Source organism: Oncorhynchus clarkii, chromosome 21, assembly GCF_045791955.1.
Source record: "Oncorhynchus clarkii lewisi isolate Uvic-CL-2024 chromosome 21, UVic_Ocla_1.0, whole genome shotgun sequence".
NCBI classification, from domain to species: Eukaryota; Metazoa; Chordata; class Actinopteri; order Salmoniformes; family Salmonidae; genus Oncorhynchus; species Oncorhynchus clarkii.
The window spans coordinates 50,593,321-50,720,631 of NC_092167.1; the positions used below are offsets into that span (position 1 = coordinate 50,593,321).

The 127,311-nt window shown below is 47.4% G+C and overlaps 2 protein-coding genes and 1 long non-coding RNA gene across 4 annotated transcripts; 1 reads left to right on the top strand and 2 right to left on the bottom strand.

The window, feature by feature from the left end:
• The first annotated feature begins 1,700 nt into the window (after window positions 1-1,700).
• On the top strand, window positions 1,701-3,651 carry LOC139379124 (uncharacterized). The gene is made up of 2 exons (XR_011628367.1): window positions 1,701-3,502; window positions 3,538-3,651. It is a non-coding gene; the product is annotated as an uncharacterized lncRNA (long non-coding RNA).
• Window positions 3,652-5,113: 1,462 nt separating this feature from the next.
• LOC139379511 (phosphatidylinositol-4,5-bisphosphate 4-phosphatase 1b) lies at window positions 5,114-9,688 on the bottom strand. Its single transcript, XM_071122329.1, has 8 exons — window positions 9,479-9,688; window positions 8,696-8,837; window positions 8,403-8,481; window positions 8,167-8,273; window positions 7,806-7,923; window positions 7,667-7,719; window positions 7,483-7,573; window positions 5,114-7,227 (listed from the first exon to the last, which is right to left on the bottom strand). Exons 1-8 carry the CDS (start codon window positions 9,564-9,566, stop codon window positions 7,084-7,086), a joined length of 822 nt encoding a protein of 273 aa, XP_070978430.1. The 5' UTR covers window positions 9,567-9,688; the 3' UTR covers window positions 5,114-7,083.
• An 8,124-nt stretch (window positions 9,689-17,812) lies between these two features.
• Window positions 17,813-93,014, bottom strand: LOC139379512 (palmitoyltransferase ZDHHC3). 2 transcript variants are annotated; one of them, XR_011628392.1, is made up of 10 exons: window positions 92,880-93,014; window positions 91,994-92,082; window positions 55,280-55,353; window positions 50,556-50,668; window positions 36,206-36,267; window positions 31,250-31,370; window positions 31,077-31,149; window positions 18,419-18,578; window positions 17,997-18,294; window positions 17,813-17,894 (listed from the first exon to the last, which is right to left on the bottom strand). XR_011628392.1 is itself a non-coding variant. In XM_071122330.1 (9 exons), exons 1-9 carry the CDS (start codon window positions 93,002-93,004, stop codon window positions 18,203-18,205), a joined length of 909 nt encoding a protein of 302 aa, XP_070978431.1. In that variant the 5' UTR covers window positions 93,005-93,014; the 3' UTR covers window positions 17,988-18,202. The 2 variants fall into 2 exon arrangements, 1 of the variants encoding a protein (XP_070978431.1); XM_071122330.1 differs by lacking the exon at window positions 17,813-17,894 and having other exon boundaries at window positions 17,988-18,294.
• Window positions 93,015-127,311: the final 34,297 nt, after the last annotated feature.

The window sequence follows — 127,311 nt, forward strand, 5'->3', positions numbered from 1 at the left end:
ATTGATTAGGGTTGTCACCATATCATTAATGATTAGGGTTGTCACCATATCTGATGTTATTGATTAGGGTTGTCACCATATCTGATGTTATTGATTAGGGTTGTCACCATATCATTAATGATTAGGGTTGTCACCATATCTGATGTTATTGATTAGGGTTGTCACCATATCTGATGTTATTGATTAGGGTTGTCACCATATCTGATGTTGTTGATTAGGGTTGTCACCATATCTGATGTTGTTGATTAGGGTTGTCACCATATCTGATGTTGTTGATTAGGGTTGTCACCATATCTGATGTTATTGATTAGGGTTGTCACCATATCTGATGTTATTGATTAGGGTTGTCACCATATCTGATGTTGTTGATTAGGGTTGTCACCATATCTGATGTTATTGATTAAGGCTTTCACCACCAACACAGAGCAGGGTAAAGTCTTTGCAGCCCAATTCTGATCCTTTAATGAGTTATTGACAGAGGCGATCTGATTGGTCAAAAGACCAATGACTGACAGAGGCGATCTGATTGGTCAAAAGACCAATTACTGACAGAGGCGATCTGATTGGTCAAAAGACCAATTACTGACAGAGGTGATCTGATTGGTCAAAAGACCAATGACTGACAGAGGCGATCTGATTGGTCAAAAGACCAATTACTGACAGAGGCGATCTGATTGGTCAAAAGACCAATTACTGACAGAGGCGATCTGATTGGTCAAAAGACCAATTACTGACAGAGGCGATCTGATTGGTCAAAAGACCAATTACTGACAGAGGCGATCTGATTGGTCAAAAGACCAATTACTGACAGAGGCGATCTGATTGGTCAAAAGACCAATGACTGACAGAGGCGATCTGATTGGTCAAAAGACCAATTACTGACAGAGGCGATCTGATTGGTCAAAAGACCAATGACTGACAGAGGCGATCTGATTGGTCAAAAGACCAATTACTGACAGAGGCGATCTGATTGGTCAAAAGACCAATGACTGACAGAGGCGATCTGATTGGTCAAAAGACCAATGACTGACAGAGGCGATCTGATTGGTCAAAAGACCAATTACTGACAGAGGCGATCTGATTGGTCAAAAGTGGGAAAAAACATGTGAATTTGGGCTTCCTGTATAATAGTTCATGCAGTCGTCATGCAAATCACACAATTTTCATCCCCATAATGCAACACACTTTGGAAAGCGACGTGACAAAGGTCATGCGCTATAGATCCCTATTTACATCAACAGAAATAAATTCTCATCATCCACTATTAGTATTACTTATTAATAATCAACATTTAAAAAAAACAACAAGAAATGTAATATTTAAATGACTATACAGAATGTAAAGAAATAAAACTAGCTGTGAGTTTTGACGATCTGAGCCGGGAAGAACTGAAAAACGACACTAGATGGCGCTCTGACCGGGTGATGTGGGTTCTAGGTGTTGGTTCTAAAGGTATATTCATTCTAGCTAAATGCTGGATTAGAACACTGGTCAACAATCCAAACAACTCTACACTCCTTGCTAATCATTGAACACCGTTTGACACTTCACTGTCTCTGTGTGTGTGTGTGTGTGTGTGTGTGTGTGTGTGTGTGTGTGTGTGAACAGACACTGCTTAGTTAAATAAAAGAACAGACTTTGAACAGCAAAGATTTTGTAGACCTGGCTAGTTGGAATGTTTGTATTTCTTTCTTTCTTTGTGTGAATACTCTTGTCAATAGATCTGTGAAGTAGATGTATCTTAAAAGTTTTTTTCAAATAAATATTGTTCCTGTAGCTGGATGAAGAGAAAGATCCCAATATGGCACTGGCTACCCCGGGAATCAATTACCCAAATCAGGCTGTCAAAGAAGACTATGTTGGGGCAGAGGACACACACAAGGTGAACAGAGGTCACATGTTTCCAAATGAGCATGCGAGTGATACAGAAAGCAAGAATTCCAGCTTCACCTTAACCAACTGCGTTCCGCAAGCAGTGTCCTCAAATGCGTTTAGCTGGTGTAACATGGAGAAAAGTGTCAAAAAGATTCTTGAGAACAACTGTAAGGACGCTAACAACAAGATAAAAGCCTATGTGGTGACCGGAGCGGTGCCCAGTAACGGCAACACACTGAAGAACCGGGTGAACATCCCATCTCACCTGTGGTCTGCCTATTGTTGTTACAACAGAAACCTGGATAAGTGGATGGCCAAGGCCTATTGGAGCGAGAATGTTCCAGAGGTGTGTGGGAAAAAAAGGTTGAAACCACTTGCGTTGACAGATCTGTTTGAAAAGCTGAACGTAATCTATCCCGGAGGCGAAGTCAGTGTATTTCCCCAGCAGTGTTCAAGTGATTTCCAGCTCAGGTTAGCAGGTGAATATTTAGATTTGGATGGGAAGGACGGAGGAAGAGATGGGCAAGAAGAGGATGATGAGTGTGCCTGTCCTTCTGGAAAGACTGTGAAACAGGTAGAGAACTGAATCCAGCTGCCGGACAAATGCATGATATTGACCGCAAATAGCCTAAATAGATATTGTATTTGACAATAATAAACTGTAAGAATTTCAAACATTGATTACATAGATGCAATCAAGATGTTTATGTATATATTAATGGGAATAATTGAGGACTTCCTTGATGAAAATAGTTTTACCTGAATTCCTTGTGATTAGTCTTTTTGTCCAACAATAATTAAAAAATACAAAATGTGCATTTGTTTTGGTGGTCTCCATTTCGCTCTACGATCCCCACCGCCGTCAGGGTAATTATCTGAAGTCAGCACCGTCCGAGTATGAAGGTAGTTTTGTGCCTCCCCAAGAAACGGGCGAGATGTTGTAAAAAATAACACATTTCCTGAGCTTATGTCTCCTAGACACAGGACAAAAACTTCAACACCTGGCTTTCTTATTTGTTGACTGTCTGTTGTTGCCATTTATGTGTAATTCAATGCATTTCTCTGGGCTACAGTAGTAAAGGCCAAATTCAGTATTTGATCAAATACATTTTTTTATATAACTTTTTGATACCTAAAGGGGTCCTAAAATTCTAATTGAAACATTTAAATCAGGCATAGTATAACCACCTAAAACCCTCCAACGGCTTACCCTTTTAACAGTGTACTACTCTCCCACTCTGCCTATGCATATTTCTCTCTCTCTCTCACACACACACACACACACACACACACACACAGAGAGGTTTTGTTAAAAGTATTTTAGTCTCACAACATTATTACTCAGAATATCAGCACAACAGGACTTGTTATTATTCAGCTGTATAATTGATAGGTAGCTCTTGTCCATGTTGTTACGTGCATCTAGCAGGTTCGGCACCAGCCAAGTCACGCGTAACGCCTTGGACCAGATCTAAATCATTAGGATGTAGTGCCAACAACACGTTACAGTTAGATTTGCATCCCAAATGGCACACTATCCCCTTTATAGGGCACTACTTTAAAAGAAGGGCACAATGGCCCATACAGCCCTGGTCAAAAGCAGGGCACTATGGCCAATAGGGCTCAGGTCAATAGCAGGGCACTATGGCCAATAGGGCTCAGGTCAATAGCAGTAGGGAATAGGGAGGCATTTGGGACTCCGCTTAGTTAGATATTACAACAATTAACCAGAGAGTGTGACAGACAACAGGAGACAACTCTATAATAGAAAATAAACCAACTATTTAAAAAATAAATCACATAACAATGACTGCAGAGAGTGAGTGAAATATATATATATATATAGTCACACCAATCTATCACCGGTCGATCAAAAACCAATAAATATCACCAGGTCTGTAGCACTCAGTGATTTATTTTACTGTAGAAACGGAGTGTGTCAGTTTTTACAGTAAAAATCAGATTCTACAGTAAAAAACAATTATTGGTGTGATGGCGAGTGCAGGCTCCTCCAGGTTTCCTCCCAGTCCAGTAGGGGACTATTAGTCCTAACAGCCAGTCCAGTAGGGGACTATTAGTCCTAACAGCCAGTCCAGTAGGGGACTATTAGTCCTCCCAGTCCAGTAGGGGACTATTAGTCCTCCCAGTCCAGTAGGGGACTATTAGTCCTCCCAGTCCAGTAGGGGACTATTAGTCCTAACAGCCAGTCCAGTAGGGGACTATTAGTCCTAACAGCCAGTCCAGTAGGGGACTATTAGTCCTAACAGCCAGTCCAGTAGGGGACTATTAGTCCTAACAGCCAGTCAAGTAGGGGACTATTAGTCATAACAGACAGTCAAGTAGGGGACTATTAGTCATAACAGACAGTCAAGTAGGGGACTATTAGTCCTAACAGCCAGTCAAGTAGGGGACTATTAGTCCTAACAGCCAGTAGGGGACTATTAGTCCTAACAGCCAGTCCAGTAGGGGACTATTAGTTTTAACAGCCAGTCCAGTAGGGGACTATTAGTCCTAACAGCCAGTCCAGTAGGGGACTATTAGTCCTAACAGCCAGTCCAGTAGGGGACTATTAGTCCTAACAGCCAGTCCAGTAGGGGACTATTAGTCCTAACAGCCAGTCCAGTAGGGGCCTATTAGTCCTAACAGCCAGTCCAGTAGGGGACTATTAGTCCTAACATCCAGTCCAGTAGGGGACTATTAGTCCTAACATCCAGTCCAGTAGGGGACTATTAGTCCTCCCAGTCCTGTAGGGGACTATTAGTCCTAACAGCCAGTCCAGTAGGGGACTATTAGTCCTAACAGCCAGTCCAGTAGGGGACTATTAGTCCTAACAGCCAGTCCAGTAGGGGGCTATTAGTCCTCCCAGTCCAGTAGGGGACTATTAGTCCTCCCAGTCCAGTAGGGGACTATTAGTCCTAACAGCCAGTCCAGTAGGGGACTATTAGTCCTAACAGCCAGTCCAGTAGGGGACTATTAGTCCTAACAGCCAGTCCAGTAGGGGACTATTAGTCCTAACAGCCAGTCCAGTAGGGGACTATTAGTCCTAACAGCCAGTCCAGTAGGGGACTATTAGTCCTAACAGCCAGTCCAGTAGGGGCCTATTAGTCCTAACAGCCAGTCCAGTAGGGGACTATTAGTCCTAACATCCAGTCCAGTAGGGGACTATTAGTCCTAACATCCAGTCCAGTAGGGGACTATTAGTCCTCCCAGTCCAGTAGGGGACTATTAGTCCTAACAGCCAGTCCAGTAGGGGACTATTAGTCCTAACAGCCAGTCCAGTAGGGGACTATTAGTCCTAACAGCCAGTCCAGTAGGGGGCTATTAGTCCTCCCAGTCCAGTAGGGGACTATTAGTCCTCCCAGTCCAGTAGGGGACTATTAGTCCTAACAGCCAGTCCAGTAGGGGACTATTAGTCCTAACAGCCAGTCCAGTAGGGGACTATTAGTCCTAACAGCCAGTCCAGTAGGGGACTATTAGTCCTAACAGCCAGTCCAGTAGGGGCCTATTAGTCCTAACAGCCAGTCCAGTAGGGGCCTATTAGTCCTAACAGCCAGTCCAGTAGGGGACTATTAGTCCTAACAGCCAGTCCAGTAGGGGACTATTAGTCCTAACAGCCAGTCAAGTAGGGGACTATTAGTCCTAACAGCCAGTCCAGTAGGGGACTATTAGTCCTAACAGCCAGTAGGGGCCTATTAGTCCTAACAGCCAGTCCAGTAGGGGCCTATTAGTCCTAACAGCCAGTCCAGTAGGGGCCTATTAGTCCTAACAGCCAGTCCAGTAGGGGACTATTAGTCCTAACAGCCAGTCCAGTAGGGGACTATTAGTCCTAACAGCCAGTCCAGTAGGGGACTATTAGTCCTAACAGCCAGTCCAGTAGGGGACTATTAGTCCTAACAGCCAGTCCAGTAGGGGACTATTAGTCCTAACAGCCAGTCCAGTAGGGGCCTATTAGTCCTAACAGCCAGTCCAGTAGGGGCCTATTAGTCCTAACAGCCAGTCCAGTAGGGGACTATTAGTCCTAACAGCCAGTCCAGTAGGGGCCTATTAGTCCTAACAGCCAGTCCAGTAGGGGCCTATTAGTCCTAACAGCCAGTCCAGTAGGGGCCTATTAGTCCTAACAGCCAGTCCAGTAGGGGACTATTAGTCCTAACAGCCAGTCCAGTAGGGGACTATTAGTCCTAACAGCCAGTCCAGTAGGGGCCTATTAGTCCTAACAGCCAGTCCAGTAGGGGACTATTAGTCCTAACAGCCAGTCCAGTAGGGGACTATTAGTCCTAACAGCCAGTCCAGTAGGGGACTATTAGTCCTAACAGCCAGTCCAGTAGGGGACTATTTGTCCTAACAGCCAGTCCAGTAGGGGACTATTAGTCTATAGGGCCCTAGTCTAAAGTAGTGCACTATATAGGGAATAGGGTTCTATAGGGCCCTGGTCTAAAGTAGTGCACTATATAGGGAAAAGGGGCCCTGGTCAAACGTTGAGTGGTGCACCATTTGGGACATATCCACTAAGACCAGTTAGTTGTTCCAGACAGAGGCAGTTTAGACAGTTTGATCTAGTTTGATCTGGTTGGATCTAGTTTGATCTAGTTTGATCTGGTTGGATCTAGTTTGATCTAGTTTGACTTGGTCATGTTAATGTTTGTTCTCACGCTCCTTCCTATACCATATCTCCCTTAGTACATCTCTCTGTTCCTCTCCATGTCAGGGGTTCCCTAATGTTTTAACTCGGGGTCCCTCTTCCAGCATTGAGGAACCCCTCCCCCATTTCTATGGGTTCCTCTCCCCTCTATGTGATGTTCTGTATGGGCTCCTCTCTCCTCTATGTGATGTTCTGTATGGGCTCCTCTCTCCTCTATGTGATGTTCTGTATGGGCTCCTCTCTCCTCTATGTGATGTTCTGTATGGGCTCCTCTCTCCTCTATGTGATGTTCTGTATGGGCTCCTCTCTCCTCTATGTGATGTTCTGTATGGGCTCCTCTCTCCTCTATGTAATGTTCTGTATGGGCTCCTCTCCCCTCTATGTGATGTTCTGTATGGGCTCCTCTCCCCTCTATGTGATGTTCTGTATGGGCTCCTCTCCCCTCTATGTGATGTTCTGTATGGGCTCCTCTCCCCTCTATGTGATGTTCTGTATGGGCTCCTCTATGTGATGTTCTGTATGGGCTCCTCTCTCCTCTATGTGATGTTCTGTATGGGCTCCTCTCCCCTCTATGGGCTGTTCTGTATAGGTTCGCTGATCTTCAGACAGCCCCAGTAGATCATTCTGCACATGCTCAGTACAGCCAGGAGAATCAGGAAGACCCAGGAGGCATAGATCCCTCTGTTGAGCAAGGCTGATTTACACGTTCCCAACTAGAGGGGGAAACAGAGAGGGGGAAAAAAACAGAGGTTAGAGTACTAGGCATAGTTCCATCTGACTTCCATGTTCCCACCTAGATAGAGAAACAGAGAGGTTAGAGTACTAGGCATAGTTCCATCTGGCTTCAATGTTCCCACCTACAGATGCTTACACACACACACACACACACACACACACACACACACACACACACACACACACACACACACAATTGTGACTGAAATAGTATCTTCAGAAACTAAACTCACCACTAGTCCTGCCGTGCCGCCAGTGAAAACCAAAAACAACAGGAAACACCACAAGCCCCGCCTCCTGGGGTACCGCCGGCCAACAGAAGAGCTGCAACAGAGATAAAACAGGAAGTCACTACAGGAACAGAGTTGAAGATTGATAATAAGGAAAAAGCTGATGCGAGATGGTATATAGACTCACACTTTTCTGCAGTGGGGGCATCTGGCTAACGTTCTGTCTGAGAAATCAGTCCACTGACAACACACACAGTACACAACTGTTAGTTTACACTACTACCCCCCCCCCCCCCCCCTTCCCTCAGACACACACACGATCCTACCAGGAATGTGTTTCTGCAGTGTCCACAGACCACTCTGACCCCAGCGAGTTGTTGAGGTTCTGGACTGCCTGAACCGGACCCTGCAGCAGGCACCAGACCCAAGTTCATGACACGCTTACTGGAACACAGGCGAGCACGCGCACACACACACACACACACACGATCAGTTACAATCCTTAACCCCTGACACACCAAACAGAATGGACTCTAGCCTAGATCCTTCCAATCTTCTCCCTCTCCCATTCTCCCTACCAAACATTGTCCTTTCTCTCTCTCTCTCTCTCTCTCCAGCCCGTCACCTTCCACTTCCTCTCTCTCTACCTGTCTATATATGTCCCCTATCTCCATCTCTCTCTCTCACCAGTAAAGTCGGGGACAGGCGATCCTCTGGGAGGTGACTTTACAGATGAGGAGACAGTTACAGGGGCAGCGGACATACTTCTTTCCTGCTGGAGCATTCTTGATGGGCTGGAGAGAGACGATGATAAGAGTTAGTTCTGATAACTAATTCATAGTATCCTTCCATCAGTCTCCAGTGTGTGTGTGTGTGTGTGTGTGTGTTGTAAGTAGATAGAACTGTGTCTGCATTCTGCTCACCGTGGCCTCATTGCAGATGACACACTTGACTACGTGTTGGTGTGTCTTTCCCTCCACGTTGATGGCACTCTGACACACCCTTATAATATAAAAAACACAATACAACTTTATTGTCCAAAATGTTTCAACAAAACAACAGATTTGCCTTCTGCTGAATGTTTAACCCTGTTTATCTAGTCCTCGGCCAAGGATTCAAAAGGGCAACATCTCAGCTACAGGTTCATCTGCTTAGCTGCTGAGGTAGGACGTATAGAGTGAAAGAGTGTGTGTGTGTGTGTTGCTGGGTTACCTACCTGCAACTGATGATGGGGGAGCTGCCAATGTCTGGGCTGCCCAGGGGAGAGTAGGGAGGCGGGGCTTCACCGAACAGGACTGGAGGAGGGGCACTGGGGCTGAGGAATGGAGGGGCACTGGGGCTGAGGAATGGAGGGAAACCTGGGGCAGAGGACGGGAGGGGAGAGAGGTGGGTAATATATATATTTTTTTTTTGGGGGGGGGGGTGGGGGACAGAGTAGAAGGAGGAGGGAATTCGGGAAGAAAGGCAGAGAGAGGGTATGGGGGTTGAGAAATAGAATGACAGGAAATACATTTTTTTTTTTTTTTTAAGAGGAATGATTCGTTCACACAAAAGCTTTCACTTCAGAGTTCACATGACTGTCTAGAAATAGAATATGGAAGTGAAATCAGTTGTTATTGCTGGATAGATACCCTCTTCTACTAGGTAGTTACTATTCAGCCAGCTAGTAGCTACGGGGAAAGAAAACCTGTAAATAGCCGAGTTGTTAATAAACTAGCTAGCTAGAGAGCTTATAGTGCATCCAGCTAAGCTAGCTAGTTGACCTTAGTTAGCTAGGTAGTTAGCTACTGTTGTTAGCTAGGTAGTTAGCTACTGTTGTTAGCTAGGTAGTTAGCTACTGTTGTTAGCTAGGTAGTTAGCTACTGTTGTTAGCTAGGTAGTTAGCTACTGTTGTTAGCTAGGTAGTTAGCTACTGTTGTTAGCTAGGTAGTTAGCTACTGTTGTTAGCTAGCCAGCTATAGTAACATAGCCACTGCCAGCTGTTGTTATAGTTACTCACTCTGTGGCCTCGGGGGAAAGCCATACGAGGCACCATTCGTCCCGTCGTGCTGGTCCGAAAGCAACGGGCTACGCTCTCCATCCGCCATAGAGTAGCTAGTGGGAACCAGCGCAGGCTGTAGCGGGGTGTCGAGTGCCCAAACTGGGGTAGTGTGTATGACCGGGGCGGCTAGCTGTAGTATTCACATGATCACGGAAACCAGGAAGCCCAACAAACCAACAACACTCTGTCACATGACTCGTTAGTCGTTATGCAAGTGATGGACGTGATGTTCAACCAATTGTCGTCCTCAATATAAATCGGGAAGCCGGAAGTCGTCTAGTGATTGGTTCGTTGTTGTTGTTGCCACACCAATGCATCATACGGCCACTTATTTTACAGCTCAATGTACAACCACGGTTTTTTCACCGGGGCGCAACAACGCGAGATTTCAGGGAACGCTTGAGAAACAGACCAGGTCGTTTTTTAATTTATATATATATATATATATATAAAAAAATCTTCCTTATTGCTTTGTGTAATCTCTCTGGCTGTTCTGTTTTTTGTGTTTTGCATGTTACTGTTTTTTATTTTTATTTTTTTGTAAACAGTAACATGCAAAACACAAAAAACAGAACAGCCAGAGAGATTACACAAAGCAATAAGGAAGAGAAAAAAAATCTAAATAAAATCATTCAAATCCACATTATATCAATTGAAATACAGGCATGTAGCGAATACATTTGGTTGACATTTTGTTTTGTTAAACGTTTTAATGACTCAAAATAGTTTTCCAAATCAGATCTAATAAAAATTAAGAAAATGGGCTTTTTCTTCATAGATTTTAATTTGTGTATGAAAAATAATTCCTAATAAAATAAAGAGGTTTATGACATACTCACATTTCAATTGTGTAATCAGTGTAGTAAAATATACATATGAGATAAATAATGTAGGGTATGTAAACATTATATTAAGTAGCATTGTTTAAAGTGGCTAGTGATATATTTTACATCATTTCCCATCAATTCCCATTATTAAAGTGGCTGGAGTTGAGTCAGTGTGTTGGCAGCAGCCACTCAATGTTAGTGGTGGCTGTTTAACAGTCTGATGGCCTTGAGATAGAAGCTGTTTTTAGTCTCTCGGTCCCAGCTTTGATGCACCTGTACTGACCTCGCCTTCTGGATGATAGCGGGGTGAACAGGCAGTGGCTCGGGTGGTTGTTGTCCTTGATGATCTTTATGGCCTTCCTGTGACATCGGGTGGTGTAGGTGTCCTGGAGGGCAGGTAGTTTGCCCCCGGTGATGCGTTGTGCAGACCTCACTACCCTCTGGAGAGCCTTACGGTTGTGGGCGGAGCAGTTGCCATACCAGGCGGTGATACAGCCCGTCAGGATGCTCTCGATTGTGCATCTGTAGAAGTTTGTGAGTGCTTTTGGTGACAAGCCAAATTTCTTCAGCCTCCTGAGGTTGAAGAGGCGCTGCTGCGTCTCGAGCTTGATGACGAGCTTGGAGGGCACTATGGTGTTAAATGCTGAGCTGTAGTCGATGAACAGCATTCTCACATAGGTATTCCTCTTGTCCAGATGGGTTAGGGCAGTGTGATTGCGTCGTCTGTGGACCTATTTGGGCGGTAAGCAAATTGGAGTGGGTCTAGGGTGTCAGGTAGGGTGGAGGTGATATGGTCCTTGACTAGTCTCTCAAAGCACTTCATGATGACGGAAGTGAGTAGTCGTTTAGCTTAGTTACCTTAGCTTTCTTGGGAACAGGAACAATGGTGGCCCTCTTGAAGCATGTGGGAACAACAGACTGGGATAGGGATTGATTGAATATGTCCGTAAACACTCCAGCCAGCTGGTCTGCGCATGCTCTGAGGGCGCGGCTGGGGATGCCGTCTGGGCCTGCAGCCTTGCGAGGGTTAACACGTTTAAATGTTTTACTCACCTCGGCTGCAGTGAAGGAGAGTCCGCATGTTTTGGTTGCGGGCCGGGTCAGTGGCCCGTAGAGGCTATATACAGGGGGTACCGGTACAGAGTCAATGTGGAGGCTATATACAGGGGGTACCGGTACAGAGTCAATGTGGAGGCTATATACAGGGGGTACCGGTACAGAGTCAATGTGGAGGCTATATACAGGGGGTACCGGTACAGAGTCAATGTGGAGGCTATATACAGGGGGTACCGATACAGAGTCAATGTGCAGAGGCATCGGTTATTTGTGGTAGTATGTACATGTAGGTAGAGATACTAAAGTGATTATCCATAGATGACAACAGAGAGTAGCAGTGGTGTAAAGAGGGGATGGGGGGGCACTGCAAATAGTCTGGGTATAAATTTGACTAGATGTTCAGGAGTCTTATGGCTTGGGGGGTAGAAGCTGTTTAGAAGCCCCTTGGACCTAGACTTGGCGCTCCGGTACCGCTTGCCGTGCGGTAGCAGAGAGAACAGTCTATGACTGGGGTGGCTGGGGTCTTTAACAATTTTTAGGGCCTTCCTCTGACACCACTTGGTATAGAGGTCCTGGACGGCTGGAAGCCTGGCCCCGGGATGTACTGGGCCGTTTGCATTACCCTCTGTAGTGCCTTGCGGTTGGAGGTAAAGCAGTTGCCGTACCAGGCAGTGATGCAACCATGCTCTCGATGGTGCAGCTGTAGAACCTTTTGAGGATCTCAGGACCCTTGCCAAATCTTCTCAGTTTCCTGAGGTGGGAATAGGTTTCGTCGTGCCCTCTTCACGACTGTCTTGGTGTGTTTGGACCATGTTAGTTTGTTGGTGATGTGGACACCAAGGAACTTGAAGCTCTCAACCTGCTCCACTGCAGCCCCGTCGATGAGAATGGGGGCGTGGCTCTGTCCTTTTTTTCCCTGTAGTCCCCAATCATCTCCTCTGTCCTGATCACATTGAGGGAGAGGTTGTTGTCCTGGCACCACACGGACAGGTGCCTGACCTCCTCCCTATAGGATGTCTCGTCATTGTCGGTGATCAGGCCTACCTCTGTTGTGTCATCGGCAAATTTAATGATGGTATTGGAGCCGTGCCTGGCCGTACAGTCATGAGTGAACAGGGAGTACAGGAGGGGACTGAGCACGCACCCTTGAGGGGCCCCCGTGTTGAGGATCAGCATGGCAGATGTGTTGTTACCTACCCTCACCACCTGGGGGCGGCCCGCCAGGAAGAATGTGCCTTCAAAATTCCTCCACAGCAACAACTTCAGGAAGTGGTTGGTGTGAGTCAAAGGTGGCATAACCAGATACTGAGTGTAAACGGGGAAATTACTTTTTCACCCAGGGGCATTTGGCTGTTGCATAACTTTGTTCATTAAATAATTATGTTATTGTTGTGTTATTTGTTCATTCGGGTTCCCTTTATCTAATATTAGGATTTGGTTGAAGATTTGACAACATTCAGTATCAGAAATATGTAAAAAATAGAGAGCTCTGTACATCTGGGGGGGGTAACGGCAACAACATTGAGTGGAGGTTTTGAAGAGTGTTCATTCACAGGTAGGTAAATTATAGCCTCCAAAACTTTAAATCTCAGACACCCAGCGCATCTGTCCACAAGCGATTACAACCTGGTGCCCGTTATTACTGAATCGACTGCAGCTGAGAACAAACTAAACCTTAAAAAAAATTGTGAATTTAGTGAAAACTTACCCATTTGTAACAAGCATGGCAAGAAGCATGTTGTTGTTCCACCTCTAATTAAAAACTGCTATTACCGATAAAAAAGATTAAATAAAAAAAGTTTAGTTATTACAATTAACTACAATACTTGTGTAATTACACTATAATAAAGAACCCCTTAAGATGACGTGTTACTCAAATCAGGTAACTAAGAAATGAGCTGTAAAGATCCTTGAATAGTTATGACTGGTTCGAGCTCTCTGTTGTGTCGGAAGACGACGGCGGCGTTGCTACTTAACGCAGATCCCAGGTCAGTTTTGAGATCCACCGGCGTCATCGGCGATGGGGTTATAGCTGGACGTTTGACTGGTCTTGGAACTGTGACGGGAAGCCTATCCCCACCAACCTCTTTTAAACGTTTAAAAAAAAAAAATCAAACGACTATCGTATTGGTTGATTAAAAGCAGGACTTTATTAATATAATGAGTAATCAAGTAATGTCACAAGTTAATTCACGCAAGAAAACTCGAGAAAATAAAATATCAACCCGTTGGCTACACTGAATGGCTAAATGACTTCCGGACACGAAGGGTCCGTGCGGCTCCTCCTCACTACTCTGTACGACCGACCGGGGTTGACCGGGGGTGACCGGGGGTGACCGGGGTTAGGCAACTCTGTCCCTGTAGAGCTGCAGGTACTGCAGGTATTAGATTCCAACTAGGCACCACACCTGACCAACTGAGCTAATTGATCAGTTCGGTGATTGTCTAAATTCTACACACCTGGTCGTACAGGTCCGGTAAAACACGAAATGGCTGAGGCACTCCGGGACCAGGGTTTTCCTACCGGATGTAGATCAAATCTCTAAATGCAAAAATAAATAAAATAATAATAATAGTATCCCTTTTTAGGAAAATATAAAATATATGCCCTCATTTCACATAAAAAAAAAAAAACTCCCCACACAAAATAAACACCAGATTTAAAATATTTTACTTCCACATAATGCAGTAGTCCCCAGCAGCATTTAGAAAAAAACACACACAGTTGTAGTTCACAGTCAGAGATACACACACAATACGTCCAAAATGGCACCCCATTCCCTTTAAAAGTAGTGCACTAAATTGGGAATAAGAGTGCCATTTGGGGACATATGCACAGTAAAATATCGATATATTAATAAATGTAAACGTCATCATGAAACACGATTCCTCCTCTGTACACATATTTACATTCCACTCCGCTGTCAACAAAACAAAATCAAGATTTAAAAAAAAACACGAGTCGGTATCCCTGACGGCGCCCTATTCCCTACAGAATGCACCGTAGGGGCTCTGGTCTATAGTAGTGCACTAAATAGGGAATAACGGGTGCCATTTTGGGACCAGGACGCAGCCAGTAACAATATCATTATAAATAAATAAAAACTGTTAACGTTTCAACATAAAACCAAGAGGCAAACCAAGTACCCTGATCATGTTGTTAGAATCAACGTAATGGTACTCTGGTAGTTAGTGCACTATATAGGGAGAATAGGGTTCGGGCGGCAGGGTAGCCTAGTGGTTAGAGCGTTGGACTAGTAACTGGAAGGTTGCAAGTTCAAACCCCCGAGCTGACAAGGTACAAATCTGTCTCTCTGCCCCTGAACAAGTGTTCCTAGGCCGTCATTGAAAATAAGAATTTGTTCTGAACTGACTTGCCTAGTTAAATAAAGGTTAAATAAATAAGGGTGCTGTTTGGGACGAATACCATATCTCCCCTTCATATGAATAGAACACATAAAATACACTGAGTATACAAAATATTAAGAACACCTTCCTAATGTTGAGTACCGAGCATACTAAATATTAAGAACACCTTCCTAATGTTGACTACCTAGCATACTAAATATTAAGAACACCTTCCTAATGTTGACTACCGAGCATACTAAATATTAAGAACACCTTCCTAATGTTGAGTACCTAGCATACTAAATATTAAGAACACCTTCCTAATGTTGAGCACCTAGCATACTAAATATTAAGAACACCTTCCTAATGTTGACTACCGAGCATACTAAATATTAAGAACACCTTCCTAATGTTGAGTACCTACCATACTAAATATTAAGAACACCTTCCTAATGTTGAGTACCTAGCATACTAAATATTAAGAACACCTTCCTAATGTTGAGTACCTAGCATACTAAATATTAAGAACACCTTCCTAATGTTGACTACCTAGCATACTAAATATTAAGAACACCTTCCTAATGTTGAGTACCTAGCATACTAAATATTAAGAACACCTTCCTAATGTTGAGTACCGAGCATACTAAATATTAAGAACACCTTCCTAATGTTGACTACCTAGCATACTAAATATTAAGAACACCTTCCTAATGTTGACTACCTAGCATACTAAATATTAAGAACACCTTCCTAATGTTGAGCATCTAGCATACTAAATATTAAGAACACCTTCCTAATGTTGAGTACCGAGCATACTAAATATTAAGAACACCTTCCTAATGTTGACTACCGAGCATACTAAATATTAAGAACACCTTCCTAATGTTGAGTACCTAGCATACTAAATATTAAGAACACCTTCCTAATGTTGAGTACAGCAAACTTTTGCCCTCAGAACACGCTCAATTTGTTGGGACATGAACTCTAAAAGATGTCAAAAGCGTTCCACAGGGATGCTGGCCCATGTTGACTCTACAAGGTGTGGAAAGCGTTCCACAGGGATGCTGGTCCATGTTGACTCTACAAGGTGTAGAAAGCGTCCCAACAGGGATGCTGGTCCATGTTGACTCTACAAGGTGTTGAAAGCGTTCCACAGGGATGCTGGCCCATGTTGACTCTACAAGGTGTAGAAAGCGTCCCAACAGGGATGCTGGTCCATGTTGACTCTACAAGGTGTTGAAAGCGTTCCACAGGGATGCTGGCCCATGTTGACTCTACAAGGTGGGATGCTGGCCCATGTTGACTCTACAAGGTGTTGAAAGCGTTCCACAGGGATACTGGCCCATGTTGACTCCAAATGCTTCCTACAGTTGTATCAAGTTGGCTGGATGTCCTTTGGGTGTCGGACCATTCTTGATACATGGGAAACTGAAAAACCCAGCAGCCTTACAGTTCTTGATGTAACGGATGTGAAACGGCTAGCTAGTTAGCGGTGGTGCGCGCTAAATAGCGTTTCAATCTGTGACGTCACTCGCTCTGAGACCTTGAAGTAGTGGTTCCCCTTTGCTCTGCAAGGGCCGCGGCTTTTGTGGAGCGATGGGTAACGATGCTTCGTGGGTGACTGTTGTTGATGTGTGCAGAGGGTCCCTGGTTCGCGCCCGGGTCGGGGCGAGGGGACGGACTAAAAAGTTATACTGTTACATTGACACAAACCGGTGCGCCTGGAACATACCAACCCTGTTCAAAAGCACTTCAATATTTTGTCTTGACCTTTCACCCTCTGAATGGCACACACACACTCCATGTCTCAATAGTTTCAAGGCTTAAACATCCTTCTTTAACCCGTCTCCTCCCCTTCATCTACACTGACTGAAGTGGATTTAACAAGTGACATCAATAAGGGATCATAGCTTTCACCTGGATTCTCCTGGTCAGTCTATACCATGGAAAGAGCAGGTGTTCCTAATGTTTTGTACACCCAGTGTGCGTACAGGTAGTAGACCTGGGTTCAAATACTATTCGACAATTTCAGAAAAAGTATCTAGGCTTGATTGAGCTTCTCGACATTAAAAAAAATAAAAAAATAAATAGAAAAGTCCCAAAAGTACAAACCCTGGCCATCTGGCATTCGAGGCGGACTGAAGCAAACGCTCAAATCATTTCAAACTACTTTTTAAAAGTATTTGAACCCCAGGTCTGATCTGTAAGGTAGGTAAAACGTTTAAACACACACAGGTAGAGATGGAAAGTAGTCTATATGAATAAATCATGTTCAGATTCATCTTCCCTCACAGTCAACAACCGAAGTGATTCCTTCACCGAGACAAATTCTGACTGTGTGTGTGGTAGTGGTAGTGTGTGTGGTAGTGGTAGTGTGTGTGGTAGTGGTAGTGTGTGTGGTAGTGTGTGTGGTAGTGTGTGTGGTAGTGGTAGTGTGTGTGGTAGTGGTAGTGTGTGTGGTAGTGTGTGCGGTAGTGGTAGTGTGTGTGGTAGTGGTAGTGTGTGTGGTAGTGGTAGTGTGTGTGGTAGTGGTAGTGTGTGTGGTAGTGTGTGCGGTAGTGGTAGTGTGTGTGGTAGTGTGTGCGGTAGTGGTAGTGTGTATGGTAGCGGTAGTGTGTGCGGTGGTGTGTGTGTGTGGTAGTGGTAGTGTGTGTGGTAGTGTGTGTGGTAGTGTGTGCGGTAGTGTGTGTGGTAGTGTGTGCGGTAGTGTGTGCGGTAGTGTGTGTGGTAGTGGTAGTGTGTGTGGTATTGGTAGTGTGTGTGGTAGTGGTAGTGTGTGTGGTAGTGTGTGTGGTAGTGGTAGTGTGTGTAGTAGTAGGGGTGTGTGTGGTAGTGTGTGTGGTAGCGGTAGTGTGTGTGGTAGTGTGGTAGTGTGTGTGGTAGTGTGGTAGTGGGTGTGGTAGTGTGTGTGGTATTGTGTGTGGTAGTGTGGTAGTATGTGTGGTAGTGTGGTAGTGGGTGTGGTAGTGTGTGCGGTAGTGTGTGTGGTAGTGCGGTAGTGTGTGTGGTAGTGTGGTAGTGGGTGTGGTAGTGTGGTAGTGGGTGTGGTAGTGGTAGTGGTAGTGTGTGTAACAAGTCAGAATACATCAGTAGTATAATCAGTAATATCGTATCAAATACTGTAACCTTAACCTTCCCTCAACCTCAACATCTAACCCTAACCTTCCCTCAACATCTAACCTTAACCTTCCCTCAACATCTAAAACTAACCTTCCCTCAACCCTAACCTTCCCTCAACATCTAACCTTAACCTTCCCTCAACATCTAAAACTAACCTTCCCTCAACCCTAACCTTCCCTCAACATTGTGACGAATTGCGATTAACTAAACGCCACGAATTAAATGAATCATTTGACAGCCCTAATTATATGATGGCCGTAACGTAACCACAACGTTGAAGGAATGTTAAAACGCTGTCGTCACAGAATGTTGTTTGAAGGTTGTGGGAACGTTACACATCATAATCCGGAACAGCCGAGTAGCTGATTCCACCGACGGTAGGGGGACTGGAATGTAGAGGGAACAGCCAACAGAACACCGACCCTGAGAGACGGGTGGGGGGAGAGACAGCGCTACTGTTAGAAATATGCTACTATATGTTAAATATTCTTTAAGACTGTGAGAAAAAAAACATGAACAGACGGTTGAACAACACACACACACACACCTCTCCCGAAGACCTCTCTGAGCAGGGCTAGTTTGGGCTTGCGTGTGTGTGGGATGTGTGTCGGTGGCTCAGAGGTGCTGCTGGTGATCGATGTTCTGTCTTTCATCAGTCTGTTCCTCAAATGTTCTATAGGAGTTTCATCTGTTATAATGGACACCAACTGAGAGAGAGGAGGATGGAGAGAGAGGAGGATGGAGAGAGAGAGATGGAGAGAGGAGTATAGAGAGAGGGGAGGATGGAGAGAGAGAGAGGAGGATGAGAGAGAGGAGGATGGAGAGAGAGAGATGGAGAGAGAGGAGGATGGAGAGAGGAGGATGGAGAGAGAGAGAGGAGGAGAGAGGAGGATGGAGATGGAGAGAGAGAGAGAGAGGAGGATGGAGAGAGGAGAGAGGAGAGATGGAGAGAGAGAGGAGATGGAGAGAGGAGTATAGAGAGAGAGGAGGATGGAGAGAGAGAGAGGAGGATGAGAGAGAGGAGGATGGAGAGAGAGGAGGAGAGAGAGGATGGAGAGAGAGGAGGATGGAGGAGAGAGGAGGATGGAGAGAGAGAGAGAGATGGAGAGAGGAGAGGAGGATGGAGAGAGAGAGAGGAGGATGAGAGAGAGAGGAGGATGAGAGGAGAGAGAGAGAGGAGGATGGAGAGAGAGAGGAGGATGGAGAGAGAGAGGAGGGATGGAGAGAGAGAGAGGAGGATGGGAGAGAGAGAGAGGAGGATGAGAGAGAGGAGGATGGAGAGAGAGAGAGGAGGATGGAGAGAGAGGAGGATGAGAGAGAGGAGGAGAGAGAGAGAGGAGGATGGAGAGAGAGAGAGGAGGATGAGAGAGAGAGGAGGATGGAGAGAGATGGAGAGAGAGAGGAGGATGAGAGAGAGAGAGGAGGGAGAGAGAGAGAGAGGAGGAGGATGGAGAGAGAGAGAGGAGGATGGAGAGAGAGGAGGAGAGAGAGAGAGGAGGATGGAGAGAGAGAGAGGAGGATGGAGAGAGAGAGAGGAGGATGGAGAGAGAGAGAGGAGGATGGAGAGAGAGAGAGGAGGATGGAGAGAGAGAGAGGAGGATGAGAGAGAGAGATGGAGAATGGAGAGAGAGAGAGGAGGATGGAGAGAGGAGGAGGAGAGGATGGAGAGAGAGGAGGATGAGAGAGAGAGGAGGAGGAGGATGGAGAGAGAGAGAGGAGGAGGAGAGGAGAGAGAGGAGGAGAGAGAGATGGAGAGAGAGAGAGGAGGATGGAGAGAAGGAGAGAGAGAGGAGGAGAGGAGGATGGAGAGGAGGAGAGAGAGGAGGATGGAGAGAAGGAGAGAGAGGAGGATGGAGAGAGAGGAGGATGGAGAGAGAGGAGGATGGAGAGAGAGGAGGATGGAGAGAGAGGAGAGAGAGAGGAGGATGGAGAGAGAGAGGAGGATGGAGAGAGAGAGGAGGATGGAGAGAGAGAGAGGAGGATGAGAGAGAGGAGGAGAGGAGGATGGAGAGAGGAGGGAGACGAGGATGAGAGAGAGAGAGAGAGAGAGATGAGGAGAGGAGAGAGGAGGATGGAGAGAGATGAGGATGAGAGAGAGATGGAGAGAGAGAGATGGAGAGAGGAGGATGGAGAGAGAGAGAGAGATGGAGAGAGAGGAGGATGGAGAGAGAGGAGGATGGAGAGAGAGATGGAGAGGAGGATGGAGAGAGAGAGAGATGGAGATGGAGAGAGAGAGAGGAGGATGGAGAGAGAGAGATGGAGAAGAGAGAGAGAGGAGGATGGAGAGAGAGAGATGGAGAGGAGGATGGAGGAGAGAGAGAGGAGGATGGAGAGAGAGAGATGGAGATGGAGAGAGAGAGAGGAGGATGGAGAGAGGAGAGAGGAGGATGGAGAGAGAGATGGAGAGGAGGATGGAGAGAGAGAGAGAGATGGAGATGGAGAGAGGAGGATGGAGAGAGAGATGGAGAGGAGAGATGGAGAGAGAGAGAGATGGAGATGGAGAGAGAGATGGAGAGGAGGATGGAGAGAGAGATGGAGAGGAGATGGAGAGGAGGAGAGAGAGAGATGGAGAGGAGATGGAGAGAGAGAGAGAGAGATAGAGAGAGAGAGGAGGATGGAGAGAGAGAGGAGGATGGAGAGAGAGAGATGGAGAATGGAGAGAGAGAGAGGAGGATGGAGAGAGAGGAGGATGGAGAGAGAGGAGGATGGAGAGAGAGATGGAGGAGGATGGAGAGAGAGAGAGATGGAGAGAGGAGGATGGAGAGAGAGAGAGGAGGATGGAGAGAGAGGAGGATGAGAGAGAGAGGAGGATGAGAGAGAGAGGAGGATGAGAGAGAGATGAGGATGAGAGAGAGAGGAGGATGAGAGAGAGAGGAGGATGAGAGAGAGAGGAGGATGAGAGAGAGATGGAGAGAGGAGGATGGAGAGAGAGAGGAGGATGAGAGAGAGAGAGGAGGATGAGAGAGAGAGAGGAGGATGAGAGAGAGAGAGGAGGATGAGAGAGAGAGAGGAGGATGGAGAGAGAGGAGGATGGAGAGAGAGGAGGATGGAGAGAGAGATGGAGAGGAGGATGGAGAGAGAGAGAGATGGAGATGGAGAGAGGAGGATGGAGAGAAAGAGAGGAGGATGAGAGAGAGGAGGATGGAGAGAGAGATGGAGAGGAGGATGGAGAGAGAGAGAGATGGAGATGGAGAGAGAGAGAGGAGGATGGAGAGAGAGAGGAGGATGGAGAGAGAGAGATGGAGAATGGAGAGAGAGAGAGGAGGATGGAGAGAGAGGAGGATGGAGAGAGAGATGGAGAGGAGGATGGAGAGAGAGAGATGGAGATGGAGAGAGGAGGATGGAGAGAGAGAGAGGAGGATGAGAGAGAGGAGGAGGATGGAGAGAGAGGAGGATGAGAGAGAGAGGAGGATGAGAGAGAGAGGAGGATGAGAGAGAGATGAGGATGAGAGAGAGAGGAGGATGGAGAGAGATGAGGATGAGAGAGAGAGGAGGATGAGAGAGAGATGGAGAGAGGAGGATGGAGAGAGAGAGGAGGATGAGAGAGAGAGAGGAGGATGAGAGAGAGAGAGGAGGATGAGAGAGAGAGAGGAGGATGGAGAGAGAGAGATGGAGAGATGGAGATGGAAAGAGAGATGAGATGGAAAGAGAGAGGAGATGGAGAGAGAGAGAGGAGGATGGAGAGAGAGAGAGGAGGATGAGAGAGAGGAGAGAGATGGAGAGAGGGAGAGGAGATGGAGAGAGAGAGAGGAGGATGGAGAGAGAGAGAGGAGGATGGAGAGAGAGAGAGGGGAGGAGAGAGAGGAGGATGGAGAGAGAGAGAGGAGGATGGAGAGAGAGAGAGAAGAGGATGGAGAGAGAGGAGGATGGAGAGAGAGGAGAGAGAGAGGAGGATGAGGGATGGAGAGAGAGAGAGGAGGATGAGAGAGAGAGGAGGATGGAGAGAGAGGAGGAGAGAGAGAGAGGAGGATGGAGAGAGAGAGAGGGGAGGATGGAGAGAGAGGAGGAGGAGAATGGAGAGAGGAGATGGAGAGAGAGATGGAGAGAGGAGGATGGAGAGAGAGAGGAGGATGGAGAGAGAGAGGAGGATGGAGAGAGAGAGAGGAGGATGGAGAGAGAGAGAGAGAGATGGAGAGAGAGAGATGGAGAGAGATGAGATGGAGAGATGGAGATGGAGAGAGAGATGAGGATGGAGAGAGAGAGAGGAGGATGGAGAGAGAGAGAGGAGGATGGAGAGAGAGAGAGGAGGATGGAGAGGGAGAGAGAGAGGAGGATGGAGAGAGAGAGGAGGAGAATGGAGAGAGAGAGGAGAGAGGAGGATGGAGAGAGAGAGGAGGAGAATGGAGAGAGAGAGGAGAATGGAGAGAGAGAGGAGGATGGAGAGAGAAGAGGATGGAGAGAGAGGAGGATGGAGAGAGAGGAGGATGGAGAGAGAGAGGAGGATGAGAGAGAGAGATGGAGAGAGGAGGATGGAGAGAGAGAGATGAGGATGATGGAGAGAGAGAGAGGAGGATGAGAGAGAGAGGAGGATGGAGAGAGAGGAGGATGAGAGAGAGAGGAGGATGAGAGAGAGAGGAGGATGAGAGAGAGATGAGGATGAGAGAGAGAGGAGGATGGAGAGAGATGAGGATGAGAGAGAGAGGAGGATGAGAGAGAGATGGAGAGAGGAGGATGGAGAGAGAGAGAGAGATGGAGAGAGAGGAGGATGGAGAGAGAGGAGGATGGAGAGAGAGATGGAGAGGAGGATGGAGAGAGAGAGAGATGGAGATGGAGAGAGAGAGAGGAGGATGGAGAGAGAGAGAGAGGAGGATGGAGAGAGATGGAGAATGGAGAGAGAGAGGAGGATGGAGAGAGAGGAGGATGGAGAGAGAGGAGGATGGAGAGAGGAGGATGGAGAGAGAGATGGAGAGGAGGATGGAGAGAGAGAGAGATGGAGATGGAGAGAGGAGGATGGAGAGAAAGAGAGGAGGATGAGAGAGAGGAGGATGGAGAGAGAGATGGAGAGGAGGATGGAGAGAGAGATGGAGAGGAGGATGGAGAGAGAGAGAGATGGAGATGGAGAGAGAGAGAGGAGGATGGAGAGAGAGAGGAGGATGGAGAGAGAGAGATGGAGAATGGAGAGAGAGAGAGGAGGATGGAGAGAGAGGAGGATGGAGAGAGCGGAGGATGGAGAGAGAGGAGGATGGAGAGAGAGGAGGATGGAGAGAGAGATGGAGGAGGATGGAGAGAGAGAGAGATGGAGATGGAGAGAGGAGGATGGAGAGAGAGAGAGGAGGATGAGAGAGAGAGGAGGATGGAGAGAGAGGAGGATGAGAGAGAGAGGAGGATGAGAGAGAGAGGAGGAGAGAGAGATGAGGATGAGAGAGAGAGGAGGATGAGAGAGAGATGGAGAGAGGAGGATGGAGAGAGAGAGGAGGATGAGAGAGAGAGAGGAGGATGAGAGAGAGAGAGGAGGATGAGAGAGAGAGAGGAGGATGAGAGAGAGAGAGGAGGATGAGAGAGAGAGAGGAGGATGGAGAGAGAGGAGGATGGAGAGAGAGGAGGATGGAGAGAGAGATGGAGAGGAGGATGGAGAGAGAGAGAGATGGAGATGGAGAGAGGAGGATGGAGAGAAAGAGAGGAGGATGAGAGAGAGGAGGATGGAGAGAGAGATGGAGAGGAGGATGGAGAGAGAGAGAGATGGAGATGGAGAGAGAGAGAGGAGGATGGAGAGAGAGAGGAGGATGGAGAGAGAGAGATGGAGAATGGAGAGAGAGAGAGGAGGATGGAGAGAGAGGAGGATGGAGAGAGAGGAGGATGGAGAGAGAGATGGAGAGGAGGATGGAGAGAGAGAGAGATGGAGATGGAGAGAGGAGGATGGAGAGAGAGAGAGGAGGATGAGAGAGAGAGGAGGATGAGAGAGAGAGGAGGATGAGAGAGAGAGGAGGATGAGAGAGAGAGGAGGATGAGAGAGAGAGGAGGATGGAGAGAGATGAGGATGAGAGAGAGAGGAGGATGAGAGAGAGATGGAGAGAGGAGGATGGAGAGAGAGAGGAGGATGAGAGAGAGAGAGGAGGATGAGAGAGAGAGAGGAGGATGAGAGAGAGAGAGAGGAGGATGGAGAGAGAGAGATGGAGAGAGAGAGATGGAGAGATGGAGATGGAAAGAGAGATGAGGATGGAAAGAGAGAGGAGGATGGAGAGAGAGAGAGGAGGATGGAGAGAGAGAGAGGAGGATGGAGAGAGAGAGAGGAGGATGGAGAGAGAGAGAGGAGGATGGAGAGAGGGAGAGGAGGATGGAGAGAGAGAGAGGAGGATGGAGAGAGAGAGAGGAGGATGGAGAGAGAGAGAGGGGAGGATGGAGAGAGAGAGGAGGAGAATGGAGAGAGAGAGGAGAATGGAGAGAGAGAGGAGGATGGAGAGAGAGGAGGATGGAGAGAGAAGAGGATGGAGAGAGAGGAGGATGGAGAGAGAGAGATGGAGAGAGGAGGATGGAGAGAGAGAGATGAGGATGATGGAGAGAGAGAGAGGAGGATGAGAGAGAGAGGAGGATGGAGAGAGAGGAGGATGAGAGAGAGAGGAGGATGAGAGAGAGAGGAGGATGAGAGAGAGATGAGGATGAGAGAGAGAGGAGGATGGAGAGAGATGAGGATGAGAGAGAGAGGAGGATGAGAGAGAGATGGAGAGAGGAGGATGGAGAGAGAGAGAGAGATGGAGAGAGGAGGATGGAGAGAGAGAGGAGGATGAGAGAGAGAGAGAGGAGGATGGAGAGAGAGAGAGGAGGATGGAGAGAGAGAGAGAGAGATGGAGAGAGAGAGATGGAGAGAGATGAGATGGAGAGATGGAGATGGAGAGAGAGATGAGGATGGAGAGAGAGAGAGGAGGATGGAGAGAGAGAGAGGAGGATGGAGAGAGAGAGAGGAGGATGGAGAGGGAGAGAGAGAGGAGGATGGAGAGAGAGAGGAGGAGAATGGAGAGAGAGAGGAGAGAGGAGGATGGAGAGAGAGAGGAGGAGAATGGAGAGAGAGAGGAGAATGGAGAGAGAGAGGAGGATGGAGAGAGAGGAGGATGGAGAGAGAGGAGGATTGAGAGAGAGAGATGGAGATGGAGAGAGGATGATGGAGAGAGAGAGAGGAGGATGAGAGAGAGAGGAGGATGGAGAGAGAGGAGGATGAGAGAGAGAGGAGGATGAGAGAGAGAGAGAGAGAGAGAGAGGAGGATGGAGAGAGAGGAGGATGAGAGAGAGTAGGATGAGAGAGAGAGAGAGAGAGAGAGGAGGATGGAGAGAGAGAGAGGAGGATGAGAGAGAGAGGATGGAGAGAGAGAGGAGGATGAGAGAGAGAGGAGGATGGAGAGAGAGAGGAGGATGGAGAGAGAGAGGAGGATGAGAGAGAGAGGAGGATGGAGAGAGAGAGGAGGATGAGAGAGAGAGGAGGATGGAGAGAGAGGAGGATGGAAAGAGAGGAGGATGAGAGAGAGAGGAGGATGGAGAGAGAGGAGGATGGAGAGAGAGAGGAGGATGGAGAGAGAGAGGAGGATGGAGAGAGAGGAGGATGGAGAGAGAGGAGGATGGAGAGAGAGGAGGACGGAGAGAGAGGAGGACGAGAGAGAGAGATGGAGAGAGGAGGATGAGAGAGAGAGAGATGGAGATGGAGGATGGAGAGAGAGGAGGATGAGAGAGAGAGGAGGATGAGAGAGAGAGAGAGAGAGGAGGATGGAGAGAGAGAGAGGAGGATGAGAGAGAGAGAGAGAGAGAGAGAGGAGGATGGAGAGAGAGAGAGGAGGATGAGAGAGAGAGGAGGATGGAGAGAGAGAGGAGGATGAGAGAGAGAGGAGGATGGAGAGAGAGAGGAGGATGAGAGAGAGGAGGATGGAGAGAGAGGAGGATGGAGAGAGGAGGATGAGAGAGAGAGGAGGATGGAGAGAGAGAGGAGGATGGAGAGGGAGAGAGGAGGATGGAGAGGGAGAGAGGAGGATGGAGAGGGAGAGAGGAGGATGGAGAGGGAGAGAGAGAGGAGGATGGAGAGAGAGAGAGAGGAGGATGGAGAGAGAGGAGGATGGAGAGAGATGGAGATATGGAGATGGAGAGAGAGAGGAGGATGGAGAGGGAGAGAGAGAGGAGGATGGAGAGAGAGAGAGAGAGGAGGATGGAGAGAGAGAGAGAGAGAGGAGGATGGAGAGAGAGGAGGATGGAGAGAGAGGAGGATGAGAGAGATGGAGATGGAGAGAGAGAGGAGGATGGAGAGAGAGAGAGAGGAGGATGGAGAGAGAGAGAGAGGAGGATGGAGAGAGAGAGAGGAGGATGGAGAGAGAGATGGAGAATGGAGAGAGAGAGGAGGATGGAGAGAGAGGAGGATGGAGAGAGAGGAGGATGGAGAGAGAGGAGGATGGAGAGAGAGGAGGATGAGAGAGAGAGATGGAGAGAGGAGGATGGAGAGAGAGAGAGATGGAGATGGAGAGAGGAGGATGGAGAGAGAGAGGAGGATGAGAGAGAGGAGGATGAGAGAGAGAGGAGGATGGAGAGAGAGAGGAGGATGAGAGAGAGGAGGATGGAGAGAGGAGGATGGAGAGAGAGAGGAGGATGGAGAGAGGAGGATGGAGAGAGAGAGAGGAGAGAGAGAGGAGGATGGAGAGAGAGAGGAGGATGGAGAGAGAGAGGAGGATGGAGAGAGGAGGATGGAGAGAGAGAGAGGAGAGAGAGAGGAGGATGGAGAGAGAGAGGAGGATGGAGAGAGAGAGGAGGATGGAGAGAGGAGGATGGAGAGAGAGAGAGGAGGATGGAAAGAGAGAGAGGAGGATGGAGAGAGAGAGGAGGATGGAGAGAGAGGAGAGAGGAGGATGGAGAGAGGAGGATGGAGAGAGAGAGGAGGATGGAGAGGGAGAGAGGAGGATGGAGAGGGAGAGAGAGAGGAGGATGGAGAGAGAGAGAGAGAGAGGAGGATGGAGAGAGAGGAGGATGGAGAGAGATGGAGATATGGAGATGGAGAGAGAGAGGAGGATGGAGAGGGAGAGAGAGGAGGATGGAGAGAGAGAGAGAGAGGAGGATGGAGAGAGAGTGAGAGAGAGGAGGATGGAGAGAGAGGAGGATGGAGAGAGAGGAGGATGAGAGAGATGGAGATGGAGAGAGAGAGGAGGATGGAGAGAGAGAGAGAGGAGGATGGAGAGAGAGAGAGAGGAGGATGGAGAGAGAGAGAGGAGGATGGAGAGAGAGAGAGAGGAGGATGGAGAGAGAGATGGAGAATGGAGAGAGAGAGGAGGATGGAGAGAGAGGAGGATGGAGAGAGAGGATGATGGAGAGAGAGGAGGATGAGAGAGAGAGATGGAGAGAGGAGGATGGAGAGAGAGAGAGATGGAGATGGAGAGAGGAGGATGGAGAGAGAGAGGAGGATGAGAGAGAGGAGGATGAGAGAGAGAGGAGGATGGAGAGAGAGAGAGGAGGATGAGAGAGAGGAGGATGGAGAGAGGAGGATGGAGAGAGAGAGGAGGATGGAGAGAGGAGGATGGAGAGAGAGAGAGGAGAGAGAGAGGAGGATGGAGAGAGAGAGGAGGATGGAGAGAGAGAGGAGGATGGAGAGAGGAGGATGGAGAGAGAGAGAGGAGAGAGAGAGGAGGATGGAGAGAGAGAGGAGGATGGAGAGAGAGAGGAGGATGGAGAGAGGAGGATGGAGAGAGAGAGAGGAGGATGGAAAGAGAGAGAGGAGGATGGAGAGAGAGAGGAGGATGGAGAGAGAGAGGAGGATGGAGAGAGAGGAGAGAGGAGGATGGAGATGGAGAGAGGAGGATGGAGAGAGAGAGAGGAGGATGGAGAGAGAGAGGAGGATGGAGAGAGAGGAGAGAGGAGGATGGAGATGGAGAGAGGAGGATGGAGAGCGAGAGGAGGATGGAGAGAGAGAGAGGAGGATGGAGAGAGAGGAGGATGGAGAGAGAGAGGAGGATGAGAGGGAGAGAGAGATGAGGATGGAGAGGGAGAGAGAGAGAGGATGGAGAGGGAGAGAGAGAGAGGATGGAGAGAGAGAGAGAGGAGGATGGAGAGAGAGAGAGAGGAGGATGGAGAGAGAGGAGGATGGAGAGAGAGGAGGATGGAGAGAGAGGAGGATGGAGAGAGATGGAGATGGAGAGAGAGAGGAGGATGGAGAGAGAGAGAGAGGATGGAGAGAGAGAGAGAGAGGAGGATGGAGAGAGAGAGAGAGGAGGATGGAGAGAGAGAGAGAGAGAGGAGGATGGAGAGAGAGAGAGAGGAGGATGGAGAGAGAGAGATGGAGAATGGAGAGAGAAAGGAGGATGGAGAGAGAGGAGGATGGAGAGAGAGGAGGATGAGAGAGAGAGATGGAGAGAGGAGGATGGAGAGAGAGAGAGATGGAGATGGAGAGAGGAGGATGGACAGAGAGAGAGGAGGATGAGAGAGAGAGAGGATGGAGAGAGAGAGGAGGATGAGAGAGAGAGGAGGATGAGAGAGAGAGAGAGAGAGAGGAGGATGGAGAGAGAGGAGGATGAGAGAGAGATGGAGAGAGGAGGATGGAGAGAGAGAGAGATGGAGAGAGGAGGATGAGAGAGAGAGGAGGATGAGAGAGAGAGAGGAGGATGAGAGAGAGAGAGGAGGATGAGAGAGAGAGAGGAGGAGGATGGAGAGAGAGGAGGATGGAGAGAGAGAGAGGAGGATGGAGAGAATTAAGTGATCAGGTTAAAACATAAACATGTCCCCAAAGTTTCAGGTCTGCCTCGTTAAGAGAGAACAGTTTCAGGTCTGCCTCGTTAAAAAAGAACAGTTTCAGGTCTGCCTCGTTAAGAGAGAACAGTTTCAGGTCTGCCTCGTTAAAAGAGAACAGTTTCAGGTCTGCCTCGTTAAGAGAGAACAGTTTCAGGTCTGCCTCGTTAAGAGAGAACAGTTTCAGGTCTGCCTCGTTAAAAGAGAACAGTTTCAGGTCTGCCTCGTTAAAAGAGAACAGTTTCAGGTCTGCCTCGTTAAAAGAGAACAGTTTCAGGTCTGCCTCGTTAAAAGAGAACAGTTTCAGGTCTGCCTCGTTAAGAGAGAACAGTTTCAGGTCTGCCTCGTTAAGAGAGAACAGTTTCAGGTCTGCCTCGTTAAAAGAGAACAGTTTCAGGTCTGCCTCGTTAAAAGAGAACAGTTTCAGGTCTGCCTCGTTAAGAGAGCACAGTTTCAGGTCTGCCTCGTTAAAAGAGAACAGTTTCAGGTCTGCTTCGTTAAAAGAGAACAGTTTCAGGTCTGCCTCGTTAAGAGAGAACAGTTTCAGGTCTGCCTCGTTAAAAGAGAACAGTTTCAGGTCTGCCTCGTTAAAAGAGAACAGTTTCAGGTCTGCCTCGTTAAGAGAGAACAGTTTCAGGTCTGCCTCGTTAAGAGAGCACAGTTTCAGGTCTGCCTCGTTAAGAGAGCACAGTTTCAGGTCTGCCTCGTTAAGAGAGAACAGTTTCAGGTCTGCCTCGTTAAGAGAGAACAGTTTCAGGTCTGCCTCGTTAAGAGAGAACAGTTTCAGGTCTGCCTCGTCAAGAGAGAACAGTTTCAGGTCTGCCTCGTCAAGAGAGAACAGTTTCAGGTCTGCCTCGTTAAGAGAGAACAGTTTCAGGTCTGCCTCGTTAAGAGAGAACAGTTTCAGGTCTGCCTCGTCAAGAGAGAACAGTTTCAGGTCTGCCTCGTCAAGAGAGAACAGTTTCAGGTCTGCCTCGTTAAGAGAGCACAGTTTCAGGTCTGCCTCGTTATAAGAGAACAGTTTCAGGTCTGCCTCGTTAAAAGAGAACAGTTTCAGGTCTGCCTCGTTAAGAGAGAACAGTTTCAGGTCTGCCTCGTCAAGAGAGCACAGTTTCAGGTCTGCCTCGTTAAGAGAGAACAGTTTCAGGTCTGCCTCGTTAAGAGAGAACAGTTTCAGGTCTGCCTCGTTAAGAGAGAACAGTTTCAGGTCTGCCTCGTTAAGAGAGAACAGTTTCAGGTCTGCCTCGTCAAGAGAGAACAGTTTCAGGTCTGCCTCGTCAAAAGAGAGAACAGTTTCAGGTCTGCCTCGTCAAGAGAGAACAGTTTCAGGTCTGCCTCGTTATAAGAGAACAGTTTCAGGTCTGCCTCGTTATAAGAGAACAGTTTCAGGTCTGTGCTCGTTATAAGAGAACAGTTTCAGGTCTGTGCTCGTTAAGAGAGAACAGTTTCAGGTCTGCCTCGTTAAGAGAGAACAGTTTCAGGTCTGCCTCGTTAAAAGAGAACAGTTTCAGGTCTGCCTCGTTAAAAGAGAACAGTTTCAGGTCTGCCTCGTTAAGAGAGAACAGTTTCAGGTCTGCCTCGTTAAGAGAGCACAGTTTCAGGTCTGCCTCGTTAAGAGAGCACAGTTTCAGGTCTGCCTCGTTAAGAGAGAACAGTTTCAGGTCTGCCTCGTTAAGAGAGAACAGTTTCAGGTCTGCCTCGTTAAGAGAGAACAGTTTCAGGTCTGCCTCGTCAAGAGAGAACAGTTTCAGGTCTGCCTCGTTAAGAGAGAACAGTTTCAGGTCTGCCTCGTTAAGAGAGAACAGTTTCAGGTCTGCCTCGTTAAGAGAGAACAGTTTCAGGTCTGCCTCGTCAAGAGAGAACAGTTTCAGGTCTGCCTCGTCAAGAGAGAACAGTTTCAGGTCTGCCTCGTCAAGAGAGAACAGTTTCAGGTCTGCCTCGTTAAGAGAGCACAGTTTCAGGTCTGCCTCGTTATAAGAGAACAGTTTCAGGTCTGCCTCGTTAAAAGAGAACAGTTTCAGGTCTGCCTCGTTAAGAGAGAACAGTTTCAGGTCTGCCTCGTCAAGAGAGCACAGTTTCAGGTCTGCCTCGTTAAGAGAGAACAGTTTCAGGTCTGCCTCGTTAAGAGAGAACAGTTTCAGGTCTGCCTCGTTAAGAGAGAACAGTTTCAGGTCTGCCTCGTTAAGAGAGAACAGTTTCAGGTCTGCCTCGTCAAGAGAGAACAGTTTCAGGTCTGCCTCGTCAAAAGAGAGAACAGTTTCAGGTCTGCCTCGTCAAGAGAGAACAGTTTCAGGTCTGCCTCGTTATAAGAGAACAGTTTCAGGTCTGCCTCGTTATAAGAGAACAGTTTCAGGTCTGTGCTCGTTATAAGAGAACAGTTTCAGGTCTGTGCTCGTTAAGAGAGAACAGTTTCAGGTCTGTGCTCGTTAAGAGAGAACAGTTTCAGGTCTGCCTCGTTATAAGAGGTCTTCTGAGGTCTTTTCTGAATGCAAACAACACATTTAACCGAGACTTGACCATACCTGGTCGTAGAAGATGACCATGACGAACACTCCAAACAACACCGACTCAACCAGGAGAATGATGTAGTGAGCTCTGAGAAAGGGGCAACAATGAAAAGACAGAATATACATCACAAAAATTATACTTGTACATCTCTATCCTCTCTATCATCTCTCTCTCGTCCTTCACTCACACAATCAGGTGTTTGCTGGGAGACTCCTCTCCTTCCTTCTCTCCTTCACCGTCTCTCTCGCTCCGTATTCTCCACACCCAGGCTGACACCACCAGAGCCATGGAGTAGAGACTGGCCATACCTGGAGAGAGACGGATGAGCGAGAGAGGGGGATGAGAGAGAGATATGAGAGAGAGAGAGGGATATGAGACGGAGAGATGAGAGAGAGAGGGATGAGAGAGAGAGATGTATGAGAAAGAAAGGGATGAGAGAGAGAGAAAGGGATATGAGAGAGAGAGAGAGGGATATGAGACGGAGAGATGAGAGGGAGGGATGAGAGAGGGAGGGATGAGAGGGAGGGATGAGAGAGGGAGGGATGAGAGAGAGATGAGAGAGGGATGAGAAAGGGATGAGGGAGAGATGAGAGGGATGGGAGAGAGAGGGATGGGACAGAGAGGGATGGGAGAGAGAGAGGGAAGAGAGATAGATGAGAGAGGGATGGGAGAGATGAGAGAGATATGAGAGAGGGATGAGAGACGGAGAGATGAGAGAGAGGGATGAGAGAGGGAGGGATAAGAGAGAGATGAGGGAGAGATGAGAGAGGGATGAGAGAGGGAAGAGAAAGCGAAGGATGAGAGAGAAATGAGAGAGGGAGGGATGAGAGAGGGAATAGATAGATGAGAGAGAGATATGAAATAATAAATCAATCAGTGGAGGCTGTTGAAGGGAGGACGGCTCATAATAATGGATGGAAAGGTCTGACTGCTCAGAGGTGCGTTGGGAAAATGGGTGACCAGTGTGTGTTTCAGGAGAACGGGGTTAGGGTTAGGGTTAGGGGTTAGGGGTTAGGGGTTAGGGTTAGGGGTTAGGGGTTAGGGGTTAGGGTTACCTGATCACAGGACATTAGTTTATCAAATCTCCCCATTTGTTATGTAACTGTACATGATTTAGATACAAGTCCTTTCTTGAGTTTGGCTCTGGGACGTAACAACTGTTGAGATTGTGGAGGAAGAGAGTGTGTGTGTGTGTGTGTGTGTGTGTGTGTGTGTAAGAGTGTGTGTAAGAGTGTGTGTGTGTAAGAGTGTGTGTAAGAGTGTGTGTGTGTGTAAGAGTGTGTGTGTGTGTGTGTGTGTGTGTGTGTAAGAGTGTGTGTGTGTAAGAGTGTGTGTGTGTGTGTGTGTGTGTAAGAGTGTGTGTGTGTGTGTGTGTGTGTGTAAGAGTGTGTAAGAGTGTGTGTGTGTGTGTGTGTGTGTGTAAGAGTGTGTGTGTGTGTGTAAGAGTGTGTGTGTAAGAGTGTGTGTGTGTGTGTGTGTAAGAGTGTGTGTGTGTGTGTGTAAGAGTGTGTGTGTGTGTGTGTAAGAGTGTGTGTGTGTGTGCGTGTAAGAGTGTGTGTGTGTGTGTGTGTGTGTGTGTGTGTGTAAGAGTGTGTGTGTGTGTGTGTAAGAGTGTGTGTGTGTGTGTCCCACAACTGTTGGGGGTAAAGATGTTAGGGACAATATTGGATGAACAATAATAATAATAATAATAATAATTGTAATTGTAATTGTCATTGTAATTGTAATTGTTTGCTAAAATAATAATTGCTTGACAAAAAAACGTAACACAATCCTGGTTATACGCAATAATCCTAACTGTCAACATTATTATTATTATTATTATTATTAATTGCTAATCACGGAAATTAAGATATGCAAGATTTGTTTGAATATACATATGTACACTACTGTTCAAAAGTTTGGGGTCACTTAGAAATGTCCTTGTTTTTGAAAGAAGAAGAAGCACATGTTTTTGTCCATTAAAATAACATCAAATTGATCAGAAATACAGTGAAGACATTGTTCATGTTGTAAATGACTATTGTAGCTGGAAACTGCTGATTTTTTAAATGGAATATCTACATAGGCGAACAGAGGCCCATTATCAGCAACCATCACTCCTGTGTTCCAATGGCACGTTGTGTTAGCTAACCCAAGTTTATCATTTTAAAAAGCTAATTGATCATTAGAAAACCATTTTGCAATTATGCAATTATGTTAGCACAGCTGAAAACTGTTGTTGTGTGGAATTATGTCATACAAGGAGCTAACAACAATATATGGAAAAATCCCAAAATTACAACCAACTAAGAGGCAAGTGGAAGGGGGAGGAAGTAGGGAACTTGTCTGTCAGCATTAAAGACCATAATTGGTTAAAGAAAACTTAGATAAAAGATAAATAAATAGATAGAATAGAAGATAAATAAAAGTATGCCTGTTTAATTTAAAAGGACAAGACAAAATTGACAGAGGTGCCATATAGATTTTAAACTAGTTGGGAAGAGATCCGATTCCAAGGTGGTTCATGAACTGATACGCAAAAATGAAGCCGGATTCAAAACTTAGAATCTTTCCATTTAAATTATTATACAAAATAATAAATATATTTTCATTTGCTTTAAACTTTTTTGGTTACTACGTGATTCCATATGTGCTATTTCATAGTTTTGATTTCTTTACAATGTAGAAAATTGTATAAAAAAAAAAATTAAGAAAAACCCTGGAATGAGTCGTTGTGTCTTTTGACTGGTTCTGTATATATATATATATATATATATATTATATGTGCCCCAAAAAATATAATATAATAGTCATTTCCAACATTAACAATGTCTACACTGTATTTCTGATCAATTTGATGTTATTTTAAATGGACAATAAGTGATTTTCTTTCAAAAATAAGGACATTTTCTAAGTGACCCCAAACTTTTAAACGGTAGTGTACATATATAAATATATATATCCCCCCCAAAAAAATATATATATGGGGGATTGGAAATGATACAATTACATTGATGGAAGCTACAATATATCTGCAGTATCAAAGCTGATCCACCTTCATTTGGGAGGACAGGTTTGTGGTAATGGCTGGAACGGAGCGAACGGAATGGGATCCACCTTCATTTGGGAGGACGGGTTTGTGGTAATGGCTGGAACGGAGCGAACGGAATGGGATCCACCTTCATTTGGGAGGACGGGTTTGTGGTAATGGCTGGAACGGAGCGAACGGAATGGGATCCACCTTCATTTGGGAGGACGGGTTTGTGGTAATGGCTGGAACGGAGCGAACGGAATGGGATCCACCTTCATTTGGGAGGACGGGTTTGTGGTAATGGCTGGAACGGAGCGAACGGAATGGGATCCACCTTCATTTGGGAGGACGGGTTTGTGGTAATGGCTGGAACGGAGCGAACGGAATGGGATCCACCTTCATTTGGGAGGACGGGTTTGTGGTAATGGCTGGAACGGAGCGAACGGAATGGGATCCACCTTCATTTGGGAGGACGGGTTTGTGGTAATGGCTGGAACGGAGCGAACGGAATGGGATCCACCTTCATTTGGGAGGACGGGTTTGTGGTAATGGCTGGAACGGAGCGAACGGAATGGGATCCACCTTCATTTGGGAGGACGGGTTTGTGGTAATGGCTGGAACGGAGCGAACGGAATGGGATCCACCTTCATTTGGGAGGACGGGTTTGTGGTAATGGCTGGAACGGAGCGAACGGAATGGGATCCACCTTCATTTGGGAGGACGGGTTTGTGGTAATGGCTGGAACGGAGCGAACGGAATGGGATCCACCTTCATTTGGGAGGACGGGTTTGTGGTAATGGCTGGAACGGAGCGAACGGAATGGGATCCACCTTCATTTGGGAGGACGGGTTTGTGGTAATGGCTGGAACGGAGCGAACGGAATGGGATCCACCTTCATTTGGGAGGACGGGTTTGTGGTAATGGCTGGAACGGAGCGAACGGAATGGGATCCACCTTCATTTGGGAGGACGGGTTTGTGGTAATGGCTGGAACGGAGCGAACGGAATGGGATCCACCTTCATTTGGGAGGACGGGTTTGTGGTAATGGCTGGAACGGAGCGAACGGAATGGGATCCACCTTCATTTGGGAGGACGGGTTTGTGGTAATGGCTGGAACGGAGCGAACGGAATGGGATCCACCTTCATTTGGGAGGACGGGTTTGTGGTAATGGCTGGAACGGAGCGAACGGAATGGGATCCACCTTCATTTGGGAGGACGGGTTTGTGGTAATGGCTGGAACGGAGCGAACGGAATGGGATCCACCTTCATTTGGGAGGACGGGTTTGTGGTAATGGCTGGAACGGAGCGAACGGAATGGGATCCACCTTCATTTGGGAGGACGGGTTTGTGGTAATGGCTGGAACGGAGCGAACGGAATGGGATCCACCTTCATTTGGGAGGACGGGTTTGTGGTAATGGCTGGAACGGAGCGAACGGAATGGGATCCACCTTCATTTGGGAGGACGGGTTTGTGGTAATGGCTGGAACGGAGCGAACGGAATGGGATCCACCTTCATTTGGGAGGACGGGTTTGTGGTAATGGCTGGAACGGAGCGAACGGAATGGGATCCACCTTCATTTGGGAGGACGGGTTTGTGGTAATGGCTGGAACGGAGCGAACGGAATGGGATCCACCTTCATTTGGGAGGACGGGTTTGTGGTAATGGCTGGAACGGAGCGAACGGAATGGGATCCACCTTCATTTGGGAGGACGGGTTTGTGGTAATGGCTGGAACGGAGCGAACGGAATGGGATCCACCTTCATTTGGGAGGACGGGTTTGTGGTAATGGCTGGAACGGAGCGAACGGAATGGGATCCACCTTCATTTGGGAGGACGGGTTTGTGGTAATGGCTGGAACGGAGCGAACGGAATGGGATCCACCTTCATTTGGGAGGACGGGTTTGTGGTAATGGCTGGAACGGAGCGAACGGAATGGGATCGTGTCTTAGATGTATTAGATACGATTCTACTCCAGCCATTACCACAAGCCCGTCCTCCCAAATGTAGGTGCCACCAACCTCCTGTGTAAGCAATAACGAGCAGAGCAGAGCAGAGCAGAGCAGAGTAGAGTAGAGTAGAGTAGAGTAGAGTAGAGTAGAGTAGAGTAGAGTAGAGCAGAGGACTCACCTGTATAGAAGAGAAACTGGATGAAGTACTTCTGGTTCAACTCTCCAACACAGTTATTGATCCTACAACACAACCACACACAATATTATAACGATAGAGGAGAGACAGAGAGAGGAGAGCCAGAGAGAGGAGAGCCAGAGAGAGGAGAGACAGAGAGAGAGGAGAGACTGAGGAGAGACAGAGAGAGAGACAGAGGAGAATGACAGAGATAGAAAGATAGGAGGGCTGGATGAGGAGGAGGAAGTTTACCAGGGACAGAGAGAGGTTGTAGGAGGAGCTGTAGAGTTACTAACCAGGGACAGAGAGAGGTTGTAAGAGGAGCTGTAGAGTGACTAACCAGGGACAGAGAGAGGTTGTAGGAGGAGCTGTAGAGTTACTAACCAGGGACAGAGAGAGGTTGTAGGAGGAGCTGTAGAGTTACTAACCAGGGACAGAGAGAGGTTGTAGGAGGAGCTGTAGAGTGACTAACCAGTGACAGAGAGAGGTTGTAGGAGGAGCTGTAGAGTGACTAACCAGGGACAGAGAGAGGTTGAGGAGCTGTAGAGTGACTAACCAGGGACAGAGAGAGGTTGAGGAGCTGTAGAGTTACTAACCAGGGACAGAGAGAGGTTGTAGGAGAAGCTGTAGAGTGACTAACCAGGGACAGAGAGAGGTTGAGGAGCTGTAGAGTGACTAACCAGGGACAGAGAGAGGTTGAGGAGCTGTAGAGTTACTAACCAGGGACAGAGAGAGGTTGAGGAGCTGTAGAGTTACTAACCAGGGACAGAGAGAGGTTGTAGGAGGAGCTGTAGAGTTACTAACCAGGGACAGAGAGAGGTTGTAGGAGGAGCTGTAGAGTTACTAACCAGGGACAGAGAGAGGTTGTAGGAGGAGCTGTAGAGTTACTAACCAGGGACAGAGAGGTTGTAGGAGGAGCTGTAGAGTTACTAACCAGGGACAGAGAGAGGTTGAGGAGCTGTAGAGTGACTAACCAGGGACAGAGAGAGGTTGTAGGAGGAGCTGTAGAGTGACTAACCAGGGACAGAGAGAGATTGTAGGAGGAGCTGTAGAGTGACTAACCAGGGACAGAGAGATGTTGTAGGAGGAGCTGTAGAGTTACTAACCAGGGACAGAGAGAGGTTGTAGGAGGAGCTGTAGAGTTACTAACCAGGGACAGAGAGAGGTTGTAGGAGGAGCTGTAGAGTGACTAACCAGGGACAGAGAGAGGTTGTAGGAGGAGCTGTAGAGTTGAGGAGCTGTAGAGTGACTAACCAGGGACAGAGAGAAGTGTTGAGGAGCTGTAGAGTGACTAACCAGGGACAGAGAGAGGTTGTAGGAGGAGCTGTAGTGGGACTAACCAGGGACAGAGAGAGGTTGTAGGAGGAGCTGTAGAGTGACTAACCAGGGACAGAGAGAGGTTGTAGGAGGAGCTGTAGAGTGACTAACCAGGGACAGAGAGAGGTTGTAGGAGGAGCTGTAGAGTTACTAACCAGGGACAGAGAGAGGTTGAGGAGCTGTAGAGTGACTAACCAGGGACAGAGAGAGGTTGTAGGAGGAGCTGTAGAGTGACTAACCAGGGACAGAGAGAGATTGTAGGAGGAGCTGTAGAGTGACTAACCAAGGACAGAGAGAGGTTGTAGGAGGAGCTGTAGAGTGACTAACCAGGGACAGAGAGAGGTTGTAGGAGGAGCTGTAGAGTTACTAACCAGGGACAGAGAGAGGTTGTAGGAGGAGCTGTAGAGTTACTAACCAGGGACAGAGAGAGGTTGTAGGAGGAGCTGTAGAGTTACTAACCAGGGACAGAGAGAGGTTGTAGGAGGAGCTGTAGAGTTACTAACCAGGGACAGAGAGAGGTTGAGGAGCTGTAGAGTGACTAACCAGGGACAGAGAGAGGTTGAGGAGCTGTAGAGTTACTAACCAGGGACAGAGAGAGGTTGTAGGAGGAGCTGTAGAGTTACTAACCAGGGACAGAGAGAGGTTGAGGAGCTGTAGAGTGACTAACCAGGGACAGAGAGAGGTTGAGGAGCTGTAGAGTTACTAACCAGGGACAGAGAGAGGTTGAGGAGCTGTAGAGTGACTAACCAGGGACAGAGAGAGGTTGTAGGAGGAGCTGTAGAGTTACTAACCAGGGACAGAGAGAAGTGTTGAGGAGCTGTAGAGTTACTAACCAGGGACAGAGAGAGGTTGTAGGAGGAGCTGTAGAGTTACTAACCAGGGACAGAGAGAGGTTGAGGAGGATCTGTAGAGTTACTAACCAGGGACAGAGAGAGGTTGAGGAGGTGTAGAGTTACTAACCAGGGACAGAGAGAGGTTGTAGGAGGAGCTGTAGAGTGACTAACCAGGGACAGAGAGAGGTTGTAGGAGGAGCTGTAGAGTGACTAACCAGGGACAGAGAGAGGTTGTAGGAGGAGCTGTAGAGTGACTAACCAGTGACAGAGAGAGGTTGTAGGAGGAGCTGTAGAATGACTAACCAGGGACAGAGAGAGGTTGTAGGAGGAGCTGTAGAGTGACTAACCAGGGACAGAGAGAGTTTGTAGGAGGAGCTGTAGAGTTACTAACCAGGGACAGAGAGAGGTTGAGGAGCTGTAGAGTTACTAACCAGGGACAGAGAGAGGTTGTAGGCAGAGCTGTAGAGTGACTAACCAGGGACAGAGAGAGGTTGTAGGAGGAGCTGTAGAGTTACTAACCAGGGACAGAGAGAGGTTGTAGGAGGAGCTGTAGAGTTACTAACCAGGGACAGAGAGAGGTTGAGGAGCTGTAGAGTGACTAACCAGGGACAGAGAGAGGTTGTAGGAGGAGCTGTAGAGTGACTAACCAGGGACAGAGAGAGGTTGAGGAGCTGTAGAGTGACTAACCAGGGACAGAGAGAGGTTGAGGAGCTGTAGAGTGACTAACCAGGGACAGAGAGAGGTTGAGGAGCTGTAGAGTTACTAACCAGGGACAGAGAGAGGTTGAGGAGCTGTAGAGTGACTAACCAGGGACAGAGAGAGGTTGAGGAGCTGTAGAGTGACTAACCAGGGACAGAGAGAAGTGTTGAGGAGCTGTAGAGTGACTAACCAGGGACAGAGAGAGGTTGTAGGAGGAGCTGTAGTGGGACTAACCAGGGACAGAGAGAGGTTGTAGGAGGAGCTGTAGAGTGACTAACCAGGGACAGAGAGAGGTTGTAGGAGGAGCTGTAGAGTGACTAACCAGGGACAGAGAGAGGTTGTAGGAGGAGCTGTAGAGTTACTAACCAGGGACAGAGAGAGGTTGAGGAGCTGTAGAGTGACTAACCAGGGACAGAGAGAGGTTGTAGGAGGAGCTGTAGAGTGACTAACCAGGGACAGAGAGAGATTGTAGGAGGAGCTGTAGAGTGACTAACCAGGGACAGAGAGAGGTTGTAGGAGGAGCTGTAGAGTGACTAACCAGGGACAGAGAGAGGTTGTAGGAGGAGCTGTAGAGTTACTAACCAGGGACAGAGAGAGGTTGTAGGAGGAGCTGTAGAGTGACTAACCAGGGACAGAGAGAGGTTGAGGAGCTGTAGAGTTACTAACCAGGGACAGAGAGAGGTTGTAGGAGGAGCTGTAGAGTTACTAACCAGGGACAGAGAGAGGTTGAGGAGCTGTAGAGTGACTAACCAGGGACAGAGAGAGGTTGAGGAGCTGTAGAGTTACTAACCAGGGACAGAGAGAGGTTGTAGGAGGAGCTGTAGAGTTACTAACCAGGGACAGAGAGAGGTTGAGGAGCTGTAGAGTGACTAACCAGGGACAGAGAGAGGTTGTAGGAGGAGCTGTAGAGTGACTAACCAGGGACAGAGAGAGATTGTAGGAGGAGCTGTAGAGTGACTAACCAGGGACAGAGAGATGTTGTAGGAGGAGCTGTAGAGTTACTAACCAGGGACAGAGAGAGGTTGTAGGAGGAGCTGTAGAGTTACTAACCAGGGACAGAGAGAGGTTGTAGGAGGAGCTGTAGAGTGACTAACCAGGGACAGAGAGAGGTTGTAGGAGGAGCTGTAGAGTGACTAGCCAGGGACAGAGAGAGGTTGTAGGAGGAGCTGTAGAGTTACTAACCAGGGACAGAGAGAGGTTGTAGGAGGAGCTGTAGAGTGACTAACCAGGGACAGAGAGAGGTTGTAGGAGGAGCTGTAGAGTTGAGGAGCTGTAGAGTGACTAACCAGGGACAGAGAGAAGTGTTGAGGAGCTGTAGAGTGACTAACCAGGGACAGAGAGAGGTTGTAGGAGGAGCTGTAGTGGGACTAACCAGGGACAGAGAGAGGTTGTAGGAGGATCTGTAGAGTGACTAACCAGGGACAGAGAGAGGTTGTAGGAGGAGCTGTAGAGTGACTAACCAGGGACAGAGAGAGGTTGTAGGAGGAGCTGTAGAGTTACTAACCAGGGACAGAGAGAGGTTGAGGAGCTGTAGAGTGACTAACCAGGGACAGAGAGAGGTTGTAGGAGGAGCTGTAGAGTGACTAACCAGGGACAGAGAGATATTGTAGGAGGAGCTGTAGAGTGACTAACCAGGGACAGAGAGAGGTTGTAGGAGGAGCTGTAGAGTGACTAACCAGGGACAGAGAGAGGTTGTAGGAGGAGCTGTAGAGTTACTAACCAGGGACAGAGAGAGGTTGTAGGAGGAGCTGTAGAGTGACTAACCAGGGACAGAGAGAGGTTGAGGAGCTGTAGAGTTACTAACCAGGGACAGAGAGAGGTTGTAGGAGGAGCTGTAGAGTTACTAACCAGGGACAGAGAGAGGTTGAGGAGCTGTAGAGTGACTAACCAGGGACAGAGAGAGGTTGTAGGAGGAGCTGTAGAGTGACTAACCAGGGACAGAGAGAGATTGTAGGAGGAGCTGTAGAGTGACTAACCAGGGACAGAGAGATGTTGTAGGAGGAGCTGTAGAGTTACTAACCAGGGACAGAGAGAGGTTGTAGGAGGAGCTGTAGAGTTACTAACCAGGGACAGAGAGAGGTTGTAGGAGGAGCTGTAGAGTGACTAACCAGGGACAGAGAGAGGTTGTAGGAGGAGCTGTAGAGTGACTAGCCAGGGACAGAGAGAGGTTGTAGGAGGAGCTGTAGAGTTACTAACCAGGGACAGAGAGAGGTTGTAGGAGGAGCTGTAGAGTGACTAACCAGGGACAGAGAGAGGTTGTAGGAGGAGCTGTAGAGTTGAGGAGCTGTAGAGTGACTAACCAGGGACAGAGAGAAGTGTTGAGGAGCTGTAGAGTGACTAACCAGGGACAGAGAGAGGTTGTAGGAGGAGCTGTAGTGGGACTAACCAGGGACAGAGAGAGGTTGTAGGAGGATCTGTAGAGTGACTAACCAGGGACAGAGAGAGGTTGTAGGAGGAGCTGTAGAGTGACTAACCAGGGACAGAGAGAGGTTGTAGGAGGAGCTGTAGAGTTACTAACCAGGGACAGAGAGAGGTTGAGGAGCTGTAGAGTGACTAACCAGGGACAGAGAGAGGTTGTAGGAGGAGCTGTAGAGTGACTAACCAGGGACAGAGAGATATTGTAGGAGGAGCTGTAGAGTGACTAACCAGGGACAGAGAGAGGTTGTAGGAGGAGCTGTAGAGTGACTAACCAGGGACAGAGAGAGGTTGTAGGAGGAGCTGTAGAGTTACTAACCAGGGACAGAGAGAGGTTGTAGGAGGAGCTGTAGAGTGACTAACCAGGGACAGAGAGAGGTTGAGGAGCTGTAGAGTTACTAACCAGGGACAGAGAGAGGTTGTAGGAGGAGCTGTAGAGTTACTAACCAGGGACAGAGAGAGGTTGAGGAGCTGTAGAGTTACTAACCAGGGACAGAGAGAGGTTGAGGAGCTGTAGAGTTACTAACCAGGGACAGAGAGAGGTTGTAGGAGGAGCTGTAGAGTTACTAACCAGGGACAGAGAGAGGTTGAGGAGCTGTAGAGTGACTAACCAGGGACAGAGAGAAGTGTCGAGGAGCTGTAGAGTGACTAACCAGGGACAGAGAGAGGTTGTAGGAGGAGCTGTAGAGTGACTAACCAGGGACAGAGAGAGGTTGTAGGAGGAGCTGTAGAGTGACTAACCAGGGACAGAGAGAGGTTGAGGAGCTGTAGAGTGACTAACCAGGGACAGAGAGAGGTTGTAGGAGGAGCTGTAGAGTGACTAACCAGGGACAGAGAGAGATTGTAGGAGGAGCTGTAGAGTGACTAACCAGGGACAGAGAGAGGTTGTAGGAGGAGCTGTAGAGTGACTAACCAGGGACAGAGAGAGGTTGTAGGAGGAGCTGTAGAGTTACTAACCAGGGACAGAGAGAGGTTGTAGGAGGAGCTGTAGAGTGACTAACCAGGGACAGAGAGAGGTTGAGGAGCTGTAGAGTTACTAACCAGGGACAGAGAGAGGTTGTAGGAGGAGCTGTAGAGTTACTAACCAGGGACAGAGAGAGGTTGAGGAGCTGTAGAGTGACTAACCAGGGACAGAGAGAGGTTGAGGAGCTGTAGAGTTACTAACCAGGGACAGAGAGAGGTTGTAGGAGGAGCTGTAGAGTTACTAACCAGGGACAGCGAGAGGTTGAGGAGCTGTAGAGTGACTAACCAGGGACAGAGAGAGGTTGTAGGAGGAGCTGTAGAGTTACTAACCAGGGACAGAGAGAAGTGTTGAGGAGCTGTAGAGTTACTAACCAGGGACAGAGAGAGGTTGTAGGAGGAGCTGTAGAGTTACTAACCAGGGACAGAGAGAGGTTGTAGGAGGAGCTGTAGAGTTACTAACCAGGGACAGAGAGAGGTTGAGGAGGATCTGTAGAGTTACTAACCAGGGACAGAGAGAGGTTGAGGAGGTGTAGAGTTACTAACCAGGGACAGAGAGAGGTTGTAGGAGGAGCTGTAGAGTGACTAACCAGGGACAGAGAGAGGTTGTAGGAGGAGCTGTAGAGTTACTAACCAGGGACAGAGAGAGGTTGTAGGAGGAGCTGTAGAGTGACTAACCAGGGACAGAGAGAGGTTGTAGGAGGAGCTGTAGAGTTACTAACCAGGGACAGAGAGAGGTTGTAGGAGGAGCTGTAGAGTGACTAACCAGGGACAGAGAGAGGTTGTAGGAGGAGCTGTAGAGTTACTAACCAGGGACAGAGAGAGGTTGTAGGAGGAGCTGTAGAGTGACTAACCAGGGACAGAGAGAGGTTGTAGGAGGAGCTGTAGAGTGACTAACCAGGGACAGAGAGAGGTTGTAGGAGGAGCTGTAGAGTGACTAACCAGTGACAGAGAGAGGTTGTAGGAGGAGCTGTAGAGTGACTAACCAGGGACAGAGAGAGGTTGTAGGGGGAGCTGTAGAGTGACTAACCAGGGACAGAGAGAGGTTGAGGAGCTGTAGAGTGACTAACCAGGGACAGAGAGAGATTGTAGGAGGAGCTGTAGAGTGACTAACCAGGGACAGAGAGAGGTTGTAGGAGGAGCTGTAGAGTTACTAACCAGGGACAGAGAGAGGTTGTAGGAGGAGCTGTAGAGTGACTAACCAGTGACAGAGAGAGGTTGAGGAGCTGTAGAGTGACTAACCAGTGACAGAGAGAGGTTGAGGAGCTGTAGAGTTACTAACCAGGGACAGAGAGAGGTTGTAGGAGGAGCTGTAGAGTTACTAACCAGGGACAGAGAGAGGTTGTAGGAGGAGCTGTAGAGTTACTAACCAGGGACAGAGAGAGGTTGTAGGAGGAGCTGTAGAGTTACTAACCAGGGACAGAGAGAGGTTGTAGGGGGAGCTGTAGAGTGACTAACCAGGGACAGAGAGAGGTTGAGGAGCTGTAGAGTGACTAACCAGGGACAGAGAGAGATTGTAGGAGGAGCTGTAGAGTTACTAACCAGGGACAGAGAGAGGTTGTAGGAGGAGCTGTAGAGTGACTAACCAGGGACAGAGAGAGGTTGTAGGAGGCGCTGTAGAGTTACTAACCAGGGACAGAGAGAGGTTGTAGGAGGAGCTGTAGAGTTACTAACCAGGGACAGAGAGAGGTTGTAGGAGGAGCTGTAGAGTGACTAACCAGGGACAGAGAGAGGTTGTAGGAGGAGCTGTAGAGTGACTAACCAGGGACAGAGAGAGGTTGTAGGAGGAGCTGTAGAGTTACTAACCAGGGACAGAGAGAGGTTGTAGGAGGAGCTGTAGAGTTACTAACCAGGGACAGAGAGAGGTTGTAGGGGGAGCTGTAGAGTGACTAACCAGGGACAGAGAGAGGTTGAGGAGCTGTAGAGTGACTAACCAGGGACAGAGAGAGATTGTAGGAGGAGCTGTAGAGTGACTAACCAGGGACAGAGAGAGGTTGTAGGAGGAGCTGTAGAGTTACTAACCAGGGACAGAGAGATGTTGTAGGAGGAGCTGTAGAGTTACTAACCAGGGACAGAGAGAGGTTGTAGGAGGAGCTGTAGAGTTACTAACCAGGGACAGAGAGAGGTTGTAGGAGGAGCTGTAGAGTGACTAACCAGGGACAGAGAGAGGTTGTAGGAGGAGCTGTAGAGTGACTAGCCAGGGACAGAGAGAGGTTGTAGGAGGAGCTGTAGAGTTACTAACCAGGGACAGAGAGAGGTTGTTTGAGGAGCTGTAGAGTGACTAACCAGGGACAGAGAGAGGTTGAGGAGCTGTAGAGTGACTAACCAGGGACAGAGAGAGGTTGTAGGAGGAGCTGTAGTGGGACTAACCAGGGACAGAGAGAGGTTGTAGGAGGATCTGTAGAGTGACTAACCAGGGACAGAGAGAGGTTGTAGGAGGAGCTGTAGAGTGACTAACCAGGGACAGAGAGAGGTTGTAGGAGGAGCTGTAGAGTTACTAACCAGGGACAGAGAGAGGTTGAGGAGCTGTAGAGTGACTAACCAGGGACAGAGAGAGGTTGTAGGAGGAGCTGTAGAGTGACTAACCAGGGACAGAGAGAGATTGTAGGAGGAGCTGTAGAGTGACTAACCAGGGACAGAGAGAGGTTGTAGGAGGAGCTGTAGAGTGACTAACCAGGGACAGAGAGAGGTTGTAGGAGGAGCTGTAGAGTTACTAACCAGGGACAGAGAGAGGTTGTAGGAGGAGCTGTAGAGTGACTAACCAGGGACAGAGAGAGGTTGAGGAGCTGTAGAGTTACTAACCAGGGACAGAGAGAGGTTGTAGGAGGAGCTGTAGAGTTACTAACCAGGGACAGAGAGAGGTTGAGGAGCTGTAGAGTGACTAACCAGGGACAGAGAGAGGTTGAGGAGCTGTAGAGTTACTAACCAGGGACAGAGAGAGGTTGTAGGAGGAGCTGTAGAGTTACTAACCAGGGACAGAGAGAGGTTGAGGAGCTGTAGAGTGACTAACCAGGGACAGAGAGAAGTGTCGAGGAGCTGTAGAGTGACTAACCAGGGACAGAGAGAGGTTGTAGGAGGAGCTGTAGTGGGACTAACCAGGGACAGAGAGAGGTTGTAGGAGGATCTGTAGAGTGACTAACCAGGGACAGAGAGAGGTTGTAGGAGGAGCTGTAGAGTGACTAACCAGGGACAGAGAGAGGTTGTAGGAGGAGCTGTAGAGTTACTAACCAGGGACAGAGAGAGGTTGAGGAGCTGTAGAGTGACTAACCAGGGACAGAGAGAGGTTGTAGGAGGAGCTGTAGAGTGACTAACCAGGGACAGAGAGAGATTGTAGGAGGAGCTGTAGAGTGACTAACCAGGGACAGAGAGAGGTTGTAGGAGGAGCTGTAGAGTGACTAACCAGGGACAGAGAGAGGTTGTAGGAGGAGCTGTAGAGTTACTAACCAGGGACAGAGAGAGGTTGTAGGAGGAGCTGTAGAGTGACTAACCAGGGACAGAGAGAGGTTGAGGAGCTGTAGAGTTACTAACCAGGGACAGAGAGAGGTTGTAGGAGGAGCTGTAGAGTTACTAACCAGGGACAGAGAGAGGTTGAGGAGCTGTAGAGTGACTAACCAGGGACAGAGAGAGGTTGAGGAGCTGTAGAGTTACTAACCAGGGACAGAGAGAGGTTGTAGGAGGAGCTGTAGAGTTACTAACCAGGGACAGAGAGAGGTTGAGGAGCTGTAGAGTGACTAACCAGGGACAGAGAGAGGTTGTAGGAGGAGCTGTAGAGTTACTAACCAGGGACAGAGAGAGGTTGTAGGAGGAGCTGTAGAGTGACTAACCAGGGACAGAGAGAGGTTGTAGGAGGAGCTGTAGAGTTACTAACCAGGGACAGAGAGAGGTTGAGGAGCTGTAGAGTGACTAACCAGGGACAGAGAGAAGTGTCGAGGAGCTGTAGAGTGACTAACCAGGGACAGAGAGAGGTTGTAGGAGGAGCTGTAGAGTGACTAACCAGGGACAGAGAGAGGTTGTAGGAGGAGCTGTAGAGTGACTAACCAGGGACAGAGAGAGGTTGTAGGAGGAGCTGTAGAGTTACTAACCAGGGACAGAGAGAGGTTGTAGGAGGAGCTGTAGAGTGACTAACCAGGGACAGAGAGAGATTGTAGGAGGAGCTGTAGAGTTACTAACCAGGGACAGAGAGAGGTTGAGGAGCTGTAGAGTTACTAACCAGGGACAGAGAGAGGTTGAGGAGCTGTAGAGTTACTAACCAGGGACAGAGAGAGGTTGTAGGAGGAGCTGTAGAGTGACTAACCAGGGACAGAGAGAGGTTGTAGGAGGAGCTGTAGAGTTACTAACCAGGGACAGAGAGAGGTTGTAGGAGGAGCTGTAGAGTGACTAACCAGGGACAGAGAGAGGTTGTTGGAGGAGCTGTAGAGTGACTAACCAGGGACAGAGAGAGGTTGTAGGAGGAGCTGTAGAGTGACTAGCCAGGGACAGAGAGAGGTTGTAGGAGGAGCTGTAGAGTGACTAACCAGGGACAGAGAGAGGTTGTAGGAGGAGCTGTAGAGTTACTAACCAGGGACAGAGAGAGGTTGAGGAGCTGTAGAGTGACTAACCACGGACAGAGAGAGGTTGTAGGAGGAGCTGTAGAGTGACTAACCAGGGACAGAGAGAGATTGTAGGAGGAGCTGTAGAGTGACTAACCAGGGACAGAGAGATGTTGTAGGAGGAGCTGTAGAGTTACTAACCAGGGACAGAGAGAGGTTGTAGGAGGAGCTGTAGAGTTACTAACCAGGGACAGAGAGAGGTTGTAGGAGGAGCTGTAGAGTGACTAACCAGGGACAGAGAGAGGTTGTAGGAGGAGCTGTAGAGTTGAGGAGCTGTAGAGTGACTAACCAGGGACAGAGAGAAGTGTTGAGGAGCTGTAGAGTGACTAACCAGGGACAGAGAGAGGTTGTAGGAGGAGCTGTAGAGTGACTAACCAGGGACAGAGAGAGGTTGTAGGAGGAGCTGTAGAGTTACTAACCAGGGACAGAGAGAGGTTGAGGAGCTGTAGAGTGACTAACCAGGGACAGAGAGAGGTTGTAGGAGGAGCTGTAGAGTGACTAACCAGGGACAGAGAGAGATTGTAGGAGGAGCTGTAGAGTGACTAACCAGGGACAGAGAGAGGTTGTAGGAGGAGCTGTAGAGTGACTAACCAGGGACAGAGAGAGGTTGAGGAGCTGTAGAGTTACTAACCAGGGACAGAGAGAGGTTGAGGAGCTGTAGAGTTACTAACCAGGGACAGAGAGAGGTTGTAGGAGGAGCTGTAGAGTTACTAACCAGGGACAGAGAGAGGTTGAGGAGCTGTAGAGTGACTAACCAGGGACAGAGAGAGGTTGAGGAGCTGTAGAGTTACTAACCAGGGACAGAGAGAGGTTGTAGGAGGAGCTGTAGAGTTACTAACCAGGGACAGAGAGAGGTTGAGGAGCTGTAGAGTGACTAACCAGGGACAGAGAGAGGTTGTAGGAGGAGCTGTAGAGTTACTAACCAGGGACAGAGAGAAGTGTTGAGGAGCTGTAGAGTTACTAACCAGGGACAGAGAGAGGTTGTAGGAGGAGCTGTAGAGTTACTAACCAGGGACAGAGAGAGGTTGAGGAGGATCTGTAGAGTTACTAACCAGGGACAGAGAGAGGTTGAGGAGGTGTAGAGTTACTAACCAGGGACAGAGAGAGGTTGTAGGAGGAGCTGTAGAGTGACTAACCAGTGACAGAGAGAGGTTGAGGAGCTGTAGAGTGACTAACCAGGGACAGAGAGAGGTTGTAGGAGGAGCTGTAGAGTTACTAACCAGGGACAGAGAGAGGTTGTAGGAGGAGCTGTAGAGTGACTAACCAGGGACAGAGAGAGGTTGTAGGAGGAGCTGTAGAGTGACTAACCAGTGACAGAGAGAGGTTGTAGGAGGAGCTGTAGAGTGACTAACCGGGGACAGAGAGAGGTTGTAGGAGGAGCTGTAGAGTGACTAACCAGGGACAGAGAGAGTTTGTAGGAGGAGCTGTAGAGTTACTAACCAGGGACAGAGAGAGGTTGAGGAGCTGTAGAGTGACTAACCAGGGACAGAGAGAGGTTGTAGGAGGAGCTGTAGCGTTACTAACCAGGGACAGAGAGAGGTTGTAGGGGGAGCTGTAGAGTGACTAACCAGGGACAGAGAGAGGTTGTAGGAGGAGCTGTAGAGTGACTAACCAGTGACAGAGAGAGGTTGTAAGAGGAGCTGTAGAGTGACTAACCGGGGACAGAGAGAGGTTGTAGGAGGAGCTGTAGAGTGACTAACCAGGGACAGAGAGAGTTTGTAGGAGGAGCTGTAGAGTGACTAACCAGGGACAGAGAGAGGTTGAGGAGCTGTAGAGTTACTAACCAGGGACAGAGAGAGGTTGTAGGAGAAGCTGTAGAGTTACTAACCAGGGACAGAGAGAGGTTGTAGGAGGAGCTGTAGAGTTACTAACCAGGGACAGAGAGGTTGTAGGAGGAGCTGTAGAGTTACTAACCAGTGACAGAGAGAGGTTGTAGGAGGAGCTGTAGAGTTACTAACCAGGGACAGAGAGAGGTTGTAGGAGGAGCTGTAGAGTGACTAACCAGTGACAGAGAGAGGTTGAGGAGCTGTAGAGTGACTAACCAGTGACAGAGAGAGGTTGAGGAGCTGTAGAGTTACTAACCAGGGACAGAGAGAGGTTGTAGGAGGAGCTGTAGAGTTACTAACCAGGGACAGAGAGAGGTTGTAGGAGGAGCTGTAGAGTTACTAACCAGGGACAGAGAGAGGTTGTAGGAGGAGCTGTAGAGTGACTAACCAGTGACAGAGAGAGGTTGAGGAGCTGTAGAGTGACTAACCAGTGACAGAGAGAGGTTGAGGAGCTGTAGAGTTACTAACCAGGGACAGAGAGAGGTTGTAGGAGGAGCTGTAGAGTTACTAACCAGGGACAGAGAGAGGTTGTAGGAGGAGCTGTAGAGTTACTAACCAGGGACAGAGAGAGGTTGTAGGAGGAGCTGTAGAGTTACTAACCAGGGACAGAGAGAGGTTGTAGGGGGAGCTGTAGAGTGACTAACCAGGGACAGAGAGAGGTTGAGGAGCTGTAGAGTGACTAACCAGGGACAGAGAGAGATTGTAGGAGGAGCTGTAGAGTGACTAACCAGGGACAGAGAGAGGTTGTAGGAGGAGCTGTAGAGTTACTAACCAGGGACAGAGAGAGGTTGTAGGAGGAGCTGTAGAGTTACTAACCAGGGACAGAGAGAGGTTGTAGGAGGAGCTGTAGAGTTACTAACCAGGGACAGAGAGAGGTTGTAGGAGGAGCTGTAGAGTGACTAACCAGGGACAGAGAGAGGTTGTAGGAGGAGCTGTAGAGTGACTAACCAGGGACAGAGAGAGGTTGTAGGAGGAGCTGTAGAGTGACTAACCAGGGACAGAGAGAGGTTGAGGAGCTGTAGAGTGACTAACCAGGGACAGAGAGAGGTTGTAGGAGGAGCTGTAGAGTGACTAACCAGGGACAGAGAGAGGTTGTAGGAGGAGCTGTAGAGTTACTAACCAGGGACAGAGAGAGGTTGAGGAGCTGTAGAGTGACTAACCAGGGACAGAGAGAGGTTGTAGGAGGAGCTGTAGAGTTACTAACCAGGGACAGAGAGAGGTTGTAGGAGGAGCTGTAGAGTTACTAACCAGGGACAGAGAGAGGTTGTAGGAGGAGCTGTAGAGTGACTAACCAGGGACAGAGAGAAGTGTTGAGGAGCTGTAGAGTGACTAACCAGGGACAGAGAGAGGTTGTAGGAGGAGCTGTAGAGTTACTAACCAGGGACAGAGAGAGGTTGTAGGAGGAGCTGTAGAGTGACTAACCAGGGACAGAGAGAGGTTGTAGGAGGAGCTGTAGAGTTACTAACCAGGGACAGAGAGAGGTTGTAGGAGAAGCTGTAGAGTGACTAACCAGGGACAGAGAGAGGTTGAGGAGCTGTAGAGTGACTAACCAGGGACAGAGAGAGGTTGAGGAGCTGTAGAGTTACTAACCAGGGACAGAGAGAGGTTGAGGAGCTGTAGAGTTACTAACCAGGGACAGAGAGAGGTTGTAGGAGGAGCTGTAGAGTTACTAACCAGGGACAGAGAGAGGTTGAGGATCTGTAGAGTTACTAACCAGGGACAGTGGTGGTCCATGCGTCGTATGCATCGTTGACATACTCTACAGTGGTGAGCTCTGGGGGGGCGGTAGGTCTCACAACGACTACAAACAGTCCAGCCCTCACAACCCTGTAACACACAATATCACAGCAACAATATATTACACTACTGTGTGTGTTTGTGTGTGTGTGTCTGTGTGTCAGACTCTGCACAGCAACTAAATGGCAACTTAACGTTTCAAGCTACACAGTTCAGCCCCCACAACCCTGTAGGGAACACATAATGTCATAATACACCCCCACACATCATAGTGGAATAGACTAAACCGTAAGCTCAATACACAGCTTGAAATCGCTCCCCTCGTGTCACCTGGCTAAAAGACATTTGTCACGTGTGTTTGTGAAGCAGAGGGTCCCTAGATCAGGCCTTTCTAAGGACGGTATTCCCAGAAGGAAGCAGAGGGTCTCTAGATCAGGCCTTTCTAAGGACGGTGTTCCCAGAAGGAAGCAGAGGGTCCCTAGATCAGGCCTTTCTAAGGACGGTGTTCCCAGAAGGAAGCAGAGGGTCCCTAGATCAGGCCTTTCTAAGGACGGTGTTCCCAGAAGGAAGCAGAGGGTCCCTAGATCAGGCCTTTCTAAGGACGGTGTTCCCAGAAGGAAGCAGAGGGTCCCTAGATCAGGCCTTTCTAAGGACGGTATTCCCAGAAGGAAGCAGAGGGTCCCTAGATCAGGCCTTTCTAAGGACGGTGTTCCTAGAAGGAAGCAGAGGGTCCCCAGATCAGGCATTTCTAAGGACGGTGTTCCCAGAAGGAAGCAGAGGGTCCCTAGATCAGGCCTTTCTAAGGACGGTGTTCCCAGAAGGAAGCAGAGGGTCTCTAGATCAGGCCTTTCTAAGGACGGTGTTCCCAGAAGGAAGCAGCGGGTCCCTAGATCAGGCCTTTCTAAGGACGGTATTCCCAGATAGGGAAGGAAGCAGAGGGTCCCTAGATCAGTCCTTTCTAAGGACGGTGTTCCCAGATAGGGAAGGAAGCAGAGGGTCCCTAGATCAGGCCTTTCTAAGGACGGTGTTCCCAGAAGGAAGCAGAGGGTCCCTAGATCAGGCCTTTCTAAGGACGGTGTTCCCAGAAGGAAGCAGAGGGTCCCTAGATCAGGCCTTTCTAAGGACGGTGTTCCCAGAAGGAAGCAGAGGGTCCCTAGATCAGGCCTTTCGAAAGGACGGTGTTCCCAGAAGGAAGCAGAGGGTCCCTAGATCAGGCCTTTCTAAGGACGATGTTCCCAGATAGGGAAGGAAGCAGAGGGTCTCTAGATCAGGCCTTTCTAAGGACGGTGTTCCCAGAAGGAAGCAGAGGGTCCCTAGATCAGGCCTTTCTAAGGACGGTGTTCCCAGAAGGAAGCAGAGGGTCCCTAGATCAGGCCTTTGTAAGGACGGTGTTCCCAGAAGGAAGCAGAGGGTTCCTAGATCAGGCCTTTCTAAGGACGGTGTTCCCAGAAGGAAGCAGAGGGTCCCTAGATCAGGCCTTTCTAAGGACGGTATTCCCAGAAGGAAGTAGAGGGTCCCTAGATCAGGCCTTTCTAAGGACGGTGTTCCCAGAAGGAAGCAGAGGGTCTCTAGATCAGGCCTTTCTAAGGACGGTGTTCCCAGAAGGAAGCAGAGGGTCCCTAGATCAGGCCTTTCTAAGGAAGGTGTTCCTAGAAGGAAGCAGAGGGTCCCTAGATCAAGCATTTCTAAGGATGGTGTTCCCAGAAGGAAGCAGAGGGTCCCTAGATCAGGCCTTTCTAAGGACGGTGTTCCCAGATAGGGAAGGAAGCAGAGGGTCCCTAGATCAGTCCTTTCTAAGGACGGTTTTCCCAAAAGGAAGCAGAGGGTCTCTAGATCAGGCCTTTCTAAGGACGGTGTTCCCAGAAGGAAGCAGAGGGTCTCTAGATCAGGCCTTTCTAAGGACGGTATTCCCAGATAGGGAAGGAAGCAGAGGGTCCCTAGATCAGTCCTTTCTAAGGACGGTGTTCCCAGATAGGGAAGGAAGCAGAGGGTCCCTAGATCAGGCCTTTCTAAGGACGGTGTTCCCAGAAGGAAGCAGAGGGTCCCTAGATCAGGCCTTTCTAAGGACGGTGTTCCCAGAAGGAAGCAGAGGGTCCCTAGATCAGGCCTTTCTAAGGACGGTGTTCCCAGAAGGAAGCAGAGGGTCCCTAGATCAGGCCTTTCGAAAGGACGGTGTTCCCAGAAGGAAGCAGAGGGTCCCTAGATCAGGCCTTTCTAAGGACGGTGTTCCCAGATAGGGAAGGAAGCAGAGGGTCCCTAGATCAGGCCTTTCTAAGGACGGTGTTCCCAGAAGGAAGCAGAGGGTCCCTAGATCAGGCCTTTCTAAGGACGGTGTTCCCAGAAGGAAGCAGAGGGTCCCTAGATCAGGCCTTTCTAAGGACGGTGTTCCCAGAAGGAAGCAGAGGGTCCCTAGATCAGGCCTTTCGAAAGGACGGTGTTCCCAGAAGGAAGCAGAGGGTCCCTAGATCAGGCCTTTCTAAGGACGGTGTTCCCAGATAGGGAAGGAAGCAGAGGGTCTCTAGATCAGGCCTTTCTAAGGACGGTGTTCCCAGAAGGAAGCAGAGGGTCCCTAGATCAGGCCTTTCTAAGGACGGTGTTCCCAGAAGGAAGCAGAGGGTTCCTAGATCAGGCCTTTCTAAGGACGGTGTTCCCAGAAGGAAGCAGAGGGTCCCTAGATCAGGCCTTTCTAAGGACGGTATTCCCAGAAGGAAGTAGAGGGTCCCTAGATCAGGCCTTTCTAAGGACGGTGTTCCCAGAAGGAAGCAGAGGGTCCCTAGATCAGGCCTTTCTAAGGACGGTGTTCCCAGAAGGAAGCAGAGGGTCTCTAGATCAGGCCTTTCTAAGGACGGTGTTCCCAGAAGGAAGCAGAGGGTCCCTAGATCAGGCCTTTCTAAGGAAGGTGTTCCTAGAAGGAAGCAGAGGGTCCCTAGATCAAGCATTTCTAAGGATGGTGTTCCCAGAAGGAAGCAGAGGGTCCCTAGATCAGGCCTTTCTAAAGACGGTGTTCCCAGATAGGGAAGGAAGCAGAGGGTCCCTAGATCAGTCCTTTCTAAGGACGGTTTTCCCAGAAGGAAGCAGAGGGTCTCTAGATCAGGCCTTTCTAAGGACGGTATTCCCAGAAGGAAGTAGAGGGTCCCTAGATCAGGCCTTTCTAAGGACGGTGTTCCCAGAAGGAAGCAGAGGGTCCCTAGATCAGGCCTTTCTAAGGACGGTGTTCCCAGAAGGAAGCAGAGGGTCTCTAGATCAGGCCTTTCTAAGGACGGTGTTCCCAGAAGGAAGCAGAGGGTCCCTAGATCAGGCCTTTCTAAGGAAGGTGTTCCTAGAAGGAAGCAGAGGGTCCCTAGATCAAGCATTTCTAAGGATGGTGTTCCCAGAAGGAAGCAGAGGGTCCCTAGATCAGGCCTTTCTAAGGACGGTGTTCCCAGATAGGGAAGGAAGCAGAGGGTCCCTAGATCAGTCCTTTCTAAGGACGGTTTTCCCAGAAGGAAGCAGAGGGTCTCTAGATCAGGCCTTTCTAAGGACGGTGTTCCCAGAAGGAAGCAGAGGGTCTCTAGATCAGGCCTTTCTAAGGACGGTGTTCCCAGAAGGAAGCAGCGGGTCCCTAGATCAGGCCTTTCTAAGGACGGTATTCCCAGATAGGGAAGGAAGCAGAGGGTCCCTAGATCAGTCCTTTCTAAGGACGGTGTTCCCAGATAGGGAAGGAAGCAGAGGGTCCCTAGATCAGGCCTTTCTAAGGACGGTGTTCCCAGAAGGAAGCAGAGGGTCCCTAGATCAGGCCTTTCTAAGGACGGTGTTCCCAGAAGGAAGCAGAGGGTCCCTAGATCAGGCCTTTCTAAGGACGGTGTTCCCAGAAGGAAGCAGAGGGTCCCTAGATCAGGCCTTTCGAAAGGACGGTGTTCCCAGAAGGAAGCAGAGGGTCCCTAGATCAGGCCTTTCTAAGGACGGTGTTCCCAGATAGGGAAGGAAGCAGAGGGTCTCTAGATCAGGCCTTTCTAAGGACGGTGTTCCCAGAAGGAAGCAGAGGGTCCCTAGATCAGGCCTTTCTAAGGACGGTGTTCCCAGAAGGAAGCAGAGGGTCCCTAGATCAGGCCTTTGTAAGGACGGTGTTCCCAGAAGGAAGCAGAGGGTTCCTAGATCAGGCCTTTCTAAGGACGGTGTTCCCAGAAGGAAGCAGAGGGTCCCTAGATCAGGCCTTTCTAAGGACGGTATTCCCAGAAGGAAGTAGAGGGTCCCTAGATCAGGCCTTTCTAAGGACGGTGTTCCCAGAAGGAAGCAGAGGGTCCCTAGATCAGGCCTTTCTAAGGACGGTGTTCCCAGAAGGAAGCAGAGGGTCTCTAGATCAGGCCTTTCTAAGGACGGTGTTCCCAGAAGGAAGCAGAGGGTCCCTAGATCAGGCCTTTCTAAGGAAGGTGTTCCTAGAAGGAAGCAGAGGGTCCCTAGATCAAGCATTTCTAAGGATGGTGTTCCCAGAAGGAAGCAGAGGGTCCCTAGATCAGGCCTTTCTAAGGACGGTGTTCCCAGATAGGGAAGGAAGCAGAGGGTCCCTAGATCAGTCCTTTCTAAGGACGGTTTTCCCAGAAGGAAGCAGAGGGTCTCTAGATCAGGCCTTTCTAAGGACGGTATTCCCAGAAGGAAGCAGAGCTTCTAATTAAGCGCAGTGACATCCATCACACTAGTGCTGTGAGTATGTGTGTCACTCACCCTCTCATTCATGTGTGAATTCTGGGACCTCAGGTCAGAGAAGTCGATGGCCGTCTCTGGTAGGGGAACCATACCTGGAGGAGACACAGGTAGTCAAGTACACCTGAGTCACAACATATTATAAACCCACACCACACCAACCATACCTGGAGGACACACAGGTAGTCAAGTACACCTGAGTCACATCATATTATAAACCCACACCAACCATACCTGGAGGACACACAGGTAGTCAAGTACACCTGAGTCACAACATATTATAAACCCACACCACACCAACCATACCTGGAGGAGACACAGGTAGTCAAGTACACCTGAGTCACAACATATTACAAACCCACACCAACCATACCTGGAGGACACACAGGTAGTCAAGTACACCTGAGTCACATAATTTTATAAACCCACACCAACCATACCTGGAGGACACAGAGGTAGTCAAGTACACCTGAGTCACAACATATTATAAACCCACACCAACCATACCTGGAGGACACACAGGTAGTCAAGTACACCTGAGTCACAACATATTATAAACCCACACCAACCATACCTGGAGGACACACAGGTAGTCAAGTACACCTGAGTCACATCATATTATAAACCCACACCAACCATACCTGGAGGACACACAGGTAGTCAAGTACACCTGAGTCACAACATATTATAAACCCACACCAACCATACCTGGAGGACACACAGGTAGTCAAGTACACCTGAGTCACATCATATTATAAACCCACACCACACCAACCATACCTGGAGGACACACAGGTAGTCAAGTACACCTGAGTCACATCATATTATAAACCCACACCAACCATACCTGGAGGAGACACAGGTAGTCAAGTACACCTGAGTCACAACATATTATAAACCCACACCAACCATACCTGGAGGACACACAGGTAGTCAAGTACACCTGAGTCACAACATATTATAAACCCACACCAACCACACCTGGAGGAGACACAGGTAGTCAAGTACACCTGAGTCACAACATATTATAAACCCACACCAACCATACCTGGAGGAGACACAGGTAGTCAAGTACACCTGAGTCACATCATATTATAAACCCACACCAACCATACCTGGAGGACACACAGGTAGTCAAGTACACCTGAGTCACATCATATTATAAACCGACACCACACCATACCTGGAGGAGACACAGGTAGTCAAGTACACCTGAGTCACATCATATTATAAACCCACACCAACCATACCTGGAGGAGACACAGGTAGTCAAGTACACCTGAGTCACATCATATTATAAACCCACACTAACCATACCTGGAGGAGACACAGGTAGTCAAGTACACCTGAGTCACAACATATTATAAACCCACACCAACCATACCTGGAGGACACACAGGTAGTCAAGTACACCTGAGTCACATCATATTATAAACCCACACCAACCATACCTGGAGGACACACAGGTAGTCAAGTACACCTGAGTCACATCATATTATAAACCCACACCACACCAACCATACCTGGAGGACACACAGGTAGTCAAGTACACCTGAGTCACATCATATTATAAACCCACACCACACCAACCATACCTGGAGGACACACAGGTAGTCAAGTACACCTGAGTCACATCATATTATAAACCCACACCAACCATACCTGGAGGACACACAGGTAGTCAAGTACACCTGAGTCACAACATATTATAAACCCACACCAACCATACCTGGAGGACACACAGGTAGTCAAGTACACCTGAGTCACATCATATTATAAACTCACACCACACCAACCATACCTGGAGGACACACAGGTAGTCAAGTACACCTGAGTCACAACATATTATAAACCCACACCACACCAACCATACCTGGAGGACACACAGGTAGTCAAGTACACCTGAGTCACATCATATTATAAACCCACACCACACCATACCTGGAGGAGACACAGGTAGTCAAGTACACCTGAGTCACATCATATTATAAACCCACACCAACCATACCTGGAGGAGACACAGGTAGTCAAGTACACCTGAGTCACAACATATTATAAACCCAGACCAACCATACCTGGAGGACACACAGGTAGTCAAGTACACCTGAGTCACATCATATTATAAACCCACACCACACCATACCTGGAGGACACACAGGTAGTCAAGTACACCTGAGTCACATCATATTATAAACCCACACCAACCATACCTGGAGGACACACAGGTAGTCAAGTACACCTGAGTCACAACATATTATAAACCCACACCACACCATACCTGGAGGACACACAGGTAGTCAAGTACACCTGAGTCACATCATATTATAAACCCACAACAACCATACCTGGAGGAGACACAGGTAGTCAAGTACACCTGAGTCACAACATATTATAAACCCACACCAACCATACCTGGAGGACACACAGGTAGTCAAGTACACCTGAGTCACATCATATTATAAACCCACACCAACCATACCTGGAGGACACACAGGTAGTCAAGTACACCTGAGTCACAACATATTATAAACCCACACCAACCATACCTGGAGGACACACAGGTAGTCAAGTACACCTGAGTCACAACATATTATAAACCCACACCAACCATACCTGGAGGACACACAGGTAGTCAAGTACACCTGAGTCACATCATATTATAAACCCACACCAACCATACCTGGAGGACACACAGGTAGTCAAGTACACCTGAGTCACAACATATTATAAACCCACACCAACCATACCTGGAGGACACACAGGTAGTCAAGTACACCTGAGTCACATCATATTATAAACCCACACCACACCAACCATACCTGGAGGACACACAGGTAGTCAAGTACACCTGAGTCACATCATATTATAAACCCACACCAACCATACCTGGAGGACACACAGGTAGTCAAGTACACCTGAGTCACATCATATTATAAACCCACACCAACCATACCTGGAGGACACACAGGTAGTCAAGTACACCTGAGTCACAACATATTATAAACCCACACCAACCATACCTGGAGGACACACAGGTAGTCAAGTACACCTGAGTCACAACATATTATAAACCCACACCAACCATACCTGGAGGAGACACAGGTAGTCAAGTACACCTGAGTCACATCATATTATGAACCCACACCAACCATACCTGGAGGAGACACAGGTAGTCAAGTACACCTGAGTCACATCATATTATAAACCCACACCACACCAACCATACCTGGAGGAGACACAGGTAGTCAAGTACACCTGAGTCACAACATATTATAAACCCACACCACACCAACCATACCTGGAGGAGACACAGGTAGTCAAGTACACCTGAGTCACATCATATTATAAACCCACACCAACCATACCTGGAGGACACACAGGTAGTCAAGTACACCTGACTCACAACATATTATAAACCCACACCACCCATACCTGGAGGAGACACAGGTAGTCAAGTACACCTGAGTCACAAAATATTATAAACCCACACCACACCATACCTGGAGGACACACAGGTAGTCAAGTACACCTGAGTCACAACATATTATAAACCCACACCACACCATACCTGGAGGACACACAGGTAGTCAAGTACACCTGAGTCACATCATATTATAAACCCACACCAACCATACCTGGAGGACACACAGGTAGTCAAGTACACCTGAGTCACAACATATTATAAACCCACACCACACCATACCTGGAGGACACACAGGTAGTCAAGTACACCTGAGTCACAACATATTATAAACCCACACCACACCAACCATACCTGGAGGACACAGAGGTAGTCAAGTACACCTGAGTCACAACATATTATAAACCCACACCACACCAACCATACCTGGAGGACACACAGGTAGTCAAGTACACCTGAGTCACAACATATTATAAACCCACACCAACCATACCTGGAGGACACACAGGTAGTCAAGTACACCTGAGTCACATCATATTATAAACCCACACCACACCATACCTGGAGGAGACACAGGTAGTCAAGTACACCTGAGTCACATCATATTATAAACCCACACCAACCATACCTGGAGGACACACAGGTAGTCAAGTACACCTGAGTCACATCATATTATAAACCCACACCAACCATACCTGGAGGACACACAGGTAGTCAAGTACACCTGAGTCACATCATATTATAAACCCACACCACACCATACCTGGAGGAGACACAGGTAGTCAAGTACACCTGAGTCACAACATATTATAAACCCACACCACACCATACCTGGAGGACACACAGGTAGTCAAGTACACCTGAGTCACATCATATTATAAACCCACACCAACCATACCTGGAGGACACACAGGTAGTCAAGTACACCTGAGTCACATCATATTATAAACCCACAACAACCATACCTGGAGGACACACAGGTAGTCAAGTACACCTGAGTCACAACATATTATAAACCCACACCACACCAACCATACCTGGAGGACACACAGGTAGTCAAGTACACCTGAGTCACATCATATTATAAACCCACACCACACCATACCTGGAGGAGACACAGGTAGTCAAGTACACCTGAGTCACAACATATTATAAACCCACACCACACCAACCATACCTGGAGGACACACAGGTAGTCAAGTACACCTGAGTCACAACATATTATAAACCCACACCAACCATACCTGGAGGAGACACAGGTAGTCAAGTACACCTGAGTCACATCATATTATAAACCCACACCAACCATACCTGGAGGACACACAGGTAGTCAAGTACACCTGAGTCACATCATATTATAAACCCACACCAACCATACCTGGAGGACACACAGGTAGTCAAGTACACCTGAGTCACAACATATTATAAACCCACACCACACCAACCATACCTGGAGGACACACAGGTAGTCAAGTACACCTGAGTCACATCATATTATAAACCCACACCAACCATACCTGGAGGACACACAGGTAGTCAAGTACACCTGAGTCACAACATATTATAAACCCACACCAACCATACCTGGAGGACACACAGGTAGTCAAGTACACCTGAGTCACATCATATTATAAACCCACACCAACCATACCTGGAGGAGACACAGGTAGTCAAGTACACCTGAGTCACATCATATTATAAACCCACACCAACCGTACCTGGAGGACACACAGGTAGTCAAGTACACCTGAGTCACATCATATTATAAACCCACACCACACCAACCATACCTGGAGGACACACAGGTAGTCAAGTACACCTGAGTCACAACATATTATAAACCCACACCAACCATACCTGGAGGACACACAGGTAGTCAAGTACACCTGAGTCACAACATATTATAAACCCACACCAACCATACCTGGAGGAGACACAGGTAGTCAAGTACACCTGAGTCACAACATATTATAAACCCACAGCACACCAACCATACCTGGAGGACACACAGGTAGTCAAGTACACCTGAGTCACAACATATTATAAACCCACACCAACCATACCTGGAGGACACACAGGTAGTCAAGTACACCTGAGTCACAACATATTATAAACCCACACCAACCATACCTGGAGGAGACACAGGTAGTCAAGTACACCTGAGTCACATCATATTATGAACCCACACCAACCATACCTGGAGGAGACACAGGTAGTCAAGTACACCTGAGTCACATCATATTATAAACCCACACCACACCAACCATACCTGGAGGAGACACAGGTAGTCAAGTACACCTGAGTCACAACATATTATAAACCCACACCACACCAACCATACCTGGAGGAGACACAGGTAGTCAAGTACACCTGAGTCACATCATATTATAAACCCACACCAACCATACCTGGAGGACACACAGGTAGTCAAGTACACCTGACTCACAACATATTATAAACCCACACCACCCATACCTGGAGGAGACACAGGTAGTCAAGTACACCTGAGTCACAAAATATTATAAACCCACACCACACCATACCTGGAGGACACACAGGTAGTCAAGTACACCTGAGTCACAACATATTATAAACCCACACCACACCATACCTGGAGGACACACAGGTAGTCAAGTACACCTGAGTCACATCATATTATAAACCCACACCAACCATACCTGGAGGACACACAGGTAGTCAAGTACACCTGAGTCACAACATATTATAAACCCACACCACACCATACCTGGAGGACACACAGGTAGTCAAGTACACCTGAGTCACAACATATTATAAACCCACACCACACCAACCATACCTGGAGGACACAGAGGTAGTCAAGTACACCTGAGTCACAACATATTATAAACCCACACCACACCAACCATACCTGGAGGACACACAGGTAGTCAAGTACACCTGAGTCACAACATATTATAAACCCACACCAACCATACCTGGAGGACACACAGGTAGTCAAGTACACCTGAGTCACATCATATTATAAACCCACACCACACCATACCTGGAGGAGACACAGGTAGTCAAGTACACCTGAGTCACATCATATTATAAACCCACACCAACCATACCTGGAGGACACACAGGTAGTCAAGTACACCTGAGTCACATCATATTATAAACCCACACCAACCATACCTGGAGGACACACAGGTAGTCAAGTACACCTGAGTCACATCATATTATAAACCCACACCACACCATACCTGGAGGAGACACAGGTAGTCAAGTACACCTGAGTCACAACATATTATAAACCCACACCACACCATACCTGGAGGACACACAGGTAGTCAAGTACACCTGAGTCACATCATATTATAAACCCACACCAACCATACCTGGAGGACACACAGGTAGTCAAGTACACCTGAGTCACATCATATTATAAACCCACAACAACCATACCTGGAGGACACACAGGTAGTCAAGTACACCTGAGTCACAACATATTATAAACCCACACCACACCAACCATACCTGGAGGACACACAGGTAGTCAAGTACACCTGAGTCACATCATATTATAAACCCACACCACACCATACCTGGAGGAGACACAGGTAGTCAAGTACACCTGAGTCACAACATATTATAAACCCACACCACACCAACCATACCTGGAGGACACACAGGTAGTCAAGTACACCTGAGTCACAACATATTATAAACCCACACCAACCATACCTGGAGGAGACACAGGTAGTCAAGTACACCTGAGTCACATCATATTATAAACCCACACCAACCATACCTGGAGGACACACAGGTAGTCAAGTACACCTGAGTCACATCATATTATAAACCCACACCAACCATACCTGGAGGACACACAGGTAGTCAAGTACACCTGAGTCACAACATATTATAAACCCACACCACACCAACCATACCTGGAGGACACACAGGTAGTCAAGTACACCTGAGTCACATCATATTATAAACCCACACCAACCATACCTGGAGGACACACAGGTAGTCAAGTACACCTGAGTCACAACATATTATAAACCCACACCAACCATACCTGGAGGACACACAGGTAGTCAAGTACACCTGAGTCACATCATATTATAAACCCACACCAACCATACCTGGAGGAGACACAGGTAGTCAAGTACACCTGAGTCACATCATATTATAAACCCACACCAACCGTACCTGGAGGACACACAGGTAGTCAAGTACACCTGAGTCACATCATATTATAAACCCACACCACACCAACCATACCTGGAGGACACACAGGTAGTCAAGTACACCTGAGTCACAACATATTATAAACCCACACCAACCATACCTGGAGGACACACAGGTAGTCAAGTACACCTGAGTCACAACATATTATAAACCCACACCAACCATACCTGGAGGAGACACAGGTAGTCAAGTACACCTGAGTCACAACATATTATAAACCCACAGCACACCAACCATACCTGGAGGACACACAGGTAGTCAAGTACACCTGAGTCACAACATATTATAAACCCACACCAACCATACCTGGAGGACACACAGGTAGTCAAGTACACCTGAGTCACAACATATTATAAACCCACACCAACCATACCTGGAGGAGACACAGGTAGTCAAGTACACCTGAGTCACATCATATTATGAACCCACACCAACCATACCTGGAGGAGACACAGGTAGTCAAGTACACCTGAGTCACATCATATTATAAACCCACACCACACCAACCATACCTGGAGGAGACACAGGTAGTCAAGTACACCTGAGTCACAACATATTATAAACCCACACCACACCAACCATACCTGGAGGAGACACAGGTAGTCAAGTACACCTGAGTCACATCATATTATAAACCCACACCAACCATACCTGGAGGACACACAGGTAGTCAAGTACACCTGACTCACAACATATTATAAACCCACACCACCCATACCTGGAGGAGACACAGGTAGTCAAGTACACCTGAGTCACAAAATATTATAAACCCACACCACACCATACCTGGAGGACACACAGGTAGTCAAGTACACCTGAGTCACAACATATTATAAACCCACACCACACCATACCTGGAGGACACACAGGTAGTCAAGTACACCTGAGTCACATCATATTATAAACCCACACCAACCATACCTGGAGGACACACAGGTAGTCAAGTACACCTGAGTCACAACATATTATAAACCCACACCACACCATACCTGGAGGACACACAGGTAGTCAAGTACACCTGAGTCACAACATATTATAAACCCACACCACACCAACCATACCTGGAGGACACAGAGGTAGTCAAGTACACCTGAGTCACAACATATTATAAACCCACACCACACCAACCATACCTGGAGGACACACAGGTAGTCAAGTACACCTGAGTCACAACATATTATAAACCCACACCAACCATACCTGGAGGACACACAGGTAGTCAAGTACACCTGAGTCACATCATATTATAAACCCACACCACACCATACCTGGAGGAGACACAGGTAGTCAAGTACACCTGAGTCACATCATATTATAAACCCACACCAACCATACCTGGAGGACACACAGGTAGTCAAGTACACCTGAGTCACATCATATTATAAACCCACACCAACCATACCTGGAGGACACACAGGTAGTCAAGTACACCTGAGTCACAACATATTATAAACCCACACCAACCATACCTGGAGGACACACAGGTAGTCAAGTACACCTGAGTCACATCATATTATAAACCCACACCACACCTGGAGGAGACACAGGTAGTCAAGTACACCTGAGTCACAACATATTATAAACCCACACCAACCATACCTGGAGGACACACAGGTAGTCAAGTACACCTGAGTCACATCATATTATAAACCCACACCAACCATACCTGGAGGACACACAGGTAGTCAAGTACACCTGAGTCACAACATATTATAAACCCACACCAACCATACCTGGAGGAGACACAGGTAGTCAAGTACACCTGAGTCACAACATATTATAAACCCACAGCACACCAACCATACCTGGAGGACACACAGGTAGTCAAGTACACCTGAGTCACAACATATTATAAACCCACACCAACCATACCTGGAGGACACACAGGTAGTCAAGTACACCTGAGTCACAACATATTATAAACCCACACCAACCATACCTGGAGGAGACACAGGTAGTCAAGTACACCTGAGTCACATCATATTATAAACCCACACCAACCATACCTGGAGGAGACACAGGTAGTCAAGTACACCTGAGTCACATCATATTATAAACCCACACCACACCAACCATACCTGGAGGAGACACAGGTAGTCAAGTACACCTGAGTCACAACATATTATAAACCCACACCACACCAACCATACCTGGAGGAGACACAGGTAGTCAAGTACACCTGAGTCACATCATATTATAAACCCACACCAACCATACCTGGAGGACACACAGGTAGTCAAGTACACCTGACTCACAACATATTATAAACCCACACCACCCATACCTGGAGGAGACACAGGTAGTCAAGTACACCTGAGTCACAAAATATTATAAACCCACACCACACCATACCTGGAGGACACACAGGTAGTCAAGTACACCTGAGTCACAACATATTATAAACCCACACCACACCATACCTGGAGGACACACAGGTAGTCAAGTACACCTGAGTCACATCATATTATAAACCCACACCAACCATACCTGGAGGACACACAGGTAGTCAAGTACACCTGAGTCACAACATATTATAAACCCACACCACACCATACCTGGAGGACACACAGGTAGTCAAGTACACCTGAGTCACAACATATTATAAACCCACACCACACCAACCATACCTGGAGGACACAGAGGTAGTCAAGTACACCTGAGTCACAACATATTATAAACCCACACCACACCAACCATACCTGGAGGACACACAGGTAGTCAAGTACACCTGAGTCACAACATATTATAAACCCACACCAACCATACCTGGAGGACACACAGGTAGTCAAGTACACCTGAGTCACATCATATTATAAACCCACACCACACCATACCTGGAGGAGACACAGGTAGTCAAGTACACCTGAGTCACATCATATTATAAACCCACACCAACCATACCTGGAGGACACACAGGTAGTCAAGTACACCTGAGTCACATCATATTATAAACCCACACCAACCATACCTGGAGGACACACAGGTAGTCAAGTACACCTGAGTCACAACATATTATAAACCCACACCAACCATACCTGGAGGACACACAGGTAGTCAAGTACACCTGAGTCACATCATATTATAAACCCACACCACACCATACCTGGAGGAGACACAGGTAGTCAAGTACACCTGAGTCACAACATATTATAAACCCACACCAACCATACCTGGAGGACACACAGGTAGTCAAGTACACCTGAGTCACATCATATTATAAACCCACACCAACCATACCTGGAGGACACACAGGTAGTCAAGTACACCTGAGTCACATCATATTATAAACCCACACCACACCAACCATACCTGGAGGACACACAGGTAGTCAAGTACACCTGAGTCACAACATATTATAAACCCACACCAACCATACCTGGAGGAGACACAGGTAGTCAAGTACACCTGAGGCACAACATATTATAAACCCACACCAACCATACCTGGAGGACACACAGGTAGTCAAGTACACCTGAGTCACAACATATTATAAACCCACACCAACCATACCTGGAGGACACACAGGTAGTCAAGTACACCTGAGTCACAACATATTATAAACCCACACCACACCAACCATACCTGGAGGACACACAGGTAGTCAAGTACACCTGAGTCACAACATATTATAAACCCACACCAACCATACCTGGAGGACACACAGGTAGTCAAGTACACCTGAGTCACAACATATTATAAACCCACACCAACCATACCTGGAGGAGACACAGGTAGTCAAGTACACCTGAGTCACATCATATTATAAACCCACACCAACCATACCTGGAGGAGACACAGGTAGTCAAGTACACCTGAGTCACATCATATTATAAACCCACACCACACCAACCATACCTGGAGGAGACACAGGTAGTCAAGTACACCTGAGTCACAACATATTATAAACCCACACCACACCAACCATACCTGGAGGAGACACAGGTAGTCAAGTACACCTGAGTCACATCATATTATAAACCCACACCAACCATACCTGGAGGACACACAGGTAGTCAAGTACACCTGACTCACAACATATTATAAACCCACACCACCCATACCTGGAGGAGACACAGGTAGTCAAGTACACCTGAGTCACAAAATATTATAAACCCACACCAACCATACCTGGAGGAGACACAGGTAGTCAAGTACACCTGAGTCACATCATATTATAAACCCACACCAACCATACCTGGAGGAGACACAGGTAGTCAAGTACACCTGAGTCACAACATATTATAAACCCAGACCAACCATACCTGGAGGACACACAGGTAGTCAAGTACACCTGAGTCACAACATATTATAAACCCACACCACACCATACCTGGAGGACACACAGGTAGTCAAGTACACCTGAGTCACATCATATTATAAACCCACACCAACCATACCTGGAGGACACACAGGTAGTCAAGTACACCTGAGTCACAACATATTATAAACCCACACCACACCATACCTGGAGGACACACAGGTAGTCAAGTACACCTGAGTCACAACATATTATAAACCCACACCACACCAACCATACCTGGAGGACACAGAGGTAGTCAAGTACACCTGAGTCACAACATATTATAAACCCACACCACACCAACCATACCTGGAGGACACACAGGTAGTCAAGTACACCTGAGTCACAACATATTATAAACCCACACCAACCATACCTGGAGGACACACAGGTAGTCAAGTACACCTGAGTCACATCATATTATAAACCCACACCACACCATACCTGGAGGAGACACAGGTAGTCAAGTACACCTGAGTCACATCATATTATAAACCCACACCAACCATACCTGGAGGACACACAGGTAGTCAAGTACACCTGAGTCACATCATATTATAAACCCACACCAACCATACCTGGAGGACACACAGGTAGTCAAGTACACCTGAGTCACAACATATTATAAACCCACACCAACCATACCTGGAGGACACACAGGTAGTCAAGTACACCTGAGTCACATCATATTATAAACCCACACCACACCATACCTGGAGGAGACACAGGTAGTCAAGTACACCTGAGTCACAACATATTATAAACCCACACCAACCATACCTGGAGGACACACAGGTAGTCAAGTACACCTGAGTCACAACATATTATAAACCCACACCAACCATACCTGGAGGACACACAGGTAGTCAAGTACACCTGAGTCACATCATATTATAAACCCACACCAACCATACCTGGAGGAGACACAGGTAGTCAAGTACACCTGAGTCACAACATATTATAAACCCACACCAACCATACCTGGAGGACACACAGGTAGTCAAGTACACCTGAGTCACATCATATTATAAACCCACACCAACCATACCTGGAGGACACACAGGTAGTCAAGTACACCTGAGTCACATCATATTATAAACCCACACCACACCAACCATACCTGGAGGAGACACAGGTAGTCAAGTACACCTGAGTCACAACATATTATAAACCCACACCAACCATACCTGGAGGACACACAGGTAGTCAAGTACACCTGAGTCACAACATATTATAAACCCACACCAACCATACCTGGAGGAGACACAGGTAGTCAAGTACACCTGAGTCACAAAATATTATAAACCCACACCAACCATACCTGAAGGAGACACAGGTAGTCAAGTACACCTGAGTCACATCATATTATAAACCCACACCAACCATACCTGGAGGAGACACAGGTAGTCAAGTACACCTGAGTCACAACATATTATAAACCCAGACCAACCATACCTGGAGGACACACAGGTAGTCAAGTACACCTGAGTCACAACATATTATAAACCCACACCACACCATACCTGGAGGACACACAGGTAGTCAAGTACACCTGAGTCACATCATATTATAAACCCACACCAACCATACCTGGAGGACACACAGGTAGTCAAGTACACCTGAGTCACAACATATTATAAACCCACACCACACCATACCTGGAGGAGACACAGGTAGTCAAGTACACCTGAGTCACATCATATTATAAACCCACACCAACCATACCTGGAGGAGACACAGGTAGTCAAGTACACCTGAGTCACATCATATTATAAACCCACACCACACCACACCATACCTGGAGGACACACAGGTAGTCAAGTACACCTGAGTCACAACATATTATAAACCCACACCACACCAACCATACCTGGAGGACACAGAGGTAGTCAAGTACACCTGAGTCACAACATATTATAAACCCACACCACACCAACCATACCTGGAGGACACACAGGTAGTCAAGTACACCTGAGTCACAACATATTATAAACCCACACCAACCATACCTGGAGGACACACAGGTAGTCAAGTACACCTGAGTCACATCATATTATAAACCCACACCACACCATACCTGGAGGACACACAGGTAGTCAAGTACACCTGAGTCACATCATATTATAAACCCACACCACACCAACCATACCTGGAGGAGACACAGGTAGTCAAGTACACCTGAGTCACAACATATTATAAACCCACACCAACCATACCTGGAGGACACACAGGTAGTCAAGTACACCTGAGTCACAACATATTATAAACCCACACCAACCATACCTGGAGGAGACACAGGTAGTCAAGTACACCTGAGTCACAAAATATTATAAACCCACACCAACCATACCTGAAGGAGACACAGGTAGTCAAGTACACCTGAGTCACATCATATTATAAACCCACACCAACCATACCTGGAGGAGACACAGGTAGTCAAGTACACCTGAGTCACAACATATTATAAACCCAGACCAACCATACCTGGAGGACACACAGGTAGTCAAGTACACCTGAGTCACAACATATTATAAACCCACACCACACCATACCTGGAGGACACACAGGTAGTCAAGTACACCTGAGTCACATCATATTATAAACCCACACCAACCATACCTGGAGGACACACAGGTAGTCAAGTACACCTGAGTCACAACATATTATAAACCCACACCACACCATACCTGGAGGAGACACAGGTAGTCAAGTACACCTGAGTCACATCATATTATAAACCCACACCAACCATACCTGGAGGAGACACAGGTAGTCAAGTACACCTGAGTCACATCATATTATAAACCCACACCACACCAACCATACCTGGAGGAGACACAGGTAGTCAAGTACACCTGAGTCACAACATATTATAAACCCACACCACACCAACCATACCTGGAGGAGACACAGGTAGTCAAGAACACCTGAGTCACATCATATTATAAACCCACACCAACCATACCTGGAGGACACACAGGTAGTCAAGTACACCTGAGTCACAACATATTATAAACCCACACCACACCAACCATACCTGGAGGACACACAGGTAGTCAAGTACACCTGAGTCACAACATATTATAAACCCACACCACACCAACCATACCTGGAGGACACACAGGTAGTCAAGTACACCTGAGTCACATCATATTATAAACCCACACCACACCAACCATACCTGGAGGACACACAGGTAGTCAAGTACACCTGAGTCACAACATATTATAAACCCACACCAACCATACCTGGAGGACACACAGGTAGTCAAGTACACCTGAGTCACATCATATTATAAACCCACACCAACCATACCTGGAGGACACACAGGTAGTCAAGTACACCTGAGTCACAACATATTATAAACCCACACCAACCATACCTGGAGGACACACAGGTAGTCAAGTACACCTGAGTCACATCATATTATAAACCCACACCAACCATACCTGGAGGACACACAGGTAGTCAAGTACACCTGAGTCACATCATATTATAAACCCACACCAACCATACCTGGAGGACACACAGGTAGTCAAGTACACCTGAGTCACATCATATTATAAACCCACACCAACCATACCTGGAGGACACACAGGTAGTCAAGTACACCTGAGTCACATCATATTATAAACCCACACCACACCAACCATACCTGGAGGACACACAGGTAGTCAAGTACACCTGAGTCACATCATATTATAAACTCACACCACACCAACCATACCTGGAGGACACACAGGTAGTCAAGTACACCTGAGTCACAACATATTATAAACCCACACCACACCAACCATACCTGGAGGACACACAGGTAGTCAAGTACACCTGAGTCACATCATATTATAAACCCACACCAACCATACCTGGAGGACACACAGGTAGTCAAGTACACCTGAGTCACATCATATTATAAACCCACACCACACCATACCTGGAGGACACACAGGTAGTCAAGTACACCTGAGTCACATCATATTATAAACCCACACCAACCATACCTGGAGGACACACAGGTAGTCAAGTACACCTGAGTCACATCATATTATAAACCCACAACAACCATACCTGGAGGACACACAGGTAGTCAAGTACACCTGAGTCACAACATATTATAAACCCACACCACACCAACCATACCTGGAGGACACACAGGTAGTCAAGTACACCTGAGTCACATCATATTATAAACCCACACCACACCATACCTGGAGGAGACACAGGTAGTCAAGTACACCTGAGTCACAACATATTATAAACCCACACCACACCATACCTGGAGGACACACAGGTAGTCAAGTACACCTGAGTCACATCATATTATAAACCCACACCAACCATACCTGGAGGACACACAGGTAGTCAAGTACACCTGAGTCACAACATATTATAAACCCACACCAACCATACCTGGAGGACACACAGGTAGTCAAGTACACCTGAGTCACATCATATTATAAACCCAGACCAACCATACCTGGAGGACACACAGGTAGTCAAGTACACCTGAGTCACAACATATTATAAACCCACACCAACCATACCTGGAGGACACACAGGTAGTCAAGTACACCTGAGTCACAACATATTATAAACCCAGACCAACCATACCTGGAGGACACACAGGTAGTCAAGTACACCTGAGTCACAACATATTATAAACCCACACCACACCATACCTGGAGGACACACAGGTAGTCAAGTACACCTGAGTCACATCATATTATAAACCCACACCAACCATACCTGGAGGACACACAGGTAGTCAAGTACACCTGAGTCACAACATATTATAAACCCACACCACACCATACCTGGAGGAGACACAGGTAGTCAAGTACACCTGAGTCACATCATATTATAAACCCACACCAACCATACCTGGAGGAGACACAGGTAGTCAAGTACACCTGAGTCACATCATATTATAAACCCACACCACACCAACCATACCTGGAGGAGACACAGGTAGTCAAGTACACCTGAGTCACAACATATTATAAACCCACACCACACCAACCATACCTGGAGGAGACACAGGTAGTCAAGAACACCTGAGTCACATCATATTATAAACCCACACCAACCATACCTGGAGGACACACAGGTAGTCAAGTACACCTGACTCACAACATATTATAAACCCACACCAACCATACCTGGAGGACACACAGGTAGTCAAGTACACCTGAGTCACATCATATTATAAACCCACACCAACCATACCTGGAGGACACACAGGTAGTCAAGTACACCTGAGTCACAACATATTATAAACCCACACCACACCAACCATACCTGGAGGACACACAGGTAGTCAAGTACACCTGAGTCACAACATATTATAAACCCACACCACACCAACCATACCTGGAGGACACACAGGTAGTCAAGTACACCTGAGTCACATCATATTATAAACCCACACCACACCAACCATACCTGGAGGACACACAGGTAGTCAAGTACACCTGAGTCACAACATATTATAAACCCACACCAACCATACCTGGAGGACACACAGGTAGTCAAGTACACCTGAGTCACATCATATTATAAACCCACACCAACCATACCTGGAGGACACACAGGTAGTCAAGTACACCTGAGTCACAACATATTATAAACCCACACCAACCATACCTGGAGGACACACAGGTAGTCAAGTACACCTGAGTCACATCATATTATAAACCCACACCAACCATACCTGGAGGACACACAGGTAGTCAAGTACACCTGAGTCACATCATATTATAAACCCACACCAACCATACCTGGAGGACACACAGGTAGTCAAGTACACCTGAGTCACATCATATTATAAACCCACACCAACCATACCTGGAGGACACACAGGTAGTCAAGTACACCTGAGTCACATCATATTATAAACCCACACCACACCAACCATACCTGGAGGACACACAGGTAGTCAAGTACACCTGAGTCACATCATATTATAAACTCACACCACACCAACCATACCTGGAGGACACACAGGTAGTCAAGTACACCTGAGTCACAACATATTATAAACCCACACCACACCAACCATACCTGGAGGACACACAGGTAGTCAAGTACACCTGAGTCACATCATATTATAAACCCACACCAACCATACCTGGAGGACACACAGGTAGTCAAGTACACCTGAGTCACATCATATTATAAACCCACACCACACCATACCTGGAGGACACACAGGTAGTCAAGTACACCTGAGTCACATCATATTATAAACCCACACCAACCATACCTGGAGGACACACAGGTAGTCAAGTACACCTGAGTCACATCATATTATAAACCCACAACAACCATACCTGGAGGACACACAGGTAGTCAAGTACACCTGAGTCACAACATATTATAAACCCACACCACACCAACCATACCTGGAGGACACACAGGTAGTCAAGTACACCTGAGTCACATCATATTATAAACCCACACCACACCATACCTGGAGGAGACACAGGTAGTCAAGTACACCTGAGTCACAACATATTATAAACCCACACCACACCATACCTGGAGGACACACAGGTAGTCAAGTACACCTGAGTCACATCATATTATAAACCCACACCAACCATACCTGGAGGACACACAGGTAGTCAAGTACACCTGAGTCACATCATATTATAAACCCACAACAACCATACCTGGAGGACACACAGGTAGTCAAGTACACCTGAGTCACAACATATTATAAACCCACACCACACCAACCATACCTGGAGGACACACAGGTAGTCAAGTACACCTGAGTCACATCATATTATAAACCCACACCACACCATACCTGGAGGACACACAGGTAGTCAAGTACACCTGAGTCACAACATATTATAAACCCACACCACACCAACCATACCTGGAGGACACACAGGTAGTCAAGTACACCTGAGTCACATCATATTATAAACCCACACCAACCATACCTGGAGGACACACAGGTAGTCAAGTACACCTGAGTCACATCATATTATAAACCCACACCAACCATACCTGGAGGACACACAGGTAGTCAAGTACACCTGAGTCACAACATATTATAAACCCACACCAACCATACCTGGAGGACACACAGGTAGTCAAGTACACCTGAGTCACATCATATTATAAACCCACACCAACCATACCTGGAGGAGACACAGGTAGTCAAGTACACCTGAGTCACATCATATTATAAACCCACACCAACCATACCTGGAGGACACACAGGTAGTCAAGTACACCTGAGTCACATCATATTATAAACCCACAACAACCATACCTGGAGGACACACAGGTAGTCAAGTACACCTGAGTCACAACATATTATAAACCCACACCACACCAACCATACCTGGAGGACACACAGGTAGTCAAGTACACCTGAGTCACATCATATTATAAACCCACACCACACCATACCTGGAGGAGACACAGGTAGTCAAGTACACCTGAGTCACATCATATTATAAACCCACACCACACCAACCATACCTGGAGGACACACAGGTAGTCAAGTACACCTGAGTCACAACATATTATAAACCCACACCAACCATACCTGGAGGACACACAGGTAGTCAAGTACACCTGAGTCACAACATATTATAAACCCACACCAACCATACCTGGAGGAGACACAGGTAGTCAAGTACACCTGAGTCACAACATATTATAAACCCACAGCACACCAACCATACCTGGAGGACACACAGGTAGTCAAGTACACCTGAGTCACAACATATTATAAACCCACACCAACCATACCTGGAGGACACACAGGTAGTCAAGTACACCTGAGTCACAACATATTATAAACCCACACCAACCATACCTGGAGGAGACACAGGTAGTCAAGTACACCTGAGTCACATCATATTATAAACCCACACCAACCATACCTGGAGGAGACACAGGTAGTCAAGTACACCTGAGTCACATCATATTATAAACCCACACCACACCAACCATACCTGGAGGAGACACAGGTAGTCAAGTACACCTGAGTCACAACATATTATAAACCCACACCACACCAACCATACCTGGAGGAGACACAGGTAGTCAAGTACACCTGAGTCACATCATATTATAAACCCACACCAACCATACCTGGAGGACACACAGGTAGTCAAGTACACCTGACTCACAACATATTATAAACCCACACCACCCATACCTGGAGGAGACACAGGTAGTCAAGTACACCTGAGTCACAAAATATTATAAACCCACACCACACCATACCTGGAGGACACACAGGTAGTCAAGTACACCTGAGTCACAACATATTATAAACCCACACCACACCATACCTGGAGGACACACAGGTAGTCAAGTACACCTGAGTCACATCATATTATAAACCCACACCAACCATACCTGGAGGACACACAGGTAGTCAAGTACACCTGAGTCACAACATATTATAAACCCACACCACACCATACCTGGAGGACACACAGGTAGTCAAGTACACCTGAGTCACAACATATTATAAACCCACACCACACCAACCATACCTGGAGGACACAGAGGTAGTCAAGTACACCTGAGTCACAACATATTATAAACCCACACCACACCAACCATACCTGGAGGACACACAGGTAGTCAAGTACACCTGAGTCACAACATATTATAAACCCACACCAACCATACCTGTAGTAAACACACAGGTAGTCAAGTACACCTGAGTCACATCATATTATAAACCCACACCACACCATACCTGGAGGAGACACAGGTAGTCAAGTACACCTGAGTCACATCATATTATAAACCCACACCAACCATACCTGGAGGACACACAGGTAGTCAAGTACACCTGAGTCACATCATATTATAAACCCACACCAACCATACCTGGAGGACACACAGGTAGTCAAGTACACCTGAGTCACATCATATTATAAACCCACACCAACCATACCTGGAGGACACACAGGTAGTCAAGTACACCTGAGTCACATCATATTATAAACCCACACCACACCAACCATACCTGGAGGACACACAGGTAGTCAAGTACACCTGATTCACATCATATTATAAACTCACACCACACCAACCATACCTGGAGGACACACAGGTAGTCAAGTACACCTGAGTCACAACATATTATAAACCCACACCACACCAACCATACCTGGAGGACACACAGGTAGTCAAGTACACCTGAGTCACATCATATTATAAACCCACACCAACCATACCTGGAGGACACACAGGTAGTCAAGTACACCTGAGTCACATCATATTATAAACCCACACCACACCATACCTGGAGGACACACAGGTAGTCAAGTACACCTGAGTCACATCATATTATAAACCCACACCAACCATACCTGGAGGACACACAGGTAGTCAAGTACACCTGAGTCACATCATATTATAAACCCACAACAACCATACCTGGAGGACACACAGGTAGTCAAGTACACCTGAGTCACAACATATTATAAACCCACACCACACCAACCATACCTGGAGGACACACAGGTAGTCAAGTACACCTGAGTCACATCATATTATAAACCCACACCACACCATACCTGGAGGAGACACAGGTAGTCAAGTACACCTGAGTCACAACATATTATAAACCCACACCACACCATACCTGGAGGACACACAGGTAGTCAAGTACACCTGAGTCACATCATATTATAAACCCACACCAACCATACCTGGAGGACACACAGGTAGTCAAGTACACCTGAGTCACATCATATTATAAACCCACAACAACCATACCTGGAGGACACACAGGTAGTCAAGTACACCTGAGTCACAACATATTATAAACCCACACCACACCAACCATACCTGGAGGACACACAGGTAGTCAAGTACACCTGAGTCACATCATATTATAAACCCACACCACACCATACCTGGAGGAGACACAGGTAGTCAAGTACACCTGAGTCACAACATATTATAAACCCACACCACACCAACCATACCTGGAGGACACACAGGTAGTCAAGTACACCTGAGTCACAACATATTATAAACCCACACCAACCATACCTGGAGGAGACACAGGTAGTCAAGTACACCTGAGTCACATCATATTATAAACCCACACCAACCATACCTGGAGGACACACAGGTAGTCAAGTACACCTGAGTCACATCATATTATAAACCCACACCAACCATACCTGGAGGACACACAGGTAGTCAAGTACACCTGAGTCACAACATATTATAAACCCACACCACACCAACCATACCTGGAGGACACACAGGTAGTCAAGTACACCTGAGTCACATCATATTATAAACCCACACCAACCATACCTGGAGGACACACAGGTAGTCAAGTACACCTGAGTCACATCATATTATAAACCCACACCAACCATACCTGGAGGACACACAGGTAGTCAAGTACACCTGAGTCACAACATATTATAAACCCACACCAACCATACCTGGAGGACACACAGGTAGTCAAGTACACCTGAGTCACATCATATTATAAACCCACACCAACCATACCTGGAGGAGACACAGGTAGTCAAGTACACCTGAGTCACATCATATTATAAACCCACACCAACCATACCTGGAGGACACACAGGTAGTCAAGTACACCTGAGTCACATCATATTATAAACCCACAACAACCATACCTGGAGGACACACAGGTAGTCAAGTACACCTGAGTCACAACATATTATAAACCCACACCACACCAACCATACCTGGAGGACACACAGGTAGTCAAGTACACCTGAGTCACATCATATTATAAACCCACACCACACCATACCTGGAGGAGACACAGGTAGTCAAGTACACCTGAGTCACATCATATTATAAACCCACACCACACCAACCATACCTGGAGGACACACAGGTAGTCAAGAACACCTGAGTCACAACATATTATAAACCCACACCAACCATACCTGGAGGACACACAGGTAGTCAAGTACACCTGAGTCACAACATATTATAAACCCACACCAACCATACCTGGAGGAGACACAGGTAGTCAAGTACACCTGAGTCACAACATATTATAAACCCACAGCACACCAACCATACCTGGAGGACACACAGGTAGTCAAGTACACCTGAGTCACAACATATTATAAACCCACACCAACCATACCTGGAGGACACACAGGTAGTCAAGTACACCTGAGTCACAACATATTATAAACCCACACCAACCATACCTGGAGGAGACACAGGTAGTCAAGTACACCTGAGTCACATCATATTATAAACCCACACCAACCATACCTGGAGGAGACACAGGTAGTCAAGTACACCTGAGTCACATCATATTATAAACCCACACCACACCAACCATACCTGGAGGAGACACAGGTAGTCAAGTACACCTGAGTCACAACATATTATAAACCCACACCACACCAACCATACCTGGAGGAGACACAGGTAGTCAAGTACACCTGAGTCATATCATATTATAAACCCACACCAACCATACCTGGAGGACACACAGGTAGTCAAGTACACCTGACTCACAACATATTATAAACCCACACCACCCATACCTGGAGGAGACACAGGTAGTCAAGTACACCTGAGTCACAAAATATTATAAACCCACACCACACCATACCTGGAGGACACACAGGTAGTCAAGTACACCTGAGTCACAACATATTATAAACCCACACCACACCATACCTGGAGGACACACAGGTAGTCAAGTACACCTGAGTCACATCATATTATAAACCCACACCAACCATACCTGGAGGACACACAGGTAGTCAAGTACACCTGAGTCACAACATATTATAAACCCACACCACACCATACCTGGAGGACACACAGGTAGTCAAGTACACCTGAGTCACAACATATTATAAACCCACACCACACCAACCATACCTGGAGGACACAGAGGTAGTCAAGTACACCTGAGTCACAACATATTATAAACCCACACCACACCAACCATACCTGGAGGACACACAGGTAGTCAAGTACACCTGAGTCACAACATATTATAAACCCACACCAACCATACCTGGAGGACACACAGGTAGTCAAGTACACCTGAGTCACATCATATTATAAACCCACACCACACCATACCTGGAGGAGACACAGGTAGTCAAGTACACCTGAGTCACATCATATTATAAACCCACACCAACCATACCTGGAGGACACACAGGTAGTCAAGTACACCTGAGTCACATCATATTATAAACCCACACCAACCATACCTGGAGGACACACAGGTAGTCAAGTACACCTGAGTCACAACATATTATAAACCCACACCAACCATACCTGGAGGACACACAGGTAGTCAAGTACACCTGAGTCACATCATATTATAAACCCACACCACACCATACCTGGAGGAGACACAGGTAGTCAAGTACACCTGAGTCACAACATATTATAAACCCACACCAACCATACCTGGAGGACACACAGGTAGTCAAGTACACCTGAGTCACATCATATTATAAACCCACACCAACCATACCTGGAGGACACACAGGTAGTCAAGTACACCTGAGTCACATCATATTATAAACCCACACCACACCAACCATACCTGGAGGAGACACAGGTAGTCAAGTACACCTGAGTCACAACATATTATAAACCCACACCAACCATACCTGGAGGACACACAGGTAGTCAAGTACACCTGAGTCACAACATATTATAAACCCACACCAACCATACCTGGAGGAGACACAGGTAGTCAAGTACACCTGAGTCACAACATATTATAAACCCACACCACACCAACCATACCTGGAGGACACACAGGTAGTCAAGTACACCTGAGTCACAACATATTATAAACCCACACCAACCATACCTGGAGGACACACAGGTAGTCAAGTACACCTGAGTCACAACATATTATAAACCCACACCAACCATACCTGGAGGAGACACAGGTAGTCAAATACACCTGAGTCACATCATATTATAAACCCACACCAACCATACCTGGAGGAGACACAGGTAGTCAAGTACACCTGAGTCACATCATATTATAAACCCACACCACACCAACCATACCTGGAGGAGACACAGGTAGTCAAGTACACCTGAGTCACAACATATTATAAACCCACACCACACCAACCATACCTGGAGGAGACACAGGTAGTCAAGTACACCTGAGTCACATCATATTATAAACCCACACCAACCATACCTGGAGGACACACAGGTAGTCAAGTACACCTGACTCACAACATATTATAAACCCACACCACCCATACCTGGAGGAGACACAGGTAGTCAAGTACACCTGAGTCACAAAATATTATAAACCCACACCAACCATACCTGGAGGAGACACAGGTAGTCAAGTACACCTGAGTCACATCATATTATAAACCCACACCAACCATACCTGGAGGAGACACAGGTAGTCAAGTACACCTGAGTCACAACATATTATAAACCCAGACCAACCATACCTGGAGGACACACAGGTAGTCAAGTACACCTGAGTCACAACATATTATAAACCCACACCACACCATACCTGGAGGACACACAGGTAGTCAAGTACACCTGAGTCACATCATATTATAAACCCACACCAACCATACCTGGAGGACACACAGGTAGTCAAGTACACCTGAGTCACAACATATTATAAACCCACACCACACCATACCTGGAGGACACACAGGTAGTCAAGTACACCTGAGTCACAACATATTATAAACCCACACCACACCAACCATACCTGGAGGACACAGAGGTAGTCAAGTACACCTGAGTCACAACATATTATAAACCCACACCACACCAACCATACCTGGAGGACACACAGGTAGTCAAGTACACCTGAGTCACAACATATTATAAACCCACACCAACCATACCTGGAGGACACACAGGTAGTCAAGTACACCTGAGTCACATCATATTATAAACCCACACCACACCATACCTGGAGGAGACACAGGTAGTCAAGTACACCTGAGTCACATCATATTATAAACCCACACCAACCATACCTGGAGGACACACAGGTAGTCAAGTACACCTGAGTCACATCATATTATAAACCCACACCAACCATACCTGGAGGACACACAGGTAGTCAAGTACACCTGAGTCACAACATATTATAAACCCACACCAACCATACCTGGAGGACACACAGGTAGTCAAGTACACCTGAGTCACATCATATTATAAACCCACACCACACCATACCTGGAGGAGACACAGGTAGTCAAGTACACCTGAGTCACAACATATTATAAACCCACACCAACCATACCTGGAGGACACACAGGTAGTCAAGTACACCTGAGTCACAACATATTATAAACCCACACCAACCATACCTGGAGGACACACAGGTAGTCAAGTACACCTGAGTCACATCATATTATAAACCCACACCAACCATACCTGGAGGAGACACAGGTAGTCAAGTACACCTGAGTCACAACATATTATAAACCCACACCAACCATACCTGGAGGACACACAGGTAGTCAAGTACACCTGAGTCACATCATATTATAAACCCACACCAACCATACCTGGAGGACACACAGGTAGTCAAGTACACCTGAGTCACATCATATTATAAACCCACACCACACCAACCATACCTGGAGGAGACACAGGTAGTCAAGTACACCTGAGTCACAACATATTATAAACCCACACCAACCATACCTGGAGGACACACAGGTAGTCAAGTACACCTGAGTCACAACATATTATAAACCCACACCAACCATACCTGGAGGAGACACAGGTAGTCAAGTACACCTGAGTCACAAAATATTATAAACCCACACCAACCATACCTGAAGGAGACACAGGTAGTCAAGTACACCTGAGTCACATCATATTATAAACCCACACCAACCATACCTGGAGGAGACACAGGTAGTCAAGTACACCTGAGTCACAACATATTATAAACCCAGACCAACCATACCTGGAGGACACACAGGTAGTCAAGTACACCTGAGTCACAACATATTATAAACCCACACCACACCATACCTGGAGGACACACAGGTAGTCAAGTACACCTGAGTCACATCATATTATAAACCCACACCAACCATACCTGGAGGACACACAGGTAGTCAAGTACACCTGAGTCACAACATATTATAAACCCACACCACACCATACCTGGAGGAGACACAGGTAGTCAAGTACACCTGAGTCACATCATATTATAAACCCACACCAACCATACCTGGAGGAGACACAGGTAGTCAAGTACACCTGAGTCACATCATATTATAAACCCACACCACACCAACCATACCTGGAGGAGACACAGGTAGTCAAGTACACCTGAGTCACAACATATTATAAACCCACACCACACCAACCATACCTGGAGGAGACACAGGTAGTCAAGTACACCTGAGTCACATCATATTATAAACCCACACCAACCATACCTGGAGGACACACAGGTAGTCAAGTACACCTGACTCACAACATATTATAAACCCACACCACCCATACCTGGAGGAGACACAGGTAGTCAAGTACACCTGAGTCACAAAATATTATAAACCCACACCAACCATACCTGGAGGAGACACAGGTAGTCAAGTACACCTGAGTCACATCATATTATAAACCCACACCAACCATACCTGGAGGAGACACAGGTAGTCAAGTACACCTGAGTCAGGACATATTATAAACCCAGACCAACCATACCTGGAGGACACACAGGTAGTCAAGTACACCTGAGTCACAACATATTATAAACCCACACCACACCATACCTGGAGGACACACAGGTAGTCAAGTACACCTGAGTCACATCATATTATAAACCCACACCAACCATACCTGGAGGACACACAGGTAGTCAAGTACACCTGAGTCACAACATATTATAAACCCACACCACACCATACCTGGAGGACACACAGGTAGTCAAGTACACCTGAGTCACAACATATTATAAACCCACACCACACCAACCATACCTGGAGGACACAGAGGTAGTCAAGTACACCTGAGTCACAACATATTATAAACCCACACCACACCAACCATACCTGGAGGACACACAGGTAGTCAAGTACACCTGAGTCACAACATATTATAAACCCACACCAACCATACCTGGAGGACACACAGGTAGTCAAGTACACCTGAGTCACATCATATTATAAACCCACACCACACCATACCTGGAGGAGACACAGGTAGTCAAGTACACCTGAGTCACATCATATTATAAACCCACACCAACCATACCTGGAGGACACACAGGTAGTCAAGTACACCTGAGTCACATCATATTATAAACCCACACCAACCATACCTGGAGGACACACAGGTAGTCAAGTACACCTGAGTCACAACATATTATAAACCCACACCAACCATACCTGGAGGACACACAGGTAGTCAAGTACACCTGAGTCACATCATATTATAAACCCACACCACACCATACCTGGAGGAGACACAGGTAGTCAAGTACACCTGAGTCACAACATATTATAAACCCACACCAACCATACCTGGAGGACACACAGGTAGTCAAGTACACCTGAGTCACAACATATTATAAACCCACACCAACCATACCTGGAGGACACACAGGTAGTCAAGTACACCTGAGTCACATCATATTATAAACCCACACCAACCATACCTGGAGGAGACACAGGTAGTCAAGTACACCTGAGTCACAACATATTATAAACCCACACCAACCATACCTGGAGGACACACAGGTAGTCAAGTACACCTGAGTCACATCATATTATAAACCCACACCAACCATACCTGGAGGACACACAGGTAGTCAAGTACACCTGAGTCACATCATATTATAAACCCACACCACACCAACCATACCTGGAGGAGACACAGGTAGTCAAGTACACCTGAGTCACAACATATTATAAACCCACACCAACCATACCTGGAGGACACACAGGTAGTCAAGTACACCTGAGTCACAACATATTATAAACCCACACCAACCATACCTGGAGGAGACACAGGTAGTCAAGTACACCTGAGTCACAAAATATTATAAACCCACACCAACCATACCTGAAGGAGACACAGGTAGTCAAGTACACCTGAGTCACATCATATTATAAACCCACACCAACCATACCTGGAGGAGACACAGGTAGTCAAGTACACCTGAGTCACAACATATTATAAACCCAGACCAACCATACCTGGAGGACACACAGGTAGTCAAGTACACCTGAGTCACAACATATTATAAACCCACACCACACCATACCTGGAGGACACACAGGTAGTCAAGTACACCTGAGTCACATCATATTATAAACCCACACCAACCATACCTGGAGGACACACAGGTAGTCAAGTACACCTGAGTCACAACATATTATAAACCCACACCACACCATACCTGGAGGACACACAGGTAGTCAAGTACACCGGAGTCACAAAATATTATAAACCCACACCAACCATACCTGAAGGAGACACAGGTAGTCAAGTACACCTGAGTCACATCATATTATAAACCCACACCAACCATACCTGGAGGAGACACAGGTAGTCAAGTACACCTGAGTCACAACATATTATAAACCCACACCAACCATACCTGGAGGACACACAGGTAGTCAAGTACACCTGAGTCACATCATATTATAAACCCACACCAACCATACCTGGAGGACACACAGGTAGTCAAGTACACCTGAGTCACATCATATTATAAACCCACACCACACCAACCATACCTGGAGGAGACACAGGTAGTCAAGTACACCTGAGTCACAACATATTATAAACCCACACCAACCATACCTGGAGGACACACAGGTAGTCAAGTACACCTGAGTCACAACATATTATAAACCCACACCAACCATACCTGGAGGAGACACAGGTAGTCAAGTACACCTGAGTCACAAAATATTATAAACCCACACCAACCATACCTGAAGGAGACACAGGTAGTCAAGTACACCTGAGTCACATCATATTATAAACCCACACCAACCATACCTGGAGGAGACACAGGTAGTCAAGTGCACCTGAGTCACAACATATTATAAACCCAGACCAACCATACCTGGAGGACACACAGGTAGTCAAGTACACCTGAGTCACAACATATTATAAACCCACACCTCACCATACCTGGAGGACACACAGGTAGTCAAGTACACCTGAGTCACATCATATTATAAACCCACACCACACCAACCATACCTGGAGGACACACAGGTAGTCAAGTACACCTGAGTCACAACATATTATAAACCCACACCACACCAACCATACCTGGAGGACACAGAGGTAGTCAAGTACACCTGAGTCACAACATATTATAAACCCACACCAACCATACCTGGAGGACACACAGGTAGTCAAGTACACCTGAGTCACATCATATTATAAACCCACACCAACCATACCTGGAGGAGACACAGGTAGTCAAGTACACCTGAGTCACAAAATATTATAAACCCACACCAACCATACCTGAAGGAGACACAGGTAGTCAAGTACACCTGAGTCACAACATATTATAAACCCACACCACACCATACCTGGAGGACACACAGGTAGTCAAGTACACCTGAGTCACATCATATTATAAACCCACACCAACCATACCTGGAGGACACACAGGTAGTCAAGTACACCTGAGTCACAACATATTATAAACCCACACCACACCATACCTGGAGGACACACAGGTAGTCAAGTACACCTGAGTCACAACATATTATAAACCCACACCACACCAACCATACCTGGAGGACACACAGGTAGTCAAGTACACCTGAGTCACAACATATTATAAACCCACACCACACCAACCATAACTGGAGGACACACAGGTAGTCAAGTACACCTGAGTCACAACATATTATAAACCCACACCAACCATACCTGGAGGACACACAGGTAGTCAAGTACACCTGAGTCACATCATATTATAAACCCACACCACACCAACCATACCTGGAGGAGACACAGGTAGTCAAGTACACCTGAGTCACATCATATTATAAACCCACACCACACCAACCATACCTGGAGGACACACAGGTAGTCAAGTACACCTGAGTCACATCATATTATAAACCCACACCACACCATACCTGGAGGACACACAGGTAGTCAAGTACACCTGAGTCACAACATATTATAAACCCACACCAACCATACCTGGAGGACACACAGGTAGTCAAGTACACCTGAGTCACAACATATTATAAACCCACACCAACCATACCTGGAGGACACACAGGTAGTCAAGTACACCTGAGTCACAACATATTATAAACCCACACCAACCATACCTGGAGGAGACACAGGTAGTCAAGTACACCTGAGTCACAACATATTATAAACCCACACCAACCATACCTGGAGGAGACACAGGTAGTCAAGTACACCTGAGTCACATCATATTATAAACCCACACCAACCATACCTGGAGGACACACAGGTAGTCAAGTACACCTGAGTCACATCATATTATAAACCCACACCACACCATACCTGGAGGAGACACAGGTAGTCAAGTACACCTGAGTCACAACATATTATAAACCCGCACCAACCATACCTGGAGGACACACAGGTAGTCAAGTACACCTGAGTCACAACATATTATAAACCCACACCAACCATACCTGGAGGACACACAGGTAGTCAAGTACACCTGAGTCACATCATATTATAAACCCACACCACACCACCCATACCTGGAGGAGACACAGGTAGTCAAGTACACCTGAGTCACAACATATTATAAACCCACACCAACCATACCTGGAGGACACACAGGTAGTCAAGTACACCTGAGTCACATCATATTATAAACCCACACCACACCATACCTGGAGGACACACAGGTAGTCAAGTACACCTGAGTCACAACATATTATAAACCCACACCAACCATACCTGGAGGACACACAGGTAGTCAAGTACACCTGAGTCACATCATATTATAAACCCACACCACACCAACCATACCTGGAGGAGACACAGGTAGTCAAGTACACCTGAGTCACATCATATTATAAACCCACACCACACCAACCATACCTGGAGGACACACAGGTAGTCAAGTACACCTGAGTCACATCATATTATAAACCCACACCACACCATACCTGGAGGACACACAGGTAGTCAAGTACACCTGAGTCACAACATATTATAAACCCACACCACACCATACCTGGAGGAGACACAGGTAGTCAAGTACACCTGAGTCACAACATATTATAAACCCACACCAACCATACCTGGAGGAGACACAGGTAGTCAAGTACACCTGAGTCACATCATATTATAAACCCACACCAACCATACCTGGAGGACACACAGGTAGTCAAGTACACCTGAGTCACAACATATTATAAACGCACACCAACCATACCTGGAGGACACACAGGTAGTCAAGTACACCTGAGTCACATCATATTATAAACCCACACCACACCATACCTGGAGGAGACACAGGTAGTCAAGTACACCTGAGTCACAACATATTATAAACCCACACCAACCATACCTGGAGGACACACAGGTAGTCAAGTACACCTGAGTCACAACATATTATAAACCCACACCAACCATACCTGGAGGACACACAGGTAGTCAAGTACACCTGAGTCACATCATATTATAAACCCACACCACACCACCCATACCTGGAGGAGACACAGGTAGTCAAGTACACCTGAGTCACAACATATTATAAACCCACACCAACCATACCTGGAGGACACACAGGTAGTCAAGTACACCTGAGTCACATCATATTATAAACCCACACCACACCATACCTGGAGGACACACAGGTAGTCAAGTACACCTGAGTCACAACATATTATAAACCCACACCAACCATACCTGGAGGACACACAGGTAGTCAAGTACACCTGAGTCACATCATATTATAAACCCACACCACACCAACCATACCTGGAGGAGACACAGGTAGTCAAGTACACCTGAGTCACATCATATTATAAACCCACACCACACCAACCATACCTGGAGGACACACAGGTAGTCAAGTACACCTGAGTCACATCATATTATAAACCCACACCACACCATACCTGGAGGACACACAGGTAGTCAAGTACACCTGAGTCACAACATATTATAAACCCACACCACACCATACCTGGAGGAGACACAGGTAGTCAAGTACACCTGAGTCACAACATATTATAAACCCGCACCAACCATACCTGGAGGACACACAGGTAGTCAAGTACACCTGAGTCACAACATATTATAAACCCACACCAACCATACCTGGAGGACACACAGGTAGTCAAGTACACCTGAGTCACATCATATTATAAACCCACACCACACCACCCATACCTGGAGGAGACACAGGTAGTCAAGTACACCTGAGTCACAACATATTATAAACCCACACCAACCATACCTGGAGGACACACAGGTAGTCAAGTACACCTGAGTCACATCATATTATAAACCCACACCACACCATACCTGGAGGACACACAGGTAGTCAAGTACACCTGAGTCACAACATATTATAAACCCACACCAACCATACCTGGAGGACACACAGGTAGTCAAGTACACCTGAGTCACATCATATTATAAACCCACACCACACCAACCATACCTGGAGGAGACACAGGTAGTCAAGTACACCTGAGTCACATCATATTATAAACCCACACCACACCAACCATACCTGGAGGACACACAGGTAGTCAAGTACACCTGAGTCACATCATATTATAAACCCACACCACACCATACCTGGAGGACACACAGGTAGTCAAGTACACCTGAGTCACAACATATTATAAACCCACACCACACCATACCTGGAGGAGACACAGGTAGTCAAGTACACCTGAGTCACAACATATTATAAACCCACACCAACCATACCTGGAGGAGACACAGGTAGTCAAGTACACCTGAGTCACATCATATTATAAACCCACACCAACCATACCTGGAGGACACACAGGTAGTCAAGTACACCTGAGTCACAACATATTATAAACGCACACCAACCATACCTGGAGGACACACAGGTAGTCAAGTACACCTGAGTCACATCATATTATAAACCCACACCACACCATACCTGGAGGAGACACAGGTAGTCAAGTACACCTGAGTCACAACATATTATAAACCCACACCAACCATACCTGGAGGACACACAGGTAGTCAAGTACACCTGAGTCACAACATATTATAAACCCACACCAACCATACCTGGAGGACACACAGGTAGTCAAGTACACCTGAGTCACATCATATTATAAACCCACACCACACCACCCATACCTGGAGGAGACACAGGTAGTCAAGTACACCTGAGTCACAACATATTATAAACCCACACCAACCATACCTGGAGGACACACAGGTAGTCAAGTACACCTGAGTCACATCATATTATAAACCCACACCACACCATACCTGGAGGACACACAGGTAGTCAAGTACACCTGAGTCACAACATATTATAAACCCACACCAACCATACCTGGAGGACACACAGGTAGTCAAGTACACCTGAGTCACATCATATTATAAACCCACACCACACCAACCATACCTGGAGGAGACACAGGTAGTCAAGTACACCTGAGTCACATCATATTATAAACCCACACCACACCAACCATACCTGGAGGACACACAGGTAGTCAAGTACACCTGAGTCACATCATATTATAAACCCACACCACACCATACCTGGAGGACACACAGGTAGTCAAGTACACCTGAGTCACAACATATTATAAACCCACACCACACCATACCTGGAGGAGACACAGGTAGTCAAGTACACCTGAGTCACAACATATTATAAACCCACACCAACCATACCTGGAGGAGACACAGGTAGTCAAGTACACCTGAGTCACATCATATTATAAACCCACACCAACCATACCTGGAGGACACACAGGTAGTCAAGTACACCTGAGTCACAACATATTATAAACCCACACCAACCATACCTGGAGGACACACAGGTAGTCAAGTACACCTGAGTCACATCATATTATAAACCCACACCACACCATACCTGGAGGAGACACAGGTAGTCAAGTACACCTGAGTCACAACATATTATAAACCCACACCAACCATACCTGGAGGACACACAGGTAGTCAAGTACACCTGAGTCACAACATATTATAAACCCACACCAACCATACCTGGAGGACACACAGGTAGTCAAGTACACCTGAGTCACAACATATTATAAACCCACACCAACCATACCTGGAGGACACACAGGTAGTCAAGTACACCTGAGTCACATCATATTATAAACCCACACCAACCATACCTGGAGGAGACACAGGTAGTCAAGTACACCTGAGTCACAACATATTATAAACCCACACCAACCATACCTGGAGGACACACAGGTAGTCAAGTACACCTGAGTCACATCATATTATAAACCCACACCACACCACCCATACCTGGAGGAGACACAGGTAGTCAAGTACACCTGAGTCACAACATATTATAAACCCACACCAACCATACCTGGAGGACACACAGGTAGTCAAGTACACCTGAGTCACATCATATTATAAACCCACACCACACCATACCTGGAGGAGACACAGGTAGTCAAGTACACCTGAGTCACAACATATTATAAACCCACACCAACCATACCTGGAGGACACACAGGTAGTCAAGTACACCTGAGTCACATCATATTATAAACCCACACCAACCATACCTGGAGGACACACAGGTAGTCAAGTATACCTGAGTCACAACATATTATAAACCCACACCACACCATACCTGGAGGACACACAGGTAGTCAAGTACACCTGAGTCACAACATATTATAAACCCACACCACACCATACCTGGAGGAGACACAGGTAGTCAAGTACACCTAATGTAACAACTAATGTTGTTTTATTTATTTACGGATAGACAGGGGCACACTCCAACACTCAGACATAATAAACAAAGGAAGCATGTGTGTTCAGTGAGTCCACCAGATCAGAGGCATTAGGGATGACCAGGGATGTTCTCTGTTTAGTGAGTCCACCAGATCAGAGGCAGTAGGGATGACCAGGGATGTTCTCTGTTTAGTGAGTCCTCCAGATCAGAGGCAGTAGGGATGACCAGGGATGTTCTCTGTTTAGTGAGTCCACCAGATCAGAGGCAGTAGGGATGACCAGGGATGTTCTCTGTTTAGTGAGTCCTCCAGATCAGAGGCAGTAGGGATGACCAGGGATGTTCTCTGTTTAGTGAGTCCACCAGATCAGAGGCAGTAGGGATGACCAGGGGTGTTCTCTGTTTAGTGAGTCCTCCAGATCAGAGGCAGTAGGGATGACCAGGGATGTTCTCTGTTTAGTGAGTCCTCCAGATCAGAGGCAGTAGGGATGACCAAGGATGTTCTCTTGATAAGTGTGTGAATCTGACTATTTTCCTGTCCTGCTAAGCATTCAAATGTAACGAGTACTTTTGGGTGTCAGGGGAAAATGTATGGAGTAAAAAGTACATTATTTTCTTAAGGAATGGAGTGAATTAAAGTATTCACAAATATGAATGGTAAAGTACAGATACCCCCAAAAACAACTTAAGTACTTTCAAGTATTTTTTACTTGAGTACGTTACACCACTGCACCAGATACACACAGGTACAGACAGAAGCCTTGCTAGACTGTAACACACCCCTATTGTCAAAAGAAAAACACTTTCTGGGTTAGTCTCGTCAGTTGGTAGTATTGTTTCCGTCTCTCACTCACACACACGGGCTGAACAAACCTGGGTCTGAGAAGACAGCTTTGGAGTGACAGGCCAGCAGCAGTAGTAGAATCAAGTTAAACACTGACCCATGTAGTGTACACCACACACTGAAAAGAGAGAGAGAGAGAAGAGAGAGAAGAGAGCGAAAAGAGAGAGGGAGAGAAGAGAGAAGAGAGAGAGAAGAGACAGAAGAGAGAGAAGAGAGGGAGAGAAGAGAGGAGAGAGAGAGAAGAGACAGAAGAGAGAGAGGATAGTTGGAGAAAGAAGGAGCGGTGAGGAAGGAAAGAGAGAGTGAGAGTCAAGGGTGGAGACTGACAGCACCAAATGAATGAATGATTGAACTAGCTAGCCAACTACACTGGCTTGTAGCACCAAACAAACTATTTTACACTTTTCTCTAACTGCAGTAGAGAAGGGATGAAACGTTTATCCGGTTTGACTGGTTCGACAAGGATAGATTACTATTTGTGAGTTCAAAGTAAACCCACACATTGGGCGAGTTCATTATGCATGGCCCGGTGCACTGGGTTTGCGCATTTTATACAGTTCCATTCCTAAAATGACATCCCTACCCACCCGGGGCAGCGGGCCATTTAAAACGAACTCTCAGTAGTGAAGCTCTGAGTGTCAACAACATTGTTTTGATGCTATCAAACTAGCCTTTCACTTTGTTCTTGTGTACTGTGCTCAAAGACTGACTTGGGAAAACGCGTTAACTACCTGGTCATAGTGAATGTACAGCCCCGCTACAGGTAACTAACTATAAGTAATGTAACGAAGCCGTTGTCAACATTGGATAATGATACAGAATACCTATACAAACAGCCAAGGTATGCTAACGTTAGCTATACAGACGCTAAGCCGTTTTTAAGCAGTTAGCGGAAGAAACACACGCAATACTTACCTTCCCGAGTAGGCAGGGATGAGGACATACTGAATGACCACATAATCGGCATAAAAGACGCTGAAATAAGTTAGTATGAGACATATAAATCCACACGGGTCTCGCCTACAGCGTAGAAACGCCATCTTGGTTCCCCCGTCCGTCCCCCTCTTCCGGGTGACGTCAGGAGGGCGGGGACTAGGGGGAGAAGCAAAATGCCATGTTCTCTCCCGACGGGGTTAACTGCGGTTACCATCCAATGTTAAAGGTGCATCACCGCCTCCGGCTGGACGCGATATTGAATAAGAACTGGGCTCCCGAGTGGCGCAGCGGTCTAAGGCACTGCATCTCAGTGCTAGAGGCGTCACTACAGACCCTGGTTTGATTCCAGGCTGTATCTCAACCAGCCATGATTGGGAGTGCACAATTGGCACAGTGTTGTTAGAGTTTGGCCAGCGTAGGCCGTCATTGTAAATAATAATTTGTTCTTAACTGACTTGCCAAGTTAAATGAAGGTTAAATTACAAGTCCACTACTACATTTACATCCGTACACACCCTCAGGACCCTGTGATGGGGCTACATTCACCGACAGGAGTTCTTGCACTGCCTCGACTGTGAAATCACAAAGACCCCAAAAACTTTCAGCGGCATTCACAATCATTCCAATTTTTCTTAGACTTCTTCTCCTCTTGTGCTGTACAGCTGATGACTATTGCAATAAATAATACAAAATTCACCTTTCACTATCCTTCGTTTGATGAGATACCTTCACTGGTCTAGGGTTGATGATATACCTTCACTGGTCTAGGGTTGATGATATACCTTCACTGGTCTAGGGTTGATGAGAATCCTTCACTGGTCTAGGGTTGATGATATACCTTCACTGGTCTAGGGTTGATGAGAATCCTTCACTGGTCTAGGGTTGATGATATACCTTCACTGGTCTAGGGTTGATGATATACCTTCACTGGTCTAGGGTTGATGAGAATCCTTCACTGGTCTAGGGTTGATGATATACCTTCACTGGTCTAGGGTTGATGAGAATCCTTCACTGGTCTAGGGTTGATGAGAATCCTTCACTGGTCTAGGATTGATGAGAATCCTTCACTATCCTTCGTTTGATGAGAATCCTTCACTGGTCTAGGGTTGATGATATACCTTCACTGGTCTAGGGTTGATGAGAATCCTTCACTGGTCTAGGGTTGATGATATACCTTCACTGGTCTAGGGTTGATGAGAATCCTTCACTGGTCTAGGGTTGATGAGAATCCTTCACTGGTCTAGGGTTGATGAGAATCCTTCACTATCCTTCGTTTGATGAGAATCCTTCACTGGTCTAGGGTTGATAATATACCTTCACTGGTCTAGGGTTGATGAGAATCCTTCACTGGTCTAGGGTTGATGATATACCTTCACTGGTCTAGGGTTGATGAGAATCCTTCACTGGTCTAGGGTTGATGAGAATCCTTCACTGGTCTAGGATTGATGATATACCTTCACTGGTTTAGGGTTGATGAGAATCCTTCACTGGTCTAGGGTTGATGAGGTACCTTCACTGGTCTAGGGTTGATGAGGTACCTTCACTGGTCTAGGGTTGATGAGAATCCTTCACTGGTCGAGGGTTGATGAGAATCCTTCACTGGTCTAGGGTTGATGATATACCTTCACTGGTCTTGGGTTGATGATATACCTTCACTGGTCTAGGGTTGATGATATACCTTCACTGGTCTAGGGTTGATGATATACCTTCACTGGTCTAGGAATGATGAGATACCTTCACTGGTCTAGGGTTGATGAGATACCTTCACTGGTCGAGGGTTGATGAGAACCCTTCACTGGTCTAGGGTTGATGAGAATCCTTCACTGGTCTAGGGTTGATGAGAATCCTTCACTGGTCTAGGGTTGATGAGAACCCTTCACTGGTCTAGGGTTGATGAGAATCCTTCACTGGTCGAGGGTTGATGAGAATCCTTCACTGGTCTAGGGTTGATGAGAATCCTTCACTGGTCGAGGGTTGATGAGAATCCTTCACTGGTCTAGAGTTGATGATATACCTTCACTGGTCTAGGGTTGATGAGAATCCTTCACTGGTCTAGGGTTGATGAGAATCCTTCACTGGTCTAGGGTTGATGAGAACCCATCATTGGTCTAGGGTTGATGAGAATCCTTCACTGGTCGAGGGTTGATGAGAATCCTTCACTGGTCTAGGGTTGATGATATACCTTCACTGGTCTAGGGTTTATGATATACCTTCACTGGTCTAGGGTTGATGATATACCTTCACTGGTCTAGGAATGATGAGATACCTTCACTGGTCTAGGGTTGATGAGATACCTTCACTGGTCGAGGGTTGATGATAACCCGTCACTGGTCTAGGGTTGATGAGAATCCTTCACTGGTCTAGGGTTGATGAGAATCCTTCACTGGTCTAGGGTTGATGAGAACCCTTCACTGGTCTAGGGTTGATGAGAATCCTTCACTGGTCGAGGGTTGATGAGAATCCTTCACTGGTCTAGGGTTGATGATATACCTTCACTGGTCTAGGGTTGATGATATACCTTCACTGGTCTAGGATTGATGATATACCTTCACTGGTCTAGGAATGATGAGATACCTTCACTGGTCTAGGGTTGATGAGATACCTTCACTGGTCGAGGGTTGATGAGAACCCTTCACTGGTCGAGGGTTGATGAGAATCCTTCACTGGTCTAGGAATGATGAGAATCCTTCACTGGTCTAGGGTTGATGAGAATCCTTCACTGGTCTAGGGTTGATGAGAATCCTTCACTGGTCTAGGAATGATGAGAATCCTTCACTGGTCTAGGGTTGATGAGAATCCTTCACTGGTCTAGGGTTGATGAGAATCCTTCAATGGTCTAGGAATGATGAGAATCCTTCACTGGTCTAGGGTTGATGAGAATCCTTCACTGGTCTAGGGTTGATGATATACCTTCACTGGTCTAGGGTTGATGATATACCTTCACTGGTCTAGGGTTGATGATATACCTTCACTGGTCTAGGGTTGATGATATACCTTCACTGGTCTAGGAATGATGAGAATCCTTCACTGGTCTAGGGTTGATGAGAACCCTTCACTGGTCTAGGGTTGATGAGAATCCTTCACTGCTCGAGGGTTGATGAGAATCCTTCACTGGTCTAGGGTTGATGAGAATCCTTCACTGGTCGAGGGTTGATGAGAATCCTTCACTGGTCTAGGAATGATGAGAATCCTTCACTGGTCTAGGGTTGATGAGAATCCTTCACTGGTCTAGGGTTGATGAGAATCCTTCACTGGTCTAGGAATGATGAGAATCCTTCACTGGTCTAGGGTTGATGATAATCCTTCACTGGTCGAGGGTAGATGAGAATCCTTCACTGGTCTAGGGTTGATGAGAATCCTTCACTGGTCTAGGGTTGATGAGAATCCTTCACTGGTCTAGGGTTGATGAGATACCTTCACTGGTCTAGGATTGATGAGATACCTTCACTGGTCGAGGGTTGATGATATACCTTCACTGGTCTAGGAATGATGAGAATCCTTCACTGGTCTAGGGTTGATGAGAATCCTTCACTGCTCGAGGGTTGATGAGAATCCTTCACTGGTCTAGGGTTGATGAGAATCCTTCACTGGTCGAGGGTTGATGAGAATCCTTCACTGGTCTAGGAATGATGAGAATCCTTCACTGGTCTAGGGTTGATGAGAATCCTTCACTGGTCTAGGGTTGATGAGAATCCTTCACTGGTCTAGGAATGATGAGAATCCTTCACTGGTCTAGGGTTGATGATAATCCTTCACTGGTCGAGGGTAGATGAGAATCCTTCACTGGTCTAGGGTTGATGAGAATCCTTCACTGGTCTAGGGTTGATGAGAATCCTTCACTGGTCTAGGGTTGATGAGATACCTTCACTGGTCTAGGATTGATGAGATACCTTCACTGGTCGAGGGTTGATGAGAACCCTTCACTGGTCTAGGGTTGATGAGAATCCTTCACTGGTCTAGGGTTGATGAGAATCCTTCACTGGTCTTGGGTTGATGAGATACCTTCACTGGTCTAGGGTTGATGAGAATCCTTCACTGGTCTAGGGTTGATGAGAATCCTTCACTGGTCTAGGGTTGATGAGAATCCTTCACTGGTCGAGGGTTGATGAGAATCCTTCACTGGTCTAGGGTTGATGAGAACCCTTCACTGGTCGAGGGTTGATGAGAATCCTTCACTGGTCGAGGGTTGATGAGAATCCTTCACTGGTCTAGGGTTGATGAGAATCCTTCACTGGTCTAGGGTTGATGATAATCCTTCACTGGTCTAGGGTTGATGAGAATCCTTCACTGGTCTAGGAATGATGAGAATCCTTCACTGGTCTAGGGTTGATGAGAATCCTTCACTGGTCTAGGAATGATGAGAATCCTTCACTGGTCTAGGGTTGATGAGAATCCTTCACTGGTCTAGGGTTGATGAGAATCCTTCACTGGTCTAGGAATGATGAGAATCCTTCACTGGTCTAGGGTTGATGAGAATCCTTCACTGGTCTAGGGTTGATGAGAACCCTTCACTGGTCGAGGTTTGATGAGAACCCTTCACTGGTCGAGGTGGCTCTACTACCATTGCTTCTTACCCGCCACACTCGTTCCCCTCCACACTCGTTCCCCTCCACACTCGTTCCCCTCCACACTCGTTCCCGGCCACACTCGTTCCCCTCCACACTCGTTCCCCTCCACACTCGTTCCCCGCCACACTCGTTTCCGGCCACACTCGTTCCCCTCCACACTCGTTCCCCTCCACACTCGTTCCCGGCCACACTCGTTCCCCTCCACACTCGTTCCCGGCCACACTCGTTCCCGGCCACACTCGTTCCCCTCCACACTCGTTCCCGGCAACAATCGTTCCCCGCCACACTCGCCTCCAGATAGGAGACACGCTGGGCATTCCTTACCCTTGCCACCTCATTCTGCTTCGCCCCTAACAGGGCACTCCTTACCACCTCATTCTCCTTCGCCCTAACAGGGCACTCCTTACCACCTCATTCTCCTTCGCCCTAACAGGACACTCCTTGCCACCTCATTCTCCTTCGCCCCTAACAGGGCAATCCTTACCCTTGCCACCTCATTCTCCTTCGCCCCCAACAGGGCACTCCTTACCATTGCCACCTCATTCTCCTTCGCCCCCAACAGGGCACTCCTTACCCTTGCCAACTCATTCTCCTTCGCCCCCAACAGAGCACTCCTTACCCTTGCCACCTCATTCTCCTTCGCCCCCAACAGGGCACTCCTTACCCTTGCCACCTCATTCTCCTTCGCCCCTAACAGGGCACTCCTTACCCTTGCCACCTCATTCTCCTTCGCCCCTAACAGGGCACTCCTTACCCTCTCTTAAAAATACAAATTCCTCCTCTTCATCTCTCTGTCCCTTCCCTCATTCCTCCTCTTCACATCTCTGTCCCTTCCCTCATTCCTCCTCTTCATCTCTGTCCCTTCCCTCATTCCTCCTCTTCATCTCTGTCCCTTCCCTCATTCCTGCTCTTCATATCTCTGTCCCTTCCCTCATTCCTCCTCTTCATATCTCTGTCCCTTCCCTCATTCATCCTCTTCATCTCTGTCCCTTCCCTCATTCCTCCTCTTCATATCTCCCTCCTCTCCTCCCACCATCTCACTCTCTCTCTCTCTCTCTCTCTCTCGCGCTCTCGCTCTCGCTCTCGCTCTGTGCCACTGACTGTATGATCAGGACTGCAGCGGAGGTGAACACACTTAGATTAACTTTCAATCCAGAGAGAGAGAAGAGAGGGGGAGAAGAGGGAGAAGAGAGAGAAGAGAGAGACTAGCGAGAGACAGCGAGAGATGAGAGTGAGAGAGAGAGCGAGAGAAGAGCGAGAGATGAGAGAGATGAGAGAGAAGAGCCAGAGAGAGAGGGACTAGAGAGAGAAGAGAGAGGGATGAGAGAGAGAAGAGAGAGAGAGAAGAGAGAGGGATGAGAGAGAGAAGAGAACCTTATCAATAACAATTCTGAAAACTCAAAGCACCAGTTTTCCTCCACCAAGCGCAGTGTAACATCTTCATTGATTTAAAAAAAATAAAATAAGATAAGTCAGCAACATCTCTACGACTCTCGTCCCTTCCTCGACCTTCCACCAACGCCACCCTCAGCCTCTTCCTTGAAGTCACCCAGGGAGTTATTGAGAAAACTCCTACCTTGGATCCTATTTCAACAGCCCTGCTAAATCATGTACCCCTGTACTCAGCTCTCTATTAATCCAGATTGTTAACCACTCCCTCCAATATCTAGTAGTGTCCCACCTGCTTTTAAGATGGCTGCCATTAGCCCCCTTCTGAAGAAACCCACCCTGGAGCAGGAAGTGCTGACCAATTACAGGCCAAGGCCCTTTACCTCTTCAAGGCGCTGCAATACAGCTCCAGGACGTTTGAGACGTTCCAGTCAGGTTTCTGGCCCACAGTACTGAAACAGCCCTACTCAGGATCACCAACAACCTGCTGCTGATGGTAGCTGATCCAGTCTCTCCCTGTCTCGACCACCCCCCAGCCTCTGGAAGGCCCTCCCGGACCGCATGAAGGCGCCACAGACCCCGGGGTCCATTTAAAAAGGGGCCTAAAAACCTTTCTCTCTAGGAAGTCTTTCTGTTGATAGCTGTGCTCTTTAACATTGCAGATAGATTGTGTCAATGTCATTGTCTGCATTATTTCCAATCCCCCATACATATCGTATAAGGGCACATGGCGAGACCCAGATGCAGACACGAGAGGCCGATGGTTCAAGTCTCTGATATTTATTATAATCCAAGGGGCAGGCAAGAAAATGGTCGTGGACAGGCAAAACATCATCAACAAGGTCAGAGTCCAGGAGGTACAGAATGACAGGCAGGCTCGAGGTCAGGGCAGGCAGTATGGTCAGGCAGGCGGGTTCAGAGTCAAGGCAGGCAAGGGTCAAAACCGGAAGGACTAGCAACAACAACAAAAAAAAAATGGAGAAAAGGGGGGAAAAAAGTCTGGTTGACTTGACAAAACAAGACGAACTGGCAACAGACAAACAGAGAACACATGAATAAATACCCTGGGGATAATGGGACTAACGAGGAAACCAGGTGACATCTGGAGGTGGGTGGAGACAATACCAAAGACAGGTGAACCAGATCAGGGAGATATTGTTTTGGAAATATATACAGAACAGTCAAGAGTTTGGACACGCCTACTTTTTCTTTCTTTTTACTATTTTCTACATTGTAGAATAATAGTGAAGACATCAAAACTATGAAATAACACAATCATGTAGTAACCAAAAAAGTGTTAAACAAATCAAAATATATTTTGTATTTGAGATTTATCAAAGTAGCGACCCTTCTCTTTGATGATAGCTTTGCACACTCTTGATATTCTCTCAACCAGCTTCATGAGTCACCTGGAATGCAGCTTTCTTGTTGTAATTTTCTTTTCTATTTGGTTAAAAAAAATTATATTATATGCACTTTGAGATTTTTCTGTATAATTAAAAGCACTTATTATCAATGATTATTATTACATCAATACAGGAGTTAGCCATCGGGAACATTTCAGACACTGGTTGCTAGGCACACACACACACGCGCGTGCACACACACACACACACACACACACTTGTTTCTGTAGGAATCACATAAAAACACCTTAAAATGGTCACCTGGCCAACAGGCAGAAAAGTCCCACAATGCAACGTTTTTCCTTCAATTTTTGATTGAATAGGTTTTTTTTGTACCTGAGGGAGAATGTCCTGAAACAAAAAAAGCATAATTTTTCTAATTATGTTCAAACAACATTGATTCAACCAGCGTGTGCCCAGTGGGTACATTTGTATTTAATAAAGTAGCTATCAGGGAGGGTTGAGAGGTGTGTGTGTGTGTGTGTGTGTGTGTGTGTGTGTGTGTGTGTGTGTGTGTGTGTGTGTGTGTGTGTGTGTGTGTGTGTGTGTGTGTGTTTGTATCCACCGATGTGTTCGGCAGGGCAGTGTCTTTAAGTCCAATATACACTCAACTCAACCCAGCAGGAAAACGCCAAGCAACGAACAAATAAAAATGATTAAAGGAATAATCAGAGAAAACAGTTGAGAGACGTCCTGACGGCTGATCGATTCCAGATGCTTAGGGAAGCGCTGTAAGTGCCATTGGCTTGGACCAAATCCCCAGAGGCACACACATTCATCTGTGATGTATTTTAATGATCCCGCACACACACGCACGCACACACACATATCCCCATAGGCATGGAAATGGAAATGGCAAGAATTAACGATTCAAAGTCACAAAACCTCAAAAGAGAGACCGTGCAAGAGCATAGAGAGAGAGAGAGAGGGAGAGAGAGAGAGAGAGAGAGAGAGAGAGAGAGAGAGAGAGAGAGAGAGAGAGGAGAGAGAGAGACAGAGAGAGAGGAGAGAGAGAGACAGAGAGAGAGGGAGAGAGGGAGAGAGAGAGACACAGAGAGAAAGGGAGAGAGAGAGAGAGACAGAGAGAGAGGGAGAGAGAGACATAGAGAGAGGGAGAGGGAGAGAGAGAGAGAGAGAGAGAGAGAGAGAGGAGGTGGAGAGAGAGAGAGACACAGAGAGAGAGGGAGAGAGAAACAGAGAAAGAGGGAGAGAGGGAGAGAGAGAGAGAGAGAGAGAAAGGGAGAGAGAGAGAGAGAAAGAGAGAGAGAGAGAGAGAGAGAGAGAGAGAGAGAGAGAGAGAGAGAGACAGAGAGAGAGGAGAGGGAGTTGTATTTAAGGCAATTCTCTCAGCAGGGAACCATAATTTATTCCAGAGTTGCAAAGTTTTAATAAACTTTTGTTGACAGCCACAGTGGAATAGTAATGTGGTTAATCAGAGATACAGAGCACACACACACACACACACACACACACACACACACACACACACACACACACACACACACACACACACACACACACACACACACACACACACACACACACACACACACACAAGTCTTTCGGGAACCAGTCCGTGTACCAGTAACTAGCCTGTCTGGATCAGAAACACACACACAAACACACACACACACACACACATATGTTTAGATGTTTGGAAACACAGATTTATAATGAAGCAAACTGACTAATCACCAGATAACGGTTGGAACTGCAGCCGATAATATCAGCCCATAGTAGTATCAGCCTATAGTTGTATCAGTCTATAGTATTATCAGTCTATAGTATTATCAGCCTATAGTATCAGCCTATAGTATTATCAGCCTATAGTATCAGCCTATAGTAGTATCAGCCCATAGTAGTATCAGTCTATAGTAGTATCAACCCATAGTAGTATCAGTCTATAGTAGTATCAGTCCATAGTAGTATCAGCATATAGTAGTATCAGCCTATAGTAGTATAAGTCCATAGTATTATCAGCATATAGTATTATCAGCCTATAGTAGTATCAGCCTATAGTATCAGCCTATAGTATCAGCCCATAGTAGTATAAGCCTATAGTATTATCAGCCTATAGTAGTATCAGCCCAATGTAGTATCAGTCTATAGTAGTATCAGCCCATCATGTGCCCTCCCAGGCCCACCCACGGCTGTGCCCATGCCCAGCCATGGTTGTGCCCCTGCCCAGTCATGTGCCCTCCCAGGCCCACCCACGGCTGTGCTCCTGCCCAGTCATGGTTGTGCCCCTGCCCAGTCATGTGCCCTCCCAGGTCCACCCACGGCTGTGCCCATGCCCAGTCATGGTTGTGCCCCTGCCCAGTCATGTGCCCTCCCAGGCCCACCCACGGCTGTGCCCCTGCCCAGCCATGTGAAATCTGTAGATTAGGGCGTAATCAATGTATTATAATTGACTGATTTCCTCATGTGAACTGTAACTCAGTAAAATCGTTGAATTTGCTGCGTTTATATTCTTATTCAGTATATTTATATAATAGAAAACAGTTCTAGTTGTTCAGCTGATGTACCTGGGAGGAGGTCAACTGATGTACCTGGGAGGAGGTCAGCTGATGTACCTGGGAGGAGGTCAGCTGATGTACCTGGGAGGAGGTCAACTGTTGTACCTGGGAGGAGGTCAGCTGATGTACCTGGGAGGAGGTCAGCTGATGTACCTGGGAGGAGGTCAACTGTTGTACCTGGGAGGAGGTCAACTGATGTACCTGGGAGGAGGTCAGCTGATGTACCTGGGAGGAGGTCAGCTGATGTACCTGGGAGGAGGTCAGCTGATGTACCTGGGAGGAGGTCAGCTGATGTACCTGGGAGGAGGTCAGCTGATGTACCTGGGAGGAGGTCAACTGTTGTACCTGGGAGGAGGTCAGCTGATGTACCTGGGAGGAGGTCAGCTGATGTACCTGGGAGGAGGTCAGCTGATGTACCTGGGAGGAGGTCAGCTGATGTACCTGGGAGGAGGTCAGCTGATGTACCTGGGAGGAGGTCAGCTGATGTACCTGGGAGGAGGTCAGCTGATGTACCTGGGAGGAAGTCAACTGTTGTACCTGGGAGGAAGTCAGCTGATGTACCTGGGAGGAGGTCAGCTGATGTACCTGGGAGGAAGTCAACTGTTGTACCTGGGAGGAGGTCAGCTGATGTACCTGGGAGGAGATCAGCTGATGTACCTGGGAGGAGGTCAGCTGATGTACCTGGGAGGAGGTCAGCTGTTGTACCTGGGAGGAGGTCAGCTGATGTACCTGGGAGGAGGTCAGCTGTTGTACCTGGGAGGAAGTCAGCTGATGTACCTGGGAGGAAGTCAACTGTTGTACCTGGGAGGAGGTCAGCTGATGTACCTGGGAGGAGGTCAACTGTTGTACCTGGGAGGAAGTCAGCTGATGTACCTGGGAGGAAGTCAACTGTTGTACCTGGGAGGAGGTCAGCTGATGTACCTGGGAGAAGGTCAGCTGTTGTACCTGGGAGGAAGTCAGCTGTTGTACCTGGGAGGAAGTCAGCTGATGTACCTGGGAGGAAGTCAACTGTTGTACCTGGGAGGAGGTCAGCTGATGTACCTGGGAGGAGGTCAGCTGATGTACCTGGGAGGAGGTCAGCTGATGTACCTGGGAGGAGGTCAGCTGATGTACCTGGGAGGAGGTCAGCTGATGTACCTGGGAGGAGGTCAGCTGATGTACCTGGGAGGAGGTCAGCTGATGTACCTGGGAGGAGGTCAGCTGATGTACCTGGGAGGAGGTCAGCTGATGTACCTGGGAGGAAGTCAGCTGTTGTACCTGGGAGGAAGTCAGCTGATGTACCTGGGAGGAAGTCAACTGTTGTACCTGGGAGGAGGTCAGTTGATGTACCTGGGAGGAGGTCAGCTGTTGTACCTGGGAGGAGGTCAACTGTTGTACATGGGAGGAGGTCAGCTGATGTACCTGGGAGGAAGTCAACTGTTGTACCTGGGAGGAGGTCAACTGTTGTACCTGGGAGGAGGTCAACTGTTGTACCTGGGAGGAGGTCAGCTGATGTACCTGGGAGGAGGTCAGCTGATGTACCTGGGAGGAGGTCAGCTGATGTACCTGGGAGGAGGTCAACTGTTGTAACTGGGAGGAGGTCAGCTGTTGTACCTGGGAGGAGGTCAGCTGATGTACCTGGGAGGAGGTCAGCTGCTGTACCTGGGAGGAGGTCAGCTGATGTACCTGGGAGGAGGTCAACTGTTGTACCTGGGAGGAGGTCAGCTGATGTACCTGGGAGGAGGTCAGCTGATGTACCTGGGAGGAGGTCAACTGTTGTACCTGGGAGGAGGTCAACTGTTGTACCTGGGAGGAGGTCAGCTGATGTACCTGGGAGGAGGTCAACTGTTGTACCTGGGAGGAGGTCAACTGTTGTACCTGGGAGGAGGTCAGCTGATGTACCTGGGAGGAGGTCAGCTGATGTACCTGGGAGGAGGTCAGCTGATGTACCTGGGAGGTCAGCTGATGTACCTGGGAGGAGGTCAGCTGATGTACCTGGGAGGAGGTCAGCTGATGTACCTGGGAGGACGTCAGCTGATGTACCTGGGAGGAGGTCAGCTGATGTACCTGGGAGGAGGTCAGCTGATGTACCTGGGAGGTCAGCTGATGTACCTGGGAGGAGGTCAGCTGATGTACCTGGGAGGAGGTCAGCTGATGTACCTGGGAGGAGGTCAGCTGATGTACCTGGGAGGAGGACAGCTGTTGTACCTGGGAGGAGGTCAGCTGATGTACCTGGGAGGAGGTCAGCTGATGTACCTGGGAGGAGGTCAGCTGATGTACCTGGGAGGACGTCAGCTGATGTACCTGGGAGGAGGTCAGCTGATGTACCTGGGAGGAGGTCAGCTGATGTACCTGGGAGGAGGTCAGCTGATGTACCTGGGAGGAGGTCAGCTGATGTACCTGGGAGGAGGTCAGCTGATGTACCTGGGAGGAGGTCAGCTGATGTACCTGGGAGGAGGTCAGCTGATGTACCTGGGAGGAAGTCAGCTGTTGTACCTGGGAGGAAGTCAGCTGATGTACCTGGGAGGAAGTCAACTGTTGTACCTGGGAGGAGGTCAGCTGATGTACCTGGGAGGAGGTCAGCTGTTGTACCTGGGAGGAGGTCAACTGTTGTACCTGGGAGGAGGTCAGCTGATGTACCTGGGAGGACGTCAGCTGATGTACCTGGGAGGAGGTCAGCTGATGTACCTGGGAGGAGGTCAGCTGATGTACCTGGGAGGAGGTCAGCTGATGTACCTGGGAGGAGGTCAGCTGATGTACCTGGGAGGAGGTCAGCTGATGTACCTGGGAGGAGGTCAGCTGATGTACCTGGGAGGAGGTCAGCTGATGTACCTGGGAGGAAGTCAGCTGTTGTACCTGGGAGGAAGTCAGCTGATGTACCTGGGAGGAAGTCAACTGTTGTACCTGGGAGGAGGTCAGCTGATGTACCTGGGAGGAGGTCAGCTGTTGTACCTGGGAGGAGGTCAACTGTTGTACCTGGGAGGAGGTCAACTGTTGTACCTGGGAGGAGGTCAGCTGATGTACCTGGGAGGAAGTCAACTGTTGTACCTGGGAGGAGGTCAACTGTTGTACCTGGTAGGAGGTCAACTGTTGTACCTGGGAGGAGGTCAGCTGATGTACCTGGGAGGAGGTCAGCTGATGTACCTGGGAGGAGGTCAGCTGATGTACCTGGGAGGAGGTCAACTGTTGTACCTGGGAGGAGGTCAGCTGTTGTACCTGGGAGGAGGTCAGCTGATGTACCTGGGAGGAGGGCAGCTGATGTACCTGGGAGGAGGTCAGCTGATGTACCTGGGAGGAGGTCAGCTGATGTACCTGGGAGGAGGTCAGCTGATGTACCTGGGAGGAGGTCAGCTGATGTACCTGGGAGGAGGTCAGCTGATGTACCTGGGAGGAGGTCAGCTGTTGTACCTGGGAGGAGGTCAGCTGATGTACCTGGGAGGAAGTCAGCTGTTGTACCTGGGAGGAAGTCAGCTGATGTACCTGGGAGGAAGTCAACTGTTGTACCTGGGAGGAGGTCAGCTGATGTACCTGGGAGGAGGTCAGCTGATGTACCTGGGAGGAGAACAGCTGATGTACCTGGGAGGAGGTCAGCTGATGTACCTGGGAGGAGGTCAGCTGTTGTACCTGGGAGGAAGTCAGCTGATGTACCTGGGAGGAAGTCAACTGTTGTACCTGGGAGGAGGTCAGCTGATGTACCTGGGAGGAGGTCAGCTGTTGTACCTGGGAGGAGGTCAACTGTTGTACCTGGGAGGAGGTCAGCTGATGTACCTGGGAGGACGTCAGCTGATGTACCTGGGAGGAGGTCAGCTGATGTACCTGGGAGGAGGTCAGCTGATGTACCTGGGAGGAGGTCAGCTGATGTACCTGGGAGGAGGTCAGCTGATGTACCTGGGAGGAGGTCAGCTGATGTACCTGGGAGGAGGTCAGCTGATGTACCTGGGAGGAGGTCAGCTGATGTACCTGGGAGGAAGTCAGCTGTTGTACCTGGGAGGATGTCAGCTGATGTACCTGGGAGGAAGTCAGCTGTTGTACCTGGGAGGAGGTCAGCTGATGTACCTGGGAGGAGGTCAGCTGTTGTACCTGGGAGGAGGTCAACTGTTGTACCTGGGAGGAGGTCAACTGTTGTACCTGGGAGGAGGTCAGCTGATGTACCTGGGAGGAAGTCAACTGTTGTACCTGGGAGGAGGTCAACTGTTGTACCTGGTAGGAGGTCAACTGTTGTACCTGGGAGGAGGTCAGCTGATGTACCTGGGAGGAGGTCAGCTGATGTACCTGGGAGGAGGTCAGCTGATGTACCTGGGAGGAGGTCAACTGTTGTACCTGGGAGGAGGTCAGCTGTTGTACCTGGGAGGAGGTCAGCTGATGTACCTGGGAGGAGGGCAGCTGATGTACCTGGGAGGAGGTCAGCTGATGTACCTGGGAGGAGGTCAGCTGATGTACCTGGGAGGAGGTCAGCTGATGTACCTGGGAGGAGGTCAGCTGATGTACCTGGGAGGAGGTCAGCTGATGTACCTGGGAGGAGGTCAGCTGTTGTACCTGGGAGGAGGTCAGCTGATGTACCTGGGAGGAAGTCAGCTGTTGTACCTGGGAGGAAGTCAGCTGATGTACCTGGGAGGAAGTCAACTGTTGTACCTGGGAGGAGGTCAGCTGATGTACCTGGGAGGAGGTCAGCTGATGTACCTGGGAGGAGAACAGCTGATGTACCTGGGAGGAGGTCAGCTGATGTACCTGGGAGGAGGTCAGCTGATGTACCTGGGAGGAAGTCAGCTGTTGTACCTGGGAGGAAGTCAGCTGATGTACCTGGGAGGAAGTCAACTGTTGTACCTGGGAGGAGGTCAGCTGATGTACCTGGGAGGAGGTCAGCTGTTGTACCTGGGAGGAGGTCAACTGTTGTACCTGGGAGGAGGTCAACTGTTGTACCTGGGAGGAGGTCAGCTGATGTACCTGGGAGGAAGTCAACTGTTGTACCTGGGAGGAGGTCAACTGTTGTACCTGGGAGGAGGTCAACTGTTGTACCTGGGAGGAGGTCAGCTGATGTACCTGGGAGGAGGTCAGCTGATGTACCTGGGAGGAGGTCAGCTGATGTACCTGGGAGGAGGTCAACTGTTGTACCTGGGAGGAGGTCAGCTGTTGTACCTGGGAGGAGGTCAGCTGATGTACCTGGGAGGAGGTCAGCTGATGTACCTGGGAGGAGGTCAGCTGATGTACCTGGGAGGAGGTCAACTGTTGTACCTGGGAGGAGGTCAGCTGATGTACCTGGGAGGAGGTCAGCTGATGTACCTTGGAGGAGGTCAGCTGATGTACCTGGGAGGAGGTCAACTGTTGTACCTGGGAGGAGGTCAGCTGATGTACCTGGGAGGAGGGCAGCTGATGTACCTGGGAGGAGGTCAGCTGATGTACCTGGGAGGAGGTCAGCTGATGTACCTGGGAGGAGGTCAGCTGATGTACCTGGGAGGAAGTCAACTGTTGTACCTGGGAGGAAGTCAGCTGATGTACCTGGGAGGAAGTCAACTGTTGTACCTGGGAGGAGGTCAGCTGATGTACCTGGGAGAAAGTCAACTGTTGTACCTGGGAGGAGGTCAGCTGATGTACCTGGGAGGAGGTCAGCTGATGTACCTGGGAGGAGGTCAGCTGATGTACCTGGGAGGAGGTCAGCTGATGTACCTGGGAGGAAGTCAACTGTTGTACCTGGGAGGAGGTCAGCTGATGTACCTGGGAGGAAGTCAACTGTTGTACCTGGGAGGAAGTCAACTGTTGTACCTGGGAGGAGGTCAATTGTTGTACCTGGGAGGAGGTCAGCTGATGTACCTGGGAGGAGGTCAGCTGATGTACCTGGGAGGAGGTCAGCTGATGTACCTGGGAGGAGGTCAACTGTTGTACCTGGGAGGAGGTCAGCTGATGTACCTGGGAGGAGGTCAGCTGATGTACCTGGGAGGAAGTCAACTGTTGTACCTGGGAGGAGGTCAGCTGATGTACCTGGGAGGAAGTCAACTGTTGTACCTGGGAGGAAGTCAACTGTTGTACCTGGGAGGAGGTCAACTGTTGTACCTGGGAGGAAGTCAACTGTTGTACCTGGGAGGAAGTCAACTGTTGTACCTGGGAGGAGGTCAACTGTTGTACCTGGGAGGAAGTCAGCTGATGTACCTGGGAGGAGGTCAGCTGATGTACCTGGGAGGAAGTCAACTGTTGTACCTGGGAGGACGTCAACTGTTGTACCTGGGAGGAAGTCAACTGTTGTACCTGGGAGGAGGTCAATTGTTGTACCTGGGAGGAGGTCAGCTGATGTACCTGGGAGGAGGTCAGCTGATGTACCTGGGAGGAGGTCAGCTGATGTACCTGGGAGGAGGTCAGCTGATGTACCTGGGAGGAGGTCAACTGTTGTACCTGGGAGGATGTCAGCTGATGTACCTGGGAGGAGGTCAGCTGATGTACCTGGGAGGAAGTCAACTGTTGTACCTGGGAGGAGGTCAGCTGATGTACCTGGGAGGAAGTCAACTGTTGTACCTGGGAGGAAGTCAACTGTTGTACCTGGGAGGAGGTCAACTGTTGTACCTGGGAGGAAGTCAACTGTTGTACCTGGGAGGAGGTCAACTGTTGTACCTGGGAGGAAGTCAGCTGATGTACCTGGGAGGAGGTCAGCTGATGTACCTGGGAGGAAGTCAACTGTTGTACCTGGGAGGAAGTCAACTGTTGTACCTGGGAGGAGGTCAACTGTTGTACCTGGGAGGAGGTCAGCTGATGTACCTGGGAGGAGGTCAGCTGATGTACCTGGGAGGAGGTCAGCTGATGTACCTGGGAGGAGGTCAGCTGATTTACCTGGGAGGAGGTCAACTGTTGTACCTGGGAGGAGGTCAGCTGATGTACCTGGGAGGAGGTCAGCTGATGTACCTGGGAGGAGGTCAGCTGGTGTACCTGGGAGAGACATTCAAAACATCTCTGACCTGTCTCTTCTTCCTACTCCTCTCTTTCTTCCTGTAAGCAACATATTTCTTATCTCACTCTTCCCCTCCCTTCTTCTTCCTCCCCTGTCTTGTCCCTCCTCTCCCTCTGTCTTGTCCCTCCCTCTTCCTTCCATCTCCTCTCCCTTCTTCTTCCTCCCTCTGTCTCTTCCCTCCTCTCCCTTCTTCATCCTCCCTCCCTCTTCCTTCCATCTCCTCTCCCTTCTCTCTCTGATCTCATCTCCTCCCCTCTGCCTCCCTTTTCTCCTCCCTCCCCATCTCCCTTCTCCTCCCTCCCCATCTCCCTTCTCCTCCCTCCCCATCTCCCTTCTCCTCCCTCCACCTTCATCTCCCTCTGTAAGTAGCTTATTTGGAGCAGCACTGTTCAGTCATCTGAGGGCTTGGGATGGCTTTTTCTGATAGCTGAGACATGCTGTTTGATCGTACACACTCTCACTGAGCTGGGCCTGCCTGACTGCCTGGATACCTGACTGCCTGACTGCCTGACTGCCTGGCTGCCTGGCTACCTGACTGCCTGGATACCTGACTGCCTGACTGCCTGGCTATCTGACTGCCTGGCTGCCTGACTGCCTGGATACCTGACTGCCTGGCTGCCTGACTGCCTGGATACCTGACTGCGTGACTGCCTGACTGCCTGGCTATCTGACTGCCTGGCTGCCTGACTGCCTGGATACCTGAATGCCTGCCTACCTGCTTGACTGATTACCTGGCTACCTGACTGCCTGCCTTACTGACTGCCTGCCTGATTGCCTGGCTACCTGACTGCCTGACTGCCTGGCTACCTGACTGCCTGACTGCCTGACTGCCTGACTGCCTGCCTTACTGACTGCCTGCCTGATTGCCTGGCTACCTGACTGCCTGACTGCCTGGCTGGCAGTCAGGCAGGCCCCCTATTAGCATTTAATGATGTTAGCGGTGTAATGAGTCACGACGCAGAGGGACAGAATCGAAATACTGATGTCTATTTCGACGTCAATTTTAGTTGCCTGTCACCTCTGGAATTATAAATAGCTTAAATGAGTCGCTGGGTGAAAAAAAAAGTATATTTTTTTAAAAAAAGCATGTTTTCCCCACCAACAGAACGAAGCGTTACGGTCAATAATGTATTAGAATGTGCACAGAGGGACAGGATACTGATGTCTGTTGTTCGGAGTTCTAACTTTAGTTGACGGTCACCTTTGAAATCTGTATTTGAATCTACAGAATATTTTTTTTAGTTTTGGATTAAAATAACCTACTTCTGGAGGAGCGGAACCAGAGACAGCAGTGGGGTCAAACTGTAAAACCCAATTCATACATTTTTATTTAAAAATAGATTTTTGTTTTTTCTCAAACAAAAACTACACAACATTTTTATCTCTGAGACCCTCAGGATGACAGATCAGAGCCAGATTACTGAATGTAAGTACGTTATTTACCTTCAGAGGTGAATGTATCAAACCAGTTGCCGTGATACAAGTGTTTTGTTGTTGTAATAGCTACTGTAAATTGGACACTACATTTAGATTAACAAGAATTTAAACCTTCTGCCCATATAAGACATGTCTATGTCCCGGAAAGATGGCTGTTGTTTACAACGTCATTCTCGTCACATTATTGCATATTGAGCAACAACTGTCCCGGTGTAGGGACACCGATCCCATAGTTAAAAAGGTCTTTGATACTGTGAATCATGAGGTCCTCCTATCCAAACTGTCCCGGTGTAGGGACACCGATCCCATAGTTAAAAAGGCCTTTGATACTGTGAATCATGAGGTCCTCCTATCCAAACTGTCCCGGTGTAGGGACACGATCCCATAGTTAAAAAGGCCTTTGATACTGTGAATCATGAGGTCCTCCTATCCAAACTGTCCCGGTGTAGGGACACCGATCCCATAGTTAAAAAGGTCTTTGATACTGTGAATCATGAGGTCCTCCTATCCAAACTGTCCGCTGAAGTCATTAGTTGGATGTTTTCCTATCTGACAGACAGATGTCAAAGGGTTTGTTTGGGGGACACTCAGTCCCACAAGGGTCAATATTAGGCCCCCTTCTGTTTTCCATCTATATAAATGGTCTCCCACTTGCTTGCCCACAAGATACAGTTTTTTACAATCACTTTGGCACTAATCTCAGAACATTGATGTCATTTTTAAAAACTCTAGACACAAAACTCACAACAAATGATCAAAATGCACATTTTTCAAAACTCTGAAACTTTTTTCCAATTGCTTGGATGCAATACACATGTTCAGTGAACTAAAATCACCTGTTCAAAATGACACAACTTGAGGCCTCCCGGGTGGCGCAGTGGTTAAGGGCGCTTAACACAGCAGCGCCAGCTGTGCCATCAGAGTCCCTGGGTTCGCACCCAGGCTCTGTCGTAACCGGCCGCGACCGGGGAGGTCCGTGGGGCGACGCACAATTGGCCTAGCGTCGTCTGGGTTAGGGAGGGATTGGTCGGTAGGGATCTCCTTGTCTCATCGTGCACCAGCGACTCCTGTGGCGGGCCGGGCGCAGTGCAAGGTTGCCAGGTGCACGGTGTTTCCTCCAACACATTGGATGCGCGCTGTGTTAAGAAGCAGTACGGCTGGTTGGGTTGTGTATCGGAGGACGCATGACATTCAGCCTTCGTCTCTCCCGAGCCCGTACGGGAGTTGTAGCAATGAGACAAGATACTACAACAATTGGATACCATGAAATTGGGGAGAAAAAGGGGTAAAATAAAAAATAAAAAAATGACACAACTTAACATCAAATTATTACCATTTTTCAAAATGCAATTCACACATTACGTCTGAGATGACTATCTATAAAATGTATTAAAATGATCTATCTATCAATTGATACAACTGCTCAAAATGATAAGTGACTTTTATACATGCATTTATGGAAACTGACGAACAATATTCCATGTTCAGATCATGAAGTTATAAAAACGAAATCAAGTTTCAGGATAACGAGATCCATATTGACACCAATTACATTATCTATGGATGTAATATTTCATCATCATTCTTTATCAGACACTGTCTCTATGGTCCCGTGTACCACTTTTCCAGACCATGTTTTCAGATTTGACATTAATGTACACTCCCCGGCCACTTTATTAGGTACACCTATCTAGTACTGGGTAGGACCCCCTTTTGCCTCCACAACAGCCTGAGTTATTCACGGTGTTGTACGTTAAGAGCTACTCGCAATTGTCAAATGACTGTATACTGTATAACAATGTGCACCACAGAGTAGGTGATGTGACTAAATGTGTTCTTACTGTAATTTTCACAGCAGAATTGAGACTAGGCCAAATAGGGGAGGCAGAGGGAAAATTCTGACTGACCAACAAGAGTGGGGTGGGGTAAATATGTTTCGGGACAGAAATGATATTCGCCTTCCAGAAATTCGTCAGCACATCTAGGACAATGACAACATGTTCAACAATGTGGAAGCTATAAGTTTGCTGACTGTTGCATCCTGAAAAGGCACCAGGTGTCTCTAAAACAGCTGTACCTTGTGCCTTTTGAAAGAAATGCAGACAGAGTGAAGTAACTGAGGACTGAGTATGTTCAGGTATGTTCAGGTATGTTCAGGTATGTTCAGTTTCAAGATGCCTGTTGTGAAAAATTCCCCCAAAATTCTACATCATTGCAATCAGTAATTCACTTTCCAAAATATTTCTTTAGAGGGCGAAAACCAACACAAATTCCTCTTTTTCGGGATTCAATCTGGCATAAGACAAGGAGAAGAGTTCGGAATTTCATTGGCCAGTGGGCAACCATCCAAGTACCTTGACAACGTGGGGCCAACATCACCATGTGTGCGGCTACCTGTATATCAGAAGATGGTGTGGTGGGAAGCAGACCTCACAGTGGATCATATAACGCAGCTCTTCTTGTAACCTTCCTTGATGAGCTAAATCAGGTCTGTTGAGATTGCCGGTCCTCTATGAACGCTTGAACATCTTGGCCATGTAGTGTTATAATCTCCACTCCCCAGAGCCTGGTTCCTCTCTAGGTTTCTTCCTAGGTTCCTTCCTTTCTAGGGAGTTTTTCCCCCTCAGAGCCTGGTTCCTCTCTAGGTTTCTTCCTAGGTTCCTTCCTTTCTAGGGAGTTTTTCCCCCTCAGAGCCTGGTTCCTCTCTAGGTTTCTTCCTAGGTTCCTTCCTTTCTAGGGAGTTTTTCCCCCTCAGAGCCTGGTTCCTCTCTAGGTTTCTTCCTAGGTTCCTTCCTTTCTAGGGAGTTTTTCCCCCTCATAGCCTGGTTCCTCTCTAGGTTTCTTCCTAGGTTCCAGCTTTTCTAGGGAGTTTTTCCCCCTCATAGCCTGGTTCCTCTCTAGGTTTCTTCCTAGGTTCCAGCCTTTCTAGGGAGTTTTTCCCCCTCAGAGCCTGGTTCCTCTCTAGGTTTCTTCCTAGGTTCCTGCCTTTCTAGGGAGTTTTTCCCCCTCAGAGCCTGGTTCCTCTCTAGGTTTCTTCCTAGGTTCCTTCCTTTCTAGGGAGTTTTTCCCCCTCAGAGCCTGGTTCATCTCTAGGTTTCTTCCTAGGTTCCTTCCTTTCTAGGGAGTTTTTCCCCCTCAGAGCCTGGTTCCTCTCTAGGTTTCTTCCTAGGTTCCTTCCTTTCTAGGGAGTTTTTCCCCCTCATAGCCTGGTTCCTCTCTAGGTTTCTTCCTAGGTTCCAGCCTTTCTAGGGAGTTTTTCCCCCTCAGAGCCTGGTTCCTCTCTAGGTTTCTTCCTAGGTTCCTTCCTTTCTAGGGAGTTTTTCCCCCTCAGAGCCTGGTTCCTCTCTAGGTTTCTTCCTAGGTTCCTTCCTTTCTAGGGAGTTTTTCCCCCTCATAGCCTGGTTCCTCTCTAGGTTTCTTCCTAGGTTCCAGCCTTTCTAGGGAGTTTTTCCCCCTCAGAGCCTGGTTCCTCTCTAGGTTTCTTCCTAGGTTCCTTCCTTTCTAGGGAGTTTTTCCCCCTCAGAGCCTGGTTCCTCTCTAGGTTTCTTCCTAGGTTCCTGCCTTTCTAGGGAGTTTTCCCCCTCAGAGCCTGGTTCCTCTCTAGGTTTCTTCCTAGGTTCCTTCCTTTCTAGGGAGTTTTTCCCCCTCAGAGCCTGGTTCCTCTCTAGGTTTCTTCCTAGGTTCCTGCCTTTCTAGGGAGTTTTTCCCCCTCAGAGCCTGGTTCCTCTCTAGGTTTCTTCCTAGGTTCCTTCCTTTCTAGGGAGTTTTTCCCCCTCAGAGCCTGGTTCCTCTCTAGGTTTCTTCCTAGGTTCCTGCCTTTCTAGGGAGTTTTTCCCCCTCAGAGCCTGGTTCCTCTCTAGGTTTCTTCCTAGGTTCCTTCCTTTCTAGGGAGTTTTTCCCCCTCAGAGCCTGGTTCCTCTCTAGGTTTCTTCCTAGGTTCCTGCCTTTCTAGGGAGTTTTTCCTAGCCACCGTGCTTCTACACCTGCATTGCTTGCTGTTTGGGGGGTTTTAGGCTGGGTTTCTGTACAGCACTTTGAGATATCAGCTGATGTAAAAAGGGCTTCATAAATACATTTTATTAATTGATTGATATTTTGTACTACAATATTTAATGATTGTACGAACAACTACACAGTGAAACTATCGGTATCTTGTGTGTGGGTGATCTAAATGAATGGTCCTATGGTATTTCATGATAAATGAGTTATTTGAACCAATGATTCTGCAAGTGCAAGGTTTCTTTAAATAGAAATGAACGCACATTGCAATGTTTTGAACAGTGGACAGCCTGTGTTACAACTGATGACCAGTTTTGAGTTTTGTGTCCAGAGTTTTGAAAAATGACCACAAGGTTCTGAAACTAATGCCAACGTGTAAAAACCTTTCGCATGCAGATCACTTCTGTATGTAACTGAAGCTCTGGTTTTCAATGGATGACTAAATATTGACCGGCATTTAGATATCGACAAGACTGTTTGCATGTACTTCTCTAAGAAATCCATTGATTGTTTCCAACCAGCTGTTCTTGTTAATGGAGGAGAATCTGAAGGTTGTGTCTAACTTCAGGTCTCTCTGAGTCATTTTGGACTCCAACCTGCTGTTCTTGTTAATGGAGGAGAATCTGAACACTGTGTCTAACTTCAGGTCATTTTGGACTCCTACTTGACATTTTAAGAAACACGTGAAGAAGGTGGTTAAACACGGTTAAGTTTGAGATTATCCAACTTCAGGTTGATCAGACCTTTCCTTCCCTCAGGAGGCCCTGCCTCCTGCAATGCTGTGATCTCCTCACGTCTGAGATATTTCCTCACATCCTGGTCACCAGCAGGAGCTGCTATTCTGAAACCAATTGAATTCACACAACAAACAAACACTTAATATTTTTTTGACAACAAACCAAACAGTTACCTCCATTGTCATGTATTTTACAAACATAATTGATTTAAGTCTGGGTAGCTTTAAGCAGTATGTAGATGCAGGCCTTGTCTTTAGGATCCTGCATGGTCTTGGCCCTCCACCTCTATGCCGGCATATCATTCTCAAGGAAAGCACCTCCAAGGCCAGCAACTAGAGGGGATTGCGTTGTCCCTTTTCGACACAGTAAAATCGCCCAATCAGTCTTCTCTATTTAGAGCTATAATATACTGGAATGCAATCCCATTGGACTAGAGAAGCTGCACTGATTATGGTAATTTTAAATGTAAATTGAAAACATGGCTCAAATCTCTCCAAACCTGATGAGTTGTCTGTGGTTCTTCATACGCCAGACGACAGTTGATGATGGTGTTGTTGTCATTTGAATGATATATTATTGGATGTAAAGTATTGGTATGTTGTATTGTTTTAGTGAGTTTGTGTAAAGGCTTTTACCCATCCAATGGACTAGAAGGGCAAAGGAGCTTTTCGTTAAACCCTGGCACATTTACATGGAAGGTTGCATTACTGGAATCGTGATGTTAATTAATGTAATTAAATGTCATTTAATTTATCTCGGTGGGTGAAAGCGGCGTGCGTTTTAGATTGCGTCGTCTATGGATCTATGAGTGTCTGAGATGATGGAGTTGATGTGACCAGCCTTTCTAACCACTTCCTGATGACAGAGTGCTACAGGGCTTTAGGCATTTCGGCATGGATCCTTGGAGTTTTTGGGAACAGGGTGTGTGTGTGTGTGTGTGTGTGTGTGTGTGTGTGTGTGTGTGTGTGTGTGTGTGTGTGTGTGTGAAACATCATGTCAGATCTGTCAAAGGTAATCCACTCAGCTGGTTTTCAGACGTCATAGCGATGAGATGTCATAATCTGTCACCGTCAAATACTGTGTGTGTGTGTGTGTGTGTTTGTCTGTGTGTGTGTGCATTTGTGTGTGTGTGTGTGTTCGTGTGCGTGTTTGTGTGTGTGTTTGCCTGTGTGTGTGTGTGTTTTTGTGTATGCATTTCTGTGTGTGTGTGTGTGTGTTTTTTTGTGTATGCATTTCTGTGTTTGTGTGTGTGTGTGTGTGTGTGTGTGTGTGTGTGTGTGTGTGTGTGTGTGTGTGTGTGTGTGTGTGTGTGTGTGTGTGTGTGTGTGTGTGTGTGTGTATGCATTTCTGTGTGGGTGTGTGTGTGTGTGTGTGTGTGTTCGGGTGCGTGTTTGTGTGTGTGTTTGCCTGTGTGTGTGTTTTTGTGTATGCATTTCTGTGTGTGTGTGTGTGTGTGTGTGTTTGGAACTACTGTCTGTTTAAATCAATAATTATTCACAGAGACACACACCAAAGGGAATTCTTGATCAATGTCGGTGTTTCTTATTAAGTATTACTCTGTCTTCAGGCTGGCTTCCAAAAACTGATGAGCTTCTATTTTACAGTTTATTTAGATGTTGTTGTTGTTGTTCTTTACATATTACATACATACATAATATTTGTTAATGACTTTCCAAACCATCAAATCACCCTCGGGAAGAATATGACGCTTTCCCCCCATTCTTGTAAAACAAGACCACATGGATATGCTAATTAAATGTTAATGTATTCATACATTCATCGACCGTTTGGAAATTACACAGTCGGGTCTTGGTGAAATGTATTATTTAAAAAAAATGTGACTAGAATAACAGAGCTGTGAGTCGGGAAGCAGGAAGCTGGAAGCAGGAAGCAGGAAGCAGGAATCAGGTGAAACGTTTAATAAAACAACAAAAACAGTAAAGGGATAAATCCATAAGGCCCCCCCCCCCCCCCCCACGCCGGTAAACAACAACAACTGGTGAGAAAACACAAGGGAGGGACATTCAAAGGGGAGGAAATGCTGTAGGTAATGAGGTAATGAGGTATTGAGTAATGAAGTAATGAGTGAATAATGCCGAATCCCGGAGGTTAGTATTCTGGTGATGTCGTACGGCCGGAGAGGAAGAGTAGGAGAAGATGTGACAGTACCCCCCCCCCCCGACACGCAGCTCTAGCCGCAGGACGACGCCGCGACCAGAGGGTCGGAAATGTTTTGGGGGGGGGGGGGGGGGGGGGTGAGTGAGTTAGTTAGTTCGTTTTTTATACATAGTCTGTGTTTAATGTAATTGCGTATGAAAACACAGTTTGAGATCATTGTGAGAGGATTTTGCCAGTAGTTTGAGTGGTGAGTTGGGCTTCCCGGGAACATGCTGTCCAGTTTGAGATCATTGTGGGAGGATTTTGCCAGTAGTTTGAGTGGTGAGTGAGGGGCTTCCCGGGAACATGCTGTCCGAGGTTGCAACAGCAATGGGAACGGGGTTTAGCGAAAGGGGCCAGTTGGTACCTTTTTTGCTCAATCGGTTCGCACGTTGTCAAGCGGGAAGTCCCGTGTGTCTGAGAGACTCTTTCCTGCGCATTAAAGGTCTGGAGTGTAATGTTCATGTTTTTAAAAAACAAATCCACCACTAGCTAAAACATGTTCCCATCAGGGCGGAATTACAATCCTTCACAAGGCCTCTTTCCCTTCAGCCCTCCCCTCCCCTGTCCTGTCAACAACACACATACACACATACACACCAGTGGAGGGTGTTGAGGGGAGGACGGTTCATATCAATGGAATGGCATCAAACACATCTGCTCCAGCCATTACCAAAAGCCTATTATCCTCCCCAGTTAATAAACACTACACACACACACACACACATACACACACACACACACACACACGCGCGCATACACACGCACACACACACACACACACACACACACACACACACACGCATACACACACACACACACACACACACACGCATACACACACACACACGACTCATGCTGAATGCAGAGCGAGAGAGAGAGCTCGGTTTGTTGTTTAGACATTTTCTGAAAAAGTCCTTGATAAATGATTGTTTACTACGCTGCCTGTTTCATTTGGATCCCGCCTCAGTTTCTGGGACCGCTATTAGCTTTCCTGGGATAATGCTGTAGCCTAAAGTCTGAAGAGCCGCTGCTTCGTGAGGCAGCTAGCCTAGCTGCTAGCTATCAAGCTAGCCAGGTTGTATTGACAGTTTGAACACAGCCTGCGACGCGGTTAGCCCTTGTGGCTAGGATAGGGAGGGAACCAAAGGGAGGGACATATATAGGGAAGGAACCAAAGAGAGAGACATATATAGGGAAGGAACCAAAGAGAGAGACATATATAGGGAAGGAACCAAAGGGAGGGACATATATAGGGTAGGAACCAAAGAGAGGGACATATATAGGGAAGGAACCAAAGGGAGAGACATATATAGGGAAGGAACCAAAGGGAGAGACATATATAGGGAAGGAACCAAAGGGAGAGACATATATAGGGAAGGAACCAAAGAGAGAGACATATATAGGGAAGGAACCAAAGAGAGAGACATATATAGGGAAGGAACCAAAGAGAGAGACATATATAGGGAAGGAACCAAAGAGAGAGACATGTATAGGGAAGGAACCAAAGGGATGGACATATATAGGGAAGGAACCAAAGGGAGGGACATATATAGGGTAGGAACCAAAGAGAGGGACATATATAGGGAAGGAACCAAAGGGAGAGACATATATAGGGAAGGAACCAAAGGGAGAGACATATATAGGGAAGGAACCAAAGGGAGAGACATATATAGGGAAGGAACCAAAGGGAGAGACATATATAGGGAAGGAACCAAAGGGAGAGACATATATAGGGAAGCAACCAAAGGGAGGGACATATATAGGGAAGGAACCAAAGGGAGAGACATATATAGGGAAGGAACCAAAGGGAGGGACATATGTAGAGAAGGAACCAAAGGGAGAGACATATATAGGGAAGGAACCAAAGGGAGAGACATATATAGGGAAGCAACCAAAGGGAGGGACATATATAGGGAAGGAACCAAAGGGAGGGACATATATAGGGAAGGAACCAAAGGGAGGGACATATATAGGGAAGGTAATCAGAGAAGTGATGGAGTCCAGGTGAGTCTGATGATGCGCAGGCGCGTGTAACGATGGTGACAGGTGTGCGCCATAACGAGCAGCCTGGTGACCTAGAGGCAGGTGAGGGAGCACACGTGACAATGTATCTAATTATAGACAAGTCGACTAACAAATAGCATGTGTTGTAAATTATAAGCAGAAACAATCAGGCAAAATAATCCTTCACCAAATTAAGTGTTTAAGGTTAGCCATTACCTCTGAATTTTTTATTTTTATTTTTTTATTTTACCTTTATTTAACCAGGCAAGTCAGTTAAGAACAAATTCTTATTTTCAATGACGGCCTGGGAACAGTGGGTTAACTGCCTGTTCAGGGGCAGAACGACAGATTTGTACCTTGTCAGCTCGGGGGTTTGAACTCGCAACCTTCCGGTTACTAGTCCAACGCTCTAACCACTAGGCTACCCTGCCGCCCCAAGGAGGTGGTATGGTAAAGGTTTAGCCATTACCTCTGAATGGTTAAGGTTAGTCATTAACTCTGAATGGTTAAGGTTAGGCATTAACTCTGAATGGTTAAGGTTAGTCATTACCTCTGAATGGTTAAGGTTAGGCATTAACTCTGAATGGTTAAGGTTAGTCATTAACTCTGAATGGTTAAGGTTAGCCATTAACTCTGAATGGTTAAGGTTAGGCATTAACTCTGAATGGTTAAGGTTAGTCATTAACTCTGAATGGTTAAGGTGAGTCATTAACTCTGAATGGTTAAGGTTAGTCATTAACTCTGAATGGTTAAGGTTAGTCATTAACTCTGAATGGTTAAGGTTAGTCATTAACTCTGAATGGTTAAGGTTAGCCATTAACTCTGAATGGTTAAGGTTAGTCATTAACTCTGAATGGTTAAGGTTAGTCATTAAGTCTGAATGGTTAAGGTTAGTCATTAAGTCTGAATGGTTAAGGTGAGTCATTAACTCTGAATGGTTAAGGTGTGTCATTAACTCTGAATGGTAAAGGTTAGTCATTAACTCTGAATGGTTAAGGTTAGTCATTAACTCTGAATGGTTAAGGTAAGGGGTTAAAGTTTTGGAAAGGCTTAAAAATGTCTAAATAAAACCATATCTTGATTCAAACTTAAAACCTCTGGAATCAGAGGCAGATGCTCGCGCCCATCCCCAATCCCCATCAACCTAGCAAAACCAAAACCTACTTGAAGGTAACAGGGCTGTTGTGCCTAGTGGCCAGTAGAGTCAATGTCAGAGTGTATTTTTCAGCCATGTTGATGGTGTGTGCGTGTGTGTGTGTGTGTGTGTGTGTGTGTGTGTGTGTGTGTGTGTGTGTGTGTGTTGTGTGTGTGTGTGTGTGTGCATGTGTGTGTGTGCATGTGTGTGTTTATGTGCGAGTGTGTGTGTGTGTGCGTGTGCGGGTGTGTGTGTGTGTGTGTGTGTGTGTGTGTGTGTGTGTGTGTGTGTGTGTGTGTGTGTGTGTGTGTGTGTCAGAGCCATCCACTGTATTGGTTACCATTGCTAATAAGAGCACACTGTCCTGCTGGAACTGTCCCGTTCTGTTGACAAACACTGAGGTTTTCACACTTCACAACTAAAAACCCTTCTATGTTGAACATATGTCTCTCTTCCATGTTTAACAAAAAATATATATTTATTTTTTCACACACACACACACACACACACACACACACACACACACACACACACACACACACACACACACACACACACACACACACACACACACACACACACACACACACACACACACATACATGCACACTTGCACAGTTACAGCCAATGTTTCCTGGCTCGACAGAAAACAACAGACAGGAAACAATAGACAGGAAACAACAGACATGAAACAACAGACATGAAACAACAGACAGGAAACAACAGACAGGAAACAACAGACATGAAACAACAGACAGAAACAACAGACATGAAACAACAGACAGGAAACAACAGACAGGAAAAAACAGACAGGAAACAACAGACAGGAAACAATAGACAAGAAACAAAAGACAGGAAACAATACACAGGAAACAACAGACAGGAAACAATGGTCGTGGCCTCCTCATCACTATATTAATATAATTTAGGGTAAACAGATCCCCTCCCCTCCCCTCCCCTCCCCTCCGTTCCCCTCCCCTCCCCTCCCCTCCCCTCCCCTCCCCATCCATACTTTCCTCTCCTCTCCTCTCCTCTCCTCTCCTCTCCTCTCCTCTCCTCTCCCCTCCCCATCCATACTTTTCTCCTCCTCCGGGTTGAATACTCTCCATGCTCACACAAAACGTACGACTTGCCTCGTGCAGTCCGCTCATTCAGTCTCTCTGTTCAATGCGCGCAGGGAGGGTGAATTGATGTCATCGTTGAAGCGTCGCGCAGGGAAACAACATTTGACTCGGTTTAACGTGGGAATGAACAGGATCAGCTTTCCGGGACTTTTTATGATCTTTTTTTCATCAGATTGAAAACAGATTTCACCGGAACATGGAAGGATTAAAGGAACAGCAAACTGAAACCAAAGGTCGCGACTTTGAGGTCTGGGACCGTTTCTGTTTCTTTTGAGGTGTCTGATCTCTATCAGAATATGACAGTTTGATGGTTGAGAATGACAATGTCAAGTATTATTTCGTGACAAGATATAATATGTTATTAGTAGAGCTTTATGGGATGTGTTAGCCTACTACTAATGGATTGGAGGACTGGACGTCTGTGAGTGGATTTTACATTTGCGTGTGACAGAGGGAAAGGTAGGTTAAGTGTGTGTGTGTGTGTGTGTGTGTGTGTGTGTGTGTGTCACACTGACCCTTCAACAAGCTCGCACGGTCTCAATTCAGAATCCGACGTTAGCCCACGAACGCCAAATTTCGATGTTTGCTTTTAGGCATTTCATTCTGAATGTTTAAGCTAGGGGTTAAGGGCTAAGGGTTAAGGTTTGGAGCAGGGTAATAAAAAAAAATAAACACACAAAAAAAACATTGTGCGTAAATTACATGTTCTTTTAACATTCCCCCCCAAAAACGTGTACATACGAACGACAACTTAAAGACACCATGACTACATCCCACCGCTACTTCTCCTCTGCCCAGACCTGCTCCTCCGTCCTTAGTCCGTTAAAAGGATGTTTATACGTTAGTACCTCTGACAGGTCATTTCTAGCTCAGCTCTGCCCATAACTTCATAGTGTTCCCAGAAAAAGCATGGCTTATTGAGGCCATTATTCGTTTTGCTGTTGAATTTGTGAATTGTGTCTCTTGCAAAATACATTCTATACATTAAGCACACCTTTTCACTCACTGTAATTCCGTATACTCGAACTTTCTCTCCATCAGCATCAGATCTTTTTAAATCTTGGTTGCAATAGTTGATATTTGTTTCTAAGAGATTGCTCTCTGCAAGGTATAGTATATCCTACCTATCATATGACTATCCCTTTCTGACTCAAATAAGAAGATTCAAGGTTTCTCTGATGTCAGTGCGATTTCAAATCGTATCATAATCATGTCATAATATATAACCGCTGGCATAACTTGTCATCATATCCTGTTATAATATTGTCATAACACTGTCATGACACATACATTTACACCGGTTGTGACACCTCTCTCTGTCTATCTCTCTTTCTCCCTCTCTCTCGCCCCCCCCCCCCCCCTCTCTCTCTCTCTCTCTCTCTCTCTCTCTCTTGTTGCTAGCTAGACTCAGTAACATTGGTCTCAGTGAAGGGGCAGTAAATTGGCTTAGGAACTATCTTTCTGACAGAACACAATGTGTATACAGTGACAATCACAAGTCTAGCTTTCTAGAGTTTAATAGAGGTGTCCCCCAGGGTTCCATTTTAGCTCCTGTGTTGTTCTCAATGTTTATTCATGATTTGGGAAATGGGATTCAACCAGCAAAGTTCCATCTATATGCAGATAATACAGTCATCTATGCATGTGTTCCTTCTCTGGTTCAGGCTGTTGAAGAGCTCCAGACTGATTTTCAGTCACTGCAGGCCTCCCTTTATGGTCTCAAACTGGTCTTGAATGTACAAAAAACTAAGTTCATGACCTTTACCAGAGTTAGAACTCTGCCAGAGAAGGTTAGCATTGTCACATCTGGTGGCTTATCCATTGAAAAAGTGTCATCCTACAAATACCTCGGTATATGGTTGGATGACAAGTTGTCCTTTAAAGTTCATGTGGATAATCTTGTGACAAGCTTCAATTGAAATTTGGTTTTTATTTCTTGTAGTAAGGCTTGCTTCCCGCTTATGGCTAGAAAGAAGCTTGTTCAGGCCACTTTTATCTCTGCTATTGATTATGGTTGTTGTATATGCATCCCGCTTCCTCTGTCTTACAGAGACTGGACTCTGTTTATCATGCAGCCTCCTCTGTTTATCATGCAGCCTCCTCTGTCTGACAGAGACTGGACTCTGTTTATCATGCAGCCTCCTCTGTCTTACAGAGACTGGACTCTGTTTATCAAGCAGCCTCCTCTGTCTGACAGAGACTGGACTCTGTTTATCATGCGGCCTCCTCTGTCATACAGAGACTGGACTCTGTTTATCATGTAGCCTCCTCTGTCTTACAGAGACTGGACTCTGTTTATCATGTAGCCTCCTCTGTCTTACAGAGACTGGACTCTGTTTATCATGTAGCCTCCTCTGTCTTACAGAGACTGGACTCTGTTTATCATGTAGCCTCCTCTGTCTTACAGAGACTGGACTCTGTTTATCATGCAGCCTCCTCTGTCTTACAGAGACTGGACTCTGTTTATCATGTAGCCTCCTCTGTCTTACAGAGACTGGACTCTGTTTATCATGTAGCCTCCTCTGTCTTACAGAGACTGGACTCTGTTTATCATGTAGCCTCCTCTGTCTTACAGAGACTGGACTCTGTTTATCATGCAGCCTCCTCTGTCTGACAGAGACTGGACTCTGTTTATCATGCAGCCTCCTCTGTCACCTTGTACCAAATGGTAGGTTGGACCTCACTTTATATGAGCAGAAAGATACATTTGTATGTGTTCATCTACAAAGCCCTTTTGGAAAAACTCCCTCTTTACCTCTGTAGTCTGGTCTCCTTCACCACCAGCAGGTAAACTCCCTCTTTACCTCTGTAGTCTGGTCTCCTTCACCACCAGCAGGTAAACTCCCTCTTTACCTCTGTAGTCTGGTCTCCTTCACCACCAGCAGGTAAACTCCCTCTTTACCTCTGTAGTCTGGTCTCCTTCACCACCAGCAGGTAAACTCCCTCTTTACCTCTGTAGTCTGGTCTCCTTCACCACCAGCAGGTAAACTCCCTCTTTACCTCTGTAGTCTGGTCTCCTTCACCACCAGCAGGTAAACTCCCTCTTTACCTCTGTAGTCTGGTCTCCTTCACCCCCAGCAGGTAAACTCCCTCTTTACCTCTGTAGTCTGGTCTCCTTCACCCCCAGCAGGTAAACTCCCTCTTTACCTCTGTAGTCTGGCCTCCTTCACCACCAGCAGGTAAACTCCCTCTGTAGTCTGGTCTCCTTCACCACCAGCAGGTAAACTCCCTCTTTACCTCTGTAGTCTGGTCTCCTTCACCACCAACAGGTAAACTCCCTCTTTACCTCTGTAGTCTGGTCTCCTTCCCCACCAGCAGGTAAACTCCCTCTTTACCTCTGTAGTCTGGTCTCCTTCACCACCAGCAGGTAAACTCCCTCTTTACCTCTGTAGTCTGGTCTCCTTCCCCACCAGCAGGTAAACTCCCTCTTTACCTCTGTAGTCTGGTCTCCTTCACCACCAGCAGGTAAACTCCCTCTGTAGTCTGGTCTCCTTCACCACCAGCAGGTAAACTCCCTCTTTACCTCTGTAGTCTGGTCTCCTTCACCACCAACAGGTAAACTCCCTCAGTTACCATACCCGGTCTGCTAGGTGGTTGTTACTTAAAGTTACCTACACACACAAACACTGAGAACAAGATGGCGCCAACAGGCATGGCAGCTCTGCTTCTAGCTTCTAAGCAACCTTACAGTTTTTCGTTTTTTTTTGTGTGTTTTATTTCTTACATTAGTAGCCCAGAAAATGTTTTGTGTTATGGCATACAGCCGGAAATAACTTTTGGATATCAGAGCGATGGTAACTCACCAGCATTACGACCAGAAATACGACTTTCCCGAATTAGATTCTTCGTTCGCAACCCACATGGCAACTGAACTCATCCCAGAGGCTCCTCCAAGATGCCGCTGGCAGAGAAGAGGTATTCTGAGTGGACTACTAGTCTGACTCAGGAGGTCGGGCACACCGTCCACCGCTTCCGAGTATATTACTCACTAATATTCAGTCTCTGGACAATAAAGTAGACGAGCTCAGGGCGAGGATCTCCTTCCAGAGAGACATCAGGGACTGTAACTTACTCTGTTTCACGGAATCATGGCTCTCTCCAAATATACTGTCCCTGTCCATACAGCCAGCTGGGTTCTCAGTACATCGCACAGACAGGAATAAAGAACTCTCCGGGAAGAAGAAGGGTGGTGGTGTATGTTTCATGATTAACTACCCATGGTATGATTGTGATAACATACAGAAACTCAAGTCCTTTTGTTCACCCGACCAATCAAATGCTAACCGTATTACCTCCCAAGAGAATTCTCCTCAGTTATTGTCCCAGCTGTGTATATCCCCCCTCAAGCCGATACCACGACGGCCCTCAAGGAACTACACTGGACTTTATGCAAACTGGAAACCATATATTCTGAGGCCTCGTTTATTGTAACTGGAGATTTCAACAAAGCAAATTTGAGGAAAACGCTACCTAAGTTCTACCAACACATTGACTGTAGTACTCACGCTGGTAAAACACTCGACCGCTGCTATTCTCTCTTCCGGGATGCCTACAAGGCCCTCCCCCGCCCTCCCTTCGGCAAATCAGATCACGACTCCATTTTGCTCCTCCCTTCTTATAGGCAGAAACTCAAAGGTCTATTCAACGCTGGTCTGACCAATCGGAATCCATGCTTCAAGGTTGTTTTGATCACGCAGACTGTTTCCCGGGTAGCCTCGGATAATAACATTGACGTATACACGGACCCGGTGACTGAGTTCATCAGGAAGTGTAAAGGGGACGTTGTTCCCACTGTGACTACTAAAACCCTCCCACTGTGACTACTAAAACCCACCCACTGTGACTACTAAAACCCACCCATTGTGACTATTAAAACTTACCCACTGTGACTACTAAAACCCACCCACTGTGACTACTAAAACCTACCCACTGTGACTACTAAAACCCACCCATTGTGACTATTAAAACCTACCCACTGTGACTACTAAAACCCACCCACTGTGACTACTAAAACCCACACACT

Excerpts from the sequence above, each read along its gene's own strand:
- LOC139379512 (XM_071122330.1), bottom strand. The coding sequence starts at position 93,004 with ATGGCGTTTCTACGCTGTAGGCGAGACCCGTGTGGATTTATATGTCTC. Across the intron at positions 50,669-55,279 it reads ATTCACACATGAATGAGAGG|GGTTGTGAGGGCTGGACTGT; the intron begins GTGAGTGACACA and ends TGTGTGTTACAG. Across the intron at positions 18,295-18,418 it reads CAGAGAGGTCTTCGGGAGAG|GGTCGGTGTTCTGTTGGCTG; the intron begins GTGTGTGTGTGT and ends CCCGTCTCTCAG.
- LOC139379511 (XM_071122329.1), bottom strand. The coding sequence starts at position 9,566 with ATGGCGGATGGAGAGCGTAGCCCGTTGCTTTCGGACCAGCACGACGGG. Across the intron at positions 8,482-8,695 it reads TCCCCCATCATCAGTTGCAG|GGTGTGTCAGAGTGCCATCA; the intron begins GTAGGTAACCCA and ends TTATATTATAAG. Across the intron at positions 7,574-7,666 it reads TGCCCCCACTGCAGAAAAGT|CTCTTCTGTTGGCCGGCGGT; the intron begins GTGAGTCTATAT and ends TCTCTGTTGCAG.